General features: G+C 42.7%; 2 protein-coding genes across 2 annotated transcripts; one reads left to right on the plus strand and one right to left on the minus strand.

Annotated features, from left to right (window-relative positions):
• Nucleotides 1–14,840: 14,840 nt before the first annotated feature.
• ARHGEF33 (Rho guanine nucleotide exchange factor 33) lies at nt 14,841–42,115 on the plus strand (the record flags this gene model as incomplete). The annotated part of the gene is made up of 16 exons (XM_081998303.1): nt 14,841–14,862; nt 18,231–18,280; nt 19,255–19,302; nt 24,292–24,456; nt 26,028–26,149; nt 27,066–27,208; nt 28,547–28,606; nt 31,185–31,400; nt 32,044–32,173; nt 33,495–33,627; nt 35,424–35,507; nt 36,409–36,492; nt 37,302–37,450; nt 38,290–38,475; nt 39,473–40,226; nt 41,978–42,115. 16 exons carry the CDS (start codon nt 14,841–14,843, stop codon nt 42,113–42,115), a joined length of 2,484 nt encoding a protein of 827 aa, XP_081854429.1.
• Nucleotides 42,116–51,307: 9,192 nt separating this feature from the next.
• On the minus strand, nt 51,308–101,910 carry SOS1 (SOS Ras/Rac guanine nucleotide exchange factor 1; the record flags this gene model as incomplete). The annotated part of the gene is made up of 22 exons (XM_081998305.1): nt 51,308–51,802; nt 53,228–53,346; nt 54,493–54,757; nt 54,920–55,036; nt 55,990–56,162; nt 57,521–57,638; nt 57,990–58,152; nt 58,454–58,573; nt 59,254–59,476; nt 60,611–60,714; nt 61,313–61,435; nt 61,839–61,920; nt 66,627–67,282; nt 68,220–68,347; nt 81,027–81,125; nt 81,235–81,345; nt 85,192–85,335; nt 85,844–86,053; nt 89,592–89,756; nt 90,280–90,411; nt 92,677–92,802; nt 101,824–101,910. 22 exons carry the CDS (start codon nt 101,908–101,910, stop codon nt 51,308–51,310), a joined length of 3,960 nt encoding a protein of 1,319 aa, XP_081854431.1.
• Nucleotides 101,911–107,058: the final 5,148 nt, after the last annotated feature.

The following is a 107,058-nucleotide window of genomic DNA, read 5'->3' on the forward strand; positions in this document are numbered from 1 at the left end:
CAGGACTGAACAGGATCTAACAAACACGCTGACCCCGCTCAGAGCAGCCTGGCATAAGTAAGGGAGGCTAAGAGGGTGAGCACGGCAGCCGGACACAGACCCTTGCAGCCGTCCCCGAGGACGCTGTCACACGGGCGGGCTCTCTCAACACACAGCTCGGAGCCTCCGGCACAGAACAGCTCCGCTCCTTTGGGTCGCTTCCATGCCGACTCCTCCAGCACCTCCCCACGCCCCGAGCCTCGCATACCTCTAGGGGTATCCAGTCACCAGCACCCCACACCCGGGGATCCTCAAACCGCCGCTCCTAGCCCTGTCCCTGTCCCTCCCTCATTGCAGGGTCCCCGTCCCCTCCTCCCACCCATGTTCCCAGGGCGCCATTCCCTGCCCACGCACCTCCCCTCAGCCTCCTTCACGGGCCCCCCACGCACCTCGTCCCCTCCACCTCCGCTCCCCATAGCGCCATTCCTCCCCCCTCCAGACCCTCAGGGACGCCCATACGTCCCACCTCTCCGCTCCGCACTGGCCCGATGCACCGTTCCCTGACACGGAAGCACCCGCCTTCCCCTTCCGGTCCGCCGGCCTCCCTAGCAACCGTGGACACTTCCGCCTGGCAACCACGGGTGGTAACACTTTTTCCCCCCGGCCGCGTCGCTCTCCTCCCACGATTTCCCGCGGACAGGACTGAAGGCTCCCCTATAAAGAATCGCACACTCAAGCAGCACGCTGACAATTATGTTCCGTTTCAAGCTGATGTGTATTTGAATATATATTTGTATATATATATTTGAATTTCAGCCAACAGTTGTAATAGTGACACTGGTGGTTTCTCAACAGATGCTGTGGTTTTTAAAGTGTCTTTCATATTCTCAACTATAGACAAGTATGGTAAGAAAATCTTGGTAGGTACTAATTCCTTTTGCAAAAATGGGTGTATGGGATTAAAACGGAGGAAATCTATACCAGTTTGAGGTTGAGAATTACATAAATGACAAGTAACCCCGAAGCTTTGCACCTGAGGTGGGGAGGCCCCTTGGGAGACCCATGGTCCCCTGCACACGGAGGGTCATCCATAATGGCTGCCCTGGACTGTATCCCATCTGGTCTTGAATATCTCCATGACAAAGACTCCACAACCCCTCTGGGCAACATGTGTCAGGTTGGAGTTTAAAGCAAAAAATTTTACCAGCAAAAATGGACTATTACCCAATTAACATGCTGCTTTGCCTGTGTAAGAACTGCCCCCAGACACCCAGAAGCTGCTGTTGGGACTGTTTCCACAGGGTCGTCTTGTAGACAGCCACAGCCACTGTGCCCTGATGGTCCACTGGGGTCTGCTCTGCCAGCTCCCCACCACCCCCACAGTGGGGCTCTGTGGTGGAAGAACAGGTAATGGGACTGCTGCTGGCTCGCACTCTGTGCATGGCACCCAAAGGTGCCTGCTCTAGCGGGGCTTGCATGCTCCAAGGGTCCATCTCCGGAAGCAGTCTGTCCACAGGAGATGGGAGAGTCAGCTCTGGGAGAAATGGTTCTGTGCAATAGAAGAAATTCTCATAGGTTTTTGCCTCTCAGATGCTCTCTGTCTTGAAGTGAAAATTCCTGTCTTCCACCAGTCTTGTTTTCTAGAGGAGGAGTGCAAAAGGACGGTGTGCTTGAGAGGAATGGTCATGGAGTCCACGCTGGCACCAGCTGAACTACATACACGAGCAGCTGGAAAAATGACAAGGTAATTCTAGGTATTACTTCATTTTAAACTTTCTCTGGGTTTGGAATGGAGCATATCTCACTATATCCACCTTTAAAAAGACACAGAAAGGAAAGTCATAACCTGACAGGGTTCAGACCAATGCCGCAGGCTCTTCTTCCACCTGTGAATCTTGTCACAGCCCAGTCGGAAGACTTGAGACACTTGTCGTCTTCAGATGTCCTGCTGCCTCCTGAGGCTCCTGCAAACACACCAGTCACTGCTGGCAGGCCGGCCCTGGTGAAACACCGGGCAGTATGGTGCTGGTGGTACCCAGCATGGCACAGCCACTGTGAAAGCCCTGCATGAATGGGCTGTGCACACATAGTGTTCTAGGCATGGCCCTCCTGCATGTGTATACACGCCACACACACATCCCACAATGAAACAGGGGAGCTCTGGCCATCGAACAGAGACACCATTGTTTGGCTGCTCTTGGTTACTGAGTGCCCCAGGAATAAATTAGTAAGTGTAGGAAAACTGCTTGTTTTGTTGATGCTGGAAAGGAGGCAGTCCTTGAAACGAGACAAGTAAGGGTCTGCAATTAGGAAACAGCTTTATTAGGTCTAGTTTGTCCTTTTTTCAGTCTCTTACAAAAATATTGGTACAATGATAAGAATTAAGATTATGACACAGAAGTGCTTTACAGCACAGATTTAAATCCCCAGGCATGGCTTAGTGGCCTAGGCTGAACAAATGAAAGACTTGCTCTGCCTTGATCCACAGAAAGAAATTTTGGTAAATTTAATTAACCCCTCAGGCTGTCAGGTTAGACGAGTTATTTGCAGGGCTGCGGACAGCAGTCCCATGCTGCATAGATTGTTAAGATCCTGTGAGACTACCAGCAGCGGAGGGGTTTATTGGACATGGTGGCTGGCCAAAAACTTCTAAGGTCTTACCTGAAATCCTTGTAGAAGCAGGAACCTGTCTAAATCTGAAAGAATAGTCACTTTCCTCTCCATTGTCATATCTGAATATGATAGCAGACTCAAATACAGCAATTTTAAAGGATATTGTAATGAAAGGAAATAATACTGTAAGCATAAATATTAACCATTTTCTTTATCCTTCATCTCTCATTAACTGCAAATGAATGGTACTGGAAGGCTAGAACATCCTTCTGGGGCAGTTTAAGAAGGCAAGTTCAAAGACAACATGTTTCATGGGGCTGGAACCTACATATTTCCAAATGAGGCAAAGTATATTGGACCATTCAATGAAAAGAAGTATGTTTGAAGTGGAAGAGTCATGTAGTCTTTTTTATTAGTTGATTTCACAAGCTGTAAAGTCCCAATAAAATTCATCCAGCATAGGAGTAAGTTTCTTTAACTACCGGTGAAACTTGCATTGGGTATGTGAGATTGTATATGCCAGTTGTATCCTTTCCATGAGATCAGTCAAAAGTCTGTGATTCACTCCTAGTCAGAAGTTTTCAACATTGTTACTCCACCCACCCACTTTTTGTTACTGGGTCTCTGAGTGCAGGCAGAATTCAGAGAAATAGAACAGTTCAGACTCCTTTCAGATCTGTTGTTTCAAGCTGTCTGCCTACAGATGCATGCAAGAAATACAGCGCTGATTTGTGCTGACAGTTTCCAAAGTTTGTGTATACTTATTTTTTGAGGTAAAGTACAAATTTCAGAGAGATGGGAAAATGTGGAGGTTTATTTTCATCACTCAGAATAAAATATTCTAGTGCCACTCATGTAAACATCAGCTGAGTTACTTTCTTTTGAAAAAGAGCGTGTATTCTGAATTGCTAAGATACCATCTTTTTCTAATACAAGATGTCAATACCCACTTCATAATCCACAAAGCAGATTTAATGAGAAAATTAACCATAAAAAATGACATGAGAACATTCATGTTTAATTCTCCTTAAATAACTTCTCTGTCAAATTTGCTAGGTATTACTGAGGTTTAATTTTTCTTCAAATATCCCTCCAGTCCAGTATCTGAAATAAAGCTAAAATGTATATTTGTTAATATGTGGTCTTTCATCAGAAAAAAAGCTCTGTCTTGCCCTGATGACCAAAAATAATAGCCACAATAGTACTAGAATAATGACCAATTCTATTTTTAAATGATCAGACACCATAAATAGGTGTTACAGAATGTACCTGGATACAAAATGGGAACCTGTATGACAAACTCCAATGTTTGGGGAAAAATTAAAGACATTTCTTCAAATGCTTTAGAACAGATTGAATTAAGTTACGCTTCTATTACAGTGGCATGTTAAAATATGCTATATAGCTTCTGTCTTTTGCTGTCATATTAAATGACAGATGTGAATTCTGCATGAAGTCTAAACTTGTGAGTTCTCATCACTTCAGTGAGGGTATTCAGCAGTAGATCACAGAATCACAGAATCATTAAGGTTGGAAAAGACCTTTTAGATCATCAAGTCCAACCGTTAACCCAATGCCACCATGCCCCCTAAACCATGTCCCTAAGCACCACATCCACATGTTTTTTGAACACTTCCAGTGATGGTGACTCCACCACCTCTCTGGGAAGCCTGTTCCAATGCTTGACCACTCTCTCAGTAAAGAAATTTTCCCTAATATCCAATCTAAACCTCCTCTAGTGCAACTTGAGGCCATTTCCTCTCATCTTATTGCTAGTTACTTGGGAGAAGAGACCAACACCCCATGTCATCACAACCCCCTTTCAGGTAGTTGTAGAGAGTGATAAGGTCTCCCCTCAGCCTCCTCTTCTCCAGACTAAACAACCCCAGTTCCCTCAGCTGCTCCTCATAAGACTTGTGCTCCAGACCCCTCACCAGCTTTGTTGCCCTTCTTTGGACATGCCCCAGCACCTCAATGTCCTTCTTGTAGTGAGGGGCCCCAAACTGAACACAGGATTCAAGGTGTGGCCTCACCAGTGCCGAGTACAGGGGTACAGTCACTTCCCTAGTCCTGCTGGCCACACCATTTCTGATACAGGCCAGGATGCTGTTGGCCCTCTTGGCCATGTGGGCACACTGCCGGCTCATGTTCAGCTGGCTGTCAACTAGCACTCCCAGGTCCTTTTCCGCCGGTCAACTCTCCAGACACTCCTCCCCAAGCCGGTAGCATTGCATGGGGTTGTTGTGACTGAAGTGCAGGACCCTGCACTTAGCCTTATTAAACCTCATACAGTTGACCTCAGCCCATTGATCCAGCTTGTCTGCAGAGCCCTCCTACCCTCAAGCGGATCAACACTCCTGCCCAACTTGGTGTCATCTGCAAACTTACTGAGGGAGCACTCAATCCCCTCATCCAGATCATCGATAAAGATACTGAACAAGACCGGCCCCAGAACCGAGCCCTGGGGAACACCACTTGTGACCAACCGCCAACTGGATTTAATGCCATTCACCACAACTCTCTGGGCTCGGGCATCCAGCCAGTTCTTTACCCAGCCAAGAGTACACCCGTCTAAGCCTTGAGCCACCAGTTTCTCTAGGAGAATGCTGTGGGAGATGCTGTCAAAGGCTTTACTAAAGTCCAGGTAGACAACATCCACAGTCTTTCCCTTATCTACTAGGTGGGTCACCTGGTCATAGAAGATCAGGTTGGTCAAGCAGGACCTGCCTTTCAGGAACCCATGCTGGCTGGGCCTGATCCCTTGGTTGTCCTGCACATGCCCTGTGAGCTCCCTCAAGATGAACCGCTCCATAATCTTCACTGGTACGGAGCTCAGGCTGACAGGCCTGTAGTTCCTGGGATCGTCATTCCAGCCTTTCTTGTAGATGGGCGTCACATTGGCAAGCCTCCAGTCATCTGGGACCTCCCCTGTTAACCAGGACTGCTGATAAATGATGGAGAGTGTCTTGGCAAGCTCCTCCGCCAGCTCTCTCAGTACTCTTGGGTGGATCCCATCAGGCCCCATAGACTTGTGAGTATCCATGTGGCTTAACAGGTCCTTAACTGTTTCCTGCTGGATTATGGGGAGTTTATTATGCTCTCCATCCCTGTCTTCCAGCTCAGGGGGCTGAACAGCCTGAGGATAAGTGGCCTGGCTATAAAAGACTGCGGCAAAGAAGGCATTAAGTACCTCAGTCTCGTCCTCCTCCTTGGTGACAATGTTCCCCACCATATCCAGTAAGGGATGGAGATTCTCCTTGCCTCTCCTTTGCTGTTGATATATTTGTAAAAGCATTTTTTGTTATCCTTTATGACTGTGGCCAGATTGAGTTCTAGCTGGGCTTTTGCCTTTTGTCTCTGCTTGACCTAACGAGATCCTTGTACTCATCTTGAGTTGCCTTCTCCTTCTTCCAAAGATGATAAACCCTCCTCTTTTCCCTGAGTTCCAGCAAAATCTCCCTGTTCAGCCAGGCCGGTCGTCTTCCCTGCCAGCTCATCTTACGGCACATGGGGACCGCTCGGTCCTGCACCTTTAACATGCCTTTAGAGGCATTTTGTCTCAAACATCTTAGGGTGATGCCTCCAGTCTCCTGTGAAAATATAGCCCATCACAAAGGGACCAGCACAGTGCTTGTCACTAGTGGCTGATCTGTAGAGAAAACCAGCTGGTTCTGATTTGAACTTGCAATTTCAACTAACCAAAATGCTGATGTAGATACACCTTTGGCAGCAGAGATCTGTATCTCTGGCTGGCTTTGCCAGCCACTGCCATTTTTCACCAGGGAATTAAGACTTCTCCTTTTTGATACGGGTTTGTGACTGTTAATAGGCACCAGTCCCTGCCAGTCCAATGGAGGCTATTTTGCCAAGTTTCAGGACTGCTAGTTTCCACCTACTCACACAAGATAGGTGTCAGTTCAACAGATCACTGTGGCTTTCATGACAGAATATAAATAGCCAGCACCATAGGGACTTGCTGTGACTGCTAAGTGGTTTCATTTTTTAAGGGAAACAAATCTCCAGTGATTGATTTTAAAAGTCATTTTCCCCTCATTTGCAAGGGATGCTGATGCATAGGCATTTCTTCTTCATAGTGGTTTTCAGGTATAGTGATGAGCTTGATCATATCTTTCAAAGATCAGCAGAAATACGTGGTTTATGAGGACTGAATTCACATGAGCTACTTTTTTTTCACCACAGATGGGTTGTAAATCCTTGCACTTTGTCATAACAGCACGTAGAGCAGGATGGGGAAAGAGTAAAAGAGAATGGATTTTTACAGCAAGAAGATAACACGTAACTGGCTGCATACACTTACACGTCTTTAAGATGGCCCTAATGAAAGCCAGGATAAACTTCATAGGCCTTAATCCCTGGTAACTTCAAATAATGACTGGGACTATGATGTTTTTCCTGTAGAGGCTAGATGCTGGGAGGATGTTAGTATAAATAGAGTTTTGCAAAGAAAATAGTATGTTCCTTGACTGTCTAACCTGTGTGCTTTGTAGGTCAAAACATTTACAGGCTACAGTGTGGGAGAAAGTTAAGGCAGGTACTTACACTACACGGGGAAGGTTCTGATTCCTGAAAATTTGCTTATCTGGGTAGTGCACACATTGCTGTGAGGCCACAAACTGCATTCTCAACAGGTTGGATTTATGTCATTACAGGACAGAAGGTGAAGGACATTTTATAGAAAAAATAGAGTGGCACATTTAATGGCTTGGCAGCTGTGGGACTGAAGCAGAAGTTGAAAATGTAGCTATTTGGCACAGGTTAAAAGTATCTCTCTGATTGATTGCATTCTGGGCTCAACAGCTGTGTCCAGTTTTCAACAGGCATTGATTTCTTCATGTATTTATTAAAAATAAGCCCTGAGGATGCATGTCAATAGTACATGAAATTAAGTAATTTTTCTTTTCAGATTGATCAGCTGAAGTCTCCTAAGTGAAAACCTGAAAGAAATGAGTGAAAGTATAGGGTGAATTTATAAGTGGAGCAGTTGATGACTAGAATTCTTTTTTTTTTATTTTAACTTGCCCTAGGAGTGTCTTTCTCCTTGAGTTTCAGAAAAACCTGTCATCAACAAATGAAGCCTAATTTATGCTCAGCTTTTCTAACTCTCGGCAGAAAACAAACCTCGCCACCCACCAAGCTTTTGCAAACACAGTGCTCATATGATCATGTTTACCCTAAGCCAGGTCTTGCATAGTGGGGTCAGGGCAGAGAACAAGTGCAACTCTAACATGGTAGGTTACTCCTTACAGGTCAACCCCATAAACCCCAGGCTCCGGTACCAGACTGCTCAAGGACAGACCTCTGCCATACACCAAAGCTGCTTTCCTGTGGGAAGGGAAGTAGACTGGAGAGCACACAGGGGAGACTGATGGCTGCCACTGTCCCATCTGAAAGTCTAATGTAATGAAAAATCTATTTCTATTTTTGTTTGTGTTTGGTCATGAAAGATCTCTGCACTATGAATGTAAATACTTTGCTTTACAAAGCAGAAAAACTGGTTTCTAGTTAAAAAAAAAACAACCCACAACATACCAGTGCTGTGAGGAATAAATGTGTGTTGATTCTTTGCTTGCCAGATATTTAATGGAGTTTTAGTAAATACCCATCCTTCCTCCACTTGCAGACACAATGTACAAATGCTGTTCCTTCTGATGTTCCTTTTGCTAAGATTTGGAAAAATCTTGCTCCCTGTGGTTTCTTAGCAAAATGAAAAAACAGCGCATTATCAGTAGACTGAAACAAACTGGGCCATCTGAAACAAACTGGGCCATCTGAAACAAAGCAGCTCATGGATCATTTTGCAATATAACCCCTTTCAGCCCTTTTTCTTAAAGCTGCCTGTAAGAAAATCCCTATTTGAAACATTTTGTTGATAGATTTGTGAAGCTAAATGTTTTTCTTTTTATTTATTAAAAAAAAATCTGTCCTAGCTTGAGCTGTTTGTTGAATTCATAGGTATCTTTGAACAAAAATGCACTTTCCAGCAAACTCTTTCAGAATTATAATTTTATTTTGTTCAATTTTGTTGTGCTTTTCTCCTGAAATAGCCAGCTCCAAAAAAAGAAATACAATGTCCTCTGTCCCTAGTCCTTGATTTCAGAGGTAGCAGCATCTTCCCCAGAGCTTCTGTTAATCTATAAGCCTGTCCTTTCAGCTCCTTTGCTAGGACCCCATATCACCACATTTATCTGTGCTGCACAGCAATTATACTGATTCAGGCTGTGCAGTTTTATGTTTCAGGTTTTCTGCCTGAAGGGTGTCTTTGAAGCTGATCTTTCTCTTTCAGGGAGAAATTAGTCTGCCTTTTGTTACTGTTCCCCTTCCTTTATGTCTCCTTGCTCTTACACTTCGGAGTAACTCACTGGACTGGTTCAAACCTTTTCCTGACACCCCTGGCCTTGGGTTACCTGCATTCTCCCTGTGCTTTCTTGATGCCCTTCAGAGCAAAAAGCCCCACAGGACCTCAGTGAAGAAATGGAGCAGGCATGGAGGGCTTCTGTCTCCTACTCTCCCACCTTCCTCTAAGCCCTTATTTATTTTTACTCAAAGGAAATTTTTTATGATTTAACAAGCAACAGAAAATACACAAGTACTGGTGTTTGCTGCTCCCCTGCCCTGGCTACTTTGGTAACCCTCTTGGGCCTGGCATCCCTAATGAAGCCATGCAAGGTAGGAGACTGAGGGTGTCAGAGAAAGTGGGGAGGAGTTGGTCCCGTCTCCCTGTCCCCAACTGCCGGCTGCCTCGATTGTGTGCCACAAGAGGTACTTAAGAGCCTCTGAGCTCAGCGACGTAGCAGAGACCACATCAGCACCTGGCTCTCACCAGACGGCCCACTCTGCGCGTCACTTCACAAGGCTTCTCACCCTCCCTTCATAGCAGTGTGCAATTCTAATTGAAGAGGAAAAAAGTTGGTATCATCTTCTTCCAAGCGCAAAGTCCTGATTTTTGCATGGGGATGCAAGGATGTGACCTGAAGATTACATAATTAGAAGGCATTTGTTATGCTTGCATTTCAAATCAGTGATTAGCATGTGACAGTCCCATCCTGGGAAACGTCAAGCCACCATTGCTGTCCTCTCTCTCTCCTTTCTTGCACAGGTGCTAACTCCCAACTCTGGCAACAGTGCTGAAGGATCTTCAACTAGCCTCGGGTAAGTTAAGTTTAAAATGTACTTGGCATGGGATGCAGAGTGGGATTAATAATACCATTTTTCGTATTATTGGAAAAAGCTAGAGCCATAGCTATTTAATGTTGCATGTGCAGCACATAATGGTATTTAAAGTATTCTGTGCCAAGTTATTTCCAGATTATTTCGTCTAAGACTGTGTATGGAGATCTAGCTTCTTAGTGTGCTGGAGAATCTTGTGAGGCTGCAGTTATAGTAAGGTCTCTAAAATTCCAGGTTAAAAAGTTCTTTTTTGCTCTTACTATTTATGAGCTAAATTGAAGTATCATGCTTAACTGAAGTATCTGAATGACAACTGCATTAGACTTAGCTGGAGACAAAGTGCGAGAGTGATGAGAGTAAATCACTGACTTTTTGCTCTCTTTAGAGTACTGGGGGTTGTTCTCCAAGTGGAATATTTAAAACAGATAGCAATCTCAGCCAGCAGGATTGAGACAGTCACCAAGAAGATCCCAAGCATTTATTTAGGAAAATTGGTGATGTTTAACAACTAAAGCAGCAAAAGTACATATGGGTTCCCCTGCACTGTTACCCATGTAATTATTTCAGAAGCAGAATGGCACAGAAAGCCAACTGTTGTCCATCAAGGCTAGACTGTAAATGCCTTACTGAACTTTGCCTGTTTGCATGCTGATGCTTGGGGTATTTGGTCGGTCTTTTTAACAAGTGATCCTCTACACAGTTGATTGTTTCTCCTAGTTGTGCCATTCCATGTGGGGGGAGCATTGGAAGGTTGAGCATGGTCACATAAATGTAGCACAGGCTGCGGGACCTCCCCTTCCTCCCCCATGTACAGCTTCATGTGGGAATCCCACCCCTGTGCTGCCTCAGTGGCACCTTGCTCTGGTCTTCAACCCACTGGGACCTCTCTATCCATCCACACCTTCTCCCTGGGGATCTCATGGGAAGTGGGTGCCAGTTCAGGCTCTGTTAACTTTCACACGTTCTGCCCTGAGGGGACTGCATCACCAGCTGCTTGTGCAAGGCACCAGGGCAGTATTCTTTGCTGGACACCAGTGGCCAGAATCATGGTGATCACTAATGGCAGAGGTGGCACTCAGCTTTGTTTCTTGGGCTTGGCAGATTTGGCTGCTGGAGGTAAGAGAGAGACAAAAGGGGAAAATACTGCCTCTTGCCATGATGGAGGAATGCGGTGGCTTTAACACCCTGAAACTATTCTCCGGGCTTTGCTCCAGAGATGTCATTCTGACGTGAGAGCTGCAGGAGGGTAAATGAGTTTTAATGCTCAACTCTGAAGAAATAAGCATGTCTTTGCCATTTCTTGTCCCTAAAGTAGGGGGGCCAAGACAGTCTTAATATGTTGAGCTTAATGCTTCATGTGTTGAGCCTGTCCAGTGGGAAGCTTGCAGAGGAACAGTAACGTCCCCTTACTGATGAGGAAACTACCCTGTGGTGGGCTGGCATACCAGGAAAACCTTGGATTTGCTGTGGGTGGAGGCCTGATGGTTTAGGAAAGCAGCCTCATGGAGGCCTTGCTCTCGCTGCTAATGTGCAATGCACCCATGTATGTGCATATGGGAAGGGGTTAAAGGTGTGGGCCTTGCTCAGTACTGAGAAAAAAGGGTGAAGGAGGGGATCCTCTTGCAGCTTTTAACTGCCTCAAGAAGCTATAAAGCAGACTGAGTCCAGATTCTTCCCAGAGGTGCATAGCGAAAGGTAATGGGCACAAGCTGCAGCAAAGGGAAGCCCTGGCTGGATTTAAGGAAAAATACTCTTCCCCAGGGTACTAGAGGGCCCAGAGATGCTGGGCTCCAATGTGGGAAATATTCAGACTTGAGCTGGACACAGCCCTGAGGAACGTGATCTAGTTTGGAGTTAGCCTTGATTTGAGCAGGAAGTTGGACTAGAGACATATGAGGCCTCCTACTCACCTAGACTGTGCTGTGAGCTTATGACTTCTTTGCTGCCAGCAGAGGCAGGACTTGACCAAGCAGCCCACATTCAGGGTCCCAGGGCCAAATGTCAGTCCTATTTTCCAAGCCCTTTTTGCACCCTTTAGGAACAAGCCAGACACTGTTCAGCCACCTCAGGCTCACTGAAACCCTTGTCCCTGGTGAGAACAGTGTTAACAGCTTCCCCACTCGGCAGTCAGGGGGAACAGAGGACAAGTATTGGCTCCAAACCATGGTGAGGTGCACATTTTGTTTGTTTTAGTGATGAGGAAGGACTGACTAGTTTTGCTTTGTATATTTGGCAATTCAGAAGAACCAGGGACAGGCAGGCAATGTTATATGTTCATGGAGTCCAGCAGTGAGCCCTAAATTCTAGAAAGTAGCCAAGGTACTGCAATTACTTAATTTAACAAAGAACCAAGGGGTGACTCAGGAAATTGCAGGCTGTAGCTAAAGGACACACAAAAGACAATTACCCTGGTAAAACAGGGAAGATTTTCTGGACCCACTTAACCAAGGTCAACCTACTTTGCAGTGCTGCCATATAGCAGAGCTCCTGGTGGTGCCTGAAGCAGGGGACAGCAGCATCCCTAGTGTCCCAGTTTCAAAGCCTCACTCCTGAGCTCTGCAGAGGATAGAGACTCTGTTTTTGATAAAAAGAAAAAAATTAATGAATTTCCATCAGAAAGCTGTTTTCATTGTCTTCAGTGAAAATGTTTATCACAGAGGAGGTTTATGTTTCTTTCGTATCTGCTTTTGCCTTTCCTATTTGTTCCTTTTTCCCCAACATTGCAAAAACAACTCTGAATTTTGAAACCAGTTCTGTGTTAAACAAGCTGGTCCCAGTTCAACAGCCCAATAAAAAAAGCCTCAGGAATTTGCTATGGCATTGACTAGTCTAAAGTGGGAGCAAAGTTTAACAATTTTGCTACTAAACAAGCTGCCACTGAAGAAGTTAAAAGTCTGGTTTGCTCAGAGATCCAAACTTAAGTACCTTCTCCTCAAAACTACTAGAGGGGAGGTTTAGTTCCTTTAAAAACAACTACATATCTATGTGTTTCAGAAGCAAACTGCATCCTTGCCATTCTTTGGAATACCTATCAGAAGAAGAATTTTTTTTTCTGCTAAAGAGGGCTGGAGCACACAGCATATGAGGAGAGGCTGAGGGAGTTGTGTTTGTTCAGCTTGGGGAAGGGAAGGCTCGGGTGTCCTACAGCTATCTGCAATTACCTAACAGGGGTTATAGAACAGACAGCCAGGCTCTTCTCACAGACACAATGAAAGGATAAATTGTCATGGGCACAGATAACTCCGGAGGTCCCTGCCCATCTAAACTCTGCCATAAGCCTCAGAGTCTTTGGGGGAAAAAAAAAAATTATACTATGAGCTGATAGAAAACAGATTTAATAAATTACTACATTTATCTCACTATTACCAGGCATTCACCTAGAAGCTTTCCCAGCCTGTTTGTACAAAGCTCACATCCAAAGTCTCTCCACCTTTGTTCAGGTTTTCCACATGCGTCGCCAAAAGATCCTTTGTCCTGAGAAGACAGTGGCTCTTCTTAGGAGGCGATCTCATAAGCAGCTCTCTTGCAAATAAGTTTATCCTTTCATCAATCCTCAATCTCAAGACGATGCTAAACCCCAAGTCTCTCCACCACTGTGCTGGAAGCCTTTCAGTCCACATCATACCCTCAGCAAGAGGCTGGCTGGGTATGCTGTGCCACACACCAGCCTAACCACAAGAGGCATCCCTTGCCACAGCTCACAAATGCTCAGTATCGCACCCTTCTCAAGGGGCCCCGATGTTGCCACTACCCTCCTCCCTTGGGAATTCCACACTGGAAAGCTGTCAGGTCAGAAGTGTGTGGTCCCCAAGCTACACTGCTGACTGCACCAGAACCAACTGCTTCTGCAGCTATTTCCTAAAGGTCTTGCATCTTTTGCATCTCTCCCATCTACTTAATGCTATGTGCCTTTCTCTGTGCCTACCTCCCTTAAAACACCATCCTGGGCTTCTCTGAACCACCACAGTCCTCCTGGAAGAGCTGTCACAGAGCTCTGTGCCGTAATTACACTGGCCCCTGCAATCTCATTAGCAAAGCTAATGATAACTCACATCAGCCTTGGGCATATCTATGTTAAACAGGAAGGGAGGTGGTAGGTTATTCTAGACTCCTAAATCACATCTAGTTTCCGAGTAAGACCGGACAAAAGCAGACTTGAATTAAACCCTGGGGAGAGGAAGTGTGGATGTGGGGCAGTGCTCATGCTAAGAGAAGTGTGAGCTGGTGCAATCCATTTTTCTGGGGATCTGTCTGTATCATTAATCAGGCATTATCTTAAAACTGTTCCCAAGGTCCTAACCCCATTACCGGACTGGTGAGATGCTTTACCAAGGGAGTGATTTGGGCACTGCATCATGCTCTGTTGGTCCTGATTTTCAGAGAGGCTGCAGCTCTATTGAGGTGTCTCTCTCACCCATTGAGGTGTCTTGCAGCACTCCTGTGCCTCCAAAAGTCAGGGAGACACCTGACAGAGAAAGCAGGCATGGCAGTACAAGTGCTGGCAGGATTGTCCAGCAGCATTGTGAAGGCAATACCTCTGTGGCCAGAACACAAGTTTGGAGGACATTTCGAGTGATTATTTCCATAGCAAAAAGCTGGTTCTTTGATGCAGAGTAGCCATGCAAGATGTTCCTTTACCGTTCAAAATACATCTAATTTTGCTTCTGTGTTCATACAAGAAGCATCTTGCTGAGCAAATAGTCTTTGTGGGATTGCAATAGTACCTCAATCACCCATGCATGTAAGCACAAATGAGCCTGGGCTGGGAGGTAAGTGTACTGGCGATCACTCTGCTTGTGGAGGCACTGTGAACCCAAACAAACCTTTAGGATGCCTCATTCTCCCTCAAATCCCTCCTCCTCCCTCTGTTTTCTGAACTTTGAGCTTCTCTGCTCAATAAACCCTTTCTGCATCTTTCTGCACTCAGGGTTTAGACCAGCTGACCCATCGCAGGGCTCACATGTGGGCTACTCTAAGCCATGGGATGTCCCCAGTGACCAGCCAGAACCCTCCAGCGTGAGAACAGGAGTCCCTGCAAGGACGCACACCCTATAGCAGCCATGGACTCAAACAAACAAGAAGGTAAAGCATCCTCTTATTTCACTTCTTGATAGTATGAAAGACAGTGAGGAAGAAACCTGCTCTCATATGACCTGTCTGTTGGCAGCCACCAGCCAGCCCACCGAGAGCACCTCTTAGGCATGGCAGCTGTGAACAAATGTTCCCTTCTTTTAGTTTCATAGAAATATCTGGGGTTTGAAGTCTTTATCTCTTATTTTAGAAACACCTCCCTCTTCCCTCTGGAAAATAATCCTATGGCATGTATATAATGTCCAACATGGGAAGTCATTCCCTTCTCTTGCCTTGGACCCACCTCTGCCTTGGGATGTAGAGACTTCTGTCAAAAGCTACGTCTTACACAAGGGCATTGTGATGAGGATCTAATTCTCTCCCCCACATACTTTGTTGCAAGGGGTTCTTGTTCATATCAGTGCCACAACCCAGACTTCTGCACCAGACCCTCAGGCCACACTGCTTGCATGCAACCATTCCTGCTACAATCAGCAGCACTTCTAGAAAGTCTGCAAAGCTCAGGGGTTTCGGGTCCAGGGTTTTAGTGGTTCTCAGCTTTAGATGTTCTTCTTGCAGAATGTGGGGCTTTCCACCCCAAGCCCCTTGCAGCACTGTGCTCTGCCTTGCTATCTCAGAGGTGACTGTGTCGATATGCTGAGGAACTCTTGAAACTATGAGAAGCAGTGGGAGCAGCTTTAGGAGTGCCTATAACTGTCAGCTCAGGAGAGAGCCTGGACCATCTCTTTCCCCCTTAAAAGATGCTTGGTGGTGCCAACATTCAATTGATGGCATAGGTAACAGAAGAGTTAATTTCTCTATTATTATTCTAATTTGACTAAATTAGGTCTGTGTACCTAGGCCTCTGCACTACAGCAGGCTGACAAGGAAATTAACTCAGGGATTTTTTTCCAATTAATTGGTATGCCCCCACGGGCTGCAGATGTTCACTGCAGAAATTGGGAGATAACCACAAAGCCCCTTGCTTCCCACAGTGAAACTGTGAGGAGACTCCTCTGCTCCAGCTCTTAGCAGTGACTTTATAGAAATGATCTGCCTTTTGACTGGGTACCTGCAGAGAGTGCTTCTGCTCATGCTCATGGCAAAGGTGGGAGGTAAAATCACAGTAGCAGGGATCCTCTTCCTTCTTCTGGTCTTGCTCAGGAGCAGTTCCTTGCTTTAAGTGTGTCCAAGGACATTACAGACTGATTTGTATCCAAATCCAAATGAAAGAGCCCTACAGACTTCTGCAGGGCTTGGGTTGAGCCCTCTATGCTATATATCAGATTGAAAAACACCCAAAGAAAATGTGAAGATGGCTCTTCCTTGCTGTGCTGTGCTTCTACCTGACATCTCTAGCCCTTCCAAAGCTCAGCATTCAGCACATTCAGCACATCCACCACTTTGCAAAAACAGCATCTCTCTGTCCTCCCAGAATCTGGTTTGTATTGTGCTATTAATTAAAAAACATGTTCTCTTGCTCTTTTCGGGTCAGTTATTACCATCTCACAGTTAGAGTCCAGCAGTAACATTTACATCAGAACAAACATGATGTACCTCAGTTTTCTTGATTCAGGAGGATCGCAGTACTCAACAAGCTGCCTTCTCAAGCCTCAACTCCAGGCATCATGAGAAAGCTTCATCATTCACTTCAGGCTAAAAGTTGGTTTCTAGTTTTTGGGGTTGCAGAGAAAATCCAAAAAAAAGACCCAGAACGGCCAAAGCTGAAAATGAAAACAACATGTCAATTAAAAGACAAAACTTGGGACTTGATGCAAGCTGGCTGATGAGTTTTGACCCCAAACCGCTGGCAGTTTGGCATTATGGTTACTTCTCTCAATTAGCCTGCTGCCCCTTGTCTTCCCCAGGAGGAACCTCAGAGGATATTATTGAGAGGGTCAGTGTCTGACCCTGCTACCCAACCCCACAGCTGCCAGACCAGCCAGCATCAGGAGAAAGTGGCATATGGGCAGAGAGGGGCACAAGGCCTCTCATCCTCTGCCTCTCACTTCTGCAAGTCACTGGGGAATTTGCTCATGTTTCTCTGAATCAGGACAAATCCTAGAGACCAGAACAGGGCCAATTCATAGATGCCCTTGGTGGTAACCTATATTCTCCCTCAAGGGAAAAGAAACCAGAACATAATTGTGCCTTGTAAACCTCTGACTTCCATGCTTCAGATTTCCATTTCATGCACTTGCTGACTGTGTAGTCCTCCCTGAACCCTCTTCAAGCCTCTATTGGACTGAATTTGTGTGATCTTAAAGGCCCAGGTGGGTAGGGCACCGAGCATCTGCAGCCAGCATAGAAAGAGGGAGCTCGTTTGGCCTTAGAATTGGGCATGGAGTCACTAGTCATGTCTGTGATAGACAGCAGAGATAAGTGAAGCAAATTCTTAGAGGCGAGAGAAAACCCACCTCATGAAGTGACATTGCCAAGGGGAGGTGATCCAGATGAGGAACTGGGTGGCACGGTGTTTTCTGAGAGTGAAGGCCATCCAGGGAGCCTGACGTAGGGAATAACATAGGAACCGATTGCCATTGGACTGAAATTCCCTCAAAGTGCAATGGCGGCACAACCACAGATAATTTCTGTTGGATAATTAAAGGTTTCTGCACAGAAGAGACAACGTTAAAAGAGAAACTAATAAATACAGACTTTTTGGTTTCAATCAAGAACCTGTTAATGCCTAGAGATAATGATTCTGCAGTGTCCAAAACAATTCTGCAAAACAGATGTAAGTTCCTCCGTGAGCTAAGTCTGTTTCAGAAATGTCAAGTCTAGCTCCATTGTACAAGATAAGGTAGGATCGCAATGCTACAAAAACCTAGGAATGATGAAACTGATGAAAAGATGTATTTTTGGTGTTACAAAAGGCATGATTACTGATTGGAATGCATTGTGACAAAATACAACTTAGGGCTAAAAATATACAGGTCAGATCAGCCTTTTGTGGAGATAATAGAAATATGTACAAATATAGTAAAGGATAAAAGTCACAATTTCAGAAGAGAGATGGATCAGTAACGCTTTAGAGGAAAAAGACTGTTACTTAAGGCTGGCACACAGAACTGAATTTCACAGGGAGCAATTTAGTTCTATTTGCACATACAACATTTCTCACCTCTTTGCATAGATCAGCTTTGAACAGACACAGGACAGCAAATGAGGTGAATTTAATGTCTGATTTAGGTGAGCCATTCTGGTTTTATAATTGCAGTTTATTTTACAAATGATATGGTGTTCACACCTCCTAAAGTGAGACTTGAGTCCTTTAAAACTGATTTTTACCTCAAGAGGGACTTCAAATCCTCTGTTCCAGTTATTTATAGCAACCATAAGAAGTCATTTTAATTGACTGAAGTTCTTTATTCCCACAGGAGAGACTGAAAGTGTGCCTGTGAGTACCCCCGCAACACAGATTTCCCAGGTAAAGATGAGAAAAATGCCCTAAATAACTCCAAGAGTTTAAAAAGTTACTAATAGATAAACAGTACTTAAAAATCTAAATTAAGTGTAAGGAAAAATGTAGGTGCTTGCAAGGAACATGGCAACAAAAGTGTGTACATTGCATGAATAAACTTCATACATATCACATCTTGGGCCTCTTCTTAAAAGACACTTCAGTAAAATTTCTCTGCTCACAACCAGTTGTGTTTAGACAGGTGATTTGTGAGCTTAGCTAATTAACTAGCTGGCATCATTAGCACCAATTAGAGAATGTCAATTCACTGGGCCAGAGGGATATTTCATGGCTGAGCTCTGATGAGCTTTCACCAAACCTGATTAACTGTCCCAGGAGCAAGGATGTGTTGAACTGACATGGGGCAGGGGTGTCTTCCCCAGCAAGGAGCCAGGTCTCCTGGCAGGCTCTGGGTTATCCTGGCAGCCTCACAGCTTCTTGGACCATGGGGTGCTCTTGTTGCCTGATAATCCAGAGTAGCCAGGCCGGCCAGAGCATTGAATCTTGCTGCATGTCTGTCTGGCTCCCCAGCCAGGAGCTTGGAAACCCTGTCTTTGAGCCCACGTTGGCTCAGGGTGATCAGGACTTCCAGAGCAATGTAGCCACTCTTCGAGTTGATTGTCTATACCACAGCCCAGGGAACATCCTTCCTGTAAGATGCAGTTTCAGTGTTTCCACAGTGATGTTTCCTATGCATTTCCAGTCTGCAGGAAACACAACAGAGTTTTCAGCACTTTAAACCTTGGTCTGGTTCAATATGGATCTATTGTCTGAAAGAGAAACATAACCCTGAACTGGAAACCTCATTTGAGACCTCCCCTATCACCATCGCCACACTAATGCCCATAATTGTTTGTAAGTGCACCATGGCAAGTGGAGAAGATAGTGCTTTCAATTAACTAGTCAGTGCTTCTCTTGTCTCATCCTCTTTTCCCATCCAGACAGCTCCAAGCAGGAGCTGTGACTGGGTTGCTGAAGGGCCCAGCACAGTGGATCCAACATGCAAGGAAAGCTAGCACACTCTTGGGACAGTGTGCTGAGAACATCATGCTTTCCAGGAAAACCCACTTAAGATCTGGATACCCTAATGAATCCTTTAAATGAAAGTTACCACCTGGCTGTCCCCTTTCTGCTTCAGCGAGGGCCCTATGGACACTGCAGTTACCAAAAAAGATTGCACAGATGTGAAACAAGAGCTGATAAGTGCTTGCAACCCCCTTCTAAGTATATCCATCCTTCTCTTCTGTCCTTACCCTGCTGCTCTGCTTTTATTCCTACCATCCTTGCCTAGGAATATAAATACTGGATATACTCCTAGGGCCAGGTTCTCTACTGATTTACAATTAGCACAGGTCTGCTGCTTTCCCACTATGAGGCATTGGAAGCCTTCCTAATGCTTGGCTGTAGAAGTGCTGCCCTTAAACATAGATGTTATTAGCCGTGCTAGAAACCAGTTGTTCCCTGGTATAAGCATACATCATGCAGCTCACAAAAATCAGATCCAGGCTTTGTGGCAAGTGTTCAACTTTGTGCCAGATTAGTTTCATGCAGTGTCCTCAGGCAGCCCTCTTTTGGGTGACACAATGTTTACTTAACTTCTTCAAATCAGCCACATAAGATGTACAAAGTGATGGACAGTAGATAAGCTGGGGGAAGTAACACAGACAGTACTCCTTCATGGCCACAGAAGGTTTTGTTCTTTTCTAGGATATATTTCAATGGTAGAATTATTCCTGTGCAGTATTTCTTCATCATGAGCCTGTTTCCTACTGGTTTTGACAGGCTTCAGCTCAAGGTCCTTGAGAGCAGGCCCTGTTCTAGTGTCAGGACTCTAGGCAGCTGCTAAGAGCAGCAGATGCAAATAGCCATCCCTTTGGAGACACAGAGCCCTGGACAGCCTGGCTAGTGCTGGGGGACATGTGTGGGGACACAGCTACTTCTGGAAGCAAGGGTTCCCTCTCATCCTTTCAGTGGCAGACAGGGCAATAAACCCAGCTCACCAAGGCTCTGCCCTCTGCTTTCTGTCCTAGCCCTTCCTTCCACAAGCCATTCCTGTCTCCTGGCCATGACCATCTTTCCTGGGCTGCCTCAAAGTCTGAACAAAGCTTTAGGCTGCAAGGACAGTCACTATGTTTTGCAAAAGGCTCAAATTGCTGGCACCCACTGAGGGAGGATGGGGAGGCTTTGCAGTTTTGCTGCCTCTGGTCCTGGAAGCAGCATCAGTCCTGTTCACCCTTTGGGGACAGTACAGCAGGTGAGACGATTAAAGACTCAGCAGAGAGATTTCACAGCCATTATATACATATATACATACATATATATATATATATATAAAAATAGCTCTACTCTTGCAAATTGAAGTCAAAACCAGGCTGAGAAATGCTCCTTGTATGTCTTCCAATCTCACCATTCTCTTCCCCTCTAGCCACCATTACTTGCTCCACATGGTCATGGTTCCCCCCTCCATTTTGGGAAATGCCTACTTCCCTCTCTAGGTGAACTTGAACAGAGAGTTCATAGTCTCATTGGGCTGGAGGAAAAGTGAGAGTCACAAATGACTGCTTCTCAGTGTCCTATTAAGCAGAGTCATGCAAAGAGGGGAGGAGAATCCTTCATTTCCCCATGGGCAACTACCCACAGAACATAGTGCAGTTACTGGGTCTCACTAGAGATTTTACTTGCATGGTTTTTCCACACAGCTGAAAAACATCAGGGCAGCAGGTAAAATGGGAGTCATGGCCCCCAAGAAAGACATAATCTGCTACAGATACATGCCCTGGATCCCTCACTGCATTGCTTTGTCAGGTTGGAGGGCCACACTCCAAAGACAGGTGGGGGCTGAAATGTGTATCTCTTACTAAATTATTTAGATGCCTAAATGCTTTGTTTGAACAGTTCTTGGACAGTTTCTAAGGTCTCCCTGTGACCATGCAGATTCACTTATTCTCTAGGCATTAGGTAGTTCAACTTAAGTTGTTAGTTGTGTTCCTTTTAACTTCCACAACTTGAGTATTTATTATTAAGGTGTGTATTTATTCCCATGAATAGGTGAGCTAGGGCAACACATTACAGTTAAACTGTTGCCAAGTTTCTGTGGTAGTATAAAATCTGTTTTTTGTGGTATGTGTTGCACTTTAGAAACTTTAGAAACAGTGAATTGGCTTGACTTTCCAGGGGTTCATAAACCTGTGAAATGTCTCTCCAGTTCTGTACTCATAATCACATGGGCAAGATAGAAGCATGAGCTGATGCTTCAATGGCTTCCATTTGTTCTAACAGCCCATGGGATTTAAAGGATGGTTTTCTACAGCTTGTTGTTAGAAATGAGCTTAAACTAAAATCCACAGCTCGAGCACTACACTGCGCTTGGCAGGAGTTCAAAGATAATGTTCCTGTACCATTCCACTCAACTTTGGATCAAACTTGCATTCAATGCCACAAGGTTGTTTGTGTTTCCCTTCTATGCTCTGAGCGCTGAGGGCAGCAGAGGAGGGAGTTCTCAGGGTTTCAGCACTTCATGTCCAGCCATACAAGCCCTGGCAGATGTGGCTGATGATTGGTGTTGCTGGCTGATTTCATCCATCAAGAAGCAACAAAGGGAAATGCAACTGTGAGATGCGTTTCAGTGTCTGAAATAGCCACTGCAAGCTGCATGGGGCCAAGGAAGGATGTACCAGGCAGGACAGACCCAGGCTGGGATCTGGAGCACTGGGAAGGATACACAAAGAAGCCAAGCTAGCACTGTGACTGCAAAAGCAGATTAGCCCACAGTGAAGTCCCAAAATAACAAGCTTTTAGATGCAGGGATATTTTACTCCAGCCTCTAGTCTAAATCTTTCTTTTGGCTGCCTGGACTCTGCTTTCACAAAGCATTTTGGTGCACATGGACACCAAAGTCTCTGCAGTGGTCCCTTTTTGTTGACTAGCAAACCTAGCGGTTTTTGACCCTGAAGCTTCTAGATGAGCAATGACTCCCATCCCTGTATCCTTCACAAAGGATCTGCCTAGTTTACCCCCTTTCTGGAAGCATCCAAGGAGGATATGGCCAGGCTTGCGGGCAGAAACATTTTATTTTGGGCTTATTCTCCCCAGACATTGTTATCTCCAGGGACAGCTTTCAGACTCCTCAGCTGCCAGCAAGACTTGAGGCTGTGACATCTCCCTCCTGAAGCAGATCCCCAAAATGGATAGCATAGGATAGAACAGGATAGCGTATTTCACTTGGAAGGGATGGATCTGACAAATCACAGCTTTTCTCTTGGAGGAGAGTGTGCAATGCCTAGCTCTGATGCAGGCTAGCAGGGAGACTCTGCCTTGGCAATGTCACCTCAGTGTGTAAGTGTGGCAAGCACCTGTGAGCAGGGATAGGAATATTAACATTTTGCACAGTTGCAGTACTTATAGCTCCCCACTTCTCCAGGCATGTATGTTTGGATGTTTGATGATGCTAAGACCATCTGGCTCACCCCCGTAGGCTGATATCAAAAGCAGTATGGTCATTGCCTTCCCTAGCAGCATTGTCCCCAAGCAGACCCTCTAACCCTTCAGGCTACACTCATAGGTCAACAGGGTGACCATTCCTGTGTCACAGCAGTGTCACAGGAAGGTGTCCACTGCAGCCAGAAAGGGTGGGTGAAGAGGTTGAACCAAGGGGTCTGGAACTCCAGCTGGCTTGGGGAGTCAGGGTTGACTGCCTGAGGAGGGATGATGTCTGCAGCCTCTGGCTCCCCTCTGCCCTATCCCAGCTCATCAGTCCCGTTCTTCCTACCCAGGAAGCTCTGGGAATGTGTGTCCAGCCAGACCAGACTGGGGACTGTGGGGTAAGCACTGGGGTAGGAGTGGGGATGTCAGGCAGACGTCCTCTGTAAAGATGCTGCCAGTCTTGATCAGAGGAGGATGGTGCATGCCATTGCCCCGAGGTATCGGAAGCCATCTCTGCTCCATTTACAGGACTCAAGCGCCTGAGTTCCCCGGGGTGGCTGTCCTCTTACCATCAGTGCTCCAGTTTTGGACTCAGTTTATAACCAGATGTTAGGCCGAATTTCTGTTGTAAAGGTAAAAATCCCTGGTACCAAAGCACCTTGGGCTGTGACCTCGCCGTGGGCTTTGTGCAGGCAGAACAAGCGCCTTGCTCACAGCAGCGGGGGCAGAGTTCAGGGTTTCCAGCCCAAGCTGCCCCCGAAGAGGGTGTCCCCGCTTAGCCCTCTGCAAGCCACCTATACCTCCCCTCATTGCCCACCTCCACACCTGCCTTTTCGGCTTGCTATGCCAGCCTGGCTTGCCTGGTCTGTCTCCTGCTTCGCCCGGCTATCAAGCGGCTGCTTCCAGCTTAGGTTGTGAGCTCTTCCAGCAGCACTAGGGCCTCTAGGGACATAAACCAGGGAGTGTGGGCACAGTGTTGCTGTATGCCAGGGGAAAATCTCCCATTCCTTCCCTATCACGAGTTAAAGAGCTGCCTCCTTCCCTGGAAAGCGCCTGCTGACCAAGGACAGAGCTTCTCCACCCACAGACCTTGGAGAACGAGGAGGTGTTAGACCTGTCTGGGGAGAGCACCAGCCCCACGAGCATGTGGGGGAGGAGGATTTGCTCAAAAACGGACATGTTCTTGATTGCTCAGCTGCTTTGGGGATTGATAATCTGGCTGCTGTTATTGCAAACCTTCTTGGCATGTTTCAGGCTATCCTCTCCTTCTACAGACTGACAGGCTGCAAACTGCCAGGGAGCCTGGAAAAACTCTAAGTCTAAAAAGGGGCACATTGACTACCCAAGACAAACACCTCCTGCCCTGCAATGAGGCTGCAGCAGGGGCCGAATCTCCCTCCCATTACTCCCAGCCATAACAGGAGGAGGAGAAAGAGGACAGTATCTTCGAGGATGGGTTACACCCAGCCTTCATGCCACTCTGAACCATGGGTGACCCTTGGGGCACCTGCATATGGGATGAGGGAGTGAACCCACCATGTTTGTGGTTCCTCTAGTTGCAGGCATTAGCCTCTGAGTTGAAGGCGGGTTTCACAGAAGCGATGCAGGAGCTGTCGCGAATCCAGCATGGCGAGTATGCCCTGGAGGAGAAGGTCAAGAGCTGCCGCTGTGCCATGGAAGAGAAAGTGGCAGAGATGAAGAATTCCCTCAACACATTCAAGGTAGGAGTGTGACCTGCAGGGGGTTGCATACTTACCGTATTCCCTTGCCTCCATCAAACCTTCCTGCTTGCAAAGAAAATAAGCTGGCAATTGTTTCAGATGTATCTAGTGCACTTCCTTTGGCTTTGTATCTCCCCTGACTACTCCAACCCAAACATAGCCCATGCCCTGGCCTGTTTAGACTTCTTGATGGGCCATGAGGCAGTGCTGCAAACTACCCTGGGCACAAGCAACCCTTGCTCTGGGCTACAAATGCAACAGGCATATGGCCTGTTTAGAGGCTGCTGCTGGGCCACTGTGCCATACCTCTCCCCGAGTCAGGTCTCCTGCATTTCCTGCAGGAACCAAAGCCACTGGGGAGCACAGTCTTAACGCAAAATCCTAAAGCCTTTTGAAGTTGCATTCCCACATGAGTGGGAGGAAGTGCTGCCTGGTTTGATCCAGCCCAAGAGGATAAAAACAAAGGACTGGAGAAAGAGCCTAGCAAGAAGGCTTGATGTACACTTTAAACCAGCCAGCATCTCCATGCAGAAACTGGATGACTGCCTATGAGGAGATAGGCAGAGGAACAATTGTATTGTTTTTATGGTAAATTTTAATAATACCTTGTGAAGTTAGAGGGCTGCTTACTGGAAAAGCCTGTTACTGACACTGTGACAGGGAGAGGCAGATGGCACTGGGCACAAGGAGCCCTGTGGTCCCACATGAGCAAGGGAGACAACAAGAAGTGTAAGGGCATATGGCAGAGGTCTCAAAGCAACGAGAGGCAGGGTTATCCAGGACATTGTTATGGGGGAAAAAGGAGTTTTAAAATCACAAGGAATTATGCAAGCAACAGGAGGAGCAAAGGCTGCTCTCCCTCTGCCTCGTGCCCATGTTGACTGTCCAAACGCTGAGCTCCCAGTGAAGCCACCTCCTTGCTTGGGGAAAATATCTCTCCTTTGATTTACAAGAAACTCTTGAGTCTCTCTCCTCCACCCTGCCGCTCAGGGTCACAGATGACACCTGCAGGAACTTCATGCATCAGAGAGCTCTGCATCTGAGTAAGGCTTGATTGAAACTGCCTGAGGGAGGACGTGCTGACAGGGAGGTTAAGGAGGGCCTCATTTCCTTAGGAAACGAGGCTAAAAGGGCAGCTCCAAGGCCTTGACCGGCAAAAGCTTATACATGTGAATGATCACACTGGGATCTGAACCGAGTGCAAGATGTGAATATACATGCTGGAGAACTGCAGAGGGAAATGTGCTTCCTCCAAATGCCATTAAAGACAGGAGTCCTCCCAGTGCTTTCACCTGGTGGTGTATGAAGCCCTATGTCTCCATCTCCCACCAGTCCCTTAACCATGTGACATCATGCTGGCTCATGTGAGTTGCCTGTGGTTGAATTAAGGATTGCCATGCTGTGCATGGCATGTATTACACACACTGGACTTGCAAAGGAAGGGTGTCTAATCACAGAGCCATTCTGCAGCACTCTGAAGCATCTCCAGTGCACGCCAGCCAGCATTCAAAGCTGTGCTATGTAAGTCTGATGGGCACCCTGGGAATGCTGTGCTTTTGCCTGTTTCTCAGGAGGAGCTCAGCGATGCAAAGTCAATGATTGAAGAAATCAGTGCCAAGCAGGAGGAAATGCAACAGAAAATTGAGCAGCTGCAGCAAGAGAAGCGGCGGGAATCACGGAAAGTGAAAGCTAAGTAAGGGCCTGAACTCCAGGGCTCCAGAAGTGCTAATTAGCAGTGCTGTCCATTTTGCTCATTTCCTTATAGCTTAATTTCTTCATCTTTTCCTGGCTGGGCATGTGTATCAACCCTGATTATTACTGGAAGCTCTAGCATTCAGTTCACCCCAGGCTTTTAGATACATACCCCACAGAGCAAACACAGGATAAAAACACCAACACCTCACTGGGATTCCAACAGCAAAATAGCCCCAGCAGCTTTCAGGGAAACCAGGGCCCAGTGAAACACACCAACCTGCTAGAGACATGTTGGGGCAGGAATATTGTTGAAAGTCAGGAGCCTTCACCATTACAAGCTATTGCTAAGCCACCCCCATCCAGACAATAGCACTGCAGTTTCCCCTTCCAAGCATGCAGGACTCAGTGGGGTCTTGATGGTGCAGTCATGCTCTGCTTTCCTGTCACCAGACTTTTAATCTCTGAGCAGGGTCATGCAGGAGCATGTTTGCACACTGCTGGGCCACACTGTTGCTGCAATGAAGCAGACGGCTCGTCCGCCTTAGCCTTGATTAGCCTCCTTCTGAAAACAGTTTTGATGATGGGTATACAGCTGCCTTGATGCAAGTGCTTTGCAAATCTAGGCTAGCCCCTTAGCTAATTAAGCCATTTAATTAGATGAAATATGCTTAGCAAAAGAACAGATCTGAAATAACCTTCTTATATAGCCAGTGGAAGTTACTGCCAGAACATTGTTCATGAATTGCATCAAAGCCAACTCCATCAAAGCCAACTCCTTTCCTAGTCTCTGCTGGAGTTGTCCTACTTCTCACTCTGTGCTTGTACTTATACTGGTGCCTGCCACAACTGTAGTGTAGGAGTTTCACCTGTAGCACTCATACTTTCCAACTGTCTCATTGTTTGTATTTGTACAGAAGAGCACAGAAGGATGATCATGGGTCACAGACAGTGCCTACACCTCTCCAGGGCAGCCCATTTCGATCCATTAACCTCCCAGAACCTGTGCTGATCAATGAAGATTTTACAAGTCTTTTACACAACGTGACTTACGAAAAAGGTAGGAAATAGAGTAGGCAAATGCAGTGCCTTCCTCAGGAAAAAGTCCAGAAAAAGGTCACTAGGGTAAGAGGACACCAAGTTTTCCTCAGATGGCAGCAGCACAAAAAGAGAATGGGAGTGCTCCCCTCAGCAGCACTGCTCCTGGGTCTGTGCACACACCTTGTCACAGTGTCTCAGGATAGCAACCTTGCTGCTGGCCTGGATTCAGGAGATGCTTGCTCTGTAAACATTGTCCCAAAACTCATTGCTTCCTCCAAGGAAAGGAAAGCAGGCTGGATCTTTTTCCCTGTAATGCTAGTGGCACAGAAACAGGGACAAGCAGAAGCCCCTGATAAAAATACTACAACCTGTGAATTTGTTTCCATGTAAGGGAGCAGGGCACAGAAAGGAGGATCACAGGGATTGGGCTGACAGAGAACACACAGTGTCATTAATGGGCCATACCAGCAGTTGTTTTGACAAGGGGACATGGGAGCTGGTATCTATACACACTTGACTACTGGTGTCACTGCTCCTTGCATATACACACTGCTAGGAGAATCACTGCCTCTTGTTAGCTGTGGAAGCTGATAATCCATGGTGTATGGTTACACCTTGACCAGGAAAACATTGTCAACTGCCAAACACTTGTGAAAGTTGGAATAAAAGAAAATGTGATGGACCAGAGCCTTCTTTTCTATAATTAATTTTGGGCGTCTAAACTGGTCTATCATTCTCTTGCTTCAGATGGGAAGACACTAAAAACATATACATTTAAAATGTCAACAAAGGCAAGATTGGATGAAAACTACGTGCTGTTTTCTACTCTGTTCTGCTCAGAATCCGGCCAGTCACGGCCTCCCTCTGCCCTAGTCTGAGGTAGTATGTTAGCCCTCTCCCTCACATCCATCTTGCACATCCACGTCTCTCGCCCACTTCTCCCACTGCCCCTTTCTTTCCAGTCATCTTACCCTTCCACTCTTCAGTAAGCTCGTTTCCACCCAAAATGGCAGCCGTGTCTCTGTATCAGGCTTCCATCCTCTTGTTCTGCTTGCTTCTACACAGTGTGCACCTACTGAGCAAGGACAAGCCAAGACTGCTCATGTTCCTCTGCAGTCATACAGCACCAAGCACAACAGGGACACCCACATTATCCTGCCTGCAGGTGCTACTGAAACAAAGGCCGCAACACGAACCACAACAGCAAAGATCCTCCTTAGTGGAGGATCTAACTGGGGTGTTTCCATAGCAAAAATATGCAACACTGGAGGATCTAACCATACTGACTGGGCTTGGCAGGAAGAAGCCTGCTCCACAGCTGGTTTGTCTTATAAAGTTTCCCTTTGTTCTTCAACAGTGTCTGACACCAGGATCGTGCCAATGGGAGAAGGAAGTGTGAAAATTGTAGCAGGTCCAGGTAGGAAAATACAAACTGGCAAAAAACAGTGGGACAATGATTCAATCAGAGTGTTTGCTTTACTGCACTGAAGAAACGCTTTCAGGGAATGCAGTTTCACAGGAATGTCTTTCACTTTGCCACATACCTCCATTTTCATAGTTGCAGTTGAGATATAAGGGCAAACCTGCATCTCTGAAGTGCCAAATATGTTACAGACAATGCAAAGGATTGATATTTGGCAGGGAAAGCTTTTCTGCTGCTGCTTTCACAGGTTCTAAGTGCCTTTGCAGAAAGGAAGAATTGAGGCTTACTGATATGGCAAAGAATAATGTGAGCATCATTTTGCCACTTGGGAAGAGATGGTCTTTGCAGTGACTACACAGCAGTAGAACTGTTGAGCTGTTTATTTGCCCACGAGCTTCTAGATTCCTTGTAGACATGTCTGAATAGTTTTTCTGGCAAAAACAAAAATTGGTCAGAAGTAAGATAAGGGTATGGTAAGGGGATCCTGGCCAGCAAAAGGACACATGAGAACAACCATTACATGTTTTCACTGTTTGCTAAAAGCGTTCTGGATGCCTCTTTTGCTTGAATCCATTTGAAAAAAAGAGAGAACAAAAGCTACAGAAAATGGTTCATTGCAACCCAAATTTAAGGTACTTGCATTAAAGCAGTTCCTGCACAATGGCTCTAACACACCTGCACCCTCCCCTACCTTCTCTGTGATTAAATAGCCTCAGACTATCAGTCCTGCTGCTGCATAATCACATCACGCTAACAAAAATTTCAAAAGCCATGACAGTTTATATTGATTGAGAATGGCTTTTAAAAACAAACTTTCTGTTTCTACAATATCCGACAACAAGGGTCATATTACCAAGTCCTGAAGAGCCCCAAAACCCTGAAGTGCAACTAAGAATCATAGATCACAGAATAGTTTGGGTTGGAAGGGACCTTTAAAGGTCACCTAGGCCAACCCCCCTGCAGTGAGCAGGGACATCTTTAACTAGATCATGTTACTCAGAGCCCTGTCCAACCTGACCTTGAATGTTTCCAGGGATGGGGCATCTACCACCTCTCTGGGCAACCTGTGCCACTCTAATTTTTTCACCACCCACATTGTCAAAAATATCTAGTCTAAATCTGCCCTCTTTTAGTTTAAAACCACTACCCCTTCTCCTGTCACAACAGGCATTGCTAAAATGTCTGTCCTCATCTTTCTTATAAGACCCCTTTAAGTCCTGGAAGGCTGCAATAAGGTCTCCCCGGAGCCTCCTCTTCTCCAGGCTGAACAACCCCAACTCCCTCAGCCTGTCCTCAGAGGAGGGGTGTTCCAATCCACTGATCATTTTTGTGGCCCTCCTCTGGACCTGCTTCAACAGGGCCCTGTCTTTCCTGTGCTGATGGCTCAAGAGCTGGATGCAGTACTCCAGGTGGGGGTCTCATCAGAGTGGAGTAGAGGGACAGAATCACCTCCCTCGACCTGCTGGCCATGCTTCTTTGGATACAGCCCAGGATATGGCTGGCCTTCTGGGCTGTGAGTGCACATTGCCAGCTCATGTCCAGCTTTTCATCCCCCAGTACTCCCAGATTCTTCTCGGCAGGGCTGCTCTCAATACCTTCATCCCCCAGCCTGGATTGATATCAGGGGTTGCCCTGACCCGGGTACAGGACCCTGCACTTGGCCTTGTTGAATCTCATGAGGTTCACACGGGCCCACTCCTTGAGCTTGTCCTGGTCCCTCTGGATGGCATCCCATCCCTCAGGTGTGTCAACCGCACCTCTCAGCTTGGTGTCGTCTGCAAACTTGCTGAGGGTGCACTCAATCCCACTATGTCATTGATGAAGATATTACAGAGTATTGGTCCCAATACGGACCTCTGAAGGACACCACTCATCACTGATACCCATGTGGACACTGAGCTGTTGCACCTCTGGGTGCAATCATCCAACCAATTCCTCATCCACCCAACAGTCCACTCATCAAATCTATCTCTCTCCAATTTAAAGAGAAGGATGTTGCGGGGGACTATGTCAAAGGCCTTACAGAAGTCCAAACAGATGACATCTGCAGGTCTTCCCTTGTGCACTGATGTAGTCACTCCATCATAGAAAGCTGCTAGGTTGGTCAGGCAGGAGTTACCCTTGGTGAAGCCATGCTGGCTGTCTCAAATCACCTCCTTGTCATCCATGTGCCTTAGCATAGCTTCTAGGAGGATCTGCTCCATGATCTCCCCGGGCACAGAGGTGAGGCTCACAAGTCGGTAGTTCCCAGGGTCCTCCTTGCTACCCTTTTTAAAAATGGGTGCAATATGCTTGGAATACGTTTCTTCTTTCCTAACGTGTCTAATTTTGGACCTTATTTGGCCTGAAAATAAATGCTGGAAGAGTGCAAACCTTGTTCTGCCGAAGTGCTGACCAACTGCGCTTCTGTTTGTAAATTAACACTACAAGGCTACCATCCTTGTAATGCACAGAGAATGCTTCAAACTCTCCTTCTAGTACTTCAAATGGATGATAATGCAGATTAGCTGTGTGCTGTAGTATAACCTGTCAACTGAGGTGTCAAGATCCATACAGCTGTTTGTCATTGCAGGAGCAACCATAGAGGCAGATGACAGCCTCAAACCTTCCTTGACAACAGAGGGGCAGTCAAAAGTGCATCTGCCATCAACAGTGTGGAAGCAGCCCAAGGACACCAAGGACTGGGGAGATGAATACATTTCCAAAGAGCAACCAGAGAGAGGGAAAGACATGAGCCAAAGCAGATACAGTTCAGCAGACAACATTATATGTGAACCCTCTTTGGCTGGTAAGGACAGAGTGGAAAACTCTGCCTAGAGAGGCTCAAAGCTGCATTCACATCTGGTGTGAGCTGGTTGGTAATCAGCTTCTACAGAGGGAGACACACAAGCCAGTATTCTCCTGCTAGGGGGGAATGTCTCAGGGCCTCAGTCTCCAAGACATCAGGCCTTTGTATTTGCTGGTCTGTGCCATCGACAGAATCACTCTGCATGCAGGACACCTATTCTCCTTTCCCAGACCTGGCAGGTTCAGAGTACTGATGGGATTGTGACAGAGTAGTTGCTTAAGCAGGTGAAAAATACAACTTCTCATTCTGCAGGAAACTGGATGTGAAGCCCTGGTATGAGTTGTTTCACCTTTGATTGCTTGTTTTGTTATTCTTAGGGGGAAAAAATGGTATTCATAGAGGAAAACACATTTGCTCTGAAGCGTTCTTAGCAAACTGTGGCTCCAGTCATGTCTGGGGCACGTTACAGCATCAGGCTAGAATTTTATATTTTGGGGAAAGTAGACACACAAAGACAAGACATTGGTGTTACTTTTCGACAGTTTCTCCTTCATGATTTAGTGTCCGATCACCAGACTAACATGAGGTTGTCCTTGAGGTCAGCATTTCCTTATTTTTAAACTTAACTATTATCTTCTGGAAGCCAAAAGGCAGAACATCGCTTTGGAGCTGCTGGAGTCAGAAAGGAAATATGTCATCAACCTTTCCCTAATCCTGAAGATCAAGGCCACGTTGCAAGGGCAAGATGTGAAAAGGAGCACCAAAGAGAGAAGGTATTTGATTTACTGTGCCCTCTCTTTTGGGGAGTTTTCTTCAGTCAATATTCTTTCTGCATCATCCTCTCTCCCACTTTTCTTTCATCCATACAGAGATCTTTGAACACTTCAAGCTTATTTCTAGTTGAAAATTGGATGCACTGGAAGGTTTTTGCAGTGATTAAAGACTTTCCTGCCTGTCCTTGCATCTTGTCCGCCTTGCATCCCAAACTGTTTCACTACTACTTCATTTCAGTCTCCTTCTGAGTCCCATCAGTCTCCTATTCTTCTTTCGCATGCCTCCTGCCTGGGTGGGAACAAAGCTTTGTGCATTCACTGCCTGCTTCTCCCAGTCCATAGTTCCAGCTCTAGAAGCTGCTGTGGACATAAGCCCCCGACTAGTGGCTGCCATCCATTCAGTATCGATATATACAGACATACACACATATTTACACATAGATACAAGACCAGTGGGACTGTCCCAGCTTAGCAGTTAAATCCAGATCTTTGCAAAGGCCATCCCCTGTGGCAACTTAGTTCCCAGAATGGGATAGCTCCTACAGCTCTTCTCATTCACTCAGCTTTGGCCTGGGAGTTCCCAGCCCCTAAGCACATCTGGGGAGCCCAGTCCTTGCTAGCTGTCTCTTTTTTGGCTCTTTCCACTGTCCGTAGGAGTCCCACATCCAAGGAGTCATTTGACAAAAGTCCACTGTGGTACCTGGGTTTATGTGGACTCATTTAAGCAGCTACATGACACAGTTCAAACTGAGGCATGATAGTCCAAAGTGAGTTTTCATTTTTATTCTTTTTCCCTGGGACCTGTCCATCTGGCAAAATATTTCAATATTTGACATCTTCATTCTGATTCTGGATGAAATCAGCATGAAATGACAGAAAGGCAGTAGCACATTTTGACCAGCTCTGCATCAAAGGGTTGGCTTGTTAAAGGGCCTGACAAATGGGACAACATACAGAGCTGGGGAGCTCTCCTCCAAGCACTCTATGGGATGGCTCAGGACTACAGTTCTACTTCATTAGCCACAGCAGCACTGCCTTAGGCTTTTTAGTTCTGCCAATTCTGGTCAGCTACACAATGCATTGGACAGTCAGCCTAAGAAACCTTCAAAACATTGTAATAGCCTACTGGAGAGGGTACCTACATGTACATAGCAGCCAAAACAGGGCCTCCTGGCGCAGCCAGAACTCCAATAAGAGTAGTTAATAATACCTGTGTTTAAAGCAAGCCTATGCTGACCACCCATGAATACACACTTCAGTAGTACATGCTTAGGGCTGAGCTTCTGCTCTGTGTAACCAGTCTGATATAATCTCCCTTCAGTTTCTTCCCCAACTCTTTGCGGTACCTGGTCCAGCAGCATGTCGATTTACTTCACGCTCTACAGGAGCGAGTCCTGAGCTGGCCACGACAAGGGATCCTAGGAGACATCTTCCTGAAGTTAACAAATGATGAGGTATGTTACAGACCTCTCTGGACTCTTCTGCTATGATTCATGATGTTGTGCTGATGGCCCACAGGTAGGCTGAGATACCTTACAGGAGAGGGGTTGTGCTGTGAAGCTGTGGTTAGGGTAAGGCGTTTCAGCCAGCCTCCTTTGAGCAGAGTCTTGGTGCATGATAACCCCTTCGTTGTAGTACTCAGCTGGTAAGGAGCCCACATGCCAGACCCACCTGGGGGTGTACAGCGACATAGCACAGCCCTATGCACAGAGGTGTTCCCCAGGGCTCAATTTTGGGGCCTTATTTAATATCTTTATCCATGATCTGGATGAGGGGATCAAGTGCTCTCTCAGTAAGTTTGCAGATGACACCAAGTTGGGCAGGAGTGTTGATCTGCTCCAGGGTAGAAAGGCTCTGCAGAGGGACCTGGACAGGCTGGATCGATGGGCGGAGATGAACTGCATGAGGTTTAATAAGGCCAAGTGCAGGGTCCTGCACTTCCTCCTGAAACGACCCCATGCAACGCTACAGGCTTGGGGAGGAGTGGCTGGAAAGCTGCCCCGTGGAAAGGACCTGGGAGTGCTAGTTGACAGCCAGCTGAACATGAGCCAGCAGTGTGCCCAGGTGGCCAAGAAGGCCAAAAGCATCCTGGCCTGTATCAGAAATAGTGTGGCCAGCAGGAGTAGGGAAGTGATCATGCCCCTGTACTCAGCACTGGTGAGGCTGCACCTCAAATACTGTGTTCAATTTTGGGCCCCTCACTACAGGAAGGACATTGAGGTGCTGGAGCATGTCCAGAGAAGGGCAACAAAGCTGGTGAGGGGTCTAGAGAAAAAGCCTTATGAGAAGTGGCTGAGGGAACTGGAGTTGTTCAGCCTGGAGAAGAGGAGGCTGAGGGAAGACTTTATTGCTCTCTACAACTACCTGAAAGGGAGTTGTGGTGAGGTGGGTGTTGGTCTCTCCTCCCAAGTAACTAGCAATAGGATGAGAGGAAATGGCTTCAAGTTACACCAGGGGAGGTTTAGACTGGATATTAAGAAGAATTTCTTTACTGAAAGAGTGGTCAAGCATTGGAACAGGCTGCCCATGGAGATGGTGGAGTCACCATCACTGGAAGTGTTCAAAAAATGTGTAGATGTGGCAGTTCGGGACATGGTTTAGTGGGCATGGTGGTGTTGGGTTGATGGTTGGACTTGATGATCTAAAAGGTCTTTTCCAACCTTAATGATTCTATGATTCTACAATAAATGCACAAGACCTAGACTTGGTTGCAGGAGCCACACATGAGCTTTGACAGCTTGGATGCCTGTATTCACAGTGAGGGTGTGAAAAGAGCATGTTTCTTATGCTCCCCTTCCCCAATACACTTTGCTCAGAGTTATAACAAGCAGGTGGGCAGGCCCCTCATCCTATATGGTTTGTAGCCCCAAGTAAAACAGCACCTCCTTCTCAAGGTGAAGGTCTGCCCAACCCCTGGCGAGTAGCAGGAGCTCTCCTGGAAGGATATTTAAAAGCTTATCTGATGCTTTATAAACTTTAAGAGTCTTGAATAAGAAAGAAATAATAAGAAATCTTCCCTCCTATCCGCTATAAAGCTTTATACACTGTGCTCAACAGCTGAACACATCTTATAAAACAGCCTTTCTTGAGAAGTCCCAAGCCCTGAAAACTTCACACAGGTAGCAGCTCTGCTGCGCTGATGAGCTCCCAGGAGTGATGGTGGGGAATCAGCAGCTTCTTGTTCTGGCTGGCCCTATAACCAAAGATCTCTCTTAAGTTTCTTCATTCTTTTCTTTTTTCCTTTTGTAAGAACAATTTTCTGGACTACTATGTTGCTTACCTGAGGGACCTGCCAGAATGCATCTCTCTGATCCACGTGGTGATCCTGAAGGAGGTAAACTTCCTGCCTGCTTCACAGACATGTAATGGCACCATGCAAGCCTGGATCTCTTCCTGTTATGCCTGCCCATGATAGGACTCTTCTGCCAATCCACTTGTTCTGTTACCAAATGCCAGTTTCCCGAATGTTGCCATGGCTGACATGCACCTACAAGAGACAGCTTTAACATGTTCATCACTGTGTGTAGCCAAAGTTATATTTCTGCTGTGACATGAAATAAAGTCTCAGCTCAAACCTCCCAGATAGCTTGCTCATGCACATGCTATCCAGACTTGTCCCAGGCACATGGTGTCTCCTGAAAAATGGAGGACTTATCCAAACAGGGAGACCAAGAAGGGGCCTGTAAGTACCTTAGAGAGAAAACAGTCTTTACTGTTCAGCTTCAGGTATTTGGTCTCACACCCTTGATTCTTAGATTAAACTAGGAAAGTTAAATATAAAGGTGGTTTATAAAGGGAAATAACTAAACCACACTAGCTCACTTCCAAGACATCTTAATTTAGAAGTCAGTCTCAGTTTGCTCAATTCATTTGGGCCTAAACTAAGAACTTCATTCTGAAACAACAGTGTCTACCTGGGGTTTCATGAAACTTAACTAGTGCACTTTAAACATACACCCCTACTTCATTAGGCTGTGTGTCCCTTGTAGATAATCCCTAACATAAGGAATTTAATCCTTAGGACTAGTATTGCTGGTGGAAGGAGTTGCAAACGTCCCTTCCAGAAGCAAGATGAAGACCAGTGTATTGTCACATACAACTGCCACTTGACTGGCGTGCTCCTGTGAAGTGTTATAACTACTTACAGCATAACTACTCATTAAACCCCAGAACCATTTGGCAGCAGACATGTTTTATGGGTAGGAGAGACTCTGAAATTGCTTTCTCTATTTCAGGTAGAAGAAGAAATCAAGTCTGATCTCTACATTCTGTTCTTCCATATAGTCCAGCGAATCCCTGAATACCTTATTCATCTACAGGTAGGGCCACAGGATAGAAACTGCCTTGTTGAACTCTTATCACAACATGTTACTTTTAACTCAGAGCTGGTATTCAGGGCTGTACGGGTACAAGGCTTCTGGCCAACCCAGTGGGGCCTCTGGAAAAAAAACCTTTGAAAGGGAAAGCCAGCTGAGAATGGCTTAATTTTAATAATTTTCACCTGAAGCTTGCTTCCATTTGCCAGTTTCTCCATTTGGCCTGACAGAAACAACTTTTGTCCCCCAGGAAGCCAAAAACTCTGCTGCCTGCTGCTCTGGGAGAATAGAGGCCAGAGATGGGGCACATCTATTGTGAGCTCTGACCTAACTCCTGTAACAGAGCTGGCCTCTCTGCTGAGTGGTCAACATGCCTGTTAGCTGAGAGACCGAGAGGGCTAGAGGCTCCTAGGGCCTAACAACCTTTCCTACACAGAGCTTGCTGATAAAAAGAATTCTGGTTCACAGGAGGATTGTACTAAAACATTTCAGACACGGCAAATGACACAGAAAACAAGCCCTACAAAACAAGAGATTGGTTTATTTATCCAATGCCAAACTCAACCAGTGTATCACCCACACACCCTGTGATTACATTTACAGTGGTTACTTGTGTATTTGCACTGGAGCAGTAGGAGGCAGGCCCCAACCAAGTCCTGCAGAAACCGGTGCTGCATAGAAGAGCTCCCACCGTGCTCCCACAGGGCAGTGCCATGGGCACTCCAGAGCACTAATCCATGGTCCCAATAGCACTTTCTCCTCAGAAAGCGTTAGGACATCCTCCAAACAGCCTGCTCTCCTCTGTGCCCCAGAATGTCCTGAAGTTCACGGAGCAAGAGCATCCTGACTATTACCTGCTGCTGGTGTGTGTGCAGCGCCTCCGGGTTTTCATCTCACACTATAGCCTCCTCTTCCAATGCAATGAAGACCTGCTTATACAGAAGAGGAAAAAGCTGAAGAAGTAAGCACAACATCAGCTCATTCTCTCTATCACCAGGGAAAGGGAGGTGTGGGGGAAGCCCGGAAATAGAGGATTTAGTGCAAGATGAACAGGCACATAACTCTGTTGAGATAAAACAAATCCCTTTGCATATGAATGCTGGAGAAGGCCCACTATTGGCATTTGTCTGCCAAACTGAGGTCAGATTTGGGGTGGGCCCTTCTGTCTACCTCTAAGAATGAGAGGAAAATCAGTTTAATCCTTCTAAACATAGCAGCCACATGCTTCACGGGAATATTCAAGAGATATATTCAAAAAATACATGGGGGTGTAGCTGCTTTGGCAGCTCAGGGCCTTGGTGAATGCCAAGACTGTTGCCTGAAGGCCTCAGAGGCTAAGATTGAGAAAAAATAGTTATCTTATTTTACTGGGGGAGCTGGCATGGGAGAAACAAAAGCCTCCCAAAACCTGTTTGAGATGAACTGTGATAGAAATTACTCCGAATGTAGATTCTCAAGTTGTGGTTCAGAAAAGTTCCTTGAAATCAAGACTTACTAAAATAAAAATCTGGCTACCTTTGCTCTTTGTGATGATTCACTGGGGGACAAGATCAAACTTCAAGGGAAGCTTCCAAATATGGAGGGTGATAAAGGGCTGGAGCAGACTTCTGGGGAGGGACTGCCATCAGGAAAGGCATTAAGAACAGGACAGAAAGCAGGATGCCCTGCTGACTGGAAAAGACTAGGTAGAACAGGTCCTTCCTTGGGGTGAGAAGAGGTGAACAGGAATATTAAGGTACCTCCCAGCCCTGTTTTCTGTGATTCTACATGCTCGTGCTCATTCCCTGCCTTATTTCTTAGCACGACGATGGATTTCTCCTCCCTCAGGTCATCCCTGGTGAAGCTGTACAAAGGTCTCACCTCCCAGTGTACGAGCCAAGAGGTTTCGCCAACACCCAGCACGACATCTATCCGGGACAGCGGGATCCACTCCGAAGAGACAATACAGTCATTCCCACCAGCACCTTCCTCTGGCACGACAACCCCGTAAGCCTTTTGTCCTAGTAGAAGGCTTTCAAAGTAGGCTGAAAACTCTCTCCTCCCCCATACTATTATGGGCAGTTACAGACTGTCATTTCTAAGACTGCTCCCTGTGTACACATAAAGAGATGAAGGGCTGGCTCCTTTCTGCTATCCACTACCATGTGGCTTACAAGAAGGAAACATTTCAGAGCTCTAACCAGGGCTGTCAATGCTCTTGCTAGCTGTCTTAACAGCGTACTAGAGGACATGTATTTGTGTAGACCTGGCAGCAGTGTGTATAGTAACACTCTGCATTATTCACTGTCAACATTACAAGAGCTGGGAAAACATGACCAAGGTCTCAGACTAGCAAAACCAGTACTTTTCCACACACCATGTCATTGAATTCACTCCATTCATTATGTCCCCAGAGGATGGCAGTGGAACACTTTAACTAGTGTTCATTAAGGGCCATGGAGGTGCACACCCTGCACCTAATACCTCATCCAATGCAGTACTCTCTGCTGACTTACCTGGAACACATGGAGGGTAGGAGCCCTCCAAGTATTCCTGACACAATTCTGGGAACAGATTTACCCTATCCAAGAGAGGAACCTTGTCCACCTGAAAAGACAATCGGACCACAGGAAAGTAAGACACAGCACCTACATTACAGAAAGAGAAGGAAAGTAAAAATCAAAAATGCAGATGAACAGTAGAGGGATGGAACAGTTGGCTTCTCATCACTGTTTCTATTAATTTCATGGTGTAGAGTACAAAAGTCAACTAAAGCTATTGGATAAGCAGTTCTACCTCTGCAAGTTTGCTCCTGCTAACCCAGACAGGCAATTTCTATTAGTGGCACCTGTTACTGTTCTCCAAGATATGAAAATACCTTTTGGCCTTAAAAACAAGAGAATGGGGCTGGGGGAGTAAGGGGGCAGGGGGCTTGTCACGCTGTCTCTCGGTCATCCTCTAGTATTCCACTTCTGGTTTTTTGTTTTGTTTTCTTACTTTTAAGGCATTTGATGCCCCAGATGAAGAAGCCCCAGCCAACTGTAATGGAGAACATCCAGGCTGTAAAGCCCCCTGACTGGGAAATGGAAAGTAGAAAACACGAGAGGCCAGAGAACATCCTTGCATCCTCTCAGATCACAGAGCAGGAACTCAAGGCTCTGACAGCTCCCTTACAATCCATCCCTGAAATGGAGTATGAAGCACCACCGGCTGATGCGGTGGGAAATGCCGAGAGAGCCATCAGGACCTCTGTGGAGCTGCTGCAGGATGCAAGGAACTTTGCACCAAGCTACGAAGAGTTTGACTACCCTGGGGAGGTTTTCACCCTGCCAGGCCCCTATGAAGATGATGCCTTCCAAAACCTCGCTCTATTTGAGAATTGCTCCCCAGCCTCTTCCGAGTCCAGCTTAGACATTTGCTTCCTTAGGCCTGTCAACTTCACATCAGAACCAGAGAGGACAGATCATGCCTTACAGCCACTGCCTAAAAGCTGCACTCCCGTAAGCAGCAGTACTTACAAGCGTGAGATGTTCCACAGCAAAGGCAAGCAGCTGAGCAGGTCTCTGAAGGAGCTGCCAAGAAGCGCTGAGGGCATGAGCACCAGACTCTACAGCACACGGAGCAGCAGTGGGAGCCGGCTGCAGCAGAAGCAGGAGAGGAATGTCCAGCCTCACATGATCTCAGCTTCATCTCGAAGCTCCCAAAGGAGCTACTTCCCCCCACAGAGAGGAGCGGGTGAAAAACAGAGCTTTTTGGAAGTAAGGAGGCTTAAATAGGAGGAAAAAAAAAAAAAAAGGCACGTGGTGGTGCAGAAGCAGCAGCAGGAGAAAGATCTGAGATACAGTTAGGGCAGAACATGCCAAAATAGCTTCTAAGTCCACACATTCAAAGCCCTCATCTGCAAATACACGCCCAAGGGAGGGACAAGACAGCTCCTTTTCACACACAGCTTCCCCACTGACAAGCATGGGCTTGAGGCACACAGCTGGCTGAGTAGCAGCTAGAACACCCTTAAGACAAGCTAGCCTCTTGCGCGTCTCTATCTGTCACTGAGCTTCCCCACAAGTAAACGTTGTATCTGATCAGGGTCACTAAGTATGCACAAAGTTGTTTGAAATTAGCTCCATAGGGTGGCATCCAGTTAAAAAGGTGCCTTGACACTTGCTGTGAGGAGTGCTGGGTTAAGAAAACCAATGGATTTAGTATCGGATCCTCAGCCCGTGTAAACCAGCACAACTTGGCTGAACTCAGCCTGTTTACAGCAGCAAGGATCTGGTCCATTGATTTTGTTTCAACTGTGTTTGTTGCATGGATGGTAGAACCATGCTAAAGTCCGTGTGAAAACAGAGAGAGTCCAGCAACTGTATCTCTCAGACAACCACTGGCATGACAGGCAGTACTCTAGCCCTTCAGGGACACCAAGTCTTGCAGGAGCAATGTTTCTGTAGCCTGCAGTGCCTGTTCAGAGTCAGATTTGAGCTGTCACAGTCAGGGGGGAACATGCCCTTCACACTTCCTGGGCAAGAGGCCAAGGGTGCTTGTGAGGTGCTTAGAAAGTGCTCTCAGTGCTGCCTGCAGAAACACCCTCCTGTTAAAATCAGGCAAGATGCAGATGAGGCTGTAGATGCAGATGATGATGGGAGGAAGGTTCCAACAGCCTGACTGAAAAGGCACCAAGAAAACCTCGAAAGAAAAGAGAGAAAAAAAGCCTAGTGAGTGAAGGAGGTGGTGGATAGCTGAGCAGGGGAGATGAGGCAGAGGGAGAAGTGCCATGGGGACACAGCCCTGCCCCCCAAAACAGGAGCCTGTGAGCTATGGCCCACAGCAGGGTGCAGATGTGGAGCTAGTCCAGAACTGCAGGACATGTTCTCCCTCACAGAGCAAGAGAGACCACCATGGCAGGGGTGGGCAGAACTGGAGAAAAGGCACTTGTCCCAAGCCTTGCTGAGAGGAACTCAGCACGCTCCTGACAGGGGGAGAGATCATTTAGTGGCACATTTACCACAAGGTGTGTGTGTGCTAATGAAGCCTTCTGCCCCACAGATATAAAACCAGGCAGCAGCAGAGCCAACAGAAGAGTCTTTCACACCATATCAGCTCAAGAAGCCTGAAGCCTCCCTGCCCTAGGGTAAACAGAGCTCATGAGCAAGAAGAGGGTGGGAATTGCCTTCAGCTGTCCATGCTGGCTTGCTCCCTCATTGGCAAAAGGGGCTAGTAAGCTCCCTCTAAACAAAATCTTAGCAAGGAAGGCTCCAGTTCCCTCTAACAATGCTTTTCCTTCCACTCTTCTGCCACTGCCTCAGTCTCAGAGCCAGCAACAAGCTCTCTGCAGAGGTACCAGTGCTGCCAAGGTCAGTGTGACCTGTTGTCTCCCAGCCTTGCCAGCACCTCCTCACCCACCAGGTTGCCCCCAGCAGAGAGAGGGAGAGAGAGAGGGAGAGAAGGAGAAAGAGAGAGGGACAAGGATGTGAGGTTGCAAATGCTGGTTAAATTGTCTTTTCCCTTTTAGGAGCTCCATGCAGAAGACAACACCAGGTTCTGCCAGAAGGATGACAATGAGCAAACATCCTTCAGCGACCACAACCCACGGCACGAGCCCAAGGGGGGTTTCCGGAGCTCCTTCCGCAAGCTCTTCAAAAAGAAATAAGCAGCCCCAAGAAAGGCAGGCCACAGCCTAAGCGCAACAGTGCTTCCCCAGGTCCCTGTGGGTGGAGACAGACAGCAAGGCCCCAAGATCTCCCCTGACTAACACAGTAGGCAGAGGGGTGGGGGAGAGGAGACTGTCACAACTGCCTTATGTACACATCCTGCCCTTCCTAGCACAGGGCAGGGCCGGGCTATGGGTTGAAGTGGAGCTCAGCCAGCAGGTCCAATAAGCACAGGAACTTGCTTTTCACCCTGGCCTGACTTAATTTTCCTCAGAGTTTTGGAAAGCTTTGGCCGAATCCCATTATCTTCTCCTCCCCTTCATCCCCCTACACTGCTTGATTTGCCATACATTTTTGCTCTTCCAGATTCAAGCCAGGTCTAATTCGGGCTCACCCATAACAGAGGGGCTACCTTTGCAGCCTTGGCATCCTGGATGGAAGTCTGAAATTCCCCTCTTTCCACTTTCCAAAGAAAAACCACCATCAAAGATGTCTTACAGGAAGCCAGCTCACATTATCCTGCTGGCTTGAGAAGGTCTAATAAGCATCAGATAAAGCACCTGGGTTTTGTACTGCTTAGCAGTATCCTTTCTTTTGGACTTCCACCACTCCCCAAAATCCTCCTTCATCTTTTACGCAGCATGCTGCTTCTTGAACTGTCTCCTGCTGTACGAATCGCTGCTCTTGCTGTCAGAATTGCCTTGTGTCTCCAGGCAGGTGGTGCAGGCTGAGCCCAGGGCCTGCCACAGGAGACAAAAACTCTCCTCCACCCTATCCCCACTTGATGCAGACACCAACACAGTCAACCAGTGTCCTGGCTCCTGGTCTGTAATACACCTGAAATACTCTTTATTAACTGTCTTTGGCCTGACACCACCTTAGAAGCCACATCACGTGCAGCACCCTGCTTTGGAGCAGTTCTAGCTAAAATTATGGCACTAGGGCAGGGAAGTCGATGGTGCCCTGTGTTGAAAGTCACAAGCCCTTCTTCTTGTGCGACAATGCTCTTCCTTCCACAACAAGGCCACACACATGCCACCCTCCTCACATCTCAACATGACAAACCCTCAGTAACGCTGTTCTATGCAGAGGACTAGAGCTTTTGTTAAAAAGGAAGCATGGAGAGAAACACGGCCCTCTGGTGTGATATCCATGTCACACCCCAGCAGCAAGAGCACCGTTGGTACAGGGCTGTGGTGTTAGCTGAAATTGGGGCACATTGGGGGCAGTTTCAAGAGGAAACATAGTTTTATTACCGTATTTTGGCAGGGTTGGGACACTGGTCTGTCATATAGAACAACTTCACCTGAAAAGGTTGTGAACATCTCAGGAGAAATGTGCAAGGCTGTAAGATTAGGGCCTTGGGACTCCAACACCAGTGCAAGGGTGACTGAATCTAGTGCCAAGAGAAGAGCACCCATCATGCTGCATAGCTCTTCTGGCAGTTGCAACAGTATGGGGAGGGCCCAGAGCAGGTGTCCTTGGCTCCACTAGCTAACACCCACTGCAGACACAGGGCCTACAGCTCTCCCATAGTGTCAACTGACCTGCATCTACCACCTGATTTTCCTCCTCTGGTGGAGGCAGAGGTGTATGTGAGAAGGGTTATCCACCTAAGACAGAAAAAAATCCATCCTTTATCTCAATCAAAGTTTTCCCAACATTTCAAGAAAGTGACCAAGCAAAACCCCAGAAATTAACATGTTTTGGAAACTACTCTGGGAAGATTTTTTTTAATTTAACATTTTTAATGACAAAAAACCCTTCCATCTCCTTCCTTCTCCCTCGCATCCTCATTAAATTACTAATTCCCTGGCCCCTCCCAGACAAAACTGCTCAACACTGACCAGCCACTGCATCACAAAGACACTTCCTAGGACTTCACAGCTTTCAGTCAGACCAGTGCAGGGCCAGGATAGAAATATGTAAGAAGCGCCAGACACTTGTAACTGAAGCATCAGCAAAGCCTGTTTGTTCTGCAAAGGAATCAGCCATAGACAGACCTATTTGTTTGTCCATGGAACCAAGGTTACATCAATATGGATGAGTTTCCACTGTAATGCACTGATGCTGTCAAGGGCTCTAATGCTTGTTTCTTTGGTGTCATATACAGCAACGCTTCTATCCTTCATAGAACAAACTTGCGCCTCACACTTGCCAGGCAGATGCCAGTACAGAAACAGGACAAAGGGGAAAACCTACCTGCTAACATCCTAACCTGCTAACATCGTGAGGAAATCCTTCCAAAGTGGCAGACCCTTGCTTGTAAAATGCATGTGGATTTCAGCTTCTGTTTAGTGATTTAAGGCATGGTCAGAATGGATGGTTATTTCTTTCTGATCCTGTGTGAGTTCTTACTTCCAAACCTATACTTATCATTTGAGATGTCCTTGTACCTGCTCAGAACCTGCGAATGTAAATAAAGTGAATAAATGATGCTCAGCACCACACAGAAACACACAACCTCTTGCAGGATCCAATCCAACTGCACCTTTAGTGTACGTGTGTGCTCTGGATTATTTTTCTTCCTGTGCCAAATAAATGTTGCTTTTAAATAACGCTGTTGTCTCTTTTGCACTGAATCAGCCATGAAGTTGCATCCATTAAAAGAAAAAACACATTTCTCAGGTCCCTTTCTGAGGCAACATTACTTACAAAATCCTGTTCCCCTGCACACACAGTCATGTGAGAAGAATGCTTCCATACACCTGGTTCCAAGACTCCTACTCAGCACTCACATGACTCACTCTATAGGCTTCTGGTCAAGGTCCTGTTGTTGGTGCAGCTCACCGTGACATTTCTTCAGCTCCTTCGCCCATGTCCTTTACTCCTTCTGCTGCTTCTGTTAGACACATGAATCTCCACAGAAAAAATCCCATGAGCCCCTTCAACTGAACATACACATCACTGTGATTTCAACTATTCAACTCTGTAAAAGATCTTAGTATCTTCCTGTATACCACAAGTGTCTGTCACATACCAAGTTCTTTTAAAAATTTAATTTCAGTTCTGATTATCAACACTATCTTACCTTTGCCACATTCTCAGCAAGTCCAAATCAATGACACCACAAACAGGGACAACTCAGCCCTTGGTGCTCACAACTCCCTGTACCACACGGCACCTGCAAGCACATATAGCATTCCTCCTACTGTTCTGTAGCTCCCTGTAGGGTTGTGTCATTTGAGGACAGCAGTCTCAGAGATTAGAGAATGCCAGTAGAGTTTTGCATCAACAGCCCAAATGTAGTTTTACTCCTGTGCAAATCTACTGGGGTGTTTCCTTCCCAAATCCCTTTCAATCACATGGATGCAGAACATGCCTACCAGATAGTTGCTGGGGAACTGCCAGCGCCTGAGACAGTCCCCAACAGGACATGCTGTCATCATGGCTGTGACTATTCTAGATCCATGGTTACACTCCCTGCTTAAGTCAGCCACCCTAGACTCTCCTCAGATTATGGGTAACTTTGACTTTCAGTGCTGCTCAAATGTATCCTCTCACCACTTCATTCCTCTAAGCCAGCATAACTGAGGCTACTTCTAGTTTATGTAATTTAGGCACTTTCTCCTGCTTTTTTTTCCCCAGAGTTGCAATGTATCCTAGATTATTCTACAAGTTCTTAGAGTATTTTCACCTCAATACAAGTCATGTACAAGTACAAATGTTCCTCAGTAAGGGCAAAAAAACATTTCAACAGGTTCCAAGGAATCCAGTTGCTTTTTCCAAACTCTCCACAAAGTTGTTAGGGCCCCTTGCTCCTGCCTAAACAGGAGAGGAACTGGGGCATGCATTGCATGGTCTTTGGCCACTGTTTGGTTTTGTGGGGTGGATTAGATGGAGGAGGCTACCGTGAATATTAAGCAGTTTCTTGTGAGTGGTTTTCATTTATTCACTCTGTTCTTTGAAAGCAAATGTTTTGCCTGTTGCAGGATGAGATATTAAACATAATGTCTCTTTATTTACTGTGATCTGATTCAACAAGGAGATGTAAGCTCTTATACGAAATTAACTACCTAAAAAATTCATACAGTAAAATTCAAGAGACAGTATTTACCCATAGACTGCAGATCATTTGATGCAGTAAGTTGTAACAGAAAGCCACAGAGCTGGAGTAACACCTATAATTAATGATCCCATGGCAGAGAACAGCACAGCTAAAAGATACTATTTTGTGTCCCCTACTATACGTATACCTTGCTTACTTGTCTCCTACCCCATATAGTTCCTCTGCTCACAAGCTACTGTGTCTTTTAGTGTTTTACTATCCTAAGCAAAACCTGTATCTGTGTCGGACTCGTGATTGTCCTTAATATAAATCACACAGTATTTAAGCTTAAGGAAGCCAGTCTCAGACAAGAACTTTCAGTGTATCTTACATATTCAAAAGTGTACACTTCCTGGATTTCTAGGGCTTTTTTATTTACTTTATTTTTAGAACATATCTGTTAATGCCAAAAGGTAACAGCCACTATTAAGTTTTCACTTAAATGCAATCTGAATACCACTGCAGACACAGCATACAAAGATCACCTACAGACAGTTACGTGCACTGGCCACCAGATATGCCAGCTAAAGTTTACCAATTCTCTTTCTCTGTTGGGTTTTTTTTTTTTTTTTTAATTTTTACAATTGGACTGACATAGCTTTTAACATTTACTCATTTTGGCAAGTAACCATGCCATCAAAGGCAAATGCACACACTGGAACAAACTTACTGGAACCTAAAATTTGTTCTTTTCACAAACATAAAAAGGTTTATTCTGAAGTAGATGTGAAAAAATTTGTCCAAAGCAATTCCAGCAATACGAACCCCCTGATCATCTACCTTTCTTTTTAAAAATATTACAGCTGTTCTTTGATAAAAGGCACATTTGGCAGCTACTAAAATTGTCATGCATCTGCATATGCTATTTTATTTTATTTCATTTTATTTAACTTCATTTTTCCCTTTCAACTTTTCAGCCACCCGGTACAGGACTTCACATTTGCTGGCTAGAAAGTAAAACAAAAAGTGATTTACTCTTTACTTTGTTTGCCTTATAATGCTGCAGCAGTTGGCCACTTAATGCACTATTTTCCACTGAAGGTAAAAGTAAAATTTGCTAATAGTTGACAGAAAAATGCACTTAAGGGTGTTTTTTTTAAATGGAAAATAAGGCATGAAATTTACAAAGTTAAAAGTGCTTTTCTTTTTGCAATTATATTGGGCCACAGGTTTCTCTCCTTAATGAATAAGAACTAAAAAGGCTTCAGCCCATGCATCATCTAGGTTTTGAAGTGACAATTCAACAACTAAGAAAGGGTATTTTGAGGTGGAGGGGAGAACCCATAAGAATTTGCAAACTTGTTAAAAAAAACCCTGTTTTAAGATTATATTAAAAAGTCCCTCCTTGCTGGCTGGAAAAGGCAGAAAAGAGAAAGTCAAGGAGGGACTTTTACATACTGCAGCTAATTGCACTGCTCACAGCAGCAAAACATTAAGCCACACTTTAACTTTCATATAATTTGTAAGACAAACATTCATGAATGAGGGGCTCTTTCTAGTTAAGCTTAAATTGCAGCAACGCTAGAAATACTAGTAGTAGAGGCTGCCGCTGTAAAATGCGACACAAGGTTGAGACAGCAGCCACAAAGAAGGGAACTGACGCTTATTATAATGCACTAGTGTTGCCACACAGCCTGCTGCAATGCAAATTTGTTCCAGCACCTCTTCAGGCTGGAAAGAAACTTCCTTGTATGTAACAAAATAAAACCTTCTCCCTGAATCACAGTACTCTGCTACCTTCAATAGTGGTACCTCCAGTGACATCACCCAATTAAACAGAAAGTCTAATTTAAGATACATGGAAAAGAAAAATAATTAAACATCCCACAATATCAATCTAAATCTTGAAGGATCTAAATCCAGTGCATTAGCATAAACATACTCTGAGACAGATTTAAGAGAGGGGCATATTAGAGAAACAGGTTAGCCCACACTGGAGATGGCGTCTTGTGGATGGAGCGTTCAAATGCTTCCACAGTATCGATCCTGAAGAAGGATAATGTTCTCTGTTAGCAGACAGTTACAGAGAAACTTTGCCTGGACTGCTGAATGTCATGACAACAGCATGTAACTTAGGGTCACCAGGCAGCACAACAGCTGACTTTCCATACAGCATGCTGAACAGAAGTAAATGCACGACACTTGCAAAACCACAGAATATGATTCTGTGAACAGTTTGGCTTGGAAGGGACCTTTAAAGGTCATCTAATCCAATTCCCTCTGCAATGAGCAGGTGCATGTTCAACTAGATCAGGTTGCTCAGAGCCACCTCCAACCTGACCTGCAGTGTTTTCAGGGATGGGGCATCTACCACCTCTCTGGGCAACCTGTTCCAGTGTTTCACCACCCTCATTGTCAAAAATTTCTTCCTTATACTTAGTCTAAATCTACCCTCTTTGAGTTTAAAACCATTACCCCTTCTCCTATTGCAACAGGCCCTGCTAAAAAGTCTGTCCCTATCTTTCTTAAAAGCCCCCTTTAAGTACTGGAAGGCTGCAAAAAGGTCTCCCCAGAGCCTTCTCTCCTCCAGGCTGAACCACCCGAACTCTCAGCCTTTCCTCACAGGAGAGATGTTCCATCCCTCTGATCATTTTTGTGGCCCTCCTCCAAACCCACTCCAATGGGTCCATGTCTTTCCTTTCTATTGTAAATGCAACAGGTTTGATTCTCATCCTGTCTTTCATCCTGTTTGCAGCTGAGTCAACACCATGATTTTGTGCACTGTATGACTGACCCATTCTGTTACGCTCCAAAGCACATTTCAGTTAGGTTCTTGCATGGTGACCATTATCACCTGTTGTCCAAATATCTCACCAGTAAAGGACTTTTATCCTCACCCACAAAGACACAAAACAGCATTCCCCATTTCACAAAGGTAAACAGAGACCTAATGACATTCAAGAAATCTGTTGATTAGCAGGATCCATGTGAGGTCTCCTTCTTAGCTGAGCAACCTAACCACTGGATCATTCCTTCTGCTTGGTCTGCCTTGGCTCCAAAATAGCACAGACAAGAGTGTGCGGAAGACGACATACAGAACAGAAAGTCTAAATTTAAAGAGTTTTCCCTGGTAATCCATTGACAAGCTAATATTTTAGATGACATTGCCAACAGTATGCCCATCATGGTCTTTATAGCCAAAGAATGGATAACCTAAGCTACACCCTCCTGTAGCTTAAGGGCTTCTACAAACTCCCATATAATGCTTTCCTCTGAAACCAAGGTTTAGAAAGCTTCACTTTTTCTTCTTTTGCCAGGAAAATGTTTTAAAACAATGTTGTTAAAGACATCAAAGAAGGAATACAACTGACAAATTTCAACATTTGATTATGATGAAAAACACCGCTCTTGTCAATGAAATCAGAACACTTTCTGAAATGAAATGACCACACTAAAGGATCAAGGGGCACTGATCAATGGCATTGCAGAAAGCATTAAAAAAGGTGATTTCCATCATCATTCAACTAACACTATCTAATGACACAGCTTTCCAAGACGTTGAAAAGTATTCTTCATCCAAAGAGGAAATGTGATTTTACTTTGACTCATGAGCCATATTAACTGAAGATGAGATACTTCACACTTTGCGTACATACTCTAGTGGAGATTACAGAGCTTCTTTTCTTCAATAACTGCCATGCCATTCTGTCACAGAATTGTCTAGCGTTGAAGAGCAGTACACAGGTTTATGGATAATCCATGTCATGATACTTACACCAGTACATGTTCTGTCACGTGTGTTTTGGACATAGAAAGCTACTGTAAAGATTAATTTAAGTTTGAATTTTTCTAACAAGTGTCATATAGGAGGTGTAAGAAGTTTTATAATGTATAATAATTCACTTTGGGAGTAACCTAGCTTTTCAAATATTACTAAAATATTACTTTGTAACACATGCCAAAACTGATTTCTCTTTAGTCTCTTACTACTAAAATACATACACTGAACTAGGAAAAATATGTACCACAACATGTGCTTTCATGCCCTCCAGCGCTTAACTGAAAAACTGAGTTGCACATTTGTCCATGTAATAATTTAACATGTCAGCCAAACATATCTGTATCTTTATTTCAATTAAATTAAAAACAATCTGCAAGTATATTTATGCAACGTTCACTATATACACATGATTTATGCAACTGCAAGGCAATTCTATGTACGCTGATTAATCTATTGTTAGTAAAATATGGTAATATCTATGGAAGTTGACCAGTGAGTGCTCCTTTTCACAAGTGACTGTTTTCATGGCATAACTGAAAAAGAATAACTACTAGCCATGAAATGGATTATCAGTAAACCTTAAAAAGAATGTGACATAATCTAGCAGTCTTTTAAATGTAGCAGTATATTTACTTTGGATGATAGTGCTGCTTTTAAAAAAAAAATATAAAAAATCGCTGTCATCTTAATGATGTAAGACTTCATCTGCTCTATGTAAAGAAAGCAATAATTAGACATTATGCTTCCTGGCAAAAATTTATTTTTGAACTGGCACCATAATATTTCAGAAAATAATAATAAAGTACCTCTTTGGTGAAGCCTAGGTACCCCCTACTACTCATTGTAACAACTTGTAAACAGGACCGCAATACAGTGCTTTGCCTTAATTCTAGCTCGGTTAGGTACCACAGATCTTCCTCACAGTCCTTCTCATAATTTTAGGAAGGTATTTTAAAGCAGGGAGTAAAGCAAAGGAAAATTAAGAAGGATATAAAGTTCCCTGTTTGAGATTTTTAAAAAAGTGCATAATGTTTTCATTCCAAAAACTGTGCCACTGTATGGAACTGATGGATACAAGACTGTTTTCCTTCCTGTACTGGACATTATTGATCATTACACAAACACAGTCTCTGCTCATTGGCCAAAGAAGTCTCTCAAGTCTGTTTTCTGGTACAATCAGTTGTCCAATTACTTTAGAACAATGTCCTGCATACCAAAACAATAATAGCAAGTTAACCGGTTTTTCCACTAGAATGTCTGTTTTTGCAATTCCATTTCTGTACACTGCATTTCCAACCTATTGTAGAGTTTTTAGTGTTTGGCATACACATCCTAACTCCTTGGCACCACCAGGTTCAGTGCATCCATTGCCAGCAACAGACGTAGCACCAGGAAAACGCGACTCCCAGAGCAAGGGACAGTTCAGGAGGAGTGGGCATTCTCCAGCAACGGTGGTCCGTCTCGATGCATCGATGGGTGTGTGTGCTCCCTTTTGTAAGTTTTTGGAGGAAGCTTTGGGATATGTTGAGAAGTGCTTTGTCGTGGAGGAACAGGTGGTCCAGCAACAGAATGGAGGTCCACATCTTGTGGTATCAAAGGTGGTGATGGAAGATGCCTCCGTGCTACATGTGGAGAAGGTGTCTGAGGGGGAGGGGGAGTAAACGGAGATGGACTGTTTGGGAAAAAGGTGTTACCAAGTTCGCTTTTTCTCCCCAGTGGTGGAGGTTGGAGGTGTAGTGGTGAGCTAGAGAAAACATCTGGAGTTCGCACAGGTTCTCGTGGTGGTAAGACAGGAGGGCTTTCAGGGGGGTCAGAGATGCAGGTCCGGTCAGGCACAGAGTACCTTGGTGAATACACTTTAGAGGTTGGTTGCCTAGGAGGGATTGCTGGTGGGCTGTCCAGGTGCGCAGAAGTAATCTGAGATACACAAAGATTTCATTCAATAAAATTTAAAAGTAGCGGTAAAGAACAGGACCCTGCCACAAAATGGAAGCAGAACTCCTGCCCTGCAGATTGCTCTTGTCCAGTAAAAGAGGAGGCACAGTAAGCAGGTGCAGAATGAAGATGGGGAGTAAGGATGCAAAAGGGAGTGGCGATGCCCAAAAATCATGTTTCTGAGAGTGATGTGGACAGAAAAGACAGAGCCTGGATGTAGAGGGGGAGGGCAGGGGTATATCAATACATGAGTTAACAGCCAAGGATTGAAGGAATGGAGATGTACAGAGAGGGACAAAGGCAAGGCAAAGAATGGTCAAAGCGACAATTTCCATGCTAGTTCCAGGTCTGGTTGCTGGGTATGTTCCACCACCTCTCCAACAGCAAGCACTTCTGGTGGGTAATAACACCAGATACCTCTCCAAGAAAATGAAGAAAAGGGAGAAGCAGATGATGCTGAACAGAGAAAAAAATAAACTATGCTCAGAAGATGGAATTAAGTATTTATTGAATTAAACAGTTCCCAAGCTGCAGACCACAGTGACAGGGTAACTAATCTTCAACACCCTATCAAATATATGATGGTTTCCATCATATTTTTGTGGAAAAATTCATATTTTCCATTTTGGTGGGAACGTGATGTGTTCAACTCTGCTGGCTGACAGCACAGTCACCTGTAGTCTGAAAACAACAACTTGCTGCAGAGCCATATGAGTCCTCTTCAAAGACATACATGCTCCAAAATAATTTTGAGTGGCATTTTCAAATCCACCCAATTCTTTGAAATCACAAACCAGCTCCCACTGAAATCAAGAGACAAATATTTGACACTACCTGCAACAAAGGCTGGATCAGATTCCAAACGCCAGACAAATGCAAAAGGAAAATGCAGCAATGGTTCAAGAAGGCAGGCAGACAGGACAGGTAATCAAGAAGGGAAAGAAAGCACTGAGCAGCACAGCATCAGCATCAAATATTCTAATGAACCTTTTCAGAGGACTGAGGTGTGTACACCACTTTGCATCATTACTATTCTTCAGTTCTTCACCCCCACTGATACACCCCAAAATGACACTCTGGGACAATGATCACAAATGGAAACATCTGCCTGAAGCCTCAAGTCCTCACAGGCAATGTGAGGGCCTGAGCACAACAGATCACTACAAGAGACATTTCTAACCCTAAATTTAGGTCCCACCTGTTAATTTTAATTCATTTGGGATCAGGACATAACAAGGCAGAGCTGTGAAGGCTTGAAATACATGGCTGTATGTGTGAAACATACAGTTCTTCAAAAACACATGTACTATCTTTAAGAGTTATTTTTCTATCTTACTCTGCCCTCTGCTACTTGAAAAAATGACCTTTTTTATCCTTCCTTACTTCTCTTTTTTTATCTTTACTTACTTTTGATGGGGAGGATTCAGCTGGGGCAGACTCTGGTCTTCTGCGTGGAGGAACTGGAGGGGGGACATGAGCTTCATCTGAATTTTTGGTAAATGTTATGGATGACACAGAAGCAGATCCTAGCAGACATTAAAAAAAAATCCTGATAATGATGAAATTTTGTTCGAGACAGTATATTGCTGCTAATAAAGGTGTCAAAAATAATAATTGCTCATAAAAAGCAGCATGAATCAAGAAGGTGTTAAAGACAGACAACGAAACAAACCTCTAATTGCAGCTTCCAGACAAACTGCTTTTCTGAGCTGCAAGCATCTCTGTGACCATCAGTTCCTGCATATTCTTAAGTATATTTAAGCATTTTCTCAAGACCAAAACCACATCACAAAGTTGTTCTTGTATCACAACAGCACTAAAACAATATACTGAACCTGCAGTTGATGCACCAACCCAACAATGAAGAAATATGTTCTTCTGAAGAGGTATTCCAGAGACCTGGCTTAGACACTCAGCAATGTCACTGCTCTGCTAAGCAAGTTCTGCTTTTAGCAAGTCATCTCACCTCCTTGGGGCAACCAGCTGAACACAGGACTAATCTTGTACTTCCTTTGAAAAACCCTCATACATGAAAGGATGCTATGTCCATTACAAATTACTGAAAGCACACCATAAAATATGAGCTTCCTTGTATGTTGGTGAAGACAGAAGAAAAATTAGGTGTGGATGGGTCCTGACAGATTTAACGCAGGGAAATACTGATCTCAAGTTCTGCAGGAAAACCATCCACGTGCCCTGAAAATAATTCAGAATGGCAGGCAGCAGAGTAAGGCACCCACAAAACGTTAATTTTTCTTCTCACTGTTCACCATCAAACAGATACTCATGGAATTCACCACATGTATACACATATATATAGCAGCAAATCCCACAAATGTTTGTTTGGGACATATATGGGCACTAGAGATGCCTTCTCTCTCTGCCTTCTGTTTTGACAGTTTCTCCGAAGACATGTAATACTTTCTATGTAACACACCTAATTCTGTTCAGTTTCTCCCTTTACAATAAAAACTTTTTATTGTAAGGAATTTTACTTTATTAAGTACTTTAAAGTACTTTATTAAGGAATAAAACACAGAGTTTTTGCTACCGCAAGGAGATAAAAGCAACTATTTCTATAGTCACTTTAGAAGACTAAACATGATTTCACCTATTTAACACCACAAAAATCTAACACACACATTCTTGGTAGATTATTTATTAGCACCTACTTGCATGAAAAGGACTTGAAGGATCCGAGTCAAACACACTGCAGGCATCTGTAGTACTTGAAGTAGCAGAAGCAGGGGGAGGGGTCAAAGGTGTTCGGGGAGAGTTTGGTGCAGATGCTGTAGTTTCAGCCTCACTCTCTGGGATGCGGCTGTAACTAATTTTCCTTGGCTCCTGTTGCAGGGGTGTAGGATGTCTCATGGTACCTGGCCTTGGATTAGAGGGACGAACACCTGGGGACTTGAGAGGATAGCTGTATTTTTTGGGCTGAAATGACAAAAAGATAATATCAAACAAAATCAAAAGGCTACAAGATCACCTAAATATAGCTTTGTATTTATGAAGTTAGAGAACTAAAATGATTTCTGCTATCTGTGAAAGACAAATGTAAGCATTAAAAAAAAATAAAAAAATAAATTGAATACTAACAAATCTTGGTGGAGGCTTGACATTTCGTGGCTCTATCTCTAGTGACTTGTTGAACAGATAATCTGTAAATTCTGTCTCCATGGTGTTTCCCATTGGATTCAGGTTTTCAAAAAATCTCTGAAATACAAGAAGGTAGAAAACTTGTCAGCTAAGCTACTTCTTAGTAGCTTAGTGCTGTCTGTTTCTACTGCACAAATAGTCCCAAACGTTCCAGAGAAGAGAGAAAATGCTGGAGTCAGAAGTAATGATAGATTTTTAATTTATTAAATCTGTTTGCTGCCCCTTTGCTGGGCATTGCTACTGCTATGCTTGGCCTGAAAACCAACCGTCCAAGCACCCTAAATACTTTCTGCAATGCAAAAATCAGACTAGGTTAGCTCAAAGACCTTCAGAAGCAGCTGTATGTAGTCCATCTTTAGATTGATGCAGGGAAGCCTGCTCTCACAACGCATTCTGTCAGACCCTGAGGAAAACAAATAACAAAAGAAAATCTTGCAGCATCTTTTAAGATAACTGGTCCTATGACTCTCTGAAAGTCAAAAGATATTTTAAAAAAAGAAATGGAAGGAAAGCAATAGAGAGAGGACTACTTGGAGAACACCACAGACCAAGGAGAACAGATGCCAGGAGAAAGAAAAATATGAGCATCATCACTGCCAACACATCACGTAAATGCATTGCTAACAGGTAAACCTGGAAACACAAAGGCAGTATAACAGAGGAAGAAAAAGACAACTGATCTCGCTGGACAAATAAACACAACTGAGTGAAGGACAGTGAGAATCTGGTAGTTTCTGTTCCCGTTTAACACTGATCAGTAAGAAGATCTATCTACCAACACCCAAATAGCTGGGGAAAAAAACCCAAACCCACCAAGCTGCAAGCACTGAGCTTTCAGCCCTTTCTTACAGTAAGGCCTGAGAGAGATTTTGTGACAGGCCTTCTGCTCATCTCTGATTCAGTCTGATTGAATCTATATGAATTCAGTCTATCCTTATGGGTCTATCAGCTGATAAGAGTCACCACAAAAGTAGCTCGGTGCATGGACTCACCGAAATAATGCTACTTACCCTGATGTCAAATTCGACTCTTAAACAATATGGCTGATTCTGGTACTGCTGTATCTCTCCTGTTATTTCAGCTACCTTTCTTCTCTTGCTGAAGTTTATGAGTTCTTTCCCATGTCGCTTTAGAAATTCAGGGTTGCCTTCTTCTGTTTTCAAAATGTTAGTTAAGTAAATCCCTAAAGAGCACACAGAAGAGGTTCTCAGCATATAGTACAAAACAAGGAGGAAGTCACATGACTGGAATACAAAGAATTCTTAAATAGTTTAATTTTGCGCACGGCAATTATTTAGCAAAATTCTCTGTTAGAATCAGTAAGATAATTGCACCTAATTTTCAAATAAGGGCAACAGTTTAAGTATTTTAATATACCTTTTCCAAAAAGCCACCTTTTTTTGCATCAAAATCTCCAAGTCTATGCATCTTTCTATAGTTTGGGAAGCTCACAGAACTGAACACTACTAGCATTTTGCAAGACAAGAGTACACTGAACTCAAATGCTTTCTTTCAACTGTTCTGCCTCAATTCAGCTCTACTCCATTAGAGACCCCAGCAAAGTTCCAAAAAATTATTTTCAAGTTTTATGCTTCTGTTCCACTCTCCAATCCTGGCTTCATAATTGCATCAAATCATTTGAAGACTAGAAAGAAAAGAGTGCTCTCAAGTCCACAGATAATATATCTGGAACTGTCTAAGTATAACTTGAGAGAAATAACTGAAGCTATTCATATGGATCCTGCTAACCTGTACTCATCTCTGAAGCAAGACTCGTTTCTTAGTTGATTTTATCTTTCTTTGCAAGTGCTACCTTTTCCAAATCTGTAAAAGGCCAAAAAAGCCATCAACACTGTTTTCTTTCAGTTTTGGCCTGAAGCCTATGCTGGACAAGTGAAATGTCCAGAGTTGGAACTGATCTGCAGCAAACATCCCAGTAGCTTGCTAAAGAACTGGAATGCCATGTGCTTAACTTCACAGTTTGCTAAACATCAGAAATTCAAAGCAATCTACTTGAAAGAAGAACTGTGAAGTCTGATGAAAAAGAAGTTGCTTTCTTCCCTTACTCTGTTTTTATAGAAATAAGACTTTTTAATAGAAATGAGACTCTAGTTACACGAAACTAGAAAAATTAGAACTCTAGCTTTATTTCTTGGAATTCTTCATGGGGAAGTGGGTCCTTCTTTCTCTAGTAGTCAATGGCAATAGTATTTCTAATGTGGCCCCCTTCCATTTAAAGCAATTATGGTCACAACAGTTCAAACCACATTCAAAGTAAAAATGAGTAAATAAGTAAATAAGATACTGCAGATATACTTTTGCAGATATACTTATTTTTACTGCAAATAACATTTGCAATTAACAGTCACTTTAATTTTTCTTTCATATTTATGCAATTAATGTCTGGGCAACTGAAATTTAAACCCAGCTGTCCTGTTAAAACTGACTTCTTACTATTGTTCATACTCTGTTCAGTGCCCTATCTCAATACTTTCCAAACGCTTATGCATGATACAGCTCATTCAAACCAAACATACTTACCAAAAAACGGCACACAAGGAGGATTAATGGACCTGAGTTTTGCCAAGTATTTCTTATAATGATCCTCACTCAGCTCATAAGCTTCTTCTAAAATCTTCTTCTGGCGACTTGGAATTTGCTAAGAAGAGAGATGAAACAGGCTGTTTGGAAAGACAGGGCAAAGGTGTAGCCCAGCAGCAATACTGAGAAAAATGGTCTCCCACTGATTGTCAGTGACCATGAGGACAATGCCCCCCCATCTCAGGATCTTTCTACCTTTTTGTGCCTTTCTTAAGTGAGGACTGATTTCTTGCTTCTGAAACCAAGAAAAAACCCCTCTCTGTTATACCCTCATTGATTAATTTGTTGGAGATTTATCTTCCTTGCTCCTTCCTTGAAGGACATGCTTACTCAAAAGACAGGCTTTTAATGTAGCTAAGGTGCACTGCATTACACTTCCATACCGAAAAAGGAAAACATTTCACTGTACCTCAAATGTATGATCCAACCTATACACTGCTGCAGAGTTCATAGCACTGACAATCTCAAGGACACCGTTAAAGTTGTTTAGCTCTTGAAAAACTTGCAGGATCTCAATTATCCGGCTCACTACAATTACTCTTTCCTCTAGGTTTTCTGTTTCTACAATGCATCTAAATAAACAAGAACATTTGATGTTGTATTAAAGTGTTGATGAGTCTTCCAAAATCAAGCATTAAATCATAACAAAAACAAATATGAAAAGTTTATCAAATTATTTTACACAGTTTTGAAAATATTTTAAGAATAAAAAGCTGAGACCTTTATGGTATAATTCTCGCAAGGACCAATTGTAGCATCTAAACATGACTTAAAACTGGAATTCTCCCAGAACAGAATTTTTCACAGTATACTTCTGAATGGAGTGTAAACGTCCAGCAATGCAGTAGGTGCAGATTCAGGGAAGTCACTTACTTTTCAAACCACAAAGTGAGGTTAGTTGTATGCCTTATCATTTTGAGAAGGTTGGGAGAATTAATTTCTTTATCTTCCTTTGTCCACACACTTCCAACCAGTTCAGATGGTTGCACAGCTCTAGAAAAGTAGATGCATGTATCAAAAAATGTCACTAAAAGCAGGAAAGAAGATACTATTTTCCCAAAACTTATTTCCAGTGAATTTGGAATTAATATTTGAAAATAAATTCTTACGGTGTCACTTGTCCTCTATAATGTTAGGCTCCCCCCATGACTAAGTGACTGGTATTTGTATGATTCTTTTTTAGTGTGTAAATATTTCTTAATTTATGTGACTATTAACCACCTCTGTTCACCTAAATGAAGAGTGAAGTCTACATCTCATCCACCACAATAAAATGTGAGCTTCCAATGCCTGAACAACCTCTCACAGACAGCTAGTGAGATCTCACACAAGTCCATAATTTGCTTCACAAACTAGGATATAAAGAAAAGTGATTTAATTAATGTTCATACTTCTCAAAGGTGGATCTACTCAGAAAATACCAAGATAACTCTGCAGCACAGTACAATTAACAGTATACAGTCACATGTACTGCCCATTAACTTGCGGAGGAAAGACAAATGCTGGTTTTTAGATTTTTTTTTTTTTTTTCCGGAAAAAATAGCAATTAATATACAGCATTGGTAAAGCCCCTTGACCTACCGTGGGGCTTCACAGCAGGGGCCTGCAGAAACAATTTCATGCTGAAGAATATTTTGGTTTATGTCATGTGTGTTTCAATGGAGGAAAGTTACCTGTAAAAATCTGACTCAAGTAAAGTGAGCTGCCGAGCAATTTCTATTGGATGCAAAGTGAGCAAGTCAAAAGTCTCTGTGTGTCCTGGTTTGCTTATATGCCATTCAATCGCCGGAGGTGGGCTCTCAAAAGTAATGTTGTGACTTGGCCCAATGGCTTGTGCCTGCTTTTTCCGGTTGATTATCTTTGTAATCGATTCAACCCATTTCTTCATCGCTTTGCCTAGCACACAGAGATAAAATTACTATTTACTTACTCTTAATACTATTTTCCCAAAGAGGTCAGTATAATTTAGAAGTCTTTGGATTTAAACCCAAAACCTACTAAGTTAAAACAACCATATATTCTTTAGAAGTGCAGAAGTGGTGTTCTCATACAAGTCTCAAAACATTCAAACATATAAAGAAGAATTCTTCAACAGCCAAAACTGAGCACGCCACATTTGCCCAAGCACAATGCAGAACACCCAAATGAGGCTTCTGCTCCGAATCAGGTATTTTCATTTCTTTTCTGACTTTACAATGAGTTTATGGGAACTAACCTTCTTTTGCCCAAAATTCACTTCTGTAAACACACTGAACTTCATACTTTGGGCAAGAGTACATGCTTACCTCAGATAACATAGAAGGGCAAAATAACAAACAGGGAGAAGCTTTTCCCTCTGCTGCATTTAGCATCAAAGCTCAGAATAAAACACAAAGGCCAAATGACTGTTTAGCTCTACACCATAAGGATTTCAGGCACGAGATGGCGAGTCCATTGAAAATTCACCAGTAATCCACATTATAAACTAGCTGGCTCATTCTCCCCATCTTTTTAATTGCTTAATAAACATTAAATACTTCTCTAACAATATTTACCTACAAACTGCTCCTATAGCTGTCTCAGTTTTTCTTACAAAGGAACAGGAAAGATCTGTACAATCACAACTGGAAGTTGTCCTACAGGTCTAATATGCACTGTGAAATAGCTGGAAAACCCTTACTTCAAAGAAACAGTGGTTTCCACCATAAAACTTCTACAAAAATTACCCCTGTGTATTGTTTAAGACAATCAAAGCAATTATTCTGTCTCGATCATTACTCAGTTATTATTTTGCATTATTTCAGTCCCTTTATAACAAAACCAATACTTATTGATCAGGATATAAGTAACATTCATTCTTCTGAACAGGGGCCAGACCTTGAATAACAGTGGTGTTTTTTTAAAAATTAAGATTTTATGTACTTTGTGAAGTATTTAATAAGCAGTAAGTCCTGTTTTTCTTTACTCAGTGAAAGGAAAAATGATCCCGTTCCGTACCTTTGAAAAGGAATGCCTTATGATAAATGCCAGCACTTAAGAAACCATAAGTACCTCTTACTGTTCCAATGAATTCCTCCAAACGTTGCAGAAGATCAGCATCTCTTTCAAAGTCATAGAAGTGGTGTTCTACCCAGTGTCGACATACGTTTAATACTCTGCAAAAGCAAAGGATAAGTAAACACTCTATAATATAGCCTATGTTTACCTCTAGCATTAGAAGGCAAAGGCTCACAGGAATATCAGAATCAGCATACCAAATGCTACTGTCTGCATTTCACCAGCAACCAGCTATAAGCATTTTTCTACTTTAAATTTAAAGAAGTCAGAGTAATGCTATTGTTCATAAAAAGAACATTTATCTAAAATGTTCTCTGCCTACATGGTTGTGGCCTCACACTACCTTCTGTGAAGAAAATTAACTGTACCCTGGCTGAAACCAGGGCACACACTTATGCTGTATAGCCTTGCAGAAACATGATTAAAAAAAATAGCGATTATAAGCAACTAATTTGCACACTAATAGTCTAAAACTCAGCACAAGCCTTTCCCAAGGGAGAAAGGGAATGCCATGAATTCAAATTCCTACCATTTTTTCAAGTGACAAGGTCAAAACGGCTGACTGCCCACATACGCTCTCCATCAAAGCACCAACAAGAAAGGTTGCTGGTATCACGAAGAGCCACTGCATCCAAAACATGGTACTTCAAAAGACTTAAAGGAAGTCAGTTTGGCTCACATTGATGCAATACTCACCGTAGCTGCACAGGCTGAATGTATTCTTTCCTAAACCTTTTTAACTCTGCGCTAAGAGGCTGGTCTCCGTTCTCCATAGCAATACGATCAGCTTCTGTTGGCTCAGGCTCTGGAATTTCAAATCTAGCACAGAAGATGGGTATAAGACTGGGCTCCTATTACACTAATATTGCTCACAGCATGCATGAATAAAATGTTGATCAAAAATAGCTCAAAATTCAGAAAGTTTCCACACATCAGAATCTTACGTCTTGGTAAGTACATAGGAAGATTTGCTAAATTCAATAATAATACAGATTTCAAAAACAAAACCTGATGGCAATTACTGGACTACCTGAACAATTCTAAAGCTTACCTAACTTGCACATTTTACTTGCAATTCTTGAATTTGACAACTTTTTAAAAAGTGTTTGGAGTGACAAAACCAACTGTAAAACAAGAATCTTACAAACTCTACTCCAAGTAAAAATTTTTAAAAAATAGTAATTTGCACTTCATATGAACAATATTTTTAACAGTGGCATACCTTTCTATTAGCAGACTCAGCAACTCTTGAGGTTTACAGAAGGATCTATAAGTTGTGAGAAAAGTCCGAACAAAGTTGGGATCTAAGACAAAGAATAATTTATGCTTATGTCAGCAATTACCTCATTTTTTAGTATTTTTAAATAACTTTAAGAATCCTTTAAAAGTAAGGATGCCAGCCTATCAATTTACAGAGAAGATGATGTAAACAGGAATTGCTTGGTAACAATTCAGAACCTCTTAAAATAGCAATACAAAGCAGAATTTAAAAACCATTTTTATTCTGTTGAAAATTCAAAACAATGACTTTTTCTTTCCGTTCAATTATTAAAAGACTGGATTATTTTTCAACAACTTGTAAATAAAGTCATCCATTTATTATTTATGAGCCATCTAGTAAACAACTTTGGTTTTGACAATGATCAGGACAAGATAACACAAAAGACACAGCAAGTAACTTTGCATTGGAAAGAAATGGCATCTTCAAGGGGAGAATGCTTTCCCTAAACTGGTACAACTGATAATCAGTTGTGGTTAAGGTAGGCTAGATATTTTTTCAGCTGACAGCTATATTTTCATATATAATCAACAGATTTCATTGAAATTGACTAATTACATATCAGTTCATTTAAAATATTCAAATGCATTTAAAAAACAAGCAAGTATTCAAAACGGAAAAAACCAAAGTGTCTCCCTTAATTACAAAAGCAAAACCATTTGTTTTCAAGTATGAGGAAATGCAGTGACAGCATGTTGGCAACTGCACAGAGCTGACTAGAAGCAAGGTTAACATTGTTATCACTGAACAAAATTAATGAGCAGGTTGCAATGGCTTTGCATATTAAATCCATATACAGATTTTAAAAACAAATCCCAATTGGTAATTTTTTAACACAGAGTGGCTGAAGAGGAGCACACAGGACTTGGAGCAGGAGTTCCTATAGGCTATAATGAAGAAAAAAATGCCTAACACTATATTAAGCCATTAGACTTGTTTCCTGGAACATGATTTTTTAAGAGCTTAACTATTTACCAGCATCTTGTCCATCTGAATGAACATTCTACCTTTCTTAGATCCTACTAAACACACAGTTTACTATAATTTACTGTGTCTCACAGCTTAACTGTGTATTGTGTAATACAGCATTTCCTTGCATTTCTGTTGCATGCCAATTCCTATTTCTTGAACAACTGGCTATTCTGCTTTACCATTTCTATGTCCTTCATTACTCCATTTTTCTTATCATAACGCCTCTCCCATCTCTCCTTGAAACTGTACAGTCTAAAACCCTTTTCAAAGGCAAAACTCCAAATCCTTTTGCATGAAGAATGTCATCCCTGTCCCCATCATCCTCATCATGAAAATACACAATTTTTGTTGTCCTAAAAAACAAGTATAGAAGTAAGCACAGTAACTCATGTTTTCACAGCTTGCATACTGTACACAGCACCCGCTCTAAAGAGATTTTGTCTACATGAAAATGAAAGCCTCCATAGCAATTAACATTTTCAGATCACTGCAAGCTCTGAGTAATAGCTATTGTTATTTACAGGTAGGGTCAGTGTTTAAATCCACAATACATATTGGGTTTCAAATGAAGTATATCAGAAAAATCAAATCTAACCTTGTTATCTCACTAGCAAAATCTGTAACTCAAAATAGTGTACAATATATGAGCAAGCATTAAAAAAAATACAGACAACAACAGTTAGTCAGGATGTCTGCTCATGTGATAATGCTCTCTTCAATACAGCCAATTTGAAAGCTAAAAAAGAACAATAACTTGTTCTACAAGGATTTATAAATAATCACCCTTGAATTCCGTAAGAAAGGAAACGGACACTATGATGACGCACAAGCACTCTTAACATATCAAAGCTTTAAAAATAGAAGAGCACTGCCCTATAGATAAAAAAAAATTGCCAAGACTTTCAAATCTTAGTACTGCATAACCCAGATGCTCTTAAATAAGAATCAGGCAAAGGAGGAGATAATGAATGCAGAAACACATTAAAACAAGTAAAACCCACCAAAATATGCAAATAGGGTCTGAACCTGAATTTCTAATAAAAAGGCAGTTTCTCTCATGTAAAAATATATGAAAAGCTGCTTTTGCAGAGATTTTTCCCTATTTTGCTGTTCCACCACAGGATGGTTTGGACGGTCTGCTGTATCTTGTGGCCAGGTGGCCATCAGGGCTGTCTTCCTCTCGCAGCTCTCACAGTGGCTGGATGCCTCCCACCCCCAGCAACTAACTAAACTGCTCTTTAGCTACTTGCAAAAAATTGCTTTTGTTATACCTGTAATTACTCATATTATTTGACCTACAAAGATAAAAACCTAGAGAAGAGTCACAGCTATGGTAAACACTTTCTTTAGACTGTCAGATCAAGGGCTGCCATAACGAGTCACATTGTATTTGAGAAAAGTCGCTTCAGAAAAGTAAGAGTTTGCTATTCTGGCATATGAATATAAAGTCAATAAATTCTTTTAAGATTACAATCACACATACATAATCCTACGTGGGGCAAGAAAAGCATTTCTACAGTCTGTAGCTATTTGGCTAGATGTCACCAGAGTACTATTCTTCCCATGTCTCCAAGCAAAACAGAAGCCTTGAATTCAACTGATACGTGCACAAGAGAAGAGCTAAAGGGTTACTATGGCAAGTTGTTGCTCTACTCACTGCATTTCATAAAATGCAACAAAACACTGAATGATTTACTTAGTAAATGGACCTTGTTTCCTCTACAACAGAGCATTTTTGACTGAGTCACTGTATCTCTTTCTTTGTTCCCCTGAAAAAGACAGCACAGAAGCATTAGAATGATAACTTTTTTTTCCTCATAGAAAACCAATTATAAAACAGAAGGTATAGAACGAAAGATAAGAGTGTTGAGAAATGATGTGCAACCTAGCAATTCAGCGTCAGATGCATGTATCCTAAGATAAATAAAATCCTAAAGATCCAAAGATTTTTAAGGCTACAAAGACAGGCTAAATACATCATAAGACAACCGTTAGCATTCTTTTGGTCAAAGTCTTTCAGCCTATCTGACAGTACCCACATTCTCAGTTTTGTCATACAATAGTCTGGTCAATGTCACACATACTCGCAACATTAGGCTTCAAGCAACCTACTTAAACCTTTATTAAACATGTTACAAGCAGCGATTTAAATGACTGGGTGAAGGTGGATCTAATTAATCAATCTAAATTCTTCCTTGATGTCCTATGTGCTAAAAAGGCCAAAAAGACATGCAGATCCAAAAAAACCAGACGAGACATATTTCAACAAGCCACATGTTCCTTAAAAACAGGCCTTTCTGTTTTATAGAACTGAAGAATGTAGTTTGTGGCTTCCTGGACAGGGACAATGTCTGGAGAGCACTGCTAGGATGTGGAGCAATACCAAGGCTATGGCACCAAAGTCCCGGCATATATGGAAAGGGCAATTCTCAATGGTGTGCAAGTTAGCCAAAGCAAAGCAAATGCTAACTAACGCAAAAATCAAAACTAACGAAGTACTATTTTTGTTAATTCTCCTCCAAAAATAATGCTAGCGTAAAAAAAAAAAAGTCTTCCTCTCTCTAAGGCTGATTTGTTTTATTTTAACTTCCAAAACCATAAAATTATGTCATAAATAATGCCTGTAAAATTTGAAGCCAAGAGCTAAAAGTTTATAGTTACAAGAAAATGAAGACAGGCACAAAACTGCTCTGGTAAAAACTGTCAGCATGATATTGCATTTGCGTTTCTAATAAATGTTAGGAAAGCTCAACTGAAGGAAAGGTGGAGAAGAGCAATAGAAGTAATGGAGTAAACAGATGTATTTACAAGCATTTTAAACATAAACAAAAGTACTAAACTACACTAATTATAGCCTGTTTACTCCCCACTTTTCCAAACAAATATTCCTGGTCTATGCAGGGTATCCCAGATTGAGCTGCAAAAGAACAATTTAGGATAATCAGAATGTAAAGAGTAAAAAGAAAGGGAAAAAAAAAAGAATCCACATTTGAATATGAGAAGCACTAATACCAAGACGCATGAAGTTTTAGAACAACTGACATACAGTAGAATAAAAAGAAAAAAAAAGAAAAAAAAAAGAAAAATCCAAGCCCAAAACCCAAGCCCAGCTTATGAAAATCCTGGGAAGTTATCAAAAAAAACTCCACACACTGAGGTTGGACTGGATGATCACATAAATGCCTTCTTCAACACAAACAGAAACCTGAAGTCCTTAAATCCAATCCATACTAAAATTCTAATTAAGGAGAAGTTCAGAGGCCAAATTATGCAAATGACTGCTTCTAGCAAGCTGCTATTTGGTCTTTTCCTTACATGCCAGCATGGGCACAGGTAATAGTTCATAGAGTACAACCCTTAACAGAAAACATTGGGCCCATAATTCTCTTCCACAATGCTTCATGTGCCACCCAGCTTGTCTTGCGGGAAGGCAATTCTTGCAGCCTTGGGCACACAGGAAAAAGTATTGTCTAGAGCTCAATTCCTGCAGGCTCCCAACCCCCATCCCTTGCATAAGAATAACCTTGTGCACATGCACATCCCCACTATGTTTAGCCATTCATATTTTTAAATGCTACAGCTGAGGCGCATATTTAGATCTCAAAACCTTAACTCAAAAAGTACATTACAATATGAGTACTGCAAAGCATATTCACTTTCTACACACTGTATATATTTTGCTGTATGTATTTAACACAGAAAGAGAAGCATAAACTAGGTACCACCTTGAGTTTTGGCTATACAAATGAAATACCTTACCTGCGTACATGTGGTAAGTCAGCCTCTCGATGAGCTTGACAACAGTTCCTGCCTTGATGATGGGGATTCCAGATTTGGGCTGCATGTTTTCTTCAAACACAATATTCTCTTCAGAGTCAGGTTCTGCAAATCTATAAAGCTCAGGATTTGGAAATCTCATCTGCTCCTCTTTTTCCTCCTGCAACATTGTTACATCCAACATCCTTTCTAGTGTGCTTCTATATTGCAAAGATATCAATGCTGCCATCCAGTTGTTTTTCTCTTCAGCTGATTTAGCAGCAAAAACAACACTGTTCTCATCTTTTAAGATGATTTCAAAAGCATGTCTGTACTCATTAGTGTCGTCTTTATCGTTGATTTGTACCTTTCGCATGAAGAACTTTTCTTTTAGGCGATATTCTGCATTGCTAGCACCAGGAAGTCTTGGCTGGCCATGATTTGACTTACAGCAAATCATCAAGCCATCAAATAGAAATATGTGTCTCTCGTGCTTTGCTCCTACACGCGTGAGCGTTCCTTCCATGATGAACTCGTTACAGCATTGTCCAATGTCCTTACCCTCCCAACCATCAATATTTTTCTGGATTTCATTCATTTTCTTAATTGCTAGCTGTTTCCCCTTCATCTGCTGAGTATAGAATCGGCATGCAGATTCACTTCAGTAAAGGATGAAGAAAGGCAGCCTATTAGTATACGTGCATTTAAAAACCACAACCACCACTAACAGCAAAAACACAAGATCATCTTTCTGAGTGGTGAGAATTCCACTGAAAGTGCAGTTTCAGCATTCAGTATCAGCACCACTGCAAGCCTCGACTAATGTTTCTCTTAAGTACCTCATCTGATAAATTTTCTACTTATCTTCTAGACAATGTTTTACCTAAACACAGACAACCAGAAGTAGGCAAGCCGTTAGTGCTTCTTAGCCTAACAAACCACTCATTTCCACAGCTGACAAACAATTTTAGACTGCATTAATTTGAAAGAAGCACATTCAGAGAAAATAAGCTGTTAACTGCATTCATGTCCAAGCCTAAAAAGTACACTTTGCAGCACAGAACTTGTTTGGCAAAGAAAATACTGCAACAATTTTAAGAACAAAAGCAAAGTTTTAACATGTTTAAATAACCGCACAAATATTAGCATTAAATGAAACAGTGCAACTAAGTACTAGTTATCTATGCATCTATTTGTGTTATCCAGTGGTAATTTTAACTAGCCATTGTACAAAAAACTTCAGATTAAGTAGCTTCAAATTCAAGAACATTCCCTTCTAATCACACAGAAATGCACTTTTACAGTATTTTTAGGTGGATATTTATTATCTGAGCATAATTAACCCACAAACGCCATAACTTTCTACTTACCAGTGAATTCTCAGAACGTCTCAACTACCAGTATGCAAGGATACATAGAAATTAGAACAGTTTTAAAACAATAACAAATTATCTTGGCTTTGATATCACTTCCTCTGAAAAAGCAGGCTTGTCACAAACTATTTTGTTCATTGTTTACTGAAAGAGGAAACTGGAAGCCCTGGATTTATAGCAAAGCATTAAGAGCAGAAAGCAGGAAAAATGGAAACATGTTTACCTAAGCCTTCGTTTTGCAAGACTTTTGGAGCATATCCGTTCCATACTGCTTTGAAGATTTAGTAGGGCAGTTATTGCTTGCTTTAAGCACTCTTTATCCTCTTCATCCTCACTTTTTTCTTCCAGTTGCTGTGAACATTCAAAGTCAAATACAAAAAGTGTTACAAGCATTTTGGTATGCGCAAATCCAGAAGTTTGACCTAGGAAGAAGAAATACAACCATCTGCTGATTTTGCATGCTCTTGCTTGTTATTAAAGTTAATGAAATAACCAGGTGCATTACTGACACAGGCAAGAGACAACTGGCTGCTAAGAGCTTAATCGCAGTAAAGTGAGAGCAGCAGTCACTAGTCCCCCAGATACAGATGCACTCAGGCACACATTACTTACCTCAAAACTAGTTTGATTTACCTTACATCTCCAAAAACAGAACGCATTAGAGGTGTTAAAATTTAAGGGGAACAAGTGAGGAAGGAGATCCCCATACATACCACTCTACAGCAAAAGATCTGTGGGATATCTGTACATTTGTTAACATGTATAAACATTCTTGGAACAGGCAAGTTAGACTGAAAGCTAAGCAAAACTCCTTCATTGCATTTATAAACAGAAGATTACAAGGGCTCTCACATCACTAACAACAGTCTAATCACTAATTCAGGCTGGAAGGGACTTTGGAGATTATTTTATCCAACCTCCAGCTCAACTGCAGAGCCAACATAGAGCAGGTTGCCTAAGGCCATATTGAGTTTTGAATTGCTCTCAGGATGGAGGCCACAACCTTTCCGAACAATCTGTTCCAGTGTCTGAAATCCCTCATGGTGAAAATTTTTTTTTTCCTAAAAACTTATCAGGATTTCCCTTACTGACTTTTCATAGTGGGCTATGGGGAAGCACTTTGCAGATGTGAGAAGTATTTCCCTGTCTTTCCCACCCCACCACACAAAGACAGCAGGAAGGCTTCCCCTCCTCCTTAGCCTCCTTTTCTCCAGCATGAATAAGCCCACTCCCCCAGGTTCTCCTTCATCACACATTCCGTTCCTTGTGTCATCTTGACAAGCCCTTCTAGTGTGCTTGTTTCAGTATGCCAATGCCAACAGGAAGCCCAAGCTGGATGCGGTTATCCCAGTGCAGCCTTGCCAGTACTGAACAGGTAGGCACTGCCAATTCCCTCAACCTGACGGTTACACATTTGCTAATACGGCAGTATAGGTTGTCGTAGCTGTAAGGGTGTTTTGTTGGCTTGTGTTCAGCTTATTACCCACCAGGAGTGTGATTTTTTTTTTTTTTTAATGAAAAAACAAAACAAAAAAACCCCCAAAACAAAACAAAAAAAAAAACCCAAAACCAAACCAAAGAGGAAAAACTATAACCAGGGGGATGGTGGGTAGAAGTAAGTGTTCTTCCTCCATGGAGGGGTTGCTTGGCTGTTCATCAGAAAACACAGGGGCATCTAACCATGGTCAGCTTGTAAAACCAGGGTACATAAGTCCCTGAGTACACAGCTACAGTAACACCCTCATATACTAACTCAACTTTTCTTAAAGGACAAAAAAATATAAAGTTATAAACTAAAACTGGATGAGACATGTTAATACTAATATCTTGTGCCTAACTATCACTGTGATAGATAAGTTTTATAAAACAAGATCTGCCATGTTTTTATCCTAAGATGTTTAAGACTTGCATCTTAAATCTTCATTTAAGCATTAAAACATTTCACATTACAGTTAGTGAAAACATTGTTGACTACAGCTGTGACTTACACATGAAACCGAGATAACTATTATTTACAGGATTAGAGACAAGTGTTTCAGACTATTACACACCAAGAACTGGCTCCACACAATTGAAAGATTTATTTTGACAGAGGTGGTAAAGGCGACAGGCTGGCATGGACCAGAATAACAGACACCCTTGGAAACAGTACAATTGCTCTGTTTGCTTCCAGCATGAAATGTAAGCATTGTCCTCCAAATCCAACTGAATACAACATATTCATGTTTGACTTTGAATGGGTCATAGAATAGCATTAATTTTTTCCCTGACCAGAATTAATCATTCAGTGCAATAGCTGTCAATACCAAAGAGTACTTTATTTGTGTTTTCAACCATAAGAATGGCCACACAGTTTATTCTAGGCAGCTTTGGTTCATGTAGCATAATCTGTCATACTCTTGACTTAAGAGGCATTAGGCATGAGTGCCTACTCATGTAACAACCACTGAAATAGGGCTGACAATGCATCACAACAGGCATTACTTCCCAAAAGGTCTCAGGGAGAATACATCACTCCATGAAGGAACAGACTACCCTTGTCATATTCCTTTACTCTCTCGATTTAACACAGAGGTAACATCTTCCTTTTGCTTCAGTTGTGCAGATCATTTAGGCTTAGAGAAGACTTCAGATAAATGAGGCAGGTGCAGCACCACTGGCAAAGTCCTGAAAGAAAGCTAAGAAAAATGTGTAACTACCTCTAGGATTTTGCATCTTTCCGGCACAAGAGTTCAAAGGAGGCTCTTTGCCTTGCAAACTACCTCTTTGCCAACTTCCATGAAAAGAGTTTGGCTGGATTTCCTATTATCTCCGAGTAGTTACCCTTCAACAATGGACAAGATTGTTTTAGCCTAGTCTCATTGACAACAAGCCTTATTAGATCCTACAATATTCTGCCATTCGCTTGTAAGGGTACAACAGGAGACAGGGTAAGGAGCAAAAGGCACGTAAAACAGAAGACAAAAATCAATAAAAATTAGGCCCAACATGCAACAAAGCTTATGAAATTATTTCCTTGTTTTTAACACTGTCTATATAACCTAAATGCTCCAGTCAAACTAACACAAATGCATAAGGCGGAACAAAAAAGGCCCATATCCCAAAAGAAGAAAGTTCTTGAAATATGGAAAAATCTCAAAAGAAACCCATGCAAATGTAGCCTAATATATATAAGGGGAGCACCTGAACCAAATAAACAGAAAAATAAACCCCTATAAAGTAAGCAACAATTTTCTCAATGTATCAACTTAACCTGGAAAAAAATGACTCCCTGTACATTCTCTTCAGAAACATACTGGTACAGATTGATGTTCATTACTGCAAAGCATTCTGCTTCTGTGTTGAGTTTATAAAATTATTTTTACAGCAATTTTTCTCCAGTTGCAAAAATCTTGGTATTCATCACAGAAAAGTCCATGTCCAAAAGCAATATACATTTTTGTGTATAGCGCTGGAAAGAAAGCTATTGTTTAAAAACTAACTTTCCCCCCATCAAAATCTATTGGAAGTAACCCATATATCCAACTGTGTATACAATCTAAAGCAAAGTCCACTAAGCGTAATTACGCTCCATGTTTAACATTTAGAAAGTAGCGTGTAGAAGTATGTGTCTTCTTAAGTCTAAGACCAACATATATGGCAAAACAGACAGTGCTGTGAACTACTATGAAGACATTTCTCTGCACACTGAAAAGAATTTGAATGTTTATATTCTAGCATTGTATAATTAACAAATTGCTATCAAAAACAGTTTCAGTCAGAATTTAGCTTAAATTACAGCAATGACTTTCATCTTACACTGCTCCCAGACAGTTTGGAAGAAGAGGTTATGGAGAGTGTTTATAATAGCATTACTGGAAATGCATCCGTTTCTCTGCAAATCCCGCTGATTCTTCTGTAGCTGTGCAGTGCCCCCTAATGAAGAAATCAGATGCCAAAAAAAAGCATGCCTGTGTTATTATTATTTCTGTTTTAGATAAAGTGATGAATGTCCTGTGAAGAATACTATATTATTATGGGAAGGAGGTGCAGATTTCTGATTATCAGTAGTATTATAGTCATTGTGTTTTGTAATAATCTTATGAGAAAATATTGCATGATTGTAATGATTCACAATGTTATAGGCACAGTATCCTGGCCATTCAAGGAAAACAAACTTGGAAAACAGACTGCTAAGGGAAATTTCTAATAGAAAAAAAAAAAAAGTAGTCTACGTTCTAGACTGCAAGCTCTGAGGAGATACCAAGAAGTGGAAGACAAGGTATTTTGTTCTACCTGTTGCCCAACACAAGGATTAGATATTTATAAAACCAGGAAATTCCAAACAGATACAAAAAAAATCATCCTCATGCAGTGCAAATTAAGACTATGGTAGTCCTTCTCTTATGCTGTCAGGGAAGCATCTATCTAGAAAAACAATGACAGAAAATACATTTATACTTATGAAGACAACATGCAGATATAACAATACTAGTAGATGTCACGATGGATATAAAATCTTGTATTTCAGGGTTTATATCACAATCTAGACTTCTGTCTTCCTAGAAGATTATTCTAAATTTAACCACTGAAATTTGTGAACTGCAGGTTACCCAATCCAATCTGGGAGAAGAGATCACAAATCAGCTTTTATACACAAAAGACACAATAGCATATGGGAGGCAGGGAAATCACAACTGAATTTACTTAACTTATGCTTAACTCAAGATCACTTGATTGTAGGTGCTAATGAAACTTACTGTCTCTCAAAACATTAGTCCAAGAAGTTTAGTGCATAAGTGGTCCCACGTTACAAGTTGAAGCTGCACAGTGCAGTACTCAGAACAAGCTCGAACTACTGCTGCTTCAGAGAAAGCTCTTCAAAACCCACTATGTAATTTCTTCAGACATCCTGAAGCCCACAATGAGACAACAAAACACTTGCATGGCTGGCAAAGTAAGCCTCATCTGCAGTGTGAGCTAGCTATCTCCTCTGTAGCCTTTCCTTACAGAAGTGAGCAACATTCACAAGAATTTGAAGTATGCTGACACCAGTTACTCCAGCTTCAGTTCTAATGCCTCACCATTTTCTTCAACATGTTTCTGAGAATGAGGTATCTACCAAAAAGCAATACTGAAACAGGCTATTCTATAATCAAGAATAAAAATGAACAGTGCTTCTCCTCTGACAAGCACAGGCAAGTCTGCTGGCTCTTTGCCATAAAACAATCCCAGAAGCTGGCTCAATAGCATTGAGCTGCCCAAGAGCTCTGACTTTTTGCAGTAACTCCAAATAATAAACAACTCAGCTGAAAGCAGCAGTATGGTGGGGAAAAAAGTGCTCTCATAACCAGAAACTTTTAATTTTTAGAAAGCATCAGGAAATCACCTGGAACAGCAAATGGGGACAACTGCAGGGAACACCACATACTTCTGGAAAATGCTATCAGTCTTAAAAGGCTCTTCACACTTGAAGCTTAAAGGAAACTCCATGTGTCGTATTCCTGACAGATACAAAGCTTTAATGCATTGGAATTTCAAACGTAATTTTGTTTTCATATAAACTCAGACAATCTTGAGCACAGTGCAGTAAAAACATGCATACATTTATGTAAGTGTTTATTTAGATTTACATTGCAGCAGGAATGTTCTTTGCATTAGGAGTGGAACAGAACTTAATACATTACTGAAGTAATGGTAAAAACTTTCCCCACTCAAAGTTTAACTATGCCATCTCAGTTTAATTTTAAGAAGTCACATTAAATCACATAATCTTACATAAACATGTCAATATCAAATCTCAGATACCAGACAATTAGTTACAAAAAGCCTCCAGCATTCTCTTGGAAGTACATTTTAAAAGACAGAAGCTAAAAATTCCTTATCTTTTATTTCACATTAAGTTTTAATTGACATAATGTAAAATATGGTCAGCCCATTGGAGTTTCAACTTTCAGTACAAACTTCCCAGTTCTTTCACTGTTTGACTACGTGACTTAAAACAGATCTCAAAGATATGTGGAAGATTCCAATACATCAAACTTCACCTGACCCCCCAAAAGTTAAATCATTTGGACTAAAGAAACATGTGAATTCAAGGAATTTTTACTTTGAATTACTCGATGTGGGTGCTCTTGCTGGGTGGGGGTGGGTGTGTGTGTGTGTGATGAAATGAAAATAAATCTGTTTCAGAAATAAATTACACTATTCTGAAGTAAGTGCCATTTTTCAAATCAGGATGGACACTGAGGAAGAGTCAGGAAGAACTATTCAGAAATATATATCACACAGAAGTCTGTCAGTTGACATTTCACCAATTCAACAGTTCAAAGTTTTCCGTAACAGGTTTCGTATGTGGCCGATTTGCCACTAGTATTCCCATGAACAGGGAATATAAATAGGGTATAGCCTGTCAAAAGACTGTATTTCAGATTAGGTCTGCTCAAGTGCTACTGCAGCCTGCTAGGTATTTCAACTGGTGTCTGCTCAACAGGAAAGTGTATTTTTGCTCTCAGTTTCTGCAACTGGGAAAGGATTCATGTATGTGAGCAATTCTCATTAAGCTTGCACAATCAACACTTCCTTCATCAAAGGAACAGATAAAAAACCAAAGCCTTATTTTCGAAAATGTTCCTTGATGTTCTCATAAAACCGTTTCCTAAACATTCACACTTTTTGTTGGCTACTAGCTGCCATAATATGGATTTTATATGCCCAGATTCCATTACTAGGAAAATGGCTACTTGGTTTACAGGAGGCCTCATCTTCTCAAGAGTGTGGAAAACCCATTTGCTCTGCATTCTTCAAGAAGTATGGGGGGGGTTTTTGGCACATGCTGGTATCTCTTCCACAGCAGATTCATTACCTTCCTGCAAAGGTACAAGTTCACACAGATCCTTCCAGAGCCTTCATGGTCTGAAATTCTCTTCTTTCTTACTGTCACTTTGGTTTGTCTCATCATTATTAGCAGACCTGCAGAATACATTAGAAATTTAAAATTCATAATTAAGTTGATAACATTGTTAAATCAGTATTTGAAATATCACAAAATATTTACCTATTGCTTCCACACTTGTAATTGAGGTCTTCCATTTTCTTCCCCCAAATTTTCCATCACAGAAAAGACAATTCAATTTGAAAACATCTTCCCTTTCTCTTTTGTAATTCCAAAGTGGATTAAAATCCACTTTCACTGCTTCGACACAATTCAAGTATGATCTTTGCCAGCCAAGTTTGCAAGGCTGTAAGCTCAACTGGATGGCACCTCTATGTTTGGATAGAAATGTATGAATTTTTGATCGCTACATAAAATGAATTCACATAATATGAATTTCAGAGATCATTCTGGGAAGCAACAGTAGAACCCTGTTGATTTTAAGAGGAACCCTGTTGATTAAGGAAAAAACAGCAGAGGAAATGAGGGATGACAAGCAGAATCCCATCTGTAGACTTGGTCTACAGAAACCATGAATGCAGCTTGTTGTTTTACTTGTGTTTTTTATTTCCTATGTATTTCCATCTGTTTCCACTGAAAATATCAAAGTATTGACAGAAAACATAGACCTCCACTGCTATAACACCAAACAGAAAAAGCGTGCTGGTAGTGGGACTAAACCCATAGCTCAACATCTAGAAACATTTCCACTGAAAAAAATCAAGTATACAAAAGTCTCAACAATAGCGCTACCTCTCTCCGAGGATCTCCCTTTTGTACAGAAGGTGACAGGAATGGAGGCAGGAGAAGAGGACAGGGCAGGGAAATATTCTACTGTTATTAAAAGACTATACAGCAATACAAGTGTATCAGGGACTATATCATGACTGCCAGTCACAAAAACTAATGTGATCCTACAGGAGTTGAAAAATCTGTGCTACAATAAGCTTCTTAACATTCAGTCCTCAATGGATTACTTGTGTCAAAACTTTAATTTAGAGGGGAAAAAAAGGATTAAAATCTGTCCAACTTCCTCTAACACCCATCTATTTTCATGAGAGCTTGGCCATGCAAGCTAAAGAGCTATCTACCACCATTAGCAGCAGTCATTGAAAACCAGGAACAGATCACCAGCCCCAGAGAACAGTATGCCCCAGTACAGCTCTCCTAATTCCCACAGTACTGGGGAGAATTTGCCCTGCAGACATTGCTAGAAAATCTATGAGAAAACAGTACTCTGGAACCTTCAGTTAAACACATAATTAAAGCCAAAAGTTGGAGTTCAGTTAGTGCTTCATTTGACTCCCCAAAGAGGGCATCATCTAGATAAGAACAATCTGGCCCTGTGCTATCCTACTCCCTGCTTCAAGGGATCAAAGTACATCATTTGTTGGTCCAGCAGCAGATTGACAATAACAGAGCTCAAGTGTCACTGAGGACTGTAAGCAAAGTGGAAAGAGCAATTTTTTTACTTTTACTTTTGTTAGATTTTATCCAGCTTTTGCAGAAAAACAATTGTAGTGGGATAATGGAAAAAATATTCTCCAAGGTAATTGCTTCTCATCAGAAAATTCCCTGGAAAGAAATATCTGCTTCTCAAAAGCTCAGATACATCCTGTGTAAAAAGAATAACCCTATACAACAGAACATACAGCCCCATCACAACTCCATAACAGATGACATTAAGTCATTGACAAATGAAGTGATACACATGTGCATATCTCTCTCTCTGACAAACACATAGGAAATCCAATGAGTACTACAGCTGGAAAGAAAAAAAATAAATATATTCTGAATAACTTATTCAATTAAAGAATCACCTCAAAGAGCCAAATTAGTTAGATTAACAATAACCAAGTTTGTGGAAAAAGCGCACACACACAGGTGTGACAAGGTTTTATTTTCCCCTATCATGTTCCCTTTGGCTGCCAAGCACACAGCTGACAAAGCATAAGCCCACTAGCATTTAAAGGAGAAATGCAAGAGAAATATTGTCAATGAACCACACAAGCAACAAAGAAATATGGAACCTCATTTACCTGGCTGTATCATCTTCAACTTCTACCATAAGGCACAACTTCTGTACCTTTACAACACTGCAGTTGTAATATAAGTCTTCATAGCTTAACCATATGAAGAAGTTGCTTACATTTTTTACCTATTGTCATATTCTAGGAAATCCCTTCTTAGACTTGACACCAATTTTTAGATCACCCCAGCTTTTTCTCCCAAGAATCACTCAAATACACTTTGCAGTCCTTAGCACACACTAGCAACAGTTTGGTCAAGCTACATTTCCTCCAGCAGACAGGCATTCATCTGTCACAGAGACATAAAATTGCACATTATGTCCAGTGGATGTAAAAAAAGTAATCCTCCTCTGCAGTTACATATACAAATACATGTAAAACAGTAATACTCCTCCTTTTACATGTATGTACAATACTGTTTTGAAATAAAAGTTACCATGTTTGGAAAAAAGCACACCAATGATTTTGGAAAATAATTTTAAGGAATTTTAAAGTAATCTTCTGTTTACCCAAAGAAAGGAAAGTGTATCACATATGCACACTAATTTACAGCACCTGAAACAGTGCCCAATTAAATTTAAAAGTGATTTTGGAAAATATCCTTTGCTGACACTAAGTAAATACTTTCTTATAATAACTCATAGCCAGTCTGAATCTGTGATTTTCTGTTTTTAATATTAATTGAAGGAGACTAAGAATTGACTAAAGCAAGAGAACCTGTTAATTACAAGGCCTGTACTAAATATAAGCAATGCGGACAGTGTTTTGAGACAATGATTTATAATTGCAGATATTGTAAAAACTTTGTAGACTGTCAAAGTTCATCTAATTAAGACTCAATGATTCTCCACCCTGGGCTGGGTTACACAAGTTACGGATGGGATCGCAAACCAGCTTCATTACATTTATTACACTCTGGATCATAAGCCTGGCTAAAACAAGGCTGAGAATCAAAGTGAATGTCAAAGTCCAAAATAATTAGGGATGTGTTGCCCAACGCAACACACAGCAAAGTCTCACAGGATCAACATAAGGATACTCTAGTCCTAAATTGCTAATATTTCACCACCCTGTGCCTTCTCCAGCAACATGTAACAAATCTAATTACATCAGGTTGGGAAAAGGGTGGTTTCTTATCTTGGAAGACCTTGTCAAACCAGATTTTTTTTTTTTTAAGTTACATTAGCATAGTGAAAGAGGAATACAAATAAAGTTTAATTGAGGAGTATTGCTACTCGAGCTGAACTGCCAGTCAGTAAAGTCTGCCAAGTTATTTATCATCTAAGAACAAAGTTTGAAAAAATAAATAAAACACACTAGATGCTGTTGTGAAGTGAAAGCATCCTGAGAATTTGAGATTATAGGTAGAATTCCAACTAAAAAATAACTTGCAAAGAGACAAGAAGTTTCCATTCTTCAGTCATGGGAGCCAAGCCCACACTTGGTTTAAAAAAAAAAAAAAGAGTCTATCTAGCTCTCGTGTTTTACAGAACATTGTTTCATCTAAGCGAAGTTTATATATGCTTTGAGCCATTCCTACTTGGAAAAAAAGGAATTTTAAAGTAATCTTCTGTTTACCCACAGTGTATCACACAGGCACACAAATTTAAAGCACCTGAAACAATGCTGAATTAATTTTAAAAGTCTTGTAAACTTCTTTCTTCAATAACCCAAGGTCATAAATAACTGCACTATTTGTACCACCCTACCTTTCACTTAAGAGTCCACATTTACAAAATCCCATTTATATTATCTGCAAAACTTGCGGAAAAGCAGTCTCACATGAAGGTGCTATTTTATATAGTTAAGTTTCTTATGGGGACTTTCAGGTTGGTTGAAGGAAAACACAGCCCTTAGTCATATGCTAATTTTCCAACAAAGGTAGAGCAAGGAGCTTCAGCTAAAAATAGAATACGTGTTTGTGTGCTCCTAGTGCCCTGCCAAACTTCAGGAGAGCTTTAGTTTCTAAATAGGATAACCATCAGTGGATAGAAATTTGCTTTTTTTGTACACTGCATAGGTAACTTTGAGATGCATTTGAAATAGATCACTTCAAAGTATGCAAGATTACACAACACAGCTCAAAAAAACGCTAACCCCTTTATCCTTAACTATGTCTATATTGGTTTTTCCACGTACTCCTTTGCCAACACATAACAAGAGATCCATTTTCATAGCATTTTAAACTTGACTATTCATAGATATGCCTGCAATCACTAAATCAGGTCTTTTACCACACAAAATAATTCAATACAAACTTGCATTGGTGAAAGCGTCAAGTTTATATGGCTAAATAATTCTATCAATATCCTCCCATCAGGCCATTTTTAAGTATAACCAAGCTAGAATCTGTTTGAAGATTCCAGATATATTAGAAAGAAACTGTTATCTCCTGCGGAGACTATTTGACAGACGGATTCATATGCTGTGTGCATATGTATGTACTAATTGACAGATGAAGCTACTGCCATGAGAGCTAATATCTCTCTTCATGTGCTCCTATTATCCATCACTGCCTATTACATGTATTGCATCTGACAGACCACAGCAACAGGCATCTCACTAAAATGCGAGATAAGCAACACAGTGTGAAGAACACCTGGAAGGTTATCGTATACAGAACAAAATCCAACCCAACAATATCAGATTTACACAGGGAGGAGGGTGTGTATCAGTATGGAGCATGAGTGAGAAAAGACAAGAATCTTAGGCAAAGCAAAGATCAGGACTTACAAAGATTGGTAACATTCTGGAGGTAGACTCCAGTTTGCCCTAAAAAAGGCAGACATGAGCTTCTCCCTATTTCCATAAGCACACATGCCCTCTTTCCCCCACTAAAATTATCAGTGGCAAGAAGCAACGCAGAATGCCCATGTGTCAGATGACATTAATCCTTCATGTTTTGTCTATTAAGTAAGACCATACCATGTTCACACGGAAGTATGCAAAGCCACTAGGTACTGCATTTTGAGACTGTGTGTGAACAATGCAAGCAGAGAAACATTATGTCTGTGCAGGTCTTTATCATACAAAATGCAGACAAGCTGTATCACACATCCCTTACAATGGACTGCCATGAAAGGAAATACTTAATATGTTAAAGATGTCTGAAAAGTCAGACCAACCCCCTTAGATTGACAAGCAGATCAAGTATACATTCCAAAATAAAAAAAAGCCATACAAGATGAGCTATGTGCTAAAGCTGTACATGCAGATCTAAATCAATAAAAACTGTAGATATTTAAGTAATCTTTGAGTCTAACTATTGGACAACCAACCAACCATTTTAGAAAATCACACCCACATTTCTTCAAAAGAGCAGAGATTTTTAATTTTATTTTTTACTTCTGATCCAAATTTCCCCAAGTAATTAAGTTTGGAACACTGTATGCCTTATGAGTTTCCATTAAGTCTAAATGAAGATTCTACTTGAAAGCTTTCCTCAAAATGCTCTATACTCCTTAAAGATTACTATGCAATGTTAACTGATAAGTGTCCCAGAAAAACATTCTGTAGCTATTTTCTTTACATGTTAGAGTCTTTACTCTTACCCTACTGATGTGAGGTCTCATTACAAAATGCCCAAGAGCATATATATCAATGAAGCCTTCCCTTTGGCGGAAGGATATCACAGTTACAACCACCATAGGATGTGCACTTGCAAGAACAGTGAAGCTTTTATGAAAATAAAGTCTGAAGGGGAATCTTACTGTGATTTTAAATTTACAAAGTAACAGCTTGAGAAAGCCTTGGACATTTTCTGTAATACAGCCATTTGCCATTATCTCTTACCACCATTGAAACAATCATTCCAAGAACATGAGTACCTAGATCTCTATTGCTTTCTAAATTAATAGTAACTTGATTATTCAACATAAATCATTAGCTGTTGTAAAACTTCCATGAAATTACAAGCTGATATTCAGTTATAGCATGCACCAGAGCATATAACTTGCTTTTCTTTCATCGTAGCAGTTTTATTATGCACATTCTAGTAAAAGGTTTTACACCTAACTGAGCACACAAAGCTCTGGTATCCAACACTGATAATTATGAAAAACACATTAGATTGACACAACATTCTTACTTTTAGCAGTTCAAAATAATGAAGACAGTGGTAAACAGGGGCAAGGAGCAGCCGGGGTAGAACATACTGAACAGCTTCTTTAAAGCCTTCACCTATTGACTAGAAACAAAATAAACTTCAGTCTTAAAGCAATCAATTTATTGAAGCAACAATATAGTGTAATTAAAATAGTACTATCAATAATATAGCTTACTTAAAAAAAAGTTACCTGTAAATAAAATGCTGCTCCTGGCTTTGATAATTGACTTAGAAAATGATCATGAAAACCAGGTCGCAAAATATCTTGTGCATATGATTCATATGGATCAAATGCTAGTTCCTAAGGAGAAATACAGAGTAATTTTACAAAACTGATTTAATATCTAAACTTCGTATTTCTTAAAGAGAATACATATGCTACTTAGGTGCAACTTTTCTGCATACTTCTTCCAAAACACCTACAGAGAAGAATCAATATTTTTATGTGCACAGATTCACAGAGTAATTCAGTCTGGAAGAGATCTCTGGAGGTCAACTTGTCCAATTCCCTGTTCAAAGCATGGCCCACCTCAGGGCCAAAGCCAGATCCAGTGTCAAAGCTAGCTGAAGTTGCTCAGGGTCTCACCCAGTTGAATTCTGAGTACCTCCAAGAACGGAGGCACTAAAACCTCTCTGGGCAGCCTATTCCAATGTTCAATTGTTCTTGTTGAAGATTTCTCCCCCTCCCCCAGTATTTAATCAGGATTACTCTTTTTACCATTTGCATGCTCTCTCATCTCATCTCACACTTCTCCACTATGAACTCCCAATAAGAGCCTGCCTCAGTCTATTCTACACCTTCCCTTGAGGTAACTGAAGACAGCAATAAGATCGCCTTCCTCAGACTTCTCTTTTTAAGACTGAATAAACCCAGCACTCTTAACCACCCTTGTAGATGATGGGTCTCAACTCCTTAATCATCACAGCAACCCTCATGTACATATCCTGTACTAGGAAGACCGAAACTGGACACAGTATGCCAGATGTGGTCTCAAGTGCTACACAGAAATGATCCCTCAACCTGCTGGCTACACTTTTCTTAATATAACCCATAAGCAGTTAACCTTCACTGCTGATTCCCAAGGAACTCCAAGTCCTGTGGATCAGTATTGCTCCTCACCCAAGCAGCTGGACCACTGCATGGGGTTGTACGGTCCCAGGTGCAGAACTTCATGTTTGCCTTTACTCAACTCCTATTTCTTACAGGAACCTCAGTTGAGGTTCCTGTAGGTCCATTTCTCCAGCTTGTCAGATCCCCCAAGAAGTAGCTTTGTCCTCCTGTATCTCCTGTATGTCCCCCCACAATCTGGCATCACCTACCAGCTTGATGAGGCAGATCTTCTCCAACAACACTAATATAGACATTAAACAGTATCAGCCCCAGTATCAAATCCTGAGGAATGCCACTAACCGTTGGCCACCAGATAGATTTTTGTACTGCTTTTTGTACTTCCACCCACTCTATAATTCAACTAGCTAGCCTGTATCTCACAAAGCAGACTATAAGGATACCAAGAAAGACTGTGCTGAAGGCCTTGCTTAAGTTCAGGTATCGGGTATTAACTGCTCTTCCCTTTGTCCATGGAACTAGCCATCTCCTCTCAGAAAGCTGTCAAATTGGTCAGGTACAGTTTGTCCTTCAGAAATCTGTGTTGGATGTTGCAAATCACCTTCCAGTCCTTCACATGGCTGGATGTGAATTCCAGAAGATTTGCTAATCTTCTCAGGGACTGAGGAGAAGCTGACCAGCTTCTAGTTTCCAGGATCCTCCTCATCAGTCTTTTTGAGCTTAGGCATAACACTTTACCTCCCATCACTGGAGACCTCCACAACTTGCCACTAAATTTCAAGAATTCTAAACAGTGGCCTTGCAATGACACTAATGTCAGCTGTCTCAGTATCCTGTCCTGCCCAATAGAACTGAATATATGTACCTTAGATCAACAGTCCCTAACTTGATCTTTGACTTCCCTCAATCTTTGGTAGCAGGCCTAATTGGGAAATGAAGCACATCTTGCCAGAAAAGACCAAGCAAAGGAGACTTGAGTACCTCAGTCCATTCCATGTTCTCTAGCACTGGATGTCTCACCCCACGAGCAAGATACCTGCGTTTTTCATGTTATTTTACCTATGCAAGCCCTTCTTGCTTTGCTTCACACTCCTCACCAAGTTTAACTCCAGCTGAGCTGCAGCCCTCTTAATACCATTTCTACCTGCCCACACAATGTTTCTACATTCCTCCTGGGAAGCCTGTGTTTCTTTTTGAATCATAGAATCATTTAGGTTGGAAAAGACTCTTAAGATCACTGAGTCCAACCATAAACCTAACACTACCACGTCCACCACTAAACCATGTCCCTAAGCACCACATCTACATGTCTTTTAAATATCTCCAGGGACGGTGACTCAACCACTTCCTGGGGCAGCCTGTTCCAGTGCTTGATAACCCTTTCAGTGAAGAAATTTTTGTTAATATCCAATCTAAACCTCCCCTGGTGCAACTTGAGGCCATTTCCTCTTGTCCTATCACTTGTTACCTGAGAGAAGAGACCAACACCCACCTCATTACAACTTCCTTTCAGGTGGTTGTAGAGAACAACACAGTCTCCCTCAGCCTCCTTTCCTCCAGACTAAACAAATCCAGTTCCCTCAGCTGCTCCTCACAGGACTTGTTCTCTAGATTCTTCAGTAGCTTTGTTGCTCTTCTTTGGACATGCTCCAGCACCTGAATGTCTTTCTTGTAATGAGAGGCCCCAAGTTTGATTAAACAGGAAACTCCAAACTGCCTTGTCTCCTGCTGCACCTACCTTTTTTTTTCTTAGGGACTGGGAATGCCTATTTCTTGTGCTTTGAACACACCACCTCTGAAAATAAGCCAGCTTTCCTGAGCCCTTTCTACCCTGAAGGCAGCCACCAATGTGATCCTGCCTCCCAATTCCCTGAACAAACAAAGTCTACTCTGCCAAAGCCCAGGGTCTTCAGTCTGCTTATCTCCTGCACTTTTCTCAGGACCTTAAACTCCATCTCTACCACCTGCAGCCAAGTCTGCCATTAGCTATGATGTTCCTGCCAGTTATTCCCTGTTCATGACAAACAGGCCAACTGCAGCACCTTTCTTAGTTGGTCCGTCAGCATGTACCACAAAAAACAAACCTGGCCCCAGTGCCCTCCAGAGATCTTCTGGATTACTTGAACCACAGTAAGATGTCCACCCAGCAGATGTAAGGAAGCTTATTCTCGCAACAGAATCAGGGCCTGTGATAAGGAGATGACTCCTACTTGTTTGAAGAAGGTTCTGGCCACCTGTAGACTGGGCAGTGTTTGCAGGAGAAGCTTGACCACAACATGACTTTTGGTGGCCGCCTCCTCTGATCCTTAAGCATTCAACTAGCTCATCATTCATTCCGTAAGAGCTCCATGTATTTGAGCTGATCTTTTGCTAAGCCTCCTGGCCTCATCTTCTCCACCTATCCTTCTCGAGTGCTTGTATTCATTCATACAGCCCTCCGTCATGCAACTCATCCTACCATGTTGCTAATTCCAGTCACATGGCAGTTCTGCAACCATGCACAAACTCCCAGATCCTCCTAGCCGTACATAAGCACATGCACCCTGGGGAAACAGACACTTTAGATGAGCCTTTCATCATCCCACATTTTCAGAAAGAAGGTGCAAGAGCCTTTGTTGTCATGCTTTGTGTTACGTTCCCTTCTCCTCTCAGTTCCTCAATCTGCAAGCTTTGGTCTCCATCCGCTAACAAGCCTAGTTCAAAAGCCTTCCTTACCAGCTTAGTAAGCCTGTTGGCAAATAAGCCCTTGTTCCACTTTGTCTTTCCACAGCAATCCGGATCTACGGATGATTTACAGGATACCTCCATTTCTGTCAAAGTCTAGTCACAGGTGATGTCCCCCCCCTTATGCTCTCTAAAGTTTAAACAGTCCTATAAAAACTGAAGTTTAGAAACTAAAAAAAGGTTTTAGAAACTAAAAAGCACTCTCAAAAGCAGGAAATATATTCTTCCAGCCCCACCATGGTGAAGAGATCTCAACCTAAACAAAGGCAGCTAGAATAGAGATGCACTTAACATCTAAGTGCAAGTCATTAAAATACATATGAATAGCAAAAAAACCTGGAAGTATTTTCTTACCTCCGCCATGTCTTCAAAACAGCTGCCTACTAGCGGATGAGGACTACCTTCATCTGTCATTTCAACAGTGTCTTCTATATGACCCAGTAACTTCACACTAAGTTCATGAATGTCTGATATACGACTAAATATATTTTCCACATCCTGCAAAAACCAACAGAACCAGACAAAAATCAACAGGAAATTGAACACAATTTCTAAGAAGAAGAATGTTATGTACAAAGCTATTGTGTTATGATATGAAAGTCAAGCACTTCTTTAAATAGAGGAAGATATTATAATACATTTTATTATATACTTTCTGTATAATTTATATAAGATCATTGATTTTATTTTTAGAAGAATGACTATATATATATGTATACATATATATATATAAATTTACAATGACTCGAAGATGGCAAAGAACAGTGACAAATCTTAAATTACAAGCCTGCAAGTGAATATAGTAGATTAGTTGGTTTCTTCCACAGTTCTACAAAAACAGTCCTTCCCCACTGTGCTCCTTTACTATTTCCATTTCAGAACCTGAGACAAGTGCTTCCTCTACTATATGTTAAACCGGAAAATAATTACGTTCCAGAAGGGTTCAGATAGATTTATAGATAGTATAGTAGGGTTTTTTTCTGTTTGTGGTTTGTAGAATACTTACGTGAGATGAAAACAGTTTGGAGTTGGAGGCATATGGCTCTCTAAAAACCCTGATAATGAGATTTAGTTCCCTTATATATTGTCGAACCTCTGCCATAAATGACTTCACTAGGTCATAATAGGTTTGCTCCCCTGAGGTGGAGGGTTCCTCATCCGATAAAGTTAGTGTACTTAAATCTTCTACATCTTGATGGAACATATCCATTAATACCTAGGGAGCAAAGCGGGGGAAATCCACAAGGTGAGAACAACTTCTTTTCAAGATCTACCAGTAAGTCACCAGTAAAGGAAATCTATTATTCCCATGAAATCAGACTAATCAGCAGTAAGATGTATCATCATTCTGCAATTGGTTAAGCATTACAAAAGCTATATGCATTGCTATGATTTTGCAAGTCTTTATTTGCAGTAGCAATTTTTTAAGAATTCCCAGTCATTTAGACCAATCCAAGCATCTCTCCAAGAATGTGTCCTAAAATCAATTAAAATTTTAAGAGGTCTATGAAGTATACAGACACGTTTAACATTTAGCTGTATTCTATTACTCTGAGTTAGCCATGCATAATCTAAGTTTCTGAAGATACTATATTATCTGAAGTCAAAATGTATGTGCATTTTGGCTTTTCATCTTTAGCTTTAACAGGAAGTCATATATGATCATGCTCAGAAACCTGTAATCTATCTGCAAAACTGGCCTGCCCACATACTCTGTGTGGCCTGGTTTTTGTCCTTAATAACTCCTGATTTCTCTTGTTAAAAACAGACCCTTGAGGAAGGGCACCAGCTTCAGAAAAGGTGGCAGTAACACTGCAGAACTACATAGACAAAGGACCTCTAAAAACTCTGACTACCAAAGGTACCAATTCATACGCAAGCAAGGCTTACCAAACAGAAGCACTTAATTTGAACGTCTCAAGAGAAATGGATCACTGAACACTTCTTCCAAACATAGTATCTGAGCCAGGAGTCACTGGCAAAGTGGCAAATAGAAATCACACTTTGGGTTGTTTCCATGATACTTAAAGAACATCTTAAAGATAAACTAAATTAGTTGACTGCAAATTAGTCAAAGGCATCCTAATTTGAAGTATCTTTAGCAGAAAGAAAACCTAAAGAGGGTCCAGAAACAATCTACAATGATGTAGCAAATCTTAACAATAAGCCAGCATTAAGATGTAGTTCAAGATGACTTTGTCCTGGGATAGACAGATGAGAGAGTATTTATAAAAAATCTGCTGCCCAGAGCTGCACTCCTTCCAGGAAGTCACTAAGTACATCAAACAATACAGGTGAACTTGAAAATAAATAAGAACTTAAGTGCTGCTTGCTAGCCTCCCTTCTGAACAGACAGAAGTGAAGCCATGGCAACCTATGCCTGTTACTACAGAGACTGACATGACTGCTGCCAATCACTGAAAAGACTGAGGAAACAACTGCAGGATAAAAGCTGTAAATACTCCTCTGAGAACCAGAGAAGGGAATTAACATTAAACATGAACTAGAGTTTTTAAAATGCCAGAAAATACAACAAAAAAGTGTTTTTCAAAATAATTCTAAAACTAGAGATAAGAACTAAACATCTGAACAAGCCACAAACATACATGACATTTACCCTGGTATTTACAGTAAGAGTCTTCTTTCTTTAAAGCATGTTACAGGCATTTCTCCAGAAGACGTTTCAGTTAACCAAGCTGTTGACTACTGATACTAGACAAATGAACTATTCTGCAAGAGAATACTTGGGGTCTATAAGTTCAAGAGATGGTAGGTTCATTAGACTTGAATATTGGAAGAAACACACCTACCTAGAGCAGTCATTCTTCACCCAGGTCTTGTCCTAACACTCCTCAAAAATATACAGGTGTAGTGAGTGGGGAAATGGGTACATAGCAGGTTCTTTCTCCTAGTGAGTCAAAGGTCCCTGCTACACACCCTGGTCTTAAGCTTCTCTGAAATCAGAACAATGGACATTTTGCATTAAGACTGACTTGTTCTGAAGCTCTAAGAACAGAAGGTGTTTCATCTTTCAAATGCAATGAATGTACAAGGAACTCAGATTATAAGGAGAATCCTAATTCTAGGGAATGGGACATTATAGAGTTACTACTGTAGGAAATGACATGGAATAATGCAGGTATTCAAGGAGGCCCTGTAACTTTACTTCATGGACGCAGTTCTAGCACATACTTGAGCTAGAAGATTCCAGGCTGTATTCACAAGGTGCATATCTCACTACTATGAAATCTACAGAAACAAATTAAAGTAACTATACCCCAGATATTGAATTTAGAGCAAGCAGAAACACGAGCAGACAGAAGACAAACAGCTTGCATTTTAATGGAGTGCATTTTTTTGCAGACAAGGCAAAAATTTTCCAGATGGATGGATGGCACAAAAGCAAGTGTGAAAGTGCTTGAGAAAAAAATGGCACATAGGGCCAAGAAACTGTTCTGATTGTTTTGTTTAAAAAAATAAAACCAAGCAGAACACGTTATGGATATGAACATAATATACTATGAAGTTTCTTGATGCAGCTGGAAAGCAAGCACCTCAGTAGCACCTTCCAATGGCTTGTTCTGCTGAGGCAGTAAACCAACAGGCCTGCTTTAGAGCCTTTCCAAAGTTTCATCTGTGCACATATCAAAGAGTTTCTCCAATGTAACGTAATAAAAGTTCCTAAATCAACTTCACGACAGCTCTTCTGCTCACCACTTTTCCTAGGATAGAAAGAAGCATGCAGCAACAGCACTTGTTCCTGATATTATTCTATGGCAAATATTTAAACATACACCTTCAAACCCTGCCCTAATGAACCAGGCAGATACGCCCACAAAGCAAGAGTGATCAAGACTACTGTCCTGAGAAGTACTTGACTTTTCAGAGCCTCACAAGATATCTTGTCAGATAAAAAAAACCCAAAAAACAAGCAGGAATGAGAAAGGCATTCATTGAAACACAAAGGCAATCCCAAAGATATTGATTGTTAATCAACAGACCAAGACAAAATACAGAAAAGAAGTGATAAATCTGAAAATCCTTAGACTTCAAAATTAGAGATTCTTAAGTTCCATCCTGTAGAGGATTAACTTCAAGCTTTGTTTTTCAAACAATGGAAATTGATGATAATAAGGTGGTCACAGAAGCTAGAGTGCAACGACATCCAAAAGACAGACCTTGCTCTATCAGTGCTGGAAAGAGAGATGATTCCTGTCTAAACCTAATGAATCTTCTGAAGCCACAAGAAAGACTACCTGCAAATAAAAATACAGACTTAAGGAAGATTAGGCTGAGATGCTAAAGCAGGTGGGTTTTTTGTTTTAAAATGCTGGACCATCAAAACACTATTTTTTACATGCAATACAGTCTTACTTATTTTGGGAGAACACCCAAGCTTAATTTCAGCTTTCTTTTTTCAAGCTACAAAATAAGGCTCCACTACTAGAGCTTAGGAATGTTAAATTTTTAAATTAGTGCTGCTTCACAAAATTTTTTAAAGCAATCACACGTTGCTGAGATTAGGCAAGTGATATCAAAAGGAAGAGAGACTTCACTATTAATAAGCATAAGCAACACCTCTATAAGCTCAATTACCTTTTTGGTAGCTTTGCTCTATTCTGGAATCATACTTTATGGCAGTAATTTCTTCTTTCAAAAGGTACAACACTATGTACTCAATAAGGAATAGACATGGTCCTCTCAAAACTTAACTAAAACTTCCTCTTAATGTGAGAATCAAGAGTTAGGCTTACCTTATCAGCACACATTGCCACTTTAATATCTTGTTTTGTGATCTCATAATGTCTTATATTCCGCACATAATTCCCAACCAATTTTAAGATGTCTGCAGAAATGTACTCTAACACTGCCACTATGTAAACAGACACTTGGTGGTCAATTTTGTAGCCTAGAACCTCCTGGAAGGAAAAAACCAAAGGTGTTCTGTTGTTACTCAGTCAATGAAACACACACTACAGGTTACAAATAAAAGGAGTAATTTTAAGATCCTATTCAATAAACATTCATCACATATCCACAGTCTATTTTAGCAATACACAGTAGTCTTTCAGCCTAGAGAGGAAACCGTGTCATTGTAGATGCTACTCCTAACTGTGGAAGTGACAACAGCCAACAACTGTCCCAAAAACTTCAGGGCTATTTCCAGAAGTTTCTTGAGCGTTTTATTAGTCATGCAAAATGAAACAAGAACAATCAAATTCATAGCAAATCAGTTTTTGGCTTTGTTTGTTCAATAGAGAATTAACTAATTTTCGAATGAAAAAGAAATATATGCAATTAACTAAACTGGAACACTTAAAACTATGTAACACACATTCTTATTAATTTTTGTTTACATTTCAGGCAGCATACAGACATTACATGAAACAAAGGTGTCAACTTCTAATTGCATTCTAAAAGCAAGATTACATCACTGCTTACCTTTAATAAGGGATGGATTTTTTCTACTGGGAGAGATAACGGATTTCTTCGTTTTCTCTTCTCAATAGCCGACTGGGCATCAGCTATTGCCCACTTATCAATAGGATGGGGAAAACTTTTTTGAACACGATCCTTAAAAAGACAGGACTAAAGGGTAAATGCACAATCTGAATGATCTTAGCAATATTACTACATTATGAAATCGCTTTCCATTACTTAACTAAGGAATGTTTGTTAATGTTAGCACTTCAAATACCAAAGCTTGCACAACACACGTAAAATTTATCATTTTGGTACATGCTACTCACTACATTCATAAGGCTGTATCAGAATATCCTCATCGCAGAATAATCTAGTGCTTAAAATTTGAGAAATGCCAGAATTAAGTTGCCATTACAGGCACAATTTGCTCCCCTTATGCACATGCCTGGTAATTCAGCATTTAAATACATCACTACATTTTATCCTAGCACTTTATTCCCTGTACAGAATGGTCACTGAATGAGATGAGTTTTCTATTCACCTTTACTGATCAGCACGTGGTCCAGATTGTATATATGCAAACTGCTCTGATGATGGCAACGAACACAATAAGAAACGAGAATGACAGACAGCACCCACATATTTTAAAACAGTATCAGAGTTTTGTTTATGGTCCAACAGTTGGACCGTATATGCCTCAGTTTATTTACTCCTTCCAGCAGTCAGGGTGCATGAGGACACATACACTCTCCCATGCATTGAACAGCTCTCCTGCTGGAACTCACACACAGGTCTCTGGAAGTTCAAAAGCTTCACCTTTATTGATGATGTTCAGAGATGCCAGAAATCTAACTTCTCAGATAATTTCACATTGTATTTTTTCAGCCCACAGTTCCCACTGACTGTTTTGGTTGCAAGTGCTCACTTATGTAAATATGAGCCTCATTTGAGCAACCATGAAATGAGGAAGATGAAGTTAATGACCACTTACAAAGAGCTGGTACAGGACAAAGTACACAAACAAAAACTTTTTGACAAAAACTCGGTACAGAATACAGTTCTATAAAGGTTGCACCCAAATTTCCAAAGTGCAGGCTTTTCTTTTTCTCCACTCATCATAACACTTCCACAAAAGGAAAGCAAAGGTCCTACCAAAAAAAAAAGAGACTTTAAGTATCATTCACTAATACCAATTCACTCCCCTAATACAGTCCAGGCTGCTGACTGAACAATGAAAGTGTTGTGGGGGAAAAATAAACGTGTATGACCATATAATTAAAGACAGCATCATTATGTGTAAACACAAAGGGGGTAAATTGAGGTTGCCTGATCATCTCTAATTCTTGCATTTCTCATCCTGACTTCAGAGCCATAAGACTCATAATGCAATGCCGTATGTCAAGTTTTTTTGTTAGCATTGTTTAAAACACAGCATTAAACAATCTTCCACAAACCTCTTGTCTCTTTATCTGCCAGACCAGAATGATGTTGCAAGACAGGCCAGCCACTTAAGGGGACACTGGAACACCATTAGAGGTGACAGTGTTCAAAAGAGAAGAGGAAAGATGACATTCATGAATCTTTAGCCCAGACAGCTACCTTTTTTTTTTTAAAAAAAAGTTTTTTTGTGGGTTTTTTTTTTGCCATTAGTCTACTTTCTTCAGAACATGAGGAAGTTGCATCTTGTTTTGTTACCTAACTCAGCACAGGCACAGCTCCCGACTACTGGAAACCTACACATGAAGTCTTTAGCTTGGCACCAAAGTCTTCAAATCATGGTTAAGCACAAAGGGCTACGAACATATTCATGGGCTTAGAAGCTTGACTCATTTAGCTTAACTAATTTGTTTCTCAGTTCAAGCCTTTTTCTCAGATCAAGCCCCCTTCTCAAACATGAAGCTGCTTTTCTGAGCAACAGAGGTTGTAGATCTTTGAAAAGGCAATTGTAAGAGAAGGGGTTTCTAGATAGAGCAAAGAAGTGTTCCTCAACTCGTTCTGAGAAAGTGAGCAAACTATTTTTTTTAAGATTTCCAGAACAGCAAGGGGTATATCAGCCTAAGTCACCATGCTGAGAAAGCAGGAGAGCCTCAGACTAAGCAGCTATAGTTTTCATGCAGTATCAGTGGGGAAAAAAGGTCTTTTGAAAGGAACCAGTCAGCTTTATGTACAGAAGTTACACTAACCATCTATTACACAGTAATACAGTTCTGAGAAAGTTTTACTATGCATTGAACAACAAATTCAATTGATAGGAAAATCAGCTACTAGGTAACTTAACAGGCTTTATGTGGAAGGTTCTGCTACATAAAGATACATAATTACTGCTTTACTTTTTACACTGTGAAGTGATTAATACATGAACTTTTAATGTAACAGTTATAATTATTACAGATTTGTAATAATTATTCTTTATACCTCTACATCCAGAAAACTTCTTGGCTGGGCTTGACACAACATACTTAACAACTGGAGAATTAACTCCTCCACATACTGTAACGCATCTTCAGTAGAGGAAAGTTTAGGATGGACTTGTACCTGAACCTATAGGAAATAGAAGAATTCAAGCTTTGAGTTTTGCTTTTCCCTCAAACACATGCTTTACTTGCCAAAAAAATGACAAAAGAATGAGCTAAAGAGCTCAGAAAAATCCAACCCAAAATGTAGCTCTATTAAGACACACCAGATGAACATGAGTGAAACACTCACCTACGAGAGAATTAAAAATCTCAAATGTTAAATGTACTCAAATCACTGTAAGTGACATTTAATGTCAAGAAAACAGCTAATTAGTAACAGTCCTTAGCAGTGCAATTAAGAAAACTGTTTAAAAACTCTGCATATATTTATCTTTCTCCCCTAGCTCTTAAACCACTCTTTGTACAAGACACTTTAGACATGGGGTTTTCTCCCTTTTACAACTGACTGTTTGTCACTCAATCTATAAAAATGAAATACAGAACTTTTTTCACAGAGGGAGCATTACAGAAACAGCAATGGTTTCATCAGTATTTAGCCTTCAAATTATTTAATCCATGCTTAATTAGCTCTCACTAAAATAAGACTGATTTAGAAGTTTTTTTCATACTGTTTTTTTAAAAAGATGTCAGCCCCTAGAGTAAAAAAACACTTTAAAAACGGCCACAGTGTTGTCCTAGCATTAAGTGGCAGTTCAGACGTTTTGAAAGTTCGGTCCCCATACATTTACTCGTATGTCACAAGTGTCTGTAAATTCAAACCAGTGTAAAATCCACTGAGGCATGATCCTCCTTGCTCCTCCCCGCTTTTTGCGGTCATTTAACTCCTGCAACAAGCCTCTAGTGTAACTTTCCTTTGCACTTCCATGGTTCACAAAATAGCACAGTTTTAACCAGCTTAAATTTCACATATGCAAAGCTCAGTGCTTCATGAGCTTAAACAGACAAGCAGTTTAATCTGAATCCTACACCAACAGCAAATATTATGTCAGAGCAAGCTGACAGCTAACTTTCACAATGCATCTTTCAAGCCCCAATGTCATCATTTTACCATTCCGCTGCACACAACTCAAAATGCCTCCAGTTCTCTCAATCACTAACACAAGAGCTTAGGCACCTTAAAGCAAAACCAAACAATCCCTCTCATCCAAATATTAAACCCATGTCTATATTCAAATAATGGTGCCATAATTATTTAATTTCACACCTGTGTTTTCATTCCTGTTTGCAGTTATAGCAAGAATTAAATGCTATGAAGTTCAAACACACAACAGCCTCAAATAGAAATCCACTTGCCTGCTAAGGCACTCATTAGATTGAAAATTTCATGTCTGGGCATAGTCCTGGTGCTCATTTAACTGCTGTTGAGATTTAAATACACTAGATCATGCATTTAGTTTCTTGCAGATTGCACCCCCTTATACAACAGATCTTAAAAAAAAAATCTCCAGAAGTTATTGCTTTTTTAACTTAAAAGCACTTTGGCAAAGATAGAGCAGGAGAACTTCTCTCTATTTGACTACCTAATGCAATTATTTTTATTATACCAACAGTTCATTCTTCCCAAGAACTTCACCGTGCACAGCTACAGCGTGTGTTAGTGGACATACCCGAGTAACAGCATGCACAGCAGTCCCAGGCGTTATTTACAATTCAAACACAGACATATGAAATACTGTACCAGCTTGGAACACCTTAACACCAAAAATTACAGACTTGCAGAAGTATTATCTTAAAGGTCAGAGCTGCCGGGAAGATGCTGCCTTTAATGTTTTTTTTTTTAAAGCAGAACTGAACAAGTTTCTATTATATTCTCCCTACAGTATATTCGACTTTGTATTTCGAGAAGTGTTAAATTACCAAGTCAATCTGACAGTAAAAATACAGAACATGATAAACCAGAGTGATGAAGAGCAGCTCTATTTTCTCCTTTGCTTAGAAAACAGACTGTAGACTTAAATAGCCTCATCACAACTCTTTCGGTCTGTAACACAGAATCTATAGGAATAAGAACAAATAAAAATACCACATCAGGCCATGACCTGAAACATTATCCATAGTCAGTCAAAAAAGGCAACAACGATAACCTACTCCTAGTTCAAGAGATAAAGTTCTGAACATTTTTCCTAAGCACTTATGTTTGGGAGGCAATCATTCATTCTTCTCAAAGGCCATCATCTTCGGGTACTATCAAGCTCTACTTTAGTAGAATATCCACCTTGGCAGAGGAAAACGTCATGAGGTGCCATTGGTAGTTTATTTATATTAGGTAGGTAGTAAATAAGCTTCATTGCTACTTAAGTGAGATTTACTATCATTTAGGGTTCAAAGTCATACAAGCAAAAGCAAGAAAACAACTAGATTAACAAGGAAAATAACAGGATACCTTGGCGTACAATTATCATAAAAGTGTGTAATTTTAGTATCTGCACTACTGTAGTACCTAAAGGCTCAGACTAAGAATGAAAGAGTGTTATTTGAGGGCACTCAAAGCAAATCTGAAGTCCATTATCATGGATGAGATATCAAGACATGATGCAAGACTGGGTAAGATGCAACACAAGAAATGAGAACATCTGCAAACACACACTGTCATGTGACTAGTTTCAAAAAAGATCATGTTACCAGGGGGTTTCCGTCTTTCTCATAAAGTCAGCTCAGATTTTAAATTAAAAAAAAAAAAGAACAAAACTGGGCCACCCTGTCTTATCACCCTTGAAAGGATGAGTATGGCTTGAATCCCACCAGATCCTTCACAGCCCTATGTTGGAATACATACAATGAAAACAGACTAACAACTTCTGAAGTATAGTGATGTTTAGATAAGATTCTTATCTAAACATTTAACATCTCCCTTAAATAATGACAGAACCCTTCCATTCCCTCCTACACAGACACCAAAATGCCTGTACGGTAAGGCAAATTACTAAAGGAGCAGCTTAAGATCTTTTCACAAAAGCTTCAATTCTTTGAAATACCCCAACAAATTCTAATGGGCAAACACAATCTACATCAGCTACAAATCCCTGCCTCCATGACTATTTCCACTCAACTCATCTGATCATTTTTTTGAATGCTCAATCTTCTCAGTCTTTTTTAATTCTCAAAAAGGAAATGACCAGGATTCTCTTTATTTCAAGATAAGCACAGCCGACATTTCTTGAACAGCTTTTGATGCTCTGTTTTTTGAGCAAAGAAGTGTCTGCTTAAGAAAATTCATAGCACTTCAGGAAAATTCTGGTATGACCACTTGGCTCCCCCCCACCCCCGATCAACAAAAGCAAGGAATTTCTATCAGGAATGGCAATAGCTTAAAAATTAGGCAATCATAAATTTAAACTGCCAGAAAAGGTCAATGAAACCAACTAAATAAAAAGTGCTTAATGAATACTACAAAGATAAATATATCTGGTCTTACTTTATAACATTTAGCAACTTATTTTATATAAAGCTTTCTCAAACCATTCCTTTCAAACTCTACATAACAAATTAGAATATAAACACTCACACAAGCCTCATGGGAAACAGTAGGGACCTAGATCAAACCCAGAAACACATTTCAGTTAAAGGGACTGCTGATTGAACAGCTTCAGCTTAGAAAGAGGCTTGGTCTCCGACTGGTCCAATATAACAACTGCTAGGTTGGACACCAGATGACCCAAACCTGAGTCTAGACTGCCACTCAGCAGCTCATTCTGCACTAGCAAGAAGTGTTTGGTAACAGGTAAGAACAGAACACTTGCACAGTGAATTTAACAATCCAATTGATACTAAACCACACTTCCTCAGCAACAGGTTACCTCTTCCTCATGCAGCCGTGAGGAAAAGCCTAACCTAGGTCGAGCGTAAAGTTGAAAAATTTCAACTTATGATGAAAAAACCTCTCCAAGGATTTCTCAAAACAATTTTAGATATTACACAAAACCACCAGCGTAATGCTCCCAAATCATCATTAACAGTCAACACAACCAGGCTCCCAGTCCTCAGTTGCTCTGCTAAATACAAAACACACCAGAAAAATCTCCACAACTGCAGCAGAAGCTCCAGCAGCTTCAGCAAAGTGCATAATAGAAGGAAATAATTCTAAAGCTACATAACAAACTGAAATAAAAACAAAGCGTATACTGTTGGTTAGAGATGATTTTTTTCATATCTGGGCAAGACTACCCATCTAATGACATTCTAGCAAGAAGTCACACTACAAATCAAAAACCAACACCTGATAAAGAACAACTGCGCTTCACTGCTGAGTACAGGTACTGCAGGACTGCCAGCCTTCCTTGGTGGCAGCTGAAGTTCTTGTTAGAAAGTGTCTAAAGGAAAAAACCCATCATATTTACCACAGCATTTTGGTAAATAATAAAATGGAAGCAGCTGTAATGAGACAACAGGCCAAGCTGTTTCCAAAGCACTGAGGGGGTGAAACTTTACTGGTTATATGCATTTTTCTAAACCTTTTCTAAACCTAACCTTTCCTAAACCTTTGCGGACACCATTTATTTAATGGATTATTAGTAGTATGCTCAGCCACAGCACACGTTTTGGGGGGTGGTGAGGGGGGTTGGTGTGATGATCTACTTCAGTAACTTTGAAAGGATTAAAACATTCGTAAAGACTTATTTTAACTCAACATACCTTTCGTTAATCTTCCTTCAATGACTACAAAACTACTGACAAGCAACAGCTTATCGCTTATACACTCCAGGATGAAATATTTTATGTACAGCTTGCATGGATGAATGTTCTCATAGTGCAAGCAATCCATGAAAAGGTTTTTTCTTCTATTCTTGTACATCTCTGCTGATATTTGGCAATCCTACCCATGCTTTTGTTATCTTCATCAGTTAAAAATCCAGTAAATTAAACTAAATACAAATGTCTTGGATCCACACTTCAGCAACAATTCAGTGAGGCCACAATACTCAGATTTTTGCTAATATTTCTCTTGATGTATTAAGGCAGCAGTATTACATTGCACCAGTGAGCACACAAAAAAAAGCTTACAGTAAAGACTTAAAATGTAGGAGGATCTTAACTTTATCCTCCATAGCCATCAGAAGAACAGAGAACCCAAAGCAATCAGAAATTAAAGATGTTCTAAATATGCAGTGAAGCAGTGTCAAGAATAAGAAGTGCCATTCTGAGTAGCAAGTGGCAACTGGATTGTCATTGATTTGAAGAACTGGGTAATTAAAAGTCAGGTAGAAATATCTTTGCCAGCCACAGCCTCCTGAGCACTCTATAGTCACCAAAGCAGCTTTTCCCATCTCTTTTGCTCCATGGAAGGTACAGAAGACTGACTACACAATACATGCATGGAGCACCTGGAAGCATGCTGTCTGGAACAGTTTCCTTAACTGAGGAAGCAAATCCCCCTCAGCTGTCAAGCCACATCAATCCAATCATTTTGACCACGACAAATTCTGACAGTACCCCTTGTTAATTGCTCAACTGACTCAAAACAACTTGAGGTATGCAAACAGAGTATCTATACAGTAAGAAAGTTCTTTTGTTTTTCCTCAATCACCGAATTGCTTACGGTATCAATCAGTAAGGATGACACACTTTCTACTGTAAAAACCAACGTATCAGGGAAGAAACAAGTCATAGGCATGCAGAGAAATTCTGACTGCATAAACAAAAGTTATACAAGCAAGATGAAGCCACAAGGAAAGATATTTAGGGAAAACTATCAAAAGGGCTATGACTGGAATAAATTTTATAAATTCACTACTGAAGGAACACCAATGCTGGAAGAGGCATCACTTTGCAGGTATCCTTTCTGAGTCTGTTTTCCAAGGTGTATTAAAAGCCACATATCTCCAACTCCAGCCACGCAAGAGCTCTGGTGTTTCATGCATCTTGAATCCTCCGTCTTCAGCCCCAGCATATTGCCTTCTGTCCATCTCTGCAACTACAATTTCAGACCCCAGCTGTTATTCTTACTTCCTTTTCTTGTACAGCATCACATTTACAGTCTTTCATCAGCAGCCAAAGATCTCTGCAACACTCCTCTTTTGCTGCTTCAAAAAAAAACAGTGGCCAGGCAGAGGAGCATCTCCGTACACAGCATTTTCTTCCTAATTGAGTGCACTGGAGTCTATCTTGACAGCATCTGAAGAACTGGAAGAAAAGGGATTACATTATGATCTGAATGGTACAAGAGCTGCTTTTTGCAAATGCAGCTGTTCAATGCAAATATAGTTCTACTGGTAAGATTCATGTCTAATAAAATATAAGGCACACTTTTCTAAGAATTTGTTGATGTAGGAAGAGATTTATTCTTACTACACATTCTTGGTTTTGTTGCTTGATAAAAAACACAATCAAAATAACTCATTGGGAAAAAGAAAGCTATTTGCAACAATTCAACAATACCTATTTTTTAAGAAAGCAATTCTGAGGCTGTAGTTTGAGCTCCACATTACAAGCCAGCTCACAGTTATAAAAGGACAATTGCATTTTAATGATTCAGACCACGTGTGGGAGCTTTCCCCAATAGCTGCAAACACTCCATCTGGGTATGTATACTTTAAAAATGTTAAATTAAATGCCACTCTCCTCATTGGAGATATTAATTGAGCATAGGTCTTCCCAAAGTATTAAGTCTCATTTCCAGCTATGCAGGAAATCATCACAATCCTGTTTGTGCATCTATCTGGTTTCAAGGTGGAGTTCAGAAAGCAGCTTGCTGTCACTACCTGAGAATAATGAGCATCAGCACCTGCTCAGCTAACAGAGGAAACAAGGGAAAGGTTCTCCTCTAGTAACTACAGGATGTACATGAGCTTCAGGTAATCTGACTCTTACTGAGACAGCATGCTCTCGCGATTCAGCAGACAAAGCTACAAGGCACTACTTTCTCTCCAGGACAGTTCTGTCCTTTGACCTCACTACCATATGCTGCCATATTCTCTACTTTACTAGTCCCACATGTGGGCCTCCAGCTACAGCTCAGATCTTTGGCTAGCACAGCAAGAAGTCAGTGTCTCAAACCCACTGGCTTACTGTAAAGCTGCATCATCACACCTGTCTTGTGAATAACAACAGATGATTGTCAACGGAAGTACACTGCAATGCTCATGGTTTTACCTGTCACCTGTGACAGGTTCATTACTTTATGGGGCCTTTTCCAGGGCTAAACATCCAAGCCAACACTACTTGTACCCATAAAAGTCAGTAAAATACCCAATTTGGTTTTTCCATTAATGAAGAAGCCATTAAGATGATAATTTAACATTTTCACCTGCCATTTAGTTTTCCTGTAACTCAAGTATTTAGCTGTTCAGTAAAGCAGGTGACAGTGTGGACAGATTCTTCATTTCTACCTTTACAGGGACAGCAATAGTAAGCAGCAGAAGACAATGCTTCTGGAGCACAGGGGGCAATAGCCTGGGACAAGGTAAGAAACAGGTGGTGATCTCATTAAGAACTGAGGTTAGAAGAGTTAACACCTGGCAGGTAGTTGCAAGTTTGAGTGTGAAGCCTTCAGAACTAACTCCACCTCACTCTTGCCACCCCTCTACCTTCAGTAAGAAATAAAGCATAGCACAATAAAACCAAGACAACTATACCTTGCAGGGACAGTTTGTCATCCCTGGTAGCTTGTCATCATTGGCCTTCTCTGTTGACTCCAGATTCCAGAATTCCTTGCCCTCCAAAGGAATTCATCCAAATCCTTCAGCAACCATCTTTAATGTAAGGCGACTCCACGAATGGCTTGTCCATTGGGAAAAACTCTTGCACTTCAGATGAACCAAGTAATTCCAAAGTCTTAGCTCATACTTCCCTCGAATCCTCACTCTACATCCTCCAGTAGTTAGTTCTGAGCCTCTTTGCAAATTTGACAAGCCTCTGCTACATCGTGGAACAAACCATCCACCAAAGGAATGAGCTCTCACTGGTTGAGACCTTGGGTAGCTCCAGCTTCCAAACAGGCTTCAGTTGGATGGCTGTCCAAGTGCTTACAAGCACCATAAGAAGCAGCAAGTTGTACAGTTAGTGCAGAAGTACAGTTTCAAAGAAGTGACTGCCAATCAGGGATAAGACATTAACAGTACATGCTACGGATGAGACAAGCAAGAAGACTTCCAAGAACTGAATGAAACTGCACAGTGTTGGAGACCTCAAAGCGTATGCCCAGAAAAGCAAGGCAATACATTGCAAGAAGAAATTAGGAAGAAATGCTGAACCAGTACAAGTGCAACACTTGAGACTTCCAATCCATACTTGAGGCTGCAATAGTTCAACTAGCCCTAGGAGCAAATCTTTTACACAAAAGTTGCAGTTAATCACTGTAACTACACAGACTCATAAAGGGTTGCTGTGTATGACTACAAAGAGTCAAGTTCTGCAATCTGAAGACAGTTCAAGCAACGGTGTCAGAAACCTCTTGTTTCTCAAGCTTTCTGGCTTCTGGCTGCAGAAGTGGAAGAGGAGCCCTCACCATTTTTTTCCTCTCTTCCAAATAAATTCTTGCCACACCACAGACACAAGCTTCACCATCCCGAAGGACCAAGACTTGCTAATTTGTCCTAATGAAGCCTTCCCAGCAAAAAGGCATTTAAGCTAAGAGAAGCTTAACTAAAAGTCATTAAGCCCAAACACTAATTAACCAAAATTCTCTCAGAAGCTCCTCATAACGATCCCCTCCCCAGTCGTGTCACTTCTGGGCGGTAAGAAAACCTAGCAGAAACCCGCAGCAACACTAGTTGCTTCCTTCTCGGCGAAGGGGGGCCAGGACTCGCATGTTCATTAACCAGTTTTTATCTACACGGCTCCGTCTGTCAAAAGCCCCAGCGCCGCGCCCGCCGGGCCCGGCGCAGGGACGCCGGGGCCTCCCTCCGCGGCACCCGCCGAGACAGGCGCCCGCCTGTGGCAAAGACCGACCCCCGCCGAGCCCTAAAGCAGCTTACGGAGCGCCGGCCGGCTCCACTGCCGCGGCTCGGCCGAGGCGCCGCGCCGGCCGAGGAGCCGCGCCGGCCGCGGCCCACCCCGCGCTGAGGTCGGGCCACCGCGACGGGCCCTGGGCCGAGACCCCGCTCCCGCGGCCCTGCCCGTCGGCGCGGTGGACCCCGCTCCCCCTCACCTTCTTGAGGGCGGGCACGAGCAGCCCCCGCCACTTGGGCGCGTTCTCCTCGCTGAAGAACTCGTAGAGCAGCGGCTGCGCCTGCATGGTGTCGCCGGGCCCGGCCCGCTCGGGAAGGCGGGCGGGGCAGGCCGGGCCAGGCGCCGCGAGCAGGCCGCCGCGGGAGGGCTCAGCGCCCCTCAGCAGGAGGCCTGGCGGCCCCCCGCCGCCGGCGGCAGGCCCGCAGCAGCGGGGGAAGGCGGCGGCTGCCGCATTCCCCGCCCCCGGCTTTCGGTGGTCGCCCCGGGGGGCGGCGGGAGGGGGCGGCAGGAGCGGGGTCACGCGGCGCGGCGCGAGGGGCGGGGTCGCGCGCCCGGAGCGCAAGCGCCGCTGCCTCCCCGCTGTCCGGACTCCAGTCCTCGCCCGCACGGTTGGCGGCCGCGGCGCATGCGCGGTGCAGCGGCGCCCCGCGCCAATCGCGCCTGCGCCCCAGCAACGCGTGGTCGAGGCCTTCCTCCTCCCCTATCCGACGGAAGTGACTTCACGAGGCGTCCACAACCCCCGCGCGCCCCCTGCTGGCGGGAAACGCTGCGCCGTTCCGTGGGGTTGGCGGGAGCCCCAGAGCTCCGTGTCAGGGCCGGGGTGGGACGCACGGAGCGGCCAGCACCGGTGCGGTGAGGGATTGCGAGCCCCCCGCCACCTGGGCACCGCCGGGCTGCCCCAACGCGGATGACCCTGGCCATTGCAGCGGTGTGGGAACGGCCGCGGCCCGCCAGGCCCTCCGTGCAGCCTCAGAGCGACCCTGCAGAGCGGGGCCCAGCCGGGGCCCCTGGGGAGGGTACAGGGCGCTGGGAAGCCATTGGGACCCCTCAGCCACATAGCCCAGGCTATATGCCGTGCCCACCAAGGGAGGGTCCGGCAGTGTTGGGGTGGTGGCCCCCACACAGTCCTGTGGAGGTCTGGGGAAGAGAGAGCGAGCTTTGGATCCATGTCAAACCCCAGTGGATCTGTGCTAGGGCAGGCAAGGCCCCTTAGCCCCTCTCCTGGCTAGTACTTCTGCAGGCACGCTGATAATAATGACTCCAGGGCTTTGGTCCCTGTAGACTATGGCTGATCTCAGTGCTGGCTTCTCACCAGCCTCCCTTGCCAGGGTGACCTGGAGCACAAGGAGATGGTGTCTGCCTGTGACAACCAACTGTCTGCTCAGAGCTGGAGGTGGTGGGGTGGTCTGGTACCTCCCTGGAGAGCTCTGTCAGTCCCTGTTTGAAAGGCATTGTCATCTCACATGGGGTCTAAAATCAGAGATAAACACCCCATTCAAGCAGGACAAGAACAGCCTCAGGGTGAAAAGTAAGCTTGGTTCTTGGAAAAAAGGCCAGAAAAAGCAAGTAAAGCCCAGTTGTTTAAACAGGACAAAGTCCATGGTGGTCTGTGCAGCCAGGCAGGGCAGACCGAGGAGGACGATGCTGGAGATGAAAAGCAAATCATTGTAGCATGCTTTGCAAGGCTAGGGAGAGTCTGAGGACCAGAAGGGGAAATAGTGAGCTGCTGATGGAGAGCACAGGGAGAAAGATGTATGAAAACCTTCACTGGTCACTGGAAGGAAGGTTTAGGACAAGCTTCCCAGCTGGGAGGAGAGTGAAATACCTGCACAGATCACTTGGACAGAGACTGCTGAGTCTCCCTTCGTCTCAAGGGCTGGTCGTGCAGATACCTGTCAGGAATGGTATGTGTGTTGGGAGGCTCACTTAATTAGTGTTTGTGAAGTGCTCTGAGGACAGATGTTCTTCAGATGCTGAGCAGTACTTTAGTAGGTAACAGATGGAGCCTCTCAGAAAGAGCTGTTTTCACCCCATAGCTCTGCCTCAGGCATTTTTCCTCCAGGCAGGTACTGCTGCCTGAAGGAATCAGACTTCTGCTTTGAGCTTGCTGGAGCAAGGATGAAAGGCAGGAATATTCACATCTCAGAACTGTTTGCTTGGTCTAGCAGCCTGCCCATGCATTCAGGGACACAGCATCTCATAGACTGTTGCATTCACTGCCATATGATGGAAAATCAGTCTGTTGAAGTTGTTTAAATCTTTGGCTGCTCCCAAGTATGTGCAACACTGGGTGTAAACAACAGTAGTGCTCTGGTCTCCAGACCCTCCATTTGGAGATGGAGGTGCCAGGACTCTTAAATAGCAGTGAATGGTCTACAGCATGTCTCTGCTTCAAACAAAACAGTGTTGGATAGCGTGAAATTGCAGGCACTGTGCTTGTTTGGTTCAAATGTTTGGTACGGCCACAGGACAGTCCAGGCCTGAGCTCTCCCTCCACCTGGAGCTGCCAGCACCATCTGATTGTGTTCCTCTCCTGGTTTTCAGTGCATTTTCAGTGCCTCCTGCTTGGGGGCATCCTGGATTTATTTGTGCTGATGGGGCAGTCCGGGTTCCTCACTGGCCTCTGCCTGATCATGCTCTCTCGTTGTGTGTGCTGCATGGGAGGTGCAGTTTTCCTTGGAAAGCAACTGAACAAGACATAGCTATCTCCAGGGTTGCCTGAAGAGCTAGCTCGTGGCAAATAGACCAGCCTGTATGGCAGGCTGGGAGAAGTCCCATGGGTCCACTGGGGGGCAGAGCACAACTGAGAGCAATAGGATGCTATTCACCCAGCAGTCACTGTCCCAGGCCACTGGCTTTGTGTCCATCTGTGGTGGAGAGCACAGGGAGGTGAAGCGCAGTCAGGCACAGCGGTTACCATATATGGATGTGCACATCTCTAAGCTAAGGGTGTCTAAGGACCTAGAGGAAGGACTGCAGTTGTCTGGTTGCTCCTTATTGTGCAAGCTTTTGCAGGGAAGAGCACAGAGTTAAAAGCTGGGAGCTGCTTTCATAGGGACGTAGCAACAGAGGAGTTGAATCATGAGGAGACAGAGGAAGCTCAGTTACATAGGGAGGTGCAGGGAGCCAGGCAGCGGGATGGCCTGCCTTTGTATTAGGAAGTGAATATGAGGCTCACTGCTGTTGCTGTCAGGAGCAGAAACCAAAGGCCACAGCCGGTGCAGTGGTGGCTTTACAGGGGTGTACAATGTTTGTAGGTGTCATGGGGACACTATGGATGAAGGGGAGGGTCATGGCAGCCCTTTGCCCTACTGTCCTGAGGGCTGGCCAAATAATGATGGCTTACAAAGAGTGACAGCACCCTTTTACCCCCATCAGCTGCCATGGGGAATGAGGAGACACCACCAGGAGGGACTGACAGGAGCAGGCAATGTACTCCTGTATTCGGCGTGCAAGACACTGCTAGGAGTAGCTGCCTGTCAGAGCAACACAAGGGGGACTTGAATTTGAACATGTTGGATTTAAGTTAGCTCTAAAGGGAAAAGTCTGCACCCAAGGAGGTGCTGCCCAAGGAAGGAAGATGATCTCTAGCAACAGTAATGCAGCTGTATTGTAGAGGATGATGCTGAGCAGACAGCAAACACAGCATTGCTGTCCACAGCAGGGACTTGAGACCCCACCAGAGTCCATGTCCCCCTCCCCAGACACATTCCCACAGCTCCTTCTGCACCCCTCAATAGATGACGTTAGATGACATAGCCTGAAACATGACTCCCTATAACCTGTATTTTAGACCAACCTGGAATGTTTCCTTGAAGGGAAGGAAGAGGTTTTGGCACATTCCCTGGTTTTACCAGCTTTTTTACCCACATTTTCACATAGATTCCTTCAAAACCCAGTAGTGCTATTGCTAAAGCCAAATCCTGTAGAGCGTAAGAAACACCCCCTGCCTGGGGGACACATCCATGCGCATCACTGCTTGCAGCACTGCTTGATTCTCCCAGCCCCATCGCAACGTCCCAGTGGCAAAGCTACAAGGAACAGGCAGCCAGCCACACGTGCTTTGCCTTTCACAGCTCTTTGTTTCAGTCAAGGGCAGTGGGACACAGAACTTGAATCTGAAAACCCCCTCTTTTTCAGGTCACCAGATCCTGTTTCTGACAAGGGCAGGCAGCACCACCTGGAGAGACATGCAAGTACAGGATAAAAGCAGTGCTCAGTCCCCTGTCCTCCCAGCTTGCAGGAGCACTTCTGCAACAGATCCAAACAGCCTCACTTCTTTGTTCTCTTTAAGAAAACTCAGTTTGGGAGTGAGACCCAAGCTCAGCCCTTGCACTGATCAGGCTTCGCTGCCAGGTTGGTGAATGCCCCATCACAACACACTTCTACCTGTTAGTGGCTAGGCCACTAGCTAGCAGCCAGCAATAGCAGCTGGAGTGGAAGGGGCTGGGAAGAGAGAGAAAAAGGGAAGCTACACAGGTTCTTAGAAAAGCTTTGTCAACTAGCTGTAGGCAGAAGCCTTGCTCTAACTTCATCGTGCCTATAATTTGGTTTCTTGGCTCTGTGCTCCTATCAGTCAGCCACACACTGATCCCAATCTTACATCAGGATGGGGGTGGCAGAAACTCCCACTGAGTGTGCCTTAAGGAAACCTTCAGTTTATGGCAGTCGCAGGTCTAGATCTACTGGATATCCAGGCTCCTGGGCTCAGCTGAGGGCAGCTGCCAGCCAAAGAGCTCCCCCTCCCCCTTGGGATGGGGTAGGAAGTTTTGTGGCACAGACCCCAAATCCTTGCAGGACAATTCCTCAAAAAGCAGGAACCCTTCACTTCTTCCTCATCTTTCAGGCTGGAGAGCAGCATGTGGAAAGCAAAGCTGCCCTGGCTATACCAACTGATTTGAGACAAGCCTACCCGAGCACAATGCTCCCATTCTTCCCATATGCCATTACCCTGTCCTCTTTATTTTTAGCTCTTCCAGCTGCATCCCAGAATGCATTCTCATACCAATACTAACCTGAATAATACCCAATATCCCTTAGCTCCTGTTGCCTGTAATTCAGCGATGGCACAACAGCCCCAAACAGCAAGACACTTGGCCACAGCTGTGCAGAAACACCACAGGAGGAAGTATGTTTATAGCACATCAGCTTACTGTACTTGGTTAAAATTTAGCTACTTTTTGCACGTCAAAGCGAGGAACAGGCCATAGGAGGCAGGATGGAAAACCCCACTGGGCACTAGCACCAGCATACTACTAAACACAAGTTCTTGCCTTTTCTGAGAATTCAGCTTCTCAGCAGTAGGGCTTGCATTACCACCTCTCTCACAGGGCGGATCTGAGGTTCAGTGCAAGGGAACAGACAACACGGGGCCAGTAGAGACAGGGAGCTTGAGTCCCATAGGCAGAAAAAAAGCCCTGCTGAAAAAAAAAAA

This window comes from Phaethon aethereus, assembly GCF_964289735.1.
Source record: "Phaethon aethereus genome assembly, chromosome: 3".
Taxonomy (NCBI): domain Eukaryota; kingdom Metazoa; phylum Chordata; class Aves; order Phaethontiformes; family Phaethontidae; genus Phaethon; species Phaethon aethereus.